The 138,993-nt window shown below is 53.2% G+C and overlaps 4 protein-coding genes, 1 long non-coding RNA gene and 1 other non-coding gene across 10 annotated transcripts; 3 read left to right on the top strand and 3 right to left on the bottom strand.

Moving 5' to 3' along the window:
• The first annotated feature begins 9,098 nt into the window (after positions 1-9,098).
• On the top strand, positions 9,099-27,470 carry SERHL2 (serine hydrolase like 2). The gene is made up of 12 exons (XM_047865775.1): positions 9,099-9,185; positions 10,128-10,277; positions 10,390-10,503; positions 10,884-10,925; positions 11,355-11,374; positions 11,829-11,903; positions 13,351-13,460; positions 14,123-14,202; positions 18,122-18,156; positions 24,516-24,598; positions 26,114-26,210; positions 27,028-27,470. Exons 1-12 carry the CDS (start codon positions 9,182-9,184, stop codon positions 27,139-27,141), a joined length of 924 nt encoding a protein of 307 aa, XP_047721731.1. The 5' UTR covers positions 9,099-9,181; the 3' UTR covers positions 27,142-27,470.
• On the bottom strand, positions 26,370-35,581 carry RRP7A (ribosomal RNA processing 7 homolog A). 2 transcript variants are annotated; one of them, XM_047865774.1, is made up of 7 exons: positions 35,112-35,581; positions 32,763-32,905; positions 31,045-31,128; positions 30,260-30,377; positions 29,762-29,859; positions 29,199-29,397; positions 26,370-27,956 (listed from the first exon to the last, which is right to left on the bottom strand). In XM_047865774.1, the coding sequence occupies exons 1-7, from the start codon at positions 35,437-35,439 to the stop codon at positions 27,871-27,873; spliced, it is 1,056 nt and encodes a 351-aa protein (XP_047721730.1). In that variant the 5' UTR covers positions 35,440-35,581; the 3' UTR covers positions 26,370-27,870. The 2 variants fall into 2 exon arrangements, with proteins under 2 accessions (XP_047721730.1, XP_047721729.1); XM_047865773.1 differs by having other exon boundaries at positions 31,045-31,170; positions 35,112-35,578.
• Positions 35,582-42,692: 7,111 nt separating this feature from the next.
• Positions 42,693-65,135, bottom strand: POLDIP3 (DNA polymerase delta interacting protein 3). 2 transcript variants are annotated; one of them, XM_047865771.1, is made up of 9 exons: positions 64,978-65,135; positions 56,218-56,608; positions 55,227-55,313; positions 53,960-54,055; positions 52,100-52,279; positions 51,442-51,519; positions 48,495-48,624; positions 46,043-46,109; positions 42,693-45,079 (listed from the first exon to the last, which is right to left on the bottom strand). In XM_047865771.1, the coding sequence occupies exons 1-9, from the start codon at positions 65,034-65,036 to the stop codon at positions 44,902-44,904; spliced, it is 1,266 nt and encodes a 421-aa protein (XP_047721727.1). In that variant the 5' UTR covers positions 65,037-65,135; the 3' UTR covers positions 42,693-44,901. The 2 variants fall into 2 exon arrangements, with proteins under 2 accessions (XP_047721727.1, XP_047721728.1); XM_047865772.1 differs by lacking the exon at positions 55,227-55,313.
• Positions 65,136-65,423: 288 nt separating this feature from the next.
• LOC125171348 (U12 minor spliceosomal RNA) lies at positions 65,424-65,573 on the top strand. The gene has a single exon (XR_007154275.1). It is a non-coding gene; the product is annotated as a U12 minor spliceosomal RNA (small nuclear RNA).
• A 3,748-nt stretch (positions 65,574-69,321) lies between these two features.
• Positions 69,322-98,028, bottom strand: LOC125170303 (NADH-cytochrome b5 reductase 3). Of its 2 annotated transcripts, none has more exons than XM_047866839.1 (9): positions 97,882-98,028; positions 89,895-90,026; positions 86,263-86,335; positions 85,771-85,877; positions 83,592-83,721; positions 83,015-83,098; positions 82,706-82,791; positions 77,997-78,096; positions 69,322-70,466 (listed from the first exon to the last, which is right to left on the bottom strand). In XM_047866839.1, the coding sequence occupies exons 1-9, from the start codon at positions 97,900-97,902 to the stop codon at positions 70,294-70,296; spliced, it is 906 nt and encodes a 301-aa protein (XP_047722795.1). In that variant the 5' UTR covers positions 97,903-98,028; the 3' UTR covers positions 69,322-70,293. The 2 variants fall into 2 exon arrangements, with proteins under 2 accessions (XP_047722795.1, XP_047722794.1); XM_047866838.1 differs by lacking the exon at positions 97,882-98,028 and adding an exon at positions 95,826-95,846.
• LOC125170304 (uncharacterized) lies at positions 98,029-104,701 on the top strand. 2 transcript variants are annotated; one of them, XR_007153968.1, is made up of 3 exons: positions 98,029-98,909; positions 100,764-100,873; positions 104,643-104,701. It is a non-coding gene; the product is annotated as an uncharacterized LOC125170304 (long non-coding RNA). The 2 variants fall into 2 exon arrangements; XR_007153969.1 differs by lacking the exon at positions 104,643-104,701 and having other exon boundaries at positions 98,029-98,435; positions 98,730-98,909; positions 100,764-102,103.
• The last annotated feature ends 34,292 nt before the right edge of the window (positions 104,702-138,993 follow it).

The raw sequence follows: 138,993 nt of genomic DNA on the forward strand, positions 1-138,993 counted from the left end.
ACACATATATATACATACATACATATGTATGTATATACATATGCACATACATATACATGCATAGATGTGTATGTATATACATATACACATACATATACATACATAGATATCTAAAAATATATACATGTATATTAAAAATCCATAAAAAGGAATGAAATTTTGATATATGCTACAACACGAATGGACCTTAAAAACATGCTTAGTGAAATAAGCCAGCCACAGAAGGTCAACTATTATATGATTCCACTTATATGAGATACCTAGAATTGGCAAATTCATAGAGACAGAAAGTAGGTTCAAGGTTACCAGGGTCTGAGGAAGAAAAGGATTGGGGAGTTATTAATTAACGGAGAGAGTTCTTGTTGGGGATGATGAAAACGTTTGGATATGGTGATAATGGTTGTACAGTATTCTAAATGTTTAATGCCACTCAATTGTACATTTAAAACGATAAATGTGCGGGGCGCCTGGGTGGCGCAGTCGGTTAAGCGTCCGACTTCAGCCAGGTCACGATCTCGCGGTCCGGGAGTTCGAGCCCCGCGTCAGGCTCTGGGCTGATGGCTCAGAGCCTGGAGCCAGTTTCCGATTCTGTGTCTCCCTCTCTCTCTGCCCCTCCTCCGTTCATGCTCTGTCTCTCTCTGTCCCAAAAATAAATAAACGTTGAAAAAAAAATTAAAAACAAATTAAAAAAAAAATAAAACGATAAATGTGCTACATATATTTTAACGTACATACACACGCGTGCAGGCACACACACACACACACAGCTGGCAAAAATATGAGGCTGGAACTCGGGGAGGAATCAGTGCTGGAGATGCTCATGTGAGGTTGAACACTGCTCCCTCTGAAGCTAGAGAAATGTCGAAGTTCACCCAGGCAGATCACACAGCAAGAAAGCGAGACCGAGGATGAAACTCCAGCAAGTGTTTACTTGTAAGGACTACAGAGGAGCAGGAGGAAGGGAGGGAGCAGAAGAGATGGCAACAGATTTAAAATGACCAGCTGGAGGGGCGCCTGGGTGGCGCAGTCGGTTAAGCGTCAGACTTCAGCCAGGTCACGATCTCGCGGTCTGGGAGTTTGAGCCCCGCGTCAGGCTGATGGCTCAGAGCCTGGAGCCTGTTTCTGATTCTGTGTCTCCCTCTCTCTCTGCCCCTCCCCCGTTCATGCTCTGTCTCTCTCTGTCCCAAAAATAAATAAATGTTGAAAAAAAAATTAAAAAAAATATATATGAGGATCAAAGAGAAGAGAAAGAACAAATCGTGGCTTGAGAGGGCGAGGAAGGTAGGTTTGTTTATTTAGGATATAGGTACTCTGGGGGCGCCTGGGGGCGCCTGGGTGGCTCAGTAGGTTGAGCGTCCGACTTCGGCTCGGGTCATGATCTCACGGTCCGTGAGTTCTAGCCCCGCGTTGGGCTCTGTGCTGACAGCTCGGAGCCTGGAGGCTGCTTCGGATTCTGTGTCTCCCTCTCTCTCTCTGAGCCTCCCCCATTCATGCTCTGTCTCTCTCTGTCTCAAAAATAAAGAAACGTTAAAAAAAAAATAAGATAAAGGTACTCTGAAGTGAAAGATGAGGTGGCCATGGAAAGAAGGGGGAAATGATGGTACAGAGTCTAAGGAGAGGCAGGAGACCAAGGCATGTCAAGAACCGCAAGGAAGGATCAACACCGGTGAGAAAAAGAATGTCCCTTTCTCTGAGGATGGAAATAGATGCCATTACAGGGGAAGCGGTCGTGCTTTCAGAGTCAAAACTAAGGCGTGTGGTCTAAAAAACGCATGTACACTTTCAGAGACAAACCCAACAGTAGTTCACCAATGCTTCCCAAATTTTAACATGCATGCAAATCACTTCAGCATCTTGTTAAAGGGCAGATTCTGATTGAGTGGGTCTGTGAGTCTGCATCTCCAGCAAGCTTCCAGATGAGACAGATACTGTTTATCTGCGTACCACAACCAGAGGAGTAAGCACTGTCCAGTCTGGGAGCAGCTAGCCACATGTGGCTTTTAAGCTTTAAAAGGTGGCAAGTCTAGGGGCACCTGGGTGGCTCAGTTGGTTGAGCGTCTGACTCTTGATCTTAGCTCAGGTCATGATCCCAGGATCGTGGGATTGAGCCCTGTGTTGGGCTCTGTGCTGAGTGCGAGCCTGCTTAAGATTCTCTCTCTCTCCCTCTGCCCCTCTCCCCCCTCCCCCCTAAAATAAAAAGTAAAATAAAATAAAATAAAATGTGGCAAGTATGAATTGAGCTGTCTTAAGTGTAGTAGGTATAAAACACTCACCAGATTTTGAAGACTTAATATGAAAAGAAGAATGTAAAACATCTCAATAATGTGTATATACTATATATAGATTTTATTTTTGTTTTGTTTCTATATTTTATTATGGAAAATTTCAAACATATACAGTAGCACAGATGAGTACAAGTCCCCATGTACCCATCTTATGGGTTGAAATGTGTCCCCCCGAAAAAGATATGGTGGAGTCCTAGCCTTCACTACCTGTGAACATGACCTTATTTGGAAACAGGGTCTTTATAAAGATAATGAAGTTAAAAGGAGGTCATTAATCCAATATGACAGGTGCCCTTATAAAAGAGGGAAATTTGGGGCACCTGGGTGGCTCAGTCAGGTAAGTGTCCGACTCTTGGTTTCAGCTCAGGTCATGATCTCACAGTTCATGAGATCGAACCTTATATCCAGCTCAGTGCTGACAGCGCATAGCCTGCTTAGAATTCTCTCTCTCTCCCTCCTCTCTCTCTCTCTCTCTCTCTCTCTCTCTCTGCCCCTTCTCTGCTCACGTGTGCATCTCTCTCTCAAAACAAATAAGACATTAAAAAAAAAAAAAGAGTGGGCTGCCTAGGTGGCTCAGTGGGTTAAGCATCTGACTTCGGTTCAGGTCACGATCTCACTGTTTGTGACTTCGAGCCCCACGTTGGGCTCTGTGCTGACAGCTCAGAGCCTGGAAGCCTGCTTTGGATTCTGTGTCTCCCTTGCTCTCTGCCCCTCCCCCGTTCGCATTCTGTCTCTCTGTCCCTCTCTCTCAAAAAGTAAATAAACATTAAAAAAAATTTTTTTGAAAGAGGGAAATTTGAACACAGAGGCAGACATACACGGAGTACAGACAACACGAAGCCCCAGAAAACACTGTGTGTAGATGAAGGCAGAGATTGGAGTGATACATCTACAAGCCAACAAATGCCAAAGATTGCCAACAAACCATCAGAAGCTGGGATAGAGGCATGGCCAGATTCTCCCTCACAGACTTCAGAAAGAACCTACACCACCGACATCTTGATCTTGGACATCCACCCTCTAGAACTGCCCGGCAAGAAATTTCTATCGTTTTAAGTCCCCGGTTGTGGTTCTTTGTTCCAGGCAAACTCACACAGCCCGTCACCAAACTTCATCTCCGACCATACCCACTTCTCAGATGATTTAAAAAGGAAAAGTAAGGAAGAGGAGGCATTCCAAATAGAAAGCCATCCCAGGCCGATGTCTCTGCGGGGGTGAGCATGGGTGCCACAGTGGCCCTAGGACCCCCGGGGAAGATCGTGCAGAAGAACCAGAACGGTTCAGCTGTCTTACTAATGGCCAGTCGGGTTTGGACAAGCCTTTCCTTGACGGAGTGTGGTCCTCTCCACTGCAGGGGCCAGAATGAGCCTTATTAACTTCCCCTGAGCTTTCACACTCACTCCAGACCGTGGCCAGATCCTTGAAGGTACCCAATTACCACATGAGCACAAGAAGTAAAGGCACCTCTTTTGCTCCTCCAACCCAATCTTGAAATAAGCCCTAATCTGTTTAAACTGGGATAGAATCAACGGAGTACGGTATAGAGTACAGAGGATGTGACCTCATTTCAAGGTTTGGTTTTGGTTTTTCCGACCCTTCTCTTTCCTCTTCTACCCTTTTCGATTTAAGTTTTACAGCACGTTTCTTCCAAACACTCTCAGGTGGCTACGTCCCCGGCCCCATCCTTGAGACTGAGCCCCTGGAAACCACAGCCTGGCCTCACTGCCTCCCCACCTCACCTCCCATTCACTTTTCAATTCTCCAGGCCAGCATTCTGACGCCATCTTGCCGCTGAACTGGGTGACCTTTTAGCCTCGCGCTCGCATGGACGTGGTTCCATCTTCCATTTTTGTTGTTCTCTCTGCGGCTCTTGACGCTGTTGACCACTCCCTTCTCGACAGGTTCTCCTCTTTTCGGTTTCCCACGGACCACGCACGGCTGCTTCTCTTGCCACGGGTCTGCCCACGCTGACTCAATTTCCCTTTGTCGGTCCAGGAAATCCCAAGGCTCCCCAGGATCTCCGGGACCTTTTCCCTTCTCGCGTGACACGCCCTCCCAGCAGACTCCGTTCAACTCCATGGCGTCATTTGCCGCCTGGATGCCCACAGTTCCAATTCTATATCTCCGTCCTTAAGGGCACTAAACATTGTCTTTTTATTACATGTCATATATAGAAGAATGTAGAAGACACCTACGACATTATAAAGACTTGCAAAAATAATAAGGCAAACACCCAAATAACCACCACATGGGTTAAGATGAAATACTGCCATCATCTTAGAAGGAGTCTGTGTCTCTTCCTGATCACGTTCCCAAGAGTAAGAATTAATAGGTTCCAGGGATTAGGACGTGCACATCTTTTGGAGGCTTTTTCCTACCTACTGCGATGTATTTTTAGCTTTGTCCTGTTTCTGAACCTCTTTTTTTTTTTTTTTTTTTTAAGATTCAATCGATTCATTTTTTTTTTAAGTAAACTACCCACCCAACGTGGGGCTCGAATTTACCACCGCGATCAAGAGTCTCATGCTCTACTGACCCGACCTTCTTATAAAGTGCTTTGCCCTGTCATTCTCTTTCACTTCTGTCGCTCAACATTATCTTTGTAACAGCATCTATGCTGGCGTGTAGAGCATTCCTTCTTTCGTCATTGTTGTATTCAAGTCCATCAAATCCATATACTACAATCTGCTAAGCCATGTCTTCGTTGACGGCACTTAGATCCTTTCAGCTCTTGGCCTTCGCCAGCACGTATCATCCTGATGCACACGTGCACCGGTTTCTTCAGGTTCTACACCTACGCGTGGAACCGCTGGGTCACAGCGTATCAACCTTCAACTTCAACGGTTGAAGCCAAACTGTTTCTCAGGGGGCCTCAAGTTAGACCTCCCACCAGCGGTTTCAACCGCTCTGTACCTTACCCAGGGCTTGATGTCGTCAGACTTTTTCTCTTTCGCCCATCTGGCAGGTGCGTAAAGGTATCAGCCGGTGTCTAAGTAAGTGAGCAGGGGCTTTTCAACAGGAAGAATTTAATAGTGGAAATGAAATAAGGGCTCCGGGCGACGTTGGCACGGAAGGGAGAGCACACTAAGAAAGACTGCAGGACTCGTAATCGCAGGAAGTCAACACAGTTCCTGGGGCTACAGCAACAAAAGGGAGGAAGACTGATACATCCTCTGACACAAGCTGCTGGGGAAGGGGGCTCCCCAGAGCACCTCTTTGTAGCCTGCGGCTCAATGAATTTTACCTTTAGCCTCCTAGCCATTTCTTCTGTTGTCCTCATCTTGAGGGCACACACCAGTACCCACCAGTCACCCAGGGTCAGAATCCTGGCAGTCACCCTCCTCTTCCAGACTCCCCCTTCCTCTTCAGTGCCTCTTCTCTTTCCTGTCACATAACCCTGCCCGACACCAGACATGCTTCTCTAGTCTAGCTCCCAGCACGTGATCTTATGCAAACTGCCTGCTCAGGAAATGTTTCTTTAATGAATCTGAAAACAAACATAATGGTGTGGAGACAAGATGAACCCTAAGATCCCCCTCGAGTGGCAGGGTACCTGGCTGGCTCAGTCAGTTCAGCATGCCATTGTTGACCTCAGGGTTGTAGGTTCAAGCCCCACACTGGGTGTAGACATTACTTAAAAATAAAATCTTAAAAAAAAAAAAAAAAGGGAGGGAGAGAGAAAGTGGCTTCCCTTTCTAACCCGAGGCAACAGGAGGACAGGGTGGCTGGGCTGACAGCGTGGCTGTACCAGCTGCTGAACTCCTGAAATGTGCTCATACCTGATGGTACAGGGTCTCTCCATGCTCCTCCCAGGGACTCCCTGCGGACCTCCCTGGTCACAAGGGGCTAGAACCCTCTAGTCTGGTAGGTGGTTGCACGTTTTTTTGTTGTGTTTTTGTTGTTGTTGTTGTTGTTGTTGGTTTGATGCTTATTTATTTCTTTTGAGAGAGACAGAGCGAGCCAGAAGAGGAGGTATGGAGAGACAGAGAACCCCAAGCAGGCTCCACACTGTCAGCACAGAGCCCCACATGGGGAGCAAACCCACAAACTGTGAGACCACGGCCCAAGCAGAAATCAATGTTGGACACTTAAGTGACTGAGCCGCCCGGGCACCCCACATTTTGACTATCACTCCAGAAGGGTGAGTTTGCAGGGGGAGAGGGTTTCACTGAGTCAAGATCCGTCGGTTTGAGTGAACCCTATTTTGTGACTTTTAAAAAAATTTTTTTAATGTTTTTATTAATTTATTTTTGAGACAGAGAGAGACAGAGCATGAGCAGGGGAGGGACAGAGAAAGAGGGAGACACAGAACCCGAAGCAGGCTCCAGGCTCTGAGCTGACAGCACAGAGCCCGACGCGGGGCTCAAACCCACAAGTGGTGAGATCATGACCTGAGCTGAAGTCGGACACTCAACGACTGAGCCACCCAGGCGCCCCTCTATTTTGTGACTTTTAAGCCCTAAATGAAATCAACTGAAAACCCACTGTCTCTGGACCAAAGAAGAGAAAAAGGAGAAACTGTGGGTATTCTCAGGACGGGCTATTTGCTTTGCTTTGTTTGTTTGTTTGTTTGTTTGTTTGTTTGTTTAAAAGAGATATAGAGGGGCGCCTGGGTGGCGCAGTCGGTTGAGCGTCCGACTTCAGCCAGGTCACGATCTCGCGGTCCGTGAGTTCGAGCCCCGCGTCGGGCTCTGGGCTGATGGCTCAGAGCCTGGAGCCTGTTTCCGATTCTGTGTCTCCCTCTCTCTCTGCCCCTCCCCCGTTCATGCTCTGTCTCTCTCTGTCCCAAAAATAAATAAACGTTGAAAAAAAAATTAAAAAAAAAATAAAAAAATAAAAGAGATATAGAGTCATCTCCCTCTCCCATATCAGTCCCTTTAGGGCTCTAAGGAAACAGGTCAGGGAAGGGCATGAAGGGAAGGGGCGGAGGGAACAGCTGACCTCGCCAAGACACTTCAGCCACCGTGCCTGGGGAGGCCTGCTGGCACAGGGCGGGCCGGCAGGCCAGCAGTCAGTTTAGCCTGCGGACAGTGGAGCAGGGGGCGTCAAAGCCTGAGTTACCGGCTCCAGGACTGCGCGCCAGGACTTCGTGCCGGCAAAGAGCTTTTAACAGCTCCCGACTGCCAAGCTTCCCTGGAGGATGGCGCTCACTCTGAAGCCACTCGCACCAGGACGAGGCACACCACAATGACCCAGCATTTCTGCCCATCCCCGCTGGCAGGCATTGAAGCCCCCTCTGCACCCTCGGGCTGCTGAGATGCCCAGCTCACCGGCCCCTCCGCCATGGTAGGCTGGGCCACCACCCGGTCACCGTTTCAGTGCTCTGGCCGCACCCAGTCCTCTAACTCACCAGCAGCATTCCTGAATCTGTGCCCCAACAAAGGAGGGTCTGCTCCGTCCTGAAGCCTTGGGAGTGCACTGCGCTCACTGGCTCCCTCGCGCCCAGCGTGCAGGGCATTTGCCTGGAGCCCAGTCCAGTCTAGCGGTGGGGCGGGGGACAAGGGGGGCTGTCCGGAGGCTGAGTCAATGCAGGTCACCCTTTGTCAGGGCCCCTGTGACCAGGTGTACATTTGTGTAGAATAGTGACTTCTCTGTGCGATTCCCCGAGGAAGCAACACCAGAGCTGCCACGGTGCTGTTGGTGGGGGAGGGAGGTCGGTGGCAGTAGGCGTTGCTTCTGTCACCCCACGATCTCGGACCCCCAGCATAACGTGTCAAGGAAGCCAAAGCATTTCCGGAACTGAGGCACCACTGTGTATGTACCCATTATAGAAATGGACTCATCACTCCCAGCTCCAAGCCCCTCCCCCAGACTCCCACCATTCGGTAAGGTGCAAATTCCTCAGGGCCGCACTGAGCCCCAGTGGCCCCCTTCCCCACATTTTCCAGCCACCAACAACGTTCCCTGCTTTGTGGCACACCCCCGCCTGCCCCCCTTCAGGGCCTGGATCTCCTATCATTTCCCAGGGAGAATTCACTCTCCAGCCCCCATGTGCTGGATTATAGTTGACCATTTAGGGACTCTGCTGGACTGTGACCTCTGAGGGGTCAGACCTTCCAATTAGCAAACGGTGGTGGCTGGAGGCACTTCCCCTTATTTGTCCTAGACTTGCCTCTGACTCAGAGGATGGGCTTCAGTGCCTTTATTATAGCATTTAGTACCCCAAACATCCCCTTCATGAGTTAGGGATCTCAATCTTTCCCAAGCTCAATGTTACTGTCCTTCCAAGCCCGGGGAGGTTCTCCATGTCCCCAATTTACATATTCATCCATTTGTGCAACAAATATTAAGGCTGGTTCGTGACAGGCACTACTGGTGACCCCAGGACACAGTGAGAACATGCTGGAGGCAGCCTTGCCTTCCAGGCAAACATTTAACCATTAAAGAATCACTCCACCTTTAGTCCTACGGAGCGAGCCAGGGAGGACCCACCTGGCAGCCCCGCTCGCTGTGACTGCTCCCTGGGCCTCCGCCCGCTCCTGGTCCCGCACGGGAGCGAGCGAGGCCAGCCGTGGTGACTGCCCAGGGTCAGGGTCCGGCACCCACGTGTCAAGCAGAGACTTCACTCTCCTCGACATCATCCCGGGTGTAGCCCAAAAATTTGGAGGAGGTTGGGCCACCTTCCCAGGCCTCCCTAGCCGCTCTGCTCACAGCCTCTGCCCGGTGGGTGAGTCTCCGGGCTCTCAGGGCCCCTGGAAGGAGCCAGGCGGATCTGGAGCTCTGGCAGGCGGCGCCAGCAGGGCCCTGGCAGGCGGTCGGGGGCGGGGCCTGGGCAGAGGGGCGGGGCCAGGCCGGGGCCGGCCCGCGGGGGCGGGGTCTGAAGCTCAGCGGTTGTGACTACCGCTGGCTACCTCGTGGCGGAGGGACGGCCCGGTGCGCCCCGCAGGACGACTGTAATGGGTGAAGACGCCGCGCCCCGGGCCCCTTATGCCGGAGTGGGATGGGGGAGGCCACGCGTGCCCTTCCACCTGCCCCAGCTACTTACGACTGACCACTTACTTACGCGTTCCCGGGTGTCGCGACTCCACCATTGGCACCCTCGACCCCGGAGCGGAAGTGGGAGCAGGCCGGACCGACCCGCGGGAGGGGGGGGCGGCGGGCAGGACAGGGCTACACGTGGCCTCTCGGGGGTCTGGGAGCCCAAGAAATAAGCGCGGGGGCGCGGGGAGTCCACGGGTCTCCAGCCCGGCGGGTGGGCTAGCAGGGTGTAAAGGTCAGCGCCAGGCGGTGGAGAAGGCAGCCCGGCCCAGAGCAGAACAGAGACAGCGTGGGGCTGGGTGGTCGGGACTGGGGTCCTGGGGCTGTGCCGCCTGCGCCAGATCCTGGCCCTGCTTCAGTCTCCCTGGTGACCTTGGGCATGAACCGCACCTCCCCGTGCCTCGGTTTACCGGTTTGCGAAGGGAATGTGATCATGATCAGATTTACTATGAGGAAGCGAGGAGAGGGGCCATCCCATCTGCCCTTCTGAAAGTTTAGAGTATGTTGTTGGTACTCTGTTGACGCCAGCTTTACAGAAAAGAAACCTGGGGCCCAGGAAGTTTTTTTTTTACTAACTGGCCCACCTGCCACAGCCAGCAGGTGGCAGAGCCGGGGTCTAGCCAATTTCCCCAGCCAGTTCCATGAAGTTCTGTCGGTTTTCCTCATTCAGGGGACCCAGTTTACCTTTCCTTCCTCTGGGTATGCCCCAACCCACCTCACGCTCTCTCCTGGTAAGCCCCAGAGGGCAGTGTGGGAATCTGAGCCTCCCTGGGCTGTGCTGGTGCCCCCGACACGTTGGGACACTGACGAGGGGCTCAGAAAGTGCCGGCTTCATGGATGAGTGGGTGGGTGGCTGTCTTCTAGGTCTGACATCAGAGATGAAGCTGGCTGTGCCCTGGGGACACATCGCTGCCAAACTCTGGGGCTCCCAGCAGGGCCCCCCGGTTCTTTGCCTGCACGGCTGGCTGGACAATGCCAACTCCTTTGACAGACTCATCCCTCTTCTCCCAAAAGGTAGGGCTGAAGGGAAGCTGAGGGGCAGCAGGGCATAGACTGCGGGCGAGTGAGAGGTGAGGGGAGACGTCTGACCTAGGTGCCTTCTCCTAACCCCTGTCTCTCGTCTCAGACTTCCATTACGTTGCCATGGATTTCGGGGGACATGGGCTCTCATCACATTACAGCCCAGGTCTCCCGTATTACCAGCAAAACTTTGTGATTGAGGTCCAGAGAGTTGTAGCAGGTAAATAAGAGGCCGAGTGTGTGTGTGTGTGTGTGTGTGTGTGTGTGTGTGTGTAGGGGTGCACTGGGGACATCCCCTGTCCTCTCTGGAGCGGGGTGTGGTAACCAGGTAGCGATCCCGGCCTGGGAGTGACCTGGGGTCTGGCCCTAGTCCTGCCACGAATTCATAAGTGACTCTGGGAGAGCTGGAGAGGACGGGCCAAAGAAGAGCTCTATTCCTCCTGTGGGTTCCGCTCCCGCAGGGAAGCTGGGGTCCCTCTGAGCTAGTTTCCTGAGTGGGGCACCCCAGATGCTGGGGACGGACGTCGTGACCTCAGGGACTGCAGGACAGAGGTTTGCGGGAGGCTGGGCCCATCCAAAGCTGGCTCCGTATGTTTTCAGCTTTGAAATGGAATCGTTTTTCGATCATGGGCCACAGTTTTGGTGAGTACACGTTACACTTGGGCGGGCGGGGGGCTGACTGGGCTGGGGGGCTGCGAGGGAGGGAGAAAATCGGTACGCCAGTACCCTGCACTTCTGGGCACTGCAAAGAGAGGGGGAGGGGTGTGCGGGCACCGTGGGCGCTCTGCCCTTTGGCCTGAGGCAACTCCCCCAAGGGACATAGGGCCCCAGAGGTGGCTATCTTCCAACGTGACAAGAGAAATGTGGCCTTTTGAGTGGTTAGGTCTGAGGAAGGGGCCATATGGCCCCAGGGAGGGAACGCCAAGTTTGACAGTGAATGAAGAGCCCCAGGGGGAGAGAGGAGCCAGGCCCCTAGCCTGGGGTGGGGCAGCCCTTGGGAGGAAGTTTTCGTAGGACTTCAAGAGCTGGGAGAATACCAGCCCACTCTTCTTTTGCCCCCCCCCCCCCCAGGCGGTATTGTGGGCGGAATGGTGAGTAGATGGCTTTGCAGTGACCACCTCTGGCCACCTTGGGCGCTCTGACAGGTGGCGGGGGGCGGGGGGCGGCTGGTGGTTGCGGGGGAGGGCGGGAGAAAGAAGGGGAAGGCGCCAGGAAAGGAAGTGTGTCCTCCTATCACAAATTTGAAGCCAGCATTTTATGACCTAGCGTCAGTTTGCTCTGTCACTGGCAGTAATCATTATTGTGGGGAGGTTGCTGAAACTGGAGATTCCTGATGGAGCTCAGAGTTTCCACATCCTTTCATCCCCAGGGAGCCCTGGAATCTAGCCACAGCAGGAGGTGGACCTTGGTCTGAGTGTGGACCTTGGGGGGAGGGGAGAGGAGGCTACCCTGAAGGGAAGTACCAGTGTCCCCAGGGAAAAGCTGGAGTCTCATCGCCTTCTTCCTCTCCTACACTCATCGTTTCCTTTTTGGGTCCCATCATAGTATTCCTGTACCTTCCCCGAGATGGTGGATAAACTTATCTTGCTGGACACGTTGCCATGTGCCCTGGACTATAAAGTAAGAACAAAGGCTTTCATGCGTACTGCCGTGGGGGAGACCCAGGCCCCCCGGTAGTGTCCTCAGCCCTGTCTCTTTGGCGGGTACCAGGGAGATGGGAGAAGGTGGCAGAGGGTAGACAAGGGGGGATCAGAGAGGATCCCCGCAGAGGACAGGGTTGTGCAGCCTATACCCCAAGGAGTGGGCAGAGAAAGGGGTTGCAGGGGTCTTTGTGATCCTTGGAAACCCTGTATGTGGCATGGCTACAGAACGCCAGATCAGTCACGAAGTGGCAGGGGACGGAGAGGGTAGGAACGGTGGATTGAGGAAGCTCTGGGGGCACACAGCTTGGCGAGGCCACCCGCACTCGTGCTCAGTTGCATGCTTTTGCGCTGCGCACACACTGGACAACCGCACACAGCAGCCCTGAGTGCAGACCAATGGGAAAGTGCCGAGCCCTCTCGCCGCCGCCACCAGTGACAACAAACAGTGCCGTCCCTGCATCTGGGTCCTGGCTCTGCCATTGACCTGCTGGGTGACCCTGGGCAAGCGACTTGGCCTATCCGGACCAAAATGAGATGGTTGGGCTAGATGACCTCAGAGGTGTCTGCCCCCTCTCTCACATTCGGTCATCCTGCTTCCCGAGGGCTCAGCCCCTCGGTGATGACACAGCTTTGTCACCAACTCCAGTTTCTTATCTGTAAGATGGCCACAGATGCCAAAAGGGCATGAGCCACGCTGTCTTTTTATTACCACATGCCCAATCCCAGCATACAGTAAGCGCTCAGTAAGTGCTGGTTTCATGAGTAGATGGCCTGTGGGTTAACGTGAGGATCCAGTGAGACTTGGGCTGCTCTTCCTTCCTTATCTGAGTTACCAAACACGGTGCCCCAGGATCTTCCTCCCGGGGGGCTGGGTATCTGGTCCTCTTTGTCCTGCGTTCTCAGGGGGTTGGATGGGAGCGTCACTTCCCACTGCTGCTCACGGAGCCGACCGTGGGCAGGGCTGGGCTGTTCTCAGAGGGAGCTGGGTTGGGAATGGGTACACTCGAAGGGGGGGCTGGAAGCCCCAAGTGCTCCGCTCGGCAGTCGCCTCTCCACCATTTGGAGTGAGAGCATTAATTAAACCAGATGAACTTGCCGACCCTGGGTGGTGCTTGACTTCCGGGCCTACCGCTGCACCTTTGCAAAGCTCTGGCAGTTGATCGAGGTTTCCTTTCTCTTCCATCCTCCTCCAACCTGATCCCTGCGGCTGTCCGACCCCAGGCGGGGCTGGCCTGGCTGTGACCGAGGCAGACAACTTGCCCTGATCACAGGACTAACTAGCAGCGGCTGATCCTGTGCCCCACCCCCTCACTGGGTCAGAAGGACTCCCGGCTAAAGGGGGCGCATGGGGGGCGGGGGAGGAGCTGGCCCCTTTGTCTGCAGCCCGGAGTCCTGCCCATCCAGCAGAACTTGCAACCCCCCAGGAATCGGAGAACTTGATGACCTATAAGCGAAGAATGATAGAGCACATGTTACAGATAGAGGCCTCCCAGAAGCCCCAGCGAGTGCTCAGCCCGGAGGAGATGCTGCAGGGGTGAGTGCAATCCGGTGAGACGGGGCTGTGGCGGAGCTGGAGGAGCTATGGGATACCAAGGAAGGACATCTCTGGGGCACAGAGGGGGCATCTGTCTCCTCGCAGATGCACAGCAAGCCTGTTCCTCTCTGTGCTCCCCCTGGGCACCGGGCTGCCTGGCACTCTTCAGACACCCCAGCCGGGACTTGATCTGCCTCTTATCCTCCCCGCTCTATAGCCACGCCCTTCATGTACCAGGACCCCTCTCCACACGTCCTCTGCCCCGCTTCTTCGCCCTGTAATTCCTCCCTGGTCCTCTCTGCGGGCACCTTGCTAACTTCCCCACTCCTCCTTCCGGCCTGGGCTGGCTGCCTCTTCCGCTGGGACTCTGACTCCGCCCGGTCCAGTTGCCCTGTAGGCAACTGAAGATCTGTGGCGGTGGCCGCTGGCGGGTTGCCTTTGCCCCTCCGGCACCTGGAAGTGTCGCTGGTAGTCAGGGATCTATAAATATTTGTGGTCTAAAGGGGTGAAAATACACACACCTACGCACACTCACATACGCACCCTGCTGATGCGAACATCCCCACCGCCACATGCCTGTGTCCTCCGTGGGGCGGCCCTCCTCTCCTTTCCATCTGACCTCCCCTGCCCCAAGACATTGAGCGTCCCTCTGTCTTCCCCAGGTTCCTGAAGAACAACAGTCACGTGGGTGAGGAATGTGCACGGCTCCTCCTGCAGAGAGGAACCACCCAGGTGGCCACAGGTAGGGACTGTCACCCTCCGAGACCGTCACTTACTGGCACTGTTCTTATTGAGGAGCGATAGCTAAGCTGCAGGGCTGCTTGCCCCGGACCTGGCATCACGCTAAGTGCTCAGCAAACAGTATCTCACGGAACCCCCCTGCTGCCCTATATACTCACCCCCTCCAGAGCCGGAGAAACTGAGGCTCGGAAAGGCCAAGTGACTCACGCCAGCTCAGGCAGCTGAGAGTCGTCAGGTGTCTTCGGACTGAACGTTGGGGAATGTTCCAGCCATGCTGTGCTGGCGGGTGTGGCGGGTGCTGGTGTCCGAGGCTAGGGTTTGAGGCAGCGTGACTCAAAAGAGGTTTTTCAAAATGGACAAGCGGACAGGGTCCCTGGCAGGCTCAGTCAGTAGAGCACGTGACTCTTGATCTCAGGGTCGTGAGTGCCACCCCACGTTGGGAGTGGAAAAAAAAGAAGGCACGCCGGGGAGGGGGGGGGGCTCAGTCGGGTAAGCGTCCGACTTCGGTTCAGGTCACGATCTCGCGGTTCATGGGTTCGAGCCTCGCGTCGGGCTCTGTGCTGACAGCTCAGAGCCTGGAGCCCGCTTCGGATTCCGGGTCTCCCTCTCTCTCTGCCCCTCCCCTGCTCTCACTCTGTCTCTCTCTCAAAAATAAATAAACATAAAAAAATAAATAAATAAAAATAAAATAAAGACCCAATTTCCAACTATCCCCCTTTTACTAAAACAAATCTAATTGTAAGACAGCCTTATAGTTTATGGGTCTAGGAGTTAGTCATTTCCAATTAGAATACGGCCAGGTTTGTGCCAAGTTACCAGAACCTGCAACAACAAACCAAATGAAGCCCAGGGTGCTTCTGTTCGCGCTGGTTTTTCCCCAAAACTTGGAGGCTTCCCTGATCGACCCAAACAGCTTCCTGGTTTCCGGTTTCTTAGTCTTAGGGCTTATGCTAAGCGAAATTAGTCAGTCAGAGAAAGACAGAAATCATATGACTTCACTCCTATGAGGACTTTAAGAGACAAAACAGATGAACACAAGGGAAGGGAAACAAAAATAATATAAAAACAGGGAGGGGGACAAAACAGAAGAGACTCATAAATATGGAGAACAAACTGAGGGTTGCTGGAGGGGTGGAGGGAGGGGGAGGGGCTAAATGGGTCAGGGGCACTAAGGAATCTACTCCTGAAATCATTGTTGCACCATATGCTAACTAATTTGGATGTAAATTTAAAAAAAAGGGGCGCCTGGGTGGCGCAGTCGGTTAAGCGTCCGACTTCAGCCAGGTCACGATCTCGCGGTCCGGGAGTTCGAGCCCCGCGTCGGGCTCTGGGCTGATGATGGCTCAGAGCCTGGAGCCTGTTTCCGATTCTGTGTCTCCCTCTCTCTCTGCCCCTCCCCCGTTCATGCTCTGTCTCTCTCTGTCCCAAAAATAAATAAAAACGTTGAAAAAGAAAAAAAAAATTAAAAAAAAAATTTTTTTTAAACAAAAAAATCTGGGGTTCCTTCCACCCACTCCTCAGTTTCAGAGGCTTACAGAACTTGGGAACCCCATTTACTCCCTAGGATACAGTTCATTATAAAGGATACACCTGAGGAACAGCCAGACGGGAGAGATCCAGAAGGCAGCGTGTGAGGGAGGGGTGCGGAGCGTCCACGCGTCCCCTGGGTGCACCGTCCTCCCAGCACCAATGTGTTCACCAGCCTGGGAAGCTCCCTGAACCCCCTAGTTGAGGGATTTTTTTTTAATGGAGGCTTCGCCGTGTAGACATGATCCATCATCACAGTTTCTGGCCCCTCTCCCCTTCCCAGAGGATGGGGAGGTAGACGTAAAATTTCAGGCTTCTAATCACAGGTTGACCCTGAGGCTATCTAGAGCCCACCAAGAGCCCCCTCATCAGGACCAAAGATGCTCCTATCACCTAGGAAATTGCAAGGGATTCTGAAGCTCTGCGTCAGGACCTGGCCTCAAAGGCCAGATATTAGAACAAAAGATGCTCCCAGCACCTGTATTACTTAGACTACACAGGCTTTAGGAGCTCTGGCCAGGAGCCAGGCCTGCAGACTAAAATATCCACTTCCTATTATATCACAACAGCACAGTCTTTATTGGCTGTGGCAGGAGACGGGTGGGAGGCGGTCTAGGGTTCTGATCATATCTCCCGCATTCGAAAGTATTTTCTTATGAATTGTATGTTTCCCGCGACTTGTTAGGGATTCCAAAAGTCTTGGAGGAGGTGTCGGCTCACAAGTCGCTGGCCCGGCTAGCCCGAGGGGCCCCAGCAGGCTCTGGGCAGGCCGAGCCCAGTCTCTCCTCTTTCCGAGGCTCACACTGGCCTCGTCCCTCTCAGTTCCTTCCCAATGAAACAGGTTGTTAAGGGAGTTAAGTCAGTGCAAAGCCCCGCTGAGCGGCTGCTGGCCCTGATGTCGTGGGACCTGAGTCTGAGAAGAGCACCAAGCAGCCTTCCAAAAAAGCTAGGGCTGCTTGCTCTTGGATCTGTTCGTGGAACTCCTCTAAGGGATATCTGTGCTGGCCTGCTGGTCTGAGAAACACATTTCTGGCCTTCGAAAGTCTCACTGTCTCGTGGGGGGCAGGGGGGAGCAACAGAAAAGCAGCCAGGCTGTGGGCCTGCTGGGGCCTGTTTAGGATGTGCCCAGTGGAAGCGAGTCTTGGAATAGGAGGAGGATGTGGCCAAAGAGAAGAGAAGCCATGGCCCAGGGCAGAGAAAACAGCTCGATAGGAACCCCCAGGTACCTTGGGGGTCACCCCACCCTTAAGGTAACCCCCTTTCAAAGTTGTTTCGCATCCTCTGAGCAGCTGGAGCCCAGGCCTGGAGGAAGGAGGAGGCAGCGAGCCCAGGTGGGGGCCCCGGGGTTGCCTGTGGTCCTGCACGGGCAGCGGGGGCTGATTGTCAGTGCAGGGAGGTCACGGCCAGAGCCGAAGGTCACCCAGAGGCCTCAGCCTTGGTTTCATTAGGCCGAGATGATTACACGGTCCTCCCAAGTATTTTGAGTCCCAAATGCCTAAGAACCTCTAACAACAGTTAATCGTCTATATTTAAAACTATGTCTAAAAGTTCCATAATCTCTAATTAGAGGGGGAAACCTAATAATTATGGAAAAGAGCTCTCCTTAATGTTCCCATAATTGTTTCTCGGAAAGCCATTTTGTATTCAAACATCAGGTTTCCAGCAGGGAGACCTCACGCCCTTCCCCTGGTGGACCCCCCACCCCTGCGTCCTGCCCAAGTACCCCTTCCTCCGGAACTGATGGGGTGTACAAAGGGCTGGGCACGGATGCCAACCTAGTCGCCATTTTGGTTTTGCTTTTTACGTGAATATTACTTTTTCGAACAGGTGCTACATGACGTAGTTTGAAACACAATGTACCATAAACAGCTGCGCGTGTCTCGCCGTGTCTTACCCCTTTCCCATCCTTGTGGCTCAGCTCACCCCCCAGGATAACCCGCTTTTTAAGCGTGCTCATATCCTTCCAGTCCACTGTCAGGCTGCGGCAGAGAACCGAGGCTTGGCCAGCAGGTGGGACCACGGGTCTCCCAACCCCGCCAACCTTCTTTTCTCTTTGACACTTGATGGCACTGATGCTTAGCCACTGGGTACTTCCTGGGGTTTAAAGATCACGCGATCACCTTAAGGTTCTCAGAGATGACAGCCACCATCCATCACCGTCCTGCACCGCTCTCTGGGGTGGCCCGAGGGATGTGCCCGGGTGGGCCACACTGGCCCGTGTCCGGGTGGCCGTGGCCAAGTTCTGCTGCCCTGGCTCGGTCCCAAGAGGACACGAGTGCAGGCTGAAGAAGTGCACCCCGGCTGGAAGGGCCCCGGGTCCCCAGGGAAGCCGCGCCGAGTCCCTCACCCGGACAGGCAGCACTGAGGCCCCCGTCTTTGTGCTTCCGTTCCAGGTCTGGTGCTGAGCAGAGACCGGAGGATCTCTTTGGTGAGTGCGGCCGTCTCTCTTTTTCTTTTGTTATCGCCGTCCAACATGCGTGGCACAATAGTCATCGTTTTAAAATCACTCGTAAGTGTCCAGTTCAGTGGCACTAAATACATTCACAATGTCATACAACCATCATTGCCCCCAGAAAAACTCTGTCCCCACCGAACACCGGTTCTCCACCCTCCCCCCGTCCCTGGTGGCCACTGTTCTGTTTTCTCCGTATGAACTTGGCTGGTCTAGGGACCTCATCTAAGTGGAATCATGCAAAACGTGGCCTCCTGTGTCCGGCTTATTTCACTTACTGTTTCCAAAGCTCATCCGTGTTGTGGCAGGTGATGGAATTTCATTCCTCCCGTGGCTGAGTAATATTCCATTTGTCTGGATCGATCCACACATCCGTCGATCGACACTTGTGTTGTGTCCCCCTTTCGGTGACTATGAACCATGCTGCTGTGAACACGGGTTAGGAATATCGGTTCGAGCCCTTGCTTTCAATTTTTTTTGGATCTACACCTAGGAGTGGAATTGCTGGGTCCCATGATGATCCCGTGTTTCACCTTTTTGAGAAACCGCCAAACTGTTTTACGCAGCGGCGACCGTCTTCGTTCCCACCAGCCACGGGCAAGGGTTCCAATTTCTGCGCCACCCCACCAGCGCGCGTTACTTTCCTTTTCAAAAAATTTTCAGCCGTCCTGGCGGTGTGAGGTGGTGCACAGCCTCTTTCGAATCGTTGGTCTCTTTGTGGCAAGGGCTGAGGTGGAGAGGGATCCCCAGGGGGGCTGGCACGAGTCGGGGCCGCACCGGGGTTTGCCCTGCACCTGGGAGACATGGAGGGACGCCGGCAGGAGGTGGCCACAGTGCAGCAGCCGCTCCTGGTCCTTCCAGGCGCCTTGCACGTGTGCCCGGGTAGTCCTCACTGCAGCCCCAGAGGAGGGACCTGTCGGCCCCCACAGGCGAGGACACGAAGGCAGCCTGACGACTTGCCTGCAGTCAAGCAGCACCGTCGGTGGGGGCTGCACACCCACGAACGACTGAAAAACCATTACTGACACACAGGTGCCCACAGAGCAAAACGTGAATGTCAAGGCCCACCGTTGGCCACGTTGAGGGCAGACTTTGCAGCCCCATCTGTGTTTTCGTGACTATGAACGTAGACGCCGACCTATTTTAGGGCTCTTTGTTTTTGCTGTTCGTTTAGGCTTTCACATAAGTGGTTGCAAATGCTTCCGTGGATGTGGATTAACTGGAAGGGCAGCGGGAGTTCAGGAAAGGCACACTGGTGGTGGGGGGGGGGGGCGGAGGGGGCGGTCAGAGGAGTTTCCTGGAGGAAGTGGGACATGAGCCAGGTCCAGAGTGGTGGGATCGACCTGGGTAAGAAGGGGAAGACTTTCCAGGTACCTGCTTACCATGTAGATAGGGGCTTAGAATAGGCTTAGCGCATGTGTTGAGATGGGGTTCCTGATGGAGGGTGTGAAGACCAGAAGGGGAGAGAGGGGCTGCATAACACGAGGCCTGGAAGCCAGCAGCCAGCCTGGAGTTGTGCGACAGGGGCATTTGCAGAAACTCCACCACAGAGGCTGTGTGACCTTGGGCAAGCCACTTACCCCCTCCGAACCTGTCTTGTGTGCAAAAAGGAAGTGCATTCATTCGTTTATTCATCCATGCAGCTGGTTAATGAAAAGCTAGGAGGTACCAGCCCCTATGCCCACCTTTGTGGGGTTGCTGTGTAGACTAGTTAAGGTCTGTGTGTTGAGTGCTCTAGCACATTGCTTTAGGTGCTCACAGACGGTGCTCTTAATGAGATTGTTTAAGAGAGTAACTTGTTTTGCACATGTGAGATGCTGTCATTAGAGGTGGGAACCTCTGGCCTCAGGTGGTCTCAGGGAGACTACTGAGAGTCGTCACCCAGGCCCAGATGTGGACATGAGGCCAGGACCAGGGCATTAGCCAAAGGGATGAGAATGTTTGACTTTTGGTTTTGATCCAACTGGGATCTGTTCTCAATATGGTGTGAGGTAGGGATCCATTTTCATTTCCCCCCCAGATGAATAGCCAGTTGGCCCATTACCAGTTATTGGGGGTCCTCCTAACCACTAAGACTCACTCACCGTGTTTTGTCTTCTGTGTGCCAGTCCTCAGGCTGGGAGCTAATTGCCAGATTCTAACCAGTGGGGTCCTGGAGGCCCCTGTTGGAAAGCTTCCCTCCAGAAAGAGTGATCCTGGCTGGACCCCTGACCTGAGCCAGGCGACCCTCTAGGCAGCAGGGCAGGGCCCCAACTCTCCATTGCTCCACAGTGCGGGTTGGGTTGGTTACTTTTTGTGGCATTTGGAAACACCCCTTCCCCCTCCTAGGAGCACACAGCTGGTCTGCAGCGGGGTCATGGTCAGTCACGGTGCCCAAAATGGGAAGAGTGCCCACCGATTTGAAGTTTACGTTTGGAACATACACTGAATGACAAAAGATACAAATTCTAAAATTTCATTTTAGAATTCCATTTTTTGTTCCATTGATCTTGTCACCATCTGAGAAATACCATTCTATTTTAATTCCTATTTCCTTCTAATTGTTTTGATAGTTAGTAGAACCAGTGCTCTCTCCTTGTTCTTCTTTTACACATTTCCTTGGCTTTTATTGCATATTTTCACTCCCAAATGAAGTTTGGAACGATCATCTTCTGCTAAAAATTATATTGGGATGGGGCACGTGGCTGGCTCAGTTGGTAGATCATGCAGCTCTTGATCTTGAGGTCGTGAGTTCAAACCCCATGTTGGGCATAAAGCTTACTTAAAAAAAGATTATATTGGGATAATACTGAGTTTGTAGAATACTTTGGGAATTTAGTTACTGTTAAAATTATGAATGGGTATCACTTATTCATAATAAAGGCACCACCTCAATTTAGTGGCTTTCAGGCAATGGGTTATCCATATGAAAAAGTTCGATCCTAGATCGTTGCCTCACACTACACACAAAAATAATTCAAGATGGATCACAGATCATAACATGAGAGCTAAAACAGTAAGGGTTCTAAAGAAAACAGGGAATACCTTCATGACCTTGACGTAGACAATATATTTTAAATAAAACAACATACACATGTGAATCAATAAAAATATTGACAAACAGGTCTTTGTTAAAATTTAGAATTTCTGTTCATCATGGGGGCACCTGGGTGGCTCACAATGGGTTGAGTGTCTGACTCTTGACTTTGGCTCAGGTCATGATCCCAGGGTTGTGGGACTGAGCCATGCATTTGGCTCCATGCTGAGTGGAGATTCTCTCTCCCTCCCTCTGCTCTTTCCCCCCACTTGTGCTCATGCACACTCTCTTTCTCCCTCAAAAAGAAAAAAATAATAACAATACTTTCTGTTCATCAAAAGACAATTTAAGAGAGTGAAAAGTCAAGCCACAGACTAAAAGAAGATATTTAAATGCATAGGTCTACTAGAGGACTCATACACAGAATATATAAAGAGCTCTGACAAATCAATAAGGTAAAAACTAACAACCTCATTTTTAAAAACAGGCAAAAGATTTTAACAGGCACTTCAAGAAAAAGGCTATCCAAGTGGCCAATCAACACATGAAAGGTGCTCATCATCATTAATTAGGGCAATGCAAATCAAAAGACCAATGAGACACCTCTACATCACTGGAATAACCAAAATCAAAAGGCCTGACATCACTAAGTCTTTTTTTTTTTTTTAAGTTTAGTTTTTGAGAGAGAGCGATCAGTGGAGGGGCAGAGAGAGAGAGAGAGAGAGAGAATCCCAAGTAGGCTCTGCACTGTCAGCGCAGAGTCCAGTGTGGGGCTTGAGCTCACTGACTGTGAGATCATGACCTGAGCTGAAATCAAGAGTCAGACACGGACTGAGCCACCCAGGCGCCCCCTGACAACACCAAGTCTTACTCGGGGCATGGAGCAACCAGAATTCATCTACACTGCAGGAGGAAATACAAATTGATGCAACCATTTGGAAAATTGTTGCAGAACTGCTAAAGCAAAATATAGGCAAATCCTGTGAGCCCACAATTCCACTCCTAGGTGTAAACCTAGCAAAAATATGTGCCGTGTGCACAAAAGACACGTGTGAGGATGCTCATAACAGCTTCATTCGTAACAGTCCCAAGCTGGAACTCACCTACATGCCTTTGAACGACAGAATGCATAAGTTGTTATATATTCAGACGCCGGAGCACCACACAGGAATGAGAAAACCAACACACTCACAGAGCAAAAGAAGCCAGAAAGAAGAGAGCACTCTGTATGATTCCATTTACCTGAAGCTCAAGCAGAGGCAAATTGATCTCTGGGGCTAGAGGTCTGAATAGTGACGTCCTTGGAGAATACTCCAGGGGGGAACCTGCTGGGTGCTGGTGATGTTCCAGGCTTCGATCTGGGTCACATGGAGCATTTATATGTGAAGGGCCATCATGAACCGACACATAGATCTGGGGACTTTGCCGTAAGTTACACTTGAATTACAAGAGAAAATGTGGGGTGCCTTGGTGGCTCAGCTGGTTGGGCGACTTGATTTCAGCTTAGGTCACGGTCTCACGGTTCACGGATTTGCTCACAGCATGGAGCCTGCTTTGGATCCGTCTCCCTCTGTCTGCCCCTCTCCAGCTCACGTACTCGCTCTCAAAAACAAAAAAAGTCAAAAAAAATGTTACAAAAGAAACATATACATTGGGAAGTGAAAGTGGACTAGGGAAAGAAGGTAAGAGGAGAGGGATGTAGACGCAGAGACAACCAAAAGAAAAGAAAAAAAAGACAAGCACACCCAATAGCCTTTGCTCTTAAAGACTTTCTTGGAGAAATATCCTCCTATCGTGGCCTTGGAAGAAACCACTGCAAAACCCCAGCCTTGTGTTGCGCTTTCACACCTGGAGACGTATGTGGAGGGAATATCCCTCAGTCTCTGCCTTGGGGACCAACATAGAATTGAGTCGAGGGCCTGAGCCCACAAGCCGGAGAGCCCCAGTTCGGCCAGAGAAGCCTACGGAAGCAAGGCGAAGAGGATGGGGGCTGGGGGCAGACACCTGAGCCGAGTCCTGGTGCCATCTCCTGTTTGCTCTCGTGCATCTTTAGCCCGTGTGATCCTCCACCAAAACACCGTTTTAATATGCCCATCAGCACGGGTCCCGGGGAGCCCCTCTGTGGGCAGGAGCCACCTTGGTGCTTTTCCTTGAGCTGGGCGCTGTGCCTGGAGGAGAGGGTGCAGCATGTCCGGGTCCTCGTAGACCGTTCATCTGGGAACGCCTGTTTCTGAAGAGCACCCAAGGTCATTTTCGCCCGAGGAGGGGAACTAGCTGGGAGGTCGGCACAGAACAAGGGCAGTGTGCTCTCGTGGCTGTGACTGGAGGCGTGCTTGTGTGCACGTGTGTGCTCTCATGAGGATTTCATACTCGTCAAGGGGGTGGAGGAGTGTCGGGCACTTGACACAGTCAGTCCTCGTGGGAGCTTTGTGGAATTCATCCGCTCAGCACCCCTGTATCGAGCTCCTCCTATGGCACACCTCGAGTTCTGGGGCTGGGGCGGCACAGTCCGGTACAAGCATAATGTGAGCCTCATGTAATTTCACGTCCTGGAGTAGCCATATTAGAATAAAAAGAAACAGGTGAGACCAAGTTTCGCATTTTTTAACTCCATGTATCCGAGATGTAGTCAATATAAACATTTCAGATATTGGGCCTTTTTTCATGCTGTCTTTGAAATCCTCTGTCCAGTTTCCACCTACAGCGCATCTCAGCTTGGACTAGCCCCATTTCGAGCACTCATAGCCACGTATGTGTCCCTTGTGGGACAGCACAGATCTGACGCCTTCAATGGTCATAAGACAGGGTGGTCCGGGCTATGATGGAGGCCTGCAGGGGCGGTGGGGACATCGAGGTATATTCATTCTGCCCTGTGGCTTAAGCAGATTTCTTTCTCGTGGAAATGGCTGGTGCGGGCACGCGGGCCGCTGCCTGGCCGGGCAGCACTACAGGGCGGCCTGTGGATGGGGAAAGGGGTTTCGGGGCGAGGGGCCACACCTAGTCCTCAAATCTAGGCCCAGAAGCAGCCCGGGTCACTTCTCTGCATTTAGTCGCACAAGCACACCAGGAGGTAAAGGGATTTGGAAACGTCTGCCTGGGCAGCCGTGAGCCCAGAAAGAGGGAGAACAGATTTAGGGGGAAATCCAGTCTGACCCGTGGGGTTTAGAGAGGCCTCTGTTGAGGTGATGTTTTTGGGTACTGAGGCAGATGGCCATGGTGGCCCCACGAGGCCCCCGCTGCCCCCAAGAGAGATGGGCTTCGCACCCACAGCAGCACCCGCTAACCTGTGGGAGGACTCACTGTGGTTTTGTCTCTGCAGCCAGAGCACAGCATCGATTTCGTCAGCAGGAACCTGCTTGTGCATTTCATCAGGAAGCTGCAGGCCCACATCCTGCTCATCAAGTAAGTTGGAGCCACGTGCCCGAGAGGCTCGACTGTCAGGAATCTCTGCGGCTCTAGGGGGAGGTTCCCAGTTCTACCAGCGAGACCTGGCCATCATTTTTCATGGGTGGCTGCTCCCACTGCCCCAAGCAGTGGAAGGCAAAGCAAGGGGAGGGCTCGGGCAGCGGGTGGAGCGGATTCGAAGGCACCTCTCAACAGGGGTCTGCGAGGCAGGGACCAGCAGGCCTGACAGTGGGACACTCGCTCTACCAAATTCTCCAGCCACACCAGACCCCTTACGGCCCCAGATCCGGGCTGCTCACCTGCCTTCCTCCCCACTGCCGGCACCCGGCCAGAAGCAGTCCCACAGTGAACATCCTTCCGTGTGGCTTGGATGCCGCTTTCCGCTCTGCTGCGGCCAGCCTAGACTGTGGCATGCCCGAGGCAGGAACCCCGACTTCTGGGGACACGTGTGTCTTTGGTGCTGAGCACGGGGGTTTAGGAGGCAAATCCACACTACGGGGAAATACGCTGCACGTCCTCATTAGGACGGCCAGACTAAAAGATAACTGGTGTCGGCAAGGACGTGAGACACCAGGACCCTCGTGCTGGGGGGCTGTAACACGGAGCAGCCACTTGGAAAGCAGTCTGGCAATTTCTCAAGCCAGTGTTACCACAGGACCCGGCAACTGCACTCCCTGGGCATCTGTGTGCCCCACACAGGACCACACGACAGCTCGCACATGATGGGTCGGAGCAGTGTTGTTCACACCGGCCCAGAGGTTGAGACGTCTGTCAGCCGGGGAGCAGATGAGCCAAGTACGGTACCCCCATACAGTGGGCTATGTTTTAGCCACAAAGGGGAACGAACTTGTACGGGCCACACGGGCGAGCCTTGGGAACATTATGTAAAGTGGATGCCAGCCACACAAACCCACGTACCCACGTATGATTTGCTTCACATGCAAGTCCAGAGAGGAAAGTCTAGAGAGGGTTGATCAGTGGTTGCAGGAGACGGACTGGGCACTGTGTGTGTGTGTGTGTGTGTGTGTGTGTGTGTGTGTGTGTGAGTGTGAGTGAGTGAGTGAGAGAGAGAACTACGGGTTTGGGATGTTTGTTTTGAGACAATAACAACGTCCTAAAACTGACCGTAGTGATGGTTGTACAACTCAAATATACTAACAAACATGGAATGGTACATGTTAAATGGGTGAAGTTCTCTCAGTAAAGATGTCGGGAGAGAAAGCATCGACTTAAGAGCCTGTCACCACCTCCTGGCCCTGCCATTCAGAGGCTGTGGCCACAGGCAGGTCCTGCAACCCGATGGAGTTGAACCCACAGCACTTGGCTCACGTTGGCCAGTGAGCCCCGGGTGCCCACAGGTGCCCAGGGCCTCGACCCCGATTTACACCTGGGCTCTGAGGGAAACTCGGAGGCAAGCCCGGGCCTGTGTCCTCTCGGCCTGGAACCCAGGGCAGGGGCGAGGCACCGCAAGGTGGCCCTAAGGTGAGCCCTGATTTTTCTTTGGCTTTCCAGAGCAACGCAAGGGTTTTATAACGTGAGAAGAGAGAACGACGCTGACAAGGAGGCCCTACATTTGGTGAAGGACATACTGAAATCTGTCCTAAAGGAGGTAGGTGTGCGGGGCTCAGCCAGGCTGGGGGTCAGCAGAGTCCTCACCCAGGCTCTGGTCTGGCCCCAGGTCTAATGGGTGACTGCCAGGAACTACCAGGCCTCACTCCCCACTGTGGCCAGTCCCTGGAGCCACATGTGACTCAGCACAGGAAACACATTTAATTGGCAGAATCTCCCAGTTTTATTGTCCTCACATATCCTGTAGGCCAAGCCCAACTGGGCCAGAGGCCATCCCACAATTTCTAGGGTGAGCAGGTGACCAGTTACATCAGTGGGTGATGGCTGCAGGTGAGGGTGGGTCTCCCAGTTGGGGAGCTGAGACTCATGCTTTGTCCCTGGGAGCACCTGGCACTTTCCGACCATCACCCACCATAAACACCTGACCCCGGGGGCCTCTGCTAACATCTCGGCATCGGCACCGGAGTGGCCGGCTGGATGGTCAGCGGGCAGTGCCTCCCTGCCTCCCAAAGAGGATCAAGTTTGAAAGGCTGCTCATTTTTCAAGCCAACCTTAAAATGGCAGAATGAACAGCACCCCGGGTCCCTCCTCAGCCTCGCTCTACAACCTCACCGCTCAGAACGGTCCAGAAGCCCAGGGTTTGGACACTTACCCCCCCAAACAGGCCTTTCTTGCTGGCTCTGAGCCAGGCCCTGACTTAACCAGAGGGTGCCCCTGGAGCTGCAGGTCAGTCACTGCCCCGAGGGTCACTGTGAGGGACCCTCCTGAGACACGGGGAGGCAGCAGGCCCTGGGAAGAGGGGCCCACGGAGCCCCCGCATCCAGGCCTCACCTCACCACGCATCCCTCCCTCTCCAGTGGTTCCAGTACACAGAAGTCCCGGGCAATCACTACGTCCACATGAACCAACCCCAGCGTGTGGCCGGGATCATCAGCTCCTTTTTGAAGAGCAGTGCCCCGAACCAGCTGTAGCCTGGGCCTGGGGCTTTGCCCCGCTCCCCCCACTCACCCCCCAGACTCCCTGCTCCCAATCCCCACAGCCAGGCCAGGTGCGGTGGGGACAGGCCTCGTGGGTCTTGGAGACCAGCAGGGGCTGAGGCAGAGAAACCTGGGGCAGGGTTGGGAGGGTTGGGGCCAAGATTCTGACTTTTGGTATCTGAGACTTCAAGGGGGAGACACTGTTTGGACCTGGAGGGTTGTCCGTTTTGTGGCTGATAATCGGCAGTGAGTGGGTAGCGGATGGAGGAAGGAAGGGCCAGGTTGCTGCCCAGCTGGATGAAAAATAAAATGTTCTGTATTCACACTGTTTCCGAGGCCGTTTCGCTGCCAGCGGGGGCCCTTCCAACGGGGGAAGGGGAGAACACAGCAGCAGACACTTAGCCTGAGAGGAGAGTCCAGGAACAGGCCGGGAACAGAGAGGAGAAGGGAGCAAGCGCTCCCCAGGCTGGTGGCGTCCTGACAAGCCCTCACACCGGGCGGGCCCCGCCAGCATGGGGTCCCGAGACTGCAGAAGCACCAGGGCCCAGGGAGGAGCTGTCGTTCGCCCCATCCGCAGGGACTCCGGCCTCGGGGGCCGGCTGACACGGTAGCCCCTCGGCCTGGGCAGCCTGGGCCGAGCCGTTCCAGACCTCTGCGTCCTCGCCAACCGCGCACCGTCACCGTTCCCCGTTCTGCTCCGTGGGGCCCGTGGGCCAACTCAGCTCAGTAGGGTCGGAATTTGCGCTGGGCCCGCATCAGCCCAATCCTCTGCTTGTCCTCCTCAAACTTCTTGCGCAGCTGGGCTAGATCTAGGGCGGGAAGCACAAGGGGAAATGGGGCCGTATCGGTCAGGGTGGCCCGAGGGGGGGCGGGGGCGGGGCTGTGCCGCGTGGCCCCCAAGCCCGCTGGCCTCTGCTCTGAGAAACGGTTGGGACCTTGCATGGAGACTGACGAGCACGCAGGCCCAGTCAGAGGGTGGAAGCTGAAGATGGGGCAGCACACCTGAGGTTTCAGAGGAACCTCCTCAGTAAAAGAAAAAGCACGGAGAAAGCAAGGCACCTGCTCCCTTCCCGCCCCTACCCCACAGACCCAAGGTGAAGGCAGGTGGCTTTGGGGGTGTCAGGAGCCCCCGGGGCACCTCTCCCAAACCCTCCCCGCTGCAGCAGTCAGACTGGGGACAAGGTAGGGAAGTAAAGGGACTCCGCCCTGAGAGTGCCACGGAACCCAGATGGCGGGTCTGTCACCAGGTGAGCAGCCGAGGAGCCCGGAGGGAGGCTGGCAGAGGCCCGCCGTCGGTGAATCTAGACAAAAGGGCAGGAGCGGGGGTGCAGGACACAGTGGGGAACAGCAGTGAGGCCGGGGAGGGCACGGTGTGCCGGGTGGCAGGTTACCACCTGCTGCAGAGCTCGTCCCCCTGCCGAGGCCGGGGCCAGGGCCAGGGCCAGCACCCTCTCCCCCAGGCCCCCGGGCAGCGGCCCCGCAAGCAGGGGAATCGGGGGCCGCGGCAGCAAGCTCAGCATCATCACGGCCATGAGTCAACCACAGGCGATCGCTCACCCCAACACTCTCCTTGTGGGCCCCCCCCCGCCCACGCATGGCGCCCACACACACTCTTTATCTCTCTCTCACTCACACGCACGGTGCTCACTCAAGACACCCCCCCCCCCCCGCCCCCAAATCACGTCCAGCAGCGGCCCTCTCTGCACCCGGTGAGCACTTGAGATCCACCCTCTGCCACATGGCCCCCTGCTGGAGGCTGACAGGTTCTGGCAACCAACTGCTCAGGGCTCTGCAGCCTCTAAGCAACCCAAGGGCCCCCACAGCTGCCGCTGGGGAGCCACGAGGGGACCACCACGGGGGATGCTGCAGGCTGGGCCCCCCGACTCCAGAGCCTATCGGGAAGTCTGTGCCTGAGGACACCCCCACCCCGCACCCAGGTCTGGCCGCCCTCCAGATCTGAGTTCCGGCCGCGGCTGGCAGCAGTGGCCACGGGCCGGGCTGGGCCCCGAGGGAAGCGGGGCTGAAGCCCAGGGGCCTGGGGCGCTCCTTACGCTCCATCTTGGTCTCTCGGTGCTGCCAGGCGTAAAAGTTGAGCAGCTCTTTGCGGGCGCGCTTCCGCCTCTCCCTCTCCAGCACCCGCAGGCTCGCCGCCTCTGTCCGGGGTAGCACCGGCCGCCGGCCCCGGCGCGTCACCTTCACCCAGCCCTCCTCGTCCGGAATCCCTTCCTCCTCCTTGGCCTTGGCCTCCTCCTGCAAGGAACAGACCCCGTGATGGGCAGGCACCTGGGACCCGCCCTCCTCTCGTGGCTCTCTCCCTCCTGCGCCCAGAACCTCCCCGGGCACACATCACCACCTGCTGCACCCTCTCCCTCCCAGTAGCTAAGTACGGGGGGACGGGGGAGCACAGGGGTGCCAACGCTGCCTCCTCCCTCAGACTGTTTTCCACAGACCACTTGGAGACTAGAGGTCACCCAGCTAGGTGACCCAGGACTCAGAAGGGAAAAGAGGAGTAACTGGGACAGGCTGCCACCACCCCTCCTCCTCGGGAGCCGCACACAACACCCACGACACCTCCTTCCCTGTGGCCACGCAGCCGCCCCTCCCGAAGCCCCACCTCAGCTATCCTCTTGTCATACGCCTCCATGAACGTGTCCACTTCGACCCTCAAGGCCTCAGGGTCCGGCACCGAGTCTGTGTAGTTGCTGACCCACTCTGAGGGAGAAAGGAGTGAGGGACGGGCCTCCTCAGGGCCAGCCAGTCAGGATCTTTTTTTTTTTTTTTTAAGTGGGCTTCATACCCAGCATGGGGCTTGAACTCACAACACTGAGATCAAGACCTGAGCCGAGATCAAGAGCCGGACGCTTAACCCACTGAGCCCCCCGGGCGCCCCCCAGTCAGGATCTTCTTCCACAGGCCACGAGGATGGCGACGTGTGGCCCAAGCTTCAGGTGCTAAGAAGAGTCTAGTGGCGGCGAGCTGGGCCCTCACCTCCGCCCACCCTGAGTGCCAGGCCCAGGCCTCCCAGGCACACGCAGCAGGCACGGCCCCCACAGCGCCTCCCCGCCAACCCAGGGCCCGGAACGGAGGTGCCCGACATCGCCGCGGTACTGACTGTGAACACCGCTCTTCACAGGGTGACTGTCTGTCGAGACCAGCAAAGGGCCCTTCAGGGCTAAGGCAGCCGACACCGCACCTGGCTTCTGGAACACCACGTAGGCTACCTGGAACCCCTGGGGGAAGAAGGAGAGAGGTCAGAATGCCAGGGCCCTTCCCGTCCTCCCAGTCACCCAGCACCAGGGATGCCACCTGCCCTCAGCTTGACTTGCTGCTGGACCAGGGGATGTGTGCCGGGCTGTTCCGCCACGAAGATAACCAGAAAGTGATCTGTAATCCTGGGGAGAGACGGCCACGCTCCTGATCTTCCCACTGGTGCCAGAAGCGACCCAGGCGAGGTGAGACACTCGGGACCTTCCTCCCAGTTATGGGAGGGACTCTGTGAAAAGCGAGCTCACCAAGCACCACAGGCGGACACCAGTTCACACGCCCTATGCCCGGAGCAGGTGCCTCACGTTTCCTCAAGGGGAAACGAGACCAGGCCATGGGGCCTAGGGAGGAATGGACTTCGGCGGACTTCGGGAGCTCAGAGAGGCTTTCCCCCAGGATGCTGGGAAGAGCTAGGCAAGAAGCTAAGGGATGTGGCAGATGCAGGGAAAGGAGCAGGGCACCGTCTGCCCAACAGGCATCCTCAACCACACAAGCGAGGACTGGCCCAGGACCACGGGGACCGCTCAGCCGCCCTGCTGTCACCCTGCCACCACCGCCCCACGCACACCGTGGACGCTGTCCCAGCCCCACCTCGCGCCCCATGCGAGCAGACCGCAGAACTTGAATGCCTACCCGAACGGGCGTGGGGTGAAAAAACTTGGACTTTGGTTCTTCTGAGCGGTCAGCAAGGTCCGGCTTCTCCTGTAACTCCACAGACTGGACGGGGCCGCAGGGAGAGAGGAGGCGGGCCAGGCACTCCTGCCGAAGCGGGGGCAGGGGGTTGGGGAGGGGGGAAGCTCGGCATGAGAGGCAGCAGGGCCTTCTGGAGCCCCCTCTGCCCAGGGCAGCACCGCTGGGGGCGGGGTCTCAGAGTCCATGTCTGCCCAACGAGGGGGGCGCGCACACAGGCCCGGGCAAACCACATCCTCCTCGGCACCGTCCCAATCCTGCCTCCCGTGGCCCAAGACGTCAATCTTGTGAATTTTCATGTTCAAAACTCTGAGCAGAAAACCACAGCGCCGCTGGCCAGGGGACGTGGGAGGAAGGAGGCAGAGTGCGAGACAGAATCCAGATATAAGCCTTTTGGGGCTTTGCTGGAAGCACGTGCCCAGGACGGGTTCGGTTTGTCCCTGAAAGGGCTTCCTCACTTTGAAAGGCCATCTCGCTGAAAGATCAGTCCTTCCCTACCAATTTCTCTGGGTGAGTGATCCCCAAAGTAGGACCAGGTTCTATTACAAGAATAGGTGAGGACGTTTGGGGGTTATGCGGAACATTCTGATTTTAGGAGACAACCAGCTAACTTTTCCTCCCCGCAGCAGCCATTTAAAACTGAAGTTAAATCAATGTTGTAGTTGCTGGACTCAGGCTGGTGGTGACCCTCGTGGGGGGGGGGGGGGGGACACGAAGGGATTTCTTGGGCTCAGGTCATGTTCGGTTTCTGGGTGCTGAGTACACGGGGTGTTCTGTCTGTGAAATGGAGTGAGCTGTGCGCTAGGGCCCAGGCCCTTCTCTGTATACACAATACGGTTCAGGAAAAGGTAAAAAATGACGCCCTCTCCTCTGCTTCTTTCTCTAGAACAATCTTTTAGAAATCAGTATTTCTTTTTTGAATCCCAAGTCATCTAAAATCCAGCAACTCCCTTAGTTTCTCTTCTATAAAGTTATGGAAGGCAAAACTTCACTGCTTTTTGTGAAAGAAAGTTAATGTCTGGATAGATTGAGAAGTACTTTTATCTTCTTATATTTTTTCTTATGGAGATGTATCACTTTTATAATCAGGGAAAAACACGTAATTCAAACAATTCTGGGTAATAATAAGAAGCTTTGAGCTCCTCAGAACTATAGCTTTTAATTTTTTTTTAAGTTTATTTACTTATTTGGGGGGTGAGGGACAGAGGGAGGGAGGGAGGGAGAGAGAATCGCAAGCAGCCTCCACACTGCCAGCGTGGAGCCTGATGTGGGGCTTGAACCCATGCACCATGAGATCATGAGACCTGAGCCGAAACTCAGAGTCAGAAGCTCAACCGACCGAGCCACTCAGGTGCCCCATAAAACACAGCTTTAAAAAGCCATTTCCGGGACACCTGGCTGGCTCGGTCCAGAGTGTGTGACTCTTGATCTCAGGGTGGTAAGTTTTTAAGACCCATGTTGGGTGTAGGAATTACTTAAAAAAAAATTTTTTTTAAAACCACTTCCTATCAAGAGACAGAGGCAGACCTCTAGATTCTCCCTTGGGGCTTCAGTTAGATGCTTCCAACTCACCACTGAGGACTTGGTGAAGGCCAGTGGGAGCCCAGCCCTGCCTGGGACTCCTGGTCAGCCCTACAGGTTCCCTCCAGACACCCACTCACCTCTGTGCAGTATGGGGGCACATTGAGGACAAAAAGGGTCCGCTTCTGAGGCCAGGAAGACTTGGTGCCTTCTCGAACTCTGTGCTCTCTCACATAGAGGTAGTGAGAAGCCTGCTGCTTTTCCGAGAACTTGATCGGGATGGCTGGACGGGAAATGGAGGCAGAGGTGGATGGCGTGAAAATCAAGTTCAGGCTGTCCCTTTCTAGTTCTGTCTATCCATTCCATCACTGAGCCCTTCCCCTAGGCAAGGCCTGTGCAGGAATTGTGCAGGCTAGGAGGGTGAACGAACAGAGAACCTGCCCAGGAGGGGCTCCCAAGCCGGTGGGGGAGAGAATGTAAACGGGCAATTATTACAGGTGGGGAGCGAAATGAGAGGGGAGTTCAAATCCTGCTGCTCTTGGGGTCAACACTAAAATCCCGACAATGGCTGGAGGCCTTGCCAGATCCTGACCACCTTTCACCTCTTTCCATCCCCTCTTTCCCCAACCACTGTGTGGGCCCGCCACTCCACCTTCTCCCTATTCCTCAAGGAAGCCCAGACTTCACCTGTGCTCACACATTTCCCTTTACCTGAAACATCAACTCTCCTCCCTCCACCCGTGCTTCAGGTTTTCTTTTTAAGTTTATTTATTTTTAAGATTTAAAAAAATGTTTTTTTATTCTTTTTTTTTTTTAATTTTTTTTTAACGTTTATTTATTTTTGAGACAGAAAGAGACAGAGCATGAACAGGGGAGGGGCAGAGAGAGAGGGAGACACAGAATCTGAAACAGGCTCCAGGCTCTGAGTGGTCAGCACAGAGCCCGACGCGGGGCTCGAACTCATGGACCGTAAGATCATGACCTGAGCCGAAGTCGGACGCTTAACCGACCAAGCCACCCAGGCGCCCCAAAAATGTTTGTTTATTCTTTAGAGAGAAAGCACGAGCGGGGGAGGGGCAGAGAGAGAAGGAGACACAGAATCTGAAGCAGGCTCCCAGCTCTGAGCTTGACAGCCCGACACGGGACTCTAACTCACGGACCGTGAGATCATGACCTGAACCAAAGTCAGATGCTTAACCAGCTGAGCCATCCAAGCACCCCTTAAGTTTATTTATTTTGAGAGAGAGAGAGAGAGAGAGAGAGAGAGAGAGAGAGAGAGAGAACGAATGGGGGAGAGACAGAGAGAGAGGGAAACAGAGGATCTGAAGCAGGCTCTGTGTTGACAGCAGAGATCCCAATGCGGGGTTCTAACTTACAAACTGTGAGATCATGACCTGAGCTGAAGTCAGACACTTAACCAACTGAGCCACCCTGGCATCCCCTATCCTTCAGGCTTTAACTTCCATGGAGAGCCTTTCATGCCAAGTTAGAACCACCTGCTCTGTGCCCTGCCAACACCTCTCATGGTCTCTAAGCCTCCATCTGTGTGATCATTTGGATAATCGCTGACATTCCTGTAATGCTAGGGACTGTTTTCTGTTCTTCTCAACACCTCCTTCAGAGCACAGTACCTGTGTGCTCAGGAAGCTCCCATGGGAGCGGGAGATGGCAATCAACAAGAAAGCACATAACAAGATTCTATCAAATATGAAACAAAGGGGAAAACAGTGCAGGGTGGTCGGGTGGCCGAGGCCTTTAGACAGGCCATCAGAACGGCCTCCTTGAGGAACTGACATTAAAGCCAGAAGGCACAGCTGTGTGAGGTAGAGGAGGGCACAGCAGGTGCACAAACCCTGAGGATGTAAAGACTTTGTTGTCTCAGAGGAACAGAACAAGCTTTAGGTCAGCCGAGCCAGAACGTGGGGGTGGGGGGTCCACACAAATCAACCGTAAGAAGTCTGGATTTTGTTTTAGGTGCCGACTCGTAAAACCACTGGAGTGAGTTCTGTGGGTATGGAAACACAAGTAAGCCTGTGAGGCAAAATACTACTTCTGTCTGACTTTAGAAAGAACATTCTGGCACCTGGGCGAACGGTACACAGGGGCAAGAACAGAACCGATTAGGAGGGCACAGCCAGGTGAGGGCTGACAGGGGCCAGACTAGGAATCGCAAAGAGATGATAGGAAGTGGCTGGGCTCACCTGCGGGGCGGGGGAGGTGGAGGTGTGAAGACGGACACGGGTTTGTCCTGGGGAAGAGTGTGGACAGACATGGGTTTGTTTACCTAAGGGAAGCGTTGCCCCAAATGGGCTCATCCCTGGAGAACGCCGCCCCAGACGCAAGCAGGGCGCAGCATCGAGCTCGCGGACCTCGGGGCCTCCGGGACTCACACCCAACAGCGCGGCCGCTCCCGGGGTCCCCTTGCCACCGCCGCCTCCCGAGCCAACTCCCGGAGAAGCCTGGCCATCCCCGGACCCGCAGCTCCTCACCTGAATACCCGGGCGGGCTCGGAATCCCCTGCTCGGAGCCCTGCGCCCCACGTTTCCTCCTGCGCGCCACCATCTTGCCAACCGGAAGCTGCGGGGGCCGCTGGGAGTTGCAGTTTGGCGCTCGGAGCCCGACCGTTTCCATGACGACGGCGCCGCGTGCGGGCCCGCCCCCTTGGCTCCAGGCCCGCCTTCCCGCCCTAGTAGTACCTTGAGGGCGCAACCTTTGTTTGCTCTGAGTAAAGTCAGCACGTAAACGTGCGAGTAAAGGTCCGGATGAGGATGGAACGCCACCATCCATCCATTCCAGAAATGGCAAAGGAGGCCCCATTGAAGTTGACCGTTTTAACTAACCATTTTTTAAGCGTACAATTCAGTGGCATTAAATACGTTCTCATTATTGTGCAAACCGTGTTCAATATCCGTCTCCAGAATTTTTTATCCTCCCAAACTGAAACTCTACCCGTGTCCTCCTTCCCCCAGCCCCTGGTAACCACCCCCTCTATTTTCTGTTTTTTTTTTTGTTTGTTTGTTTTTTGTTTTTTTTTAATCTAATGTTTATTTATTTTTGAGACAGAGAGAGACAGAGCATGAACGGGGAAGGGCCAGAGAGAGAGGGAGACACAGAATCGGAAACAGGCTCCAGGCTCTGAGCTGTCAGCACAGAGCCCGACGCGGGGCTCGAACTCAGGGACCGTGAGATCACGACCTGAGCGGAAGTCGGACGCTTCACGGACTGAGCCCCCCAGGCGCCCCTCTACTTTCTGTTTCTATGAACTCGACTATTCTAGCTAGGTACCTCATATAAATGGAATCATACAATATGTGTCCTTTTGTGTCTGGCTTATTTCACTTAGCATGTTTTCTTGATTAATCCACGTAGTGGCATGTCTCAGAATTTCCTTCCTTTTTAAGGCTGAATAATATTTCATTGTACATATAGATCATATTTTGCTTATCCATCTGTCTACGGACATTTGGGTTTTTCTACTTTTGACTATTGTGAATAATGTTGCCGTGAAATGTTCTATACAACTTCGTGCAGACATATTTTAATTTCTCTCGGATATATATCTAGGAGTAGAATTTCTTGATCATATGGTAACTCTATGTTTAACTTTTTGAGGAACTTCCAGACTGTTTTCCAAAGGCTGCATCATTTTAAAATCTCACCAGCGGAGCATGAGGTTTCCAGATTCTCCACATCCTCGCCATTATTTGTTATGCCTATATTTTGATCATAGCCATTCTAGGGGATGTACAGTGACATCTTATTGGTGTTTTTTTTTTTAATGTTTATTTTTGAGAGAGAGAGAGAGAGAGAGAGAGAGAGAGAGAGAGAGAGAGAGAAAGAGCGAGCAGGGGAGGCACAGAGAGAGAGAGAGGGAGCCAGAGAATCCTAAGCAGGCTCCACGCTGTCAGCATAGAGCCTGACTTGGGGCTCGAACTCACAAAATGTGAGATCCTGACTGACCTGAGCTGAAATCAAGAGTGAGATGCTTAACCAAGCCACCCAGGCACCCCTCTCATTGGGTTTTGATTTGCATTTCCCAAATGATTAATGATGTTAAGCACCTTTTCACGTGTTCATTGGCCATTTGTGTATCTTTTTTTACTTTGAGAAATGTCTACTCAAAGTCTTTGCTCATGTTTTATTAGGTTATTTGTACTTCCATTGTTGCATTGTAAGAGTTCTTTATCTCTCCTGGATGCAATTACCTCATAAAATATATGAATTGCAAAGATTCTCTCCTATTCTGTGGGTTATCTTTTCACTTTCTTAAAGGTATTCCTTACAGCATGAAAGATTTTAACTTCGATGAAGTTAAACTTTTTTTTGAGAGTATCCGTTGTCTTCACCATTTGTTAAAAAGACTGTTCTTTCCCTGACTGAATTGTCTGGCACCCTTGTTGAAAATTTAATGGACAGGGGCGCCTGGGTGGCGCAGTCGATTAAGCGTCCGACTTCAGCCAGGTCACGATCTCGCGGTCCGGGAGTTCGAGCCCCGCGTCAGGCTCTGGGCTGATGGCTCAGAGCCTGGAGCCTGTTTCCGATTCTGTGTCTCCCTCTCTCTCTGCCCCTCCTCCGTTCATGCTCTGTCTCTCTCTGTCCCAAAAATAAATAAACGTTGAAAAAAAAATTTTAAAAAAAAAAAGAAAATTTAATGGACAGATATATGAGGCTTTAATTTTGACTCTCCATTCTATTCCATTGGTCTGTATGTCTATCCTTATGCTAGTATCATAGTGTCTTGACTACTGTAGCTTTATAGTTAAATTTTGAAATCAGGAAGTGTGAGTTCTTCAACTCTCCTCTTTTTCAAGACTGTTTTAGCCACTCAGAATCCCTCTAAATTCTTTCAACAATGCCTTGGAGTTTTCAGAATATGTTTTACGCTTATTTTGTTAAATTTATCCTATTTTATTGTTTGATTCAATGCTAAGTGGAATTATTTTTCTTAATGTGATTTTTTTAAATGGTATCTCTGTGTGATTTTATTTATTTGAGAGAGAGCGAGCTTGTGCTTAAGTGGGGGAAGGGTCGAGGGAAAGGGAGAGAGAGAATCTTAAGCAGGCACCACACTCAGTGAAGAGCCCAATGAGGGGCTTGATCTCAAGACTCTGAGATCGTGACCTGAGCTGAAATCAAGAGTTGGATGCTTAACCAACGGAGCCACCCAGACACCCCCACCCCATGTTAATAAGATTATTTACTCACTCATTTAAAAATTTTAAGTTTATTTATTTTGAGAGAGAGAGAGAGAGTGTGCGTGCACAGGGGAGGGGCACAAAGAGAGAGAATCCCAAGCAGGCTCCATGCTGTCAGGGCAGAGCCCAATGCAGGGTTTGATCCTACGAATTGTGAGATCATGGCCTGAGCCAAAATCAAGAGTCGGACCCTTAACCGACTGAGTCACCCAAGTGCCCCTTAATGTGATTTTAAGATTTTTCATTGTAAGTATATTGATTGACCTCATATTCTGCAACCTTGCTACGTTTGTTAGTTGTAGTAGTCTTTCAGTGGATTCCTTAGCATTTTCTGTATAAAGACCATGTCATCTACCAAGAGAGATCATTTTACTTTTGTCTTTCCAATCTGCACGCTTTTCTCTGGAACTCCCCCACTCCTTCTCCCCCACCCCCAAACTCCCTGGCTAGAACCTCTAGTGCAGTGTTAAACTGAACTGGTAAAAGCAAAAAAACACAAAACAAATAAACAAGCAAACAAACAAACAAAAAACCACCCCAAAATGACCACAAAAAAGAAGGGGTAAAAGCAGACGCCCTTGTCTTGTCTCTGGTCTTAGAGGAAACACTTTCCATTTTTAACCCAGGGATTATGGGTTCCGTTGTGACCAAAGAACACACTGTACGATCTCAATTCTTCTCCATCTGTTGAGATTTGTTTTATGGGCCAGGATATGGTCTGCCTTGGTATATATCCCATGGTATTTGAAAAGAGTGTGTCTTCTGCTGTTGGGTGGAATAGTCTTTGTTGATTGGATCCTGTTGGTTGATGGTGTTAAGTTCTACATCCTTGCTGATTCTCTGTCTAGTTGTTCTGTTGTTGCAAGGGGTGTTCAAGTCTTCAGGTGTGGACTTGATATTCTTTCAACACTACCAGATTAGCATCACACGTTTTGCAGCTCTGTGATTTGGTAAATACATATTTCAGATTATATCTTCTTGGTGGGTTGACTCTTTTTCTCACCATATAATGTTCCTCTGTCTCTGGTAACTTTCTTTGCTCTGAAGTCTAATATATCTGATGCTTATATAATTCCTTTTGGGGGACTACTTGTATGATATATACTTTTCAATCCTTTTACTTTCAACCTTATATCGTCATATTTGAAGAGAGTCTCTTGCGGAAGCATATAGTTAGGTCATGTTCTTTCATCCACTTCGCCAACCTTTCCATAGATATATTTAGACCATTTACATGTGATACACCGTACTTAGTGATCTCAGTGATCTATGTAATCTCCCATCTTATTTTTTTCCTGCCTTCCTGTGGGTTACTTGAACATTTTTAAAGAAATCCTTTTTTTTTTTTTATTTTTAAAAATGTTTACTTATTTTTGAGAAGGAGGGAGGGGGGCAGAGAAGATTGGGAGACCCAGAATCCGAAGTGGGCTCCGTGTTCTGAGCTGTCAGCACAGAGCCCGACGTAGGGCTTGAATTCACAAACTGTGAGATCATGACCTGAGCCAAAGGTCAGGATGCTTTTAACTGACTGAGCCACCCAGGCGCCCCAATCCTTTTTACTTATTATTTATTTATTACATATTTACATTTGTAGTGTTTTGGTTGTATTATCTTTTTGAAGTGGTTGTTCTAAGAATCTCATCATATATACTGGTTACCACAGTATATTTTTATTGACATTTTACCATTTTAAGTGTAGAAACCTTCTATTCCCCTCTCGCCTTCCCCTGTTTATAAAGTAATTGCCTTAAATATTTCCTCTATGTACATTTCCTCTATGTACATCAATATTATAATTTTGGTTTCAACCATTAACCACAATTTAGGAAACTCATGGGAAAGGTATTTTTATTTACCCATAGTTTTACTATTTCTGTTGTTCTAACTTCCTTTCTAGCGAGACAAAGTTTCCTTCTTTCACTTTTTAGTTTTTAATTTTTAATTTTATTTTTAATATTTACTTTGAGAGGAGGGCACAGAGAGAGAGAGGCAGAGAGGGAGGGAGAGAAAGAGAATCTCAAGCAGGCTCTGCACTGTCAGCATAGAACCCGGTGCAGGTCTTGAACTCACGAACTGTGAGATTGTGACCTGAGCGGAAATCAAGTTGGACACTCAACTGACTGAGCCACCCAGGCGCTCCTCCTTTTTTAGTTTTTCCTTTAAGTTTAGAGAAATTTAAAGCCATTATTTTAGGGTAGGTCTGCAGGCAACCAATTCCCCTAGTTTCCCTTCATCTGAGAATGTCTAAGTTCCCCCTAATCCCTGAGATTTTTCTTTGCTGGACACAGAATTCTCAGTTGACACTTTTCTTTCACTATGTGAAAGATACACCACATTCTTCTCATCTCACGGTTTTTGGTGACAAACCTGTCACTCACATTGTTCTTCCTTTCTAGGTAAGGTGTCATTTTTCTCTTGCTGCTTTAAAAATTTTTGGTTTGGGCTTTTCAGAAGTTTGGCTCTGATGAGTCTTGGTGTTCATTTCTTTAGACTTACTTTGGGATTTGCAGAGCATCTTGAATCTATAGGTTTAAATCTTTCGCCACTTCTGGGGAGTATATGGTTGTTATTTCAACTACTTTTTCAGCCCCGATTTTTCTTCTCTCCTTCTGGTACTGATGACGACATAGATTTCAGATTTTTTGTTATAAGTACCATAGGTCCATTAGGCCCCCACCATCTTTTTTTAAGTATATTTCCTCTCTGTTCAGAGTTCAGATTTGGTCATTTCTATTGTTTTATCTTCAAGTTCAAGGATTCTTTCTCCTCCATTGCTTCTTTTTTAGTAATCACACTTTTCAGCTCTAAACGATTTCGATTTTCTTTGCTGGCCGATTTTTTTTTTTTTCATTTATTTCAAGTGTGTTCACAATTACTTGTTGACACTTTCATGACGGCTGCTTTTGAATCTCTGCCGGAGAATTCTAACATCTCTGTCATCTCAGTGTTGCCCTTTCCCCTTTGAGATTCTCCTGACCTTTTCTAGGAGTGAGTTTTGACTGAAACATGGACACTTGGGGTTGCTACGAAGACTGAATCCCATTTCATCTTGTTAATGGCACACCCCCTCCGATAGGGGTGGAAAGGCACCACTTAATTACTGCCAGGTTCAGGTTCCTTGCTTGATGTCTGCTGATGCCCAGGGTGGGAGCGCCTCCCAGTCACTACTTTGTGGGGTGAGTCCCATCATCCATTACACCTCTGCTTACAACACCTTGGTTGGGAGGGGCTGGCGGGGCCTCGTTTCTCAGGTGGCCTCCCGTGACACCGACTGCAAGTTCCAGCTCCCTGCCTGGCCTTCTCTGATACCACCCCAACAGGAATTTTGGGGTGTCCCCAGTACAGCCTGGCTAGGAGAGAAGCCTAGGTTCCCAGTTTGGCGTATGTTGGCAAAGTCAGGGTGGTTTCTTCTGTGGTTTGGCTGGAGTTTTTAGTCTTGCTAAGCCATCCCTATTCTGGCCCTTATTTGGGCTTTTGTCTGCTTCTCCAGCACTGGCAGGGAGATGTGAAGCAAAAAGAAATCCATGGAACTCGGTGCAGGTAATCTGCTTTCTCTCCACCTTTCAGGCTTATGCTTGTTTTATATAAAATTTCCAGGGCTGGGGCGCCTGGGTGGCTCAGTCGTTAAGCGTCCGACTTCGGCTCAGGTCACGATCTCACGGTCCGTGAGTTTGAGCCCCGCATCGGGCTCTGGGCTGATGGCTCAGAGCCTGCAGCCTGCTTCGGACTGTGTCTCCCTCTCTCTCTGCCCCTCCCCCGTTCGTGCTCTGTCTCTGTCTCAAAAATAAATAAACATAAAAAAAAATAAAATAAAATTCCCAGGGCTGTATTTAGCGGAAAGGATCAAGGTAAGTTTTCCATCCCACCTTTCGAGAAGAGGAGCTGTTCCACTTTTAATACCATAATAAAACCATGTGAAAATGTGCAACGGTACAGCCACTGTGGTAACTGAAATAGCAGTTCCTTAAATTACAAATAGAATTACATGATTCAGCAATTCCACTTCTGGGTATGGACCCCCAAAATTGAAAGTAGGGTCTTGAAGAGAAATTTGTATACCCATGTCCACAGCAACATTCTTCGCGATAGCTACAAAATGGGAGCAATCCAGCTGTCCGTCCACAGATGAGTAAGAAAAACGTGGTATACGCGTACCACGTAGGACTCGTCAATTTAAAAAGAAAATTCTGATGTATGCTACCTGGAAGAAGCTTGAGGACATCTTGCTAAATGAAATAAGCCAGTCACACTGCAGGATTCTACCTATGCGAGTAGTCAGAATCTCGGAAAGTATGCTAATACTTGCCAGGGTTTGGAGGGGGGGCGGTGGGGACGGGCAGTTGCTGTTTCATGTGAATAGCGTTTCAGTTCTACGAGAGGAAGAGTTATGGGGAGGATGGTGGTGACAGGTGCACAATGTGAATGTATCTACCACCACGGAAGCACACACTCACGCATGGTTAAGATGGTAAATCTTATGTGTATTTTACCACACACAACACAAACCATCAACGAATTACTTTCTTTCTAATGCGTAATTGGTCTAAGGTCAATTTCGCTGATGAGCTGAACTTCAAACCAAGGCCAAATTCGGGCTCTCTTGTTCGCCACGAACAGACCTGATTCTACGTTAGGGCTGACGATGCCGGATACCCAGTGAGGCATTTCAGGCCCAGGATGTACTGAGGCACCGTGCCTGGTGCGTCACAGACTCATGCTCACGTCCCAGGCTGAGGAAACTGGGGTTCGGCAAGTCCTGTGAGGAGCTGCGCAAGGTCATAGCTGGTGAGGAGTAAAGCAGAGGCCGATTCCTGTTTTCTAGAGCCAAGTCCCACAAGGCCACTCATAATCTTTTAAGAAAGGACAGCTCAAAGGTAGGAATAACAAATATTTATTCAGAAATGGGTAAGTAACATACAGTCTCCTCTATCCCTTAATGTCTCTTCCTCTCCTTCTGAACAAGAGATACACGTGAGGAATGTGGAGGGGTGGGAGGTGGAGGGACACAAGGATTGGCCCATCACCTTCTCTTCCATTTCCCATGACGACACCCTACGAAGCACGGGAGGCCAACAGGCTCCACCCTGCAAAGGACCACACGGCCGTCCGGAGGACAGGGCCCAGATGGCCAAGAGGCTGCAGCCGGGCTCCGTGAACTCTGTGATCACCGGAGCACCTGGCCCGGGAGGGACTGGCAGGGGCGGTGGGGGGGGGGGGAGGGTGAAGCCATATGCAGGCAGGCGATTTACCATCCCTACTTGAAGCAGAGTCCAAGGAGTGATCCGACTGTCCCCAGTACCTGAAAAACCAGGTCCTACTGCCTTGTGGGTGCTCTCATGGATCAAGAAGGGGAAAGTGTAGGAGGAATGTCTTCCAGCTGCTGAGGAGAACGAAGTTTGCACCGGTGCCAAGTGGGGAGAAGGGAAGAAAGGAGCAAAAGCAGCATCCTTTAGAGAACTGGAAGCTGGGGCACCGTCAGGTACATTCCTTGGACTCCTAAGGCCCAAGGAACCTCAGAGCTGGAGGGCTGCACAGTGTTCACAGCCTGAGTCCTTCCCGCTTACCGACAGAACTCTGAAAACATGAGTTTCCAGATTCTTCTTCACTGGGCTGGCCCCAAGCAGGCCATGAAAGACTCTTTAGTGTCTCAGGTCCCCTTTACTTCCTAGACTTGTGCCTTTCACAGCACTCGCTACGGATTCTGTAGCGCTCCAGAGCCCTGCTGCCCAGCTCGCTCCAGCTCTGCCAGCCTGGATTCCCTCGAGGTCCCAACAAAGCAGCAGCGGAGAGGAGAATGCCCCTGGAGCCATGCTGTCCTGGTATTCAGGGGCTGCCCCTGGGGGCTACGGTTTTGCCCCAACTGCCTGGAACCACGCTGAGGGAACAACCTACCAGCTTGCCTGGAAGGGCTGCTCTGCTCTCTCAACACCCCCCCCACCCCCCACCCCCCTGCCACCAAGGCCACCCACCACTCCTGTGCCCTTCACTGCCAAGGCAGGAAAAGACCCCTCTGGTCACGATTGGATGGGTCACTCCCAACAATGGGAACAGTGCCCCTTGGTGGTGGCTGGATCTGTGCCTCTCTCAGCATCCCCACTGTCCTGTAGGCATCTGAGGCCAGAAAAAGCCAGGAGCAAGACACTACTCCCATTCAAATAATCCCCCAGACCCTCAGCGTCACAGAACAATAATAGCCAGACCTTTATATAAAAAAACAAAGACAAACCCAACTAGTGGAGAGCTGGCGTTTGCACCCAAGCCTTGCACCCAAGGTATGAAGAGTGCCGTGCCAGGTGAGCACTGGGAAGGTGGCCAGCCCCTGCCTGCAACGATACTGAGAAGGCTGAGAGCTGGGGCGGGGCACTAGGCATAACCCAAAGAATGGGAACCGTGAACTCGAGAAATTACCAAGTCACCTGAGATGGCACAGGCCCTCGAAGCCAAGGGCCGGGAAGGCTCTTCCTAGTGGCGCAGCAGCACCCCCCGCCGCCCTTGCCGCGTGGCCCCTCCCAACCGCACGGGTCTAGAGCCAGTCGCAGTGAGAGCACCCAGGCCGCCTGCAGTGACCAGGCAGGTGAGCGGCCCAGCTCCGGAGCGGACCTGGCTTCCGCTAGGATGACAGGGGCGCCCTTCCTCACTCCGCTTGAAAGTTTAAAAACAAGAAAGGGGAGGCAACTCCTCGCCTCCTAGAGAAAAGAAGTGTCCTTCAAAGAGGCCCTTCCCTGCACTCCATGGGGCCACACGAAAGCCACCCAGAGAATTTAGGGTATCATTTTCAGACAAGGAATCAGTTCAAATTAGGGGCTCAAATTAGGGGTAGAGACGCTCTGAGCCACACAAGCCTACCCTGGTGATGAGGTGGAGGGAGAAGAGACAGACTACAGGAAACATTAACGCACAGAGGAGCACAGGGTAGAACACAACACAGAAAGGTGGGTTCCGTCCAGCGAGGAAGCTCTCTACCCCTGGCGACCCTTCCCACGCTCAGGGGCCTCCAGTCCGACGGCCCATTGGTCACAAGCTTCGCTTTAGGAAACAGAGCCACCCTCCTCTGCCCCTGCTTCTGGCTGCCTCACTCCCCTGCTCAGAGTTTGATTTTGAATTCTGTGGGCTGTGTAGTCACAGAGGCCCCTGAGGACTTGAAGAGCGCTTTCAGGATGGTGTCAGGGTCCACTTCGGCAGGAGGGTTGGAGGAGGCAGTAGAATTCACCCTGCGAGGCAACTCACTCTCCTTTTTCACTGAGGGGCTGTCACTCAGCCGTCTGTGGAGAGCAGAGAAGAGTCAAAATCCTTGTCAGTTCCCCCTCGGATGGGGAGGGAACCCACCATTTACCAAGCAGGTTACGAAAGCTGGGCGCTGAACGTAACGCTCTCCACACCCCTCGATCTCATTACATTCGGTAGCCTGTTGTGATCAGGGGTTTTAGGTTTAGGAAACACTCCGTATGTCCTTGAGGGGTGGTCACACACGTCAGCTTAGTATGGATTTGGAGAAGTCTTGAAGTACAGAAACTGAATTCACTCCGTTTAGCGTAATGGTTCCCAAACTTATTAGGTCATTAAAACCCTCATTTTTCAGAATACAACTTATTCCTGGAACACAGCTTTAAAAACTTGTCCAAATCACACAATTCAACATCTAAGGTTCAAATCCTGGTCCTTCTAAATTTCAACGTCCGTCTGCCTGCCCCACCGACCTTGGCAGGTCTACTATCCTCCTGAGGTTTTTGTCTCCTCATCTATAAAAGATGTCCTGCCAGGCTACATTTTATGCATCTCAGGCTCTGAAAAATCTTCAGTCCTGGGCCAGACATGTATGTGCAGGTGTAAAAAAAAAAAAAACAGGGCTGGCACCGGGTACCGTCTCCATCAGGGTCAATGACAAGGAGGTGGGAGTTTTCCAATCACCTGGGTGGTGCACACAGCTGTACAAAGGACACAAGTGGCCTGCTCTCCACTTCCTTCTGAGGTATCTCTAAATTATAAAGCTGAGGACAAGGTCTTAACGCTAGCTCGTGGGGTCAACCCCTGCGGAAATGACAAGACGTCTCACTCTGTACAAAATTCAGCACTCCAACTGACCACCTGCCAGCAGAGCGGAGGAAACGGAACAGAGGAAAGCGGCTCTGCAGGCAAGTTACCCCGAGGAGAAGAGACAATCACACAGAGTAAAACAAGGAGATAAGCTCCACTCTGTCCCCAGCACCACTGCCTTTGGAACTTACAGCAGAATGGGCTGGTCTGAGGTGATAACGTTCCCATTCATGTGAAGGTTGCACTTCATTGGTTGTCCTGAAAAAGAGCAAAAAAGAGAAAGCTCTGCCATGAGATTTCGGCCTAGGACAAAAGGCCAAGGGCTGTGACCTCTGCACCCACCACTGGCAGCTCTGGCTCCGTGACCGTGACCGTGACCAGGGATGGAGCGGCCAGGCTTTGGGGATCCCCGGCTGAGGGCTATGAAACCTCAGCAATGACAGCACCAAAATGCAAAGTGGCCAACATTCCTTGCTTCTAGCAGAAGATGAGAACCGAAAGGAAGGGAGACACTGAACTCTGTGACGCAGTCTAAACTTCTTTGTGAAGCAGTAAAGGAAAATGTTTACGTGACAAAACTAAGTGAAAAAAATTCAAAAGTGAATATACACACTTCTACTTCGTCTATGAAGGATTAACTGGGACAAGTACTGCGCTGCTACTTTGCACGCTATGTGACTAGCACTGCAGTAACAGCACAAGAAAGGGGGGAAGAAGGAAGACAGCCAAGTAGGAGTAACATTTTTATATCTCACTAGAATTCGGTATTTATCTGAAATAGACTCTGATAAGTTACAACAAACACTATAAACCCTTGAGCAGTAAGATAGTGACTCAAAAAATATGGTGAAAAAAATTTTAAAGGAACTAAAATACCACACTAGAAAATATTCATATAATGTAAAAAAAAAAAAAAAAAAAAAAAAAGCCACATTAAATGTGAATGGATTAATTAATCCAATCAAAAGGCAGGGACGGTCAGACCGGATTTAAAAAAAAAAAAAAATTCAACAATATGCCATCTATAGGAGACACACCTTAGATTCAAAGATACAAAAAGGCTGAAAGTAAAAGGATGGAAATAAACATATTACCCAAATAGCAACCCTAGGAAGCTGAAGTGGCTATTCTAATATAAGACAAAACAGACTTTAGAACAAAAAATGTTATCTAGAGACAAATAGGAACATTTTGTAATGATAAAAGGTCAGTTCACCAGGAAGAAAACCATTATAAACATAAATGCAACTAACAACAGACCTTCAAATACACAAAGCAAAACCAGCAGAATTTAAATAAGTGAACAATATAGCTGAAGATTTCAATACTTCACTTTCATTAATAGATACAACAACCAGGCAGAAGACCAAAAAGGAAACAGAAGATTATAAGTCACCTAGACCTAAGAGACATCTACCAGCAGCAAAGCACATATTCTCCTTGAACACTTATGGAACAGAAGGAAATTTGGCTAATTCACAAATATATGAAAATTAAACAAAACAGTTCTAAATAACCAACAGGTCAAAGAAGAAATCACAAGGGAATTCAGAAAATACTCAAAGGTGAATGAAAATAAAGACACAATATACAAAAATATATGGGATGTGGCTAAGGCACTGCTTAGAGGAAAACATACACCTGTAAATGCATACATTGAATACAAGAGTGAAAAGACAACCTACAGAATGGGAGAAACTATTGGCAAATCACTTATCTGATAAGAGACATATTAAGAATATATAAAGAATTCTTTTAGGGGTGCCTGGGTGGCGCAGTTGGTTAAGCATCTGACTCCTGATTTCAGTTCAGGTCGTGATCTCACGGCTCACGAGATCAAGCTCCGCACTGGGCTCCGTTGTTGACAGCGCAGAGCCTGCTTGGGATTGTCTCTCTCTACCCCTCTATCCCCACCCTCTCAAAAAAAAGAAACAAACGTTAAAAAAAAATTCTTTTAAACTCAACAAGTATGCAAACAGCCCAAATACACATTTCTCTAAGATACAAATGGTGGATATGCACATGAAAAGACACTCAACATCATTCACCATCAGGGAAACGCAAGTCAAAACCCCACCAGCTGTCTATTAGTCTCTGCATCGATGTACGCAATAAATACACAAATTATTCAATAAACACAGAAAGAACAGAACAATGGAGAAAAGTGGCATGGCAGACAGAGTTTCTCTCTACAGGCTAACCCGAGATAAACAATGTGACTCTGAATTCAGTAAAATCAGTAGCTTACTCCCTAGAAGCGGAGCTCACCCAGGTGCTAACAGTTAGACAAGGCTTCAGGCCTTTTAGGAACCGTTTCCTAGCAGTAATCAGACCAACATCTGGAAGGAGGAGGCTAGGACTCTTGGCTTCCCCGGCAAGACCTCTTAAGAGAACTATCCGTGGAGAAATGGTATTTCTCTGCTTGCTAGAGTTATGTACTAGAGCTGGATGAAAACCTGTAAAACAGGCAGCCCAGGGTGCTGCACGTCCCTATGTTCTTGGTGCAGAGGAGATCCCAGAGGGAGGAACGAACCAGGAGCCCCTCCCCGCCCCCCATCTCAGAGGAAGGCCTACTCTGATGGCCTGCTGCTTGACAGTAACGAGCAGCAGGATGGTAAGGTGGCTGCTTTCTCCCGGACTCACCATCCAAACACCTGTTGTTATACTTCTTATATGCCGTAATGGCATCATCCTTCTTCACGAAGACCACCTCTGCTACCCCAGGATGGACCAGCCGAGCCCTTTTGAGGGCTCCACACACACAGAAAAGCTCCTGCAAAGAACAAGAGGGGTTAGCATCATCATAGGAGAATGTGGGGCCATTATACTGCCTGCCTGCCATTCACACACTCCAGGGGGCTCTGGGTAGACTGGTGGCTACACTCCAGTTGAATATGCCCAATGCCCAGGATTTCAGGGAGGTGCCATTTTAGGTGCCTCTCGCTGTGGGACCAGATGAGGGGACAAGCTTAGCTGGCAGCAAGAAATGGGTCTGGGCTTATAAGCCTTGGAGTCCCTCCGCCCCCAGCAGGGCATCCCAAAGTCCTGCTTCGGCATCCACTTCTCAACAGAGAATTTCTCTGAGAGCTCTGTCATGGAAAGGAACATGTAGGCTCATCACAGGTAGTGGTTGCTATGTCACCTGGGAATGTGCAAGTTAGTTCTCTGACAATGAGTTTTCTCTTCTGGGGGGGGGGGGGACGGGGGGGGGGGGGGGAAGGAAGGTCTCACCTACTTCCCAGGGCTGCTGAAAGCCCAAGTGAAGTCATTTTTCAGGGCAGTGCTTTGTACACGTGTCACTGCCAGCACCATGTCCTCTGACGCCTCATCGTGTCTTGCAGAGCAGGAGGTGAGGCCAGAGAGGGAACATGGAAATGGCCCACGGAGGCCGACTCCCACCCATGCCGTTTCTACACTAGTAACTCCCTTCACAAGGTTGTTACGAGGACAAAAAGGCTTACAAAAAAGTCACAGAATGATTTGGTTTATTTTATTTAAAAAATTTTTTAAAAAATGTTTGTTTATTTTTGAGACAGAGGGAGGCAGAGTGTGAATGGGGGAGGGGCACAGAGAGAGGAAGACACAGAATTCGAAGCAGGCTCCAGGCTCCGAGCTGTCAGCCCAGAGCCCGATGCGGGGCTCGAACCCACGAACCATGAGATCGTGACCTGAGCCGAAGTCGGACGCTTAACTGACTGAGCCACCCAGGTGCCCCAAGGAATGATTTGTTTTTAATGATAAAGTGGAAAATGTTAAATTCCAAAACCAAAATGTGGAACTGAATACTGAGTGTGATCCCAACTTCATTACTGCTGTTCTCCACACATTACCTGTGTCGGTAAAGACGGGAGGGTGGCTACTACCAGCGGTTACTCTGCGTGGTGGTGAGCACAGGCAGTCAGTTTCCACGACCCTGCATACAAAGTACCTGCCACCTAGTAAGTGCTCAATAGGGGCGCCTGGGTGGCTCTGTCGGTTAGGCGTCTGGCTCTTGATTTCAGCTCAAGTCACGATCTCATGGTCCTGGGATGGAGCCCCGTGTCAGGCTCTGTGCTGACAACGCGGCGCCTGCTCTGGATTCCCACCCCTCCCCCCCACCCCCCCACCCCCCCCCACCGGCCTTCCCCCGCGTGTGTGTGCCTATCTTTCTCTCTCTAATAAATTTAAGAAAAACAAAAACAAGTATTCGATAAATGGTAGCTATTACTACTTCTGTAATCAGGAAAAAAAATGTTTTAATCCCTTATTAATTCGTGAAGTATTAGGCAAAGTAGGCTACAACCTCCACCGTGCGTACCATTCACTGGTGAGCCTGCTTCCTTCTCAAAGCCATCCCACAGCAGTCACGTTTCACAACCGAAACCACTGTCAAGCGAGGCGGCCACTATGGGCTGTGACTGAATTTGGTGCGTTCATTCCGTGATCTGACAGTTCACAGCTAAAACGGGACCTGGACTTTTTTTTTTTTTTTTTTCAATGTTTTTTATTTATTTTTGGGACAGAGAGAGACAGAGCACGAACGGGGGAGGGGCAGAGAGAGAGGGAGACACAGAATCGGAAACAGGCTCCAGGCTCCGAGCCATCAGCCCAGAGCCCGACGCGGGGCTCGAACTCACGGACCGCGAGATCGTGACCTGGCTGAAGTCGGACGCTTAACCGACTGCGCCACCCAGGCGCCCCAAGGGGACCTGGACTTTTAAACTAATGGTGGGCTTTTTTGGCGCCCGAATGAAAACAAGGCAGACAAGCAGTGCCAGCTGGACCCGGCCGCCTGCTTCCCAGGTTTAGGTTCTGTCCATGAACTAAAGGTGGGACAGGACAGACCAGGGCAATCTAGAAAAGCCAACCACCAAGCAACACCAACCCATCCCATTCCTTTTACTTTGGAATCATCGTGAAACCCCTGGAGGAGGCAGAAGTTCCAAAGGCTCACAGGAAGATAGGAACCACCGGACTTTACGCCACGGAACAAGAGGATCTCATTCGAGACCCATCCAGCACGGTGCCCTGGCCCTGATTTAGAAGCTGTGAAGAACAGAGTTGACACAGCCGGTCCGACTGCTATCTTCTCAAAGACCGGCTTCCAAGGCTGCGTCCTGGCTGGTGTTTGGGAACTTGGAATTTGGGACGCCCACCACCCTAATCGATAAGAGTGGTTCACTGAGCCTAAACTGTGCGAACGATGTGGTTTATGCTGAACACCTGCTTTCCTCCGGGGCATCTTGGAATGCTGGTACGCACTGGCAGAGGGTGCCTACGTAACTAGTTCCTGATAAAAACCCTGGCACTGAATCTGCAATGAGCTTCCCTGGTTTCACGCGTCACAACTCGCTGCTGGGAAAGAGAGTGCATCCTGACTCCACGGGAGAAGAATCCAGAATTTGCACCTGGACCCCCGGCCTTTGCCCCACGAGCCTTTTTCCCTTTGCTGATCTTGCTTTGGATCCTGTAATAAACCCTGGGCCTGACGTGACTCCACACGGGGTCCCGTGAGCCCTCCTAAAGAACCAGCAAACCTGGCGGTGGTCTTGGGGGCCCCTGACACAGAAGCGACTTGAGATGTAAGATTCTGGCAGGATACAGTACTCACCACGATGTCCTCCTCAGTGACTCGAGGGTGCAGATTGTTCACTGTCATCTTGGTGCCTTCCAAGGGGCTGAGGACAGGCTGCCAGACAAGACAGTTACCAGAAGTCACACAACAGCTATGCACTCAACAGCAGCATGTGCTCTGGGCCAGCGGCCAGGAAGGCCCAGAGGAAACCCCCCTAGAGGGCCCGTCACGATCAGGCCCCACCACCCCATGCTAAGGGCCAGAACCTCTCATCACCTCCCCGATATGCCAGACACTTTCAGGCCTCTGAGCCTCTCCATGGAATGCCACTCATGTTTCAAGACCCACCCGGCTCAGGTGGACCTTCTGCTTGAAGCCTTCCCTGCTTGCCCAGGGGACCAATGCTCTGTCCTCAGTGCTCCCAGCAGCTCTCCTCTGGACAGACCTCCATTCTACCGCCAGACAAAATTGCTCCGTCTGCACCACCTCTGTCCACCCCACTCGCCTGGAAGCAACCGAAGGGCAGGGGCCACCGGGTCTCAGTTTGCTCGCTTGTGAAATGGAGGTGGCCACGTCTGCCTACCTCACGGAGGTGCCATGAGGACGCGACACGGCACGCACAACACACTGCCCACCCAGCACGGCCTGACTCTCCACTGGTATGCTCGCTTTCTCTCCTTCACCTTCACCTCACCTCAGCAGGCGGCAGTTCTTTGGGAGGCTCCTCCTTGTTCACTAGCGTCCGAGACATGTTGGTCAAGGCTTTTGTTCGAACAGAGGAGGGGAGGGCAGGAGCTGTGTATGCATCATTCTGAACCACTTTGGTGAGAGGGAGGGCCTTGGACACGGAGAACTTGGAACTGCTCAGTCCGGCCTAAACAAGAGGCAGACAGGAATCTGAGGGGCTAGAGAAGAAGGGGAGAGAAAAGCCCTAAGGGGCTCACGACCGCCACCCCCGAGCCCTCCCGGCTCTGCAACTCCCTTAGAGGTCTGGAGCCAAAAAAGGTTGCCAGGGACTTCCCCCAAGGAATGGGCGGGAGGGGAGAAACACAGTTTGTGCTCACAGAAGCCACTCTCTAGTGCAGAAGTCCTTGGTGAGAAACTTCCATGCAGGCCTGATCTGAAGCCATAGGCCAAGTTTGGGGTCAAGTTCATTCCCAGACCTGCTTCTCACACAATGGGCTGATTATCAGTTCTGCGCTGGCTAGGCACAGGAACCCACTCTTAAGAAGGCCCAGACTCCCGAAACTTTTGGTCCCCGTTTCGACCACACAGAGGCACCATGCAGAGCCCTAACCCGATCAGCTCCCAGACCGTCAGGGACAGGCTGCCAGAGTTGGTAGGTGCAGACCAGCAGACGCAGTTCCCTCCCTCCCCTGCTGCCCCTGATGGGGGATGTGGTCCCTTGGATATATAAGCCAGTCAACTCCCGGGTGTTAGCGCGTCTGAGGAAAAAGACGTCGGAGGCAGAAGCGGCAGGGCTGATTCACCAGCTTCTCTGAATCAAATGACGTGTCCACTCCTCATGCTCGACTCCACATTTCTCAAGCTGCTGAGTCTTGAGAGCCAGTGCAGTGAGTGTAGGGGTTATACGCAGGGCCTGGGAGCCAGACTGCTTGAGCTGGAATCTCAGATCCACTATTTATAAGCTGGGTGATACTGACTGTATTTAACCTCTCTGTGCCTGATTCCTCATCTGTAAAACAGGAACGACAGTAGTACCCACCTCACCGGGTGGGCGGGAAGGGGAGTCTTAAATTGGTTCACGCAAACCCTGCATTTTTTCAATCAGGGTGAGCCACGAACCGAGCCAGCCGACACCCCCCCGGCAGCAGACCTCAGCAATGCAACCAGTGCAAAGGCCCAGTGCCTGTAACAAATCGGCAACCTTCAGCTTCACGTGTCACTTTAAGAACTTCAGTGGCAACCAGGAAACTGGTCCACACATTTCAACGCAGTGACAATACGGAGTCTCTGGGTCTCTGCAGGCCAAACAAAGGCCCTTGGCTCGGGTGGCCCCTGGCCGCCCTCCCCGTAACTGGCTATACCCGCTGACGCCGGCCTCCCTGCCATTCCAGATACTGCTCTCTCTGCTTCTCTGCGTGGCATCTGACCAGCACCCAGTCTTGCCCTGCAAGCGAGCTACACGTGGTGGAGAGCACAGGCAAGGTCGTTTATTCTTGCTCACACCGACTGAGGGAGTCCAGTTTCAAAAATGGAATTGGAGGGAAGGAGAACACACAGAACATTCTGCCACAGAGGAAAGAAAACGGGATTCCCTCCCGTGTGACCTCACATTTCCCCCGAAGTGCCTCCAGCAGCAACTGGAGGCTGTAGCCCCACACTTCACTAGCTGCGGGCCCTTGAACACGATCACCGGCCACTCTGGTCTCAGCACTTATGAAACCAGCCACTGGATCAGTTCCAGTTCTGAAAACCTTAGGACCCAAAGGAAGAAAGATTTCGGAACTGAAAGGCCATACACTCGCCCACGTCTCCCACCCACCCGAAATGCTATGCATGGCGAGTGCAGGAAAAACATAAAATGCCTTACCACGTGGTGGAGAAAGCTGCTGGAGGCTGCAAATTTCATCTGTTTACTGGGAATGGGAGCTACAGCATCATCATCGTCCTCCAGGTCGTATACATTCTGAAAAGAAAGAAAGAACAGCTAACGTGGCCTGCAGGCTCTCGACAGACCTTTGGAACAAGGACAGCAAGACATGGAGGTGAATGATGGATGGAAAAGCGGGTGTGTGTGTTGGGAGGTGCCTGGGGAGACTGGCCCGGGAGGCCAGGGTTCAAATCCTGATAGGCTGGCTCCTCACCCACAAGGACCCCACGAAAGTGCTGCAACCTCCAGGTACATTAGAGTTTCCTCTCCACAAGTGGGCAACACCTAGAAACACTTGCGATGTTTGTTTACGATCTTGGCTTAGAAAGTCCATCCCAGGCAGTCTGGCCTACAGAAATAAATCCAACCCCTAGAAAGAGCTCCAGCCACAACCATGTTCACAGAAGGATTTCTAACAGTGAAAATTACAGGAAAATGGCTTAAGTAAACTGGAACATCAACTCAAAGGACTATGCAGTTATTAAAAACGTTCACAGTAAATGTGAATCAGAGAAGTGCTTGAGTTATAAAGTGCAAACAGAATGACAGAAAATCGAATAATAATATAACCACAACTACAGCTATGCATTAACTGAACAATAATGACACTTAAAACAAAAGGAACCAGGGCAGAATTTCAACAGCAGCTGGCTTTGGAGAGCAGGACCAAGAGGGACTTTTTTTTTCCTTTTTAATCTTTCTCTATCTTGCAGTGTTCTGTATTAAGCACATACTACTATTTTTAATGTTTATTTTTGAGAGAGATAAAGAGACAGAGTACAAGCTGGGGAGGGGCAGAGAGAGAGAGACAGACAGACAGACAGACACAGAATCCGAAGCAGGCTCCAGGCTCTGAGCCGTCAGCGCACAGCCCAACGCGGGGCCCAAACCCACGAACCGTGAGACCATGACCCGAGTTGAAGTCAGACGCTTCACCAACTGAGCCACCCGGACGCCCCCCGCACATACTACTTTTATAATAAAAAAGAGAAGACTTTCAATCTGCCTCTCTGCCCCTTAAATACTCACCCCCCCACCCCCATGAGAAGTTTCTTTTTAAAAGTCATAAACTGCAAGAAGCTGAATGTAATTTCTCCAATTCTTCACACTGGGAACCTTGGCCAGGCCTCCGTTCATCCACTCAGAAGAGTCCATCAAAACACACACGTGTGCACATACACTCACGCGTGTACAGACACTCTCTCACCTGCTTGGCCGGGTGGTTATTGACAACATTGATCCTCATTCCAGCAGGATGGGTGTGAAGGGGTGCCATGGCCTTCTGCTGTGGAACCTAGAAAACCCAGAGACCAGAATTCATCCCCTGGGGTCCACACGTGTCCTCCATGCGTCAGGAATCACTGAACGTGAAGTATGGTAGCGCTCAGTTTGGGTCTGTGGTAAAAAGCCCTAGAGTGCCTCATGTCCAAAGCAGGAGTGACAGAGAGCCTCGTCATCCTGCTCGACGAGCCCGGCTCGATACATCCGCAGCCGCCACTCCTGTCAACCAAGGTTGCTGCGAAGGTTGAAGGACATTGTTTTCGCCCCCCTGGGCAGCTGTGCTAGCGGCCAGGGCACGGGACAAGGAGTCGGGTGTGACCAGGCTCCTACCCGGTCCTCCCATTCACCGGTTGTGCTAGTCCTGGGCACCATAATTCACAATTGAGACCTCGAGTCTTCTCTCTAAAACTGGGGTAATGGGGCGCCTGGGTGGCTCAGTCGGTTGAGCGTCTGACTTCAGGCCGGGTCATGATCTCACGGCTTGTGAGTTCAAGCCCCGCGTCGGGCTCTGTGCCGACAGCTCAGAGCCTGGAGCCCGCTTTGCCTTCTGTGTCTCCCTTTCTCTCTGCCCCTCCCCAGCTCACGCCCTCTCTCTTTCAAAAATAAATTAAAAACAAAACAAAACAAAACAAACAACTGGGGTAATGATCCCAGAGTTGCAGGAGAAATAAGTAAGTGCCTGCCACACAGCGCGTGCTCCACGGCGTCCGTCGTCTCCCGGCTCTTCCCTCCATCGCCAGCTCTCTTGAGAACGTCACTTACTTCTGCCGCAGCCCCCTTTCCTCTCCGGGACACTCGCTGAAAACCCCGCCTCCCTCACAGGGTTACTATCCAAACACTTGGGAGAGCTGTCATTTTGCCCAAACACTCCTGGCCCCCACCGCCTGTTCCCGCCTTCCCAGGAGAGCCACGCCTACCTGGATGGTTTTGGTGAGCTTCAGGGCAGGGGTCACTGTCCCAATGGGTGGGCTCATGAAGGCGGCTGGGGAGTTCCGCTTCAAGCTGATCTTCTCCCGGGCATCGGCCACCTGGCGGGGCTTCTGGGGCACCGCGCTCTGCTGCTTGCGGGAGTTCAGCATCTCTCTGGCATCCTGCACTTTCCCTTTGATCCGGAACCGAGCATCTTTCTGCAGAAGCTTTTCCCGGGCATCCTTGACCCCCAGCTTGAGCCGGGCGTCCGACAGGCCGATCTTCTGCCGGGCATCAAACCTCTGCTGGAAGGTGGCTGTGCGTGCTGGCTGGCTGAGAAGGCTCTGTTGGGTCCCAACACGAGATCGAACACCTCCAATTCCTGGTCTGGCATTGAGACTGCAAGTACAAATTGCACATTAAGTGGATCTGGGTGTCGAGAGCGGCCCATGGAGGTAGAGCCATCGTGCTACTGGGAAGAGAGGGAGTTTCTGGAGAAATCAGAAGTCTGCTCGCTGAGCAAACAGGCTTATGTTGAAACTGCTTTTCTGGTTCATGACTTTTTTTTTTTTTTTTTTTAACGTTTTTATTTATTTTTGAGACAGAGAGAGACAGAGCATGAACGGGGGAGGGGCAGAGAGAGAGGGAGACACAGAATCAGAAGCAGGCTCCAGGCTCTGAGCCATCAGCCCAGAGCCCGACGTGGGGCTCGAACTCACGGACCGCGAGATCGTGACCTGGCTGAAGTCGGACGCTTAACCGACTGCGCCACCCAGGCGCCCCTCTGGTTCATGACTTTTAACTTTGCATTGCAAATAAAATTCGGAAGAGGGGCCTGGCGGTTTCGATCACCAGGTAACACACTGGTTTCCTCCCTAGACCAGGTGGTCTGAGACGTCATTAGGAACAATAACCTCCAAATGATGCTGGTCCCAAAAAAAGGCATATCCCCCAAATATTGTAACCCCACACAGGGGAAGAACAACTTCAGTTTCCAAAGTTCTTCACAGGCTTGCTCTCAGTCAGCCCTCTCAGCACCCCGTGGGGTGGGTCAAACAGGCTTGGAGAGATTCAATGATAAACAGAAGACACCAGCCTGCCTTCGGTGGTCCAGGTCTCCAGGGCCAGCACGAGATCCCCACTGGGCTGGGAGCAGGAGCCACCCACTAACAGGTAGAAAAGAAAAACAGCCACTCTGTCTGAATTGTTTCCACTCACAACACTTCTGACACCAAAAGTGTGGGTGTTCTCCTGACATCAACCCTTCTCAAACCTTCCAGACATCACCGGGTGTCCTATGATTCAACTCTGACACAACATACCCAGAGTCTGCGCAGACCCCACAGGTTATGGGCTCAGTCCCCCAAGACGGCCCTCACTTCAGATGCCACTCCCAAGTCCCGGGCTTCCCATCCTTCTGACAGACTAAAACTGAGGGGACCCACGCCCGCTCCTCAAGTTCGGTAAGTTGCTAGAGTGGCTCACAGAATGCAGCAGAAACAGTTTACGCGCTACCATTAGTTTGTTATGAAGGATACAACTCAGAAACAGCCAAATGGAAGGGGTGTGGAGTTCCCATGCCCTCTTGGGGTGCACCACCCTCCCAGCACATACACGTGTTCACCAACCCAGAAGCTCCCCAAATTCCACCGTACGGGGGTTTTTATAGAGGTTCCATTATATAAGCAAGGTTGAATGGCTGGCCATTGAGGACAGCCTCCGTCTCCCTGGAGGGCGGGGGGCGGGGAGGACTGCAAGTTCCAATGAACCATGCCTAGGTCTTCCTGGTGACCAGCCCCCATTCTGAAGCTAGCCAGGGACCCAGCAAAAGCTACCTCATTAGAACAAAAGATGGTCCTACCACCCTTATAACTCAGGGTTTTAGGAACTGTGGGCCAGGAACCAGGGATAAAACCAAGTACGTGTTTATCACACTCTTCAACAACAATGTCGTCAAATCCAGAAACTGTTAAAATCGGAAATGAACCAAACTCCATTACACAGGCCTCATTTGCTTGCGGGGTTCCTCTGTTGGCCCTTCAGTGGCTCGTGAGTAAAGAGAAGGCTCTTCCAAGTACAATCCTGGAAGTCCTTCCTGGGGTCCGCAAGCTTCTCCCTCACCCCCCCTGCCCACCACACCACGAGGCCGGTCTACTCCAGCCGCTGCCGCCACCACCACTGCCCCCACCCTCGCGGCGGGTGCCCTGCCTGGGACTCTGGCTCCCAAGGCAACATCTCCTCTGAGGGAAACCCTCCTTCTCTGCTTGTTCCGGGACAGCCCTCCTCTGTGCCTCCAACTCCATCTGCTTGTTTTCTCTTCCCCACTGGACTGGGAGGGGAGATCGGGGCTCATTCTGTTTCAGGGCCCGGTGCTTTACAGGCGGTGCTGAAACCTGGCTGAGCTAAGTTAGAAACTCTGGTGGAGCTGCTTAAAAACATAGCTGTCTAGACTCCGTCCTCACAGCTCCTAAATCCAAAATCTGGGTGAAGGCCTGGGCATCTGCACTTTTGACTCCATAGGTGGTCCTGGATTAGACGGCAGTGTTCAGAATCTCAGACCTGGGGTCAGAAGGCAAAATTCTGCTGAACAAACAAGTTCCCGTATGGCCTCCCACATCTGTGTCCAGGCCTCCCAGGAGGCCTCCTAGTACTCCCGCGGGCCTCCGCAGCCGCCTGGGGACTGTCCCGCAGCTCCCGTGCTCACAGCAGGAGCGTACCCAAAGAACCAGCCAAGGCAAGCCCGGACTTTCACCCAGTTATCCTTAGACTGGAGGAGACACACCTGCTGCCCCCAGCATGCCAGAACACTGCCCGAGACCGTGATGCGCGGACCAATTTTCTTTGGAAAACAGCAAATTATTTTAGGATTTAAATACTTTCCAGTGGGTCTATACAGGAACTGGGTGGAAGAGAGAGGGAAAGGATCATTTACAGAACTGATCCGATTAGGTTTGAGGTGGGGGCGGGGCTGCTTGTCCGTCCCTGTCCCGTTTTCTCCTGTAGAGGCAGGGGCTTAAAAAAAAAAAAAAAAAAAAAGGCAAAGCCAAAGGGCTGGGGTGTTTAGGGAGGCCAGCAAGCACGACGAGGGAGAGAGGAACAGACAGCACCCCCCACCCCCCTGGAGTGGCCTGCCCTCAGTTTCATGGTCAGCGAGGTCTCGGCAATAGTGGAGCTGGGCTTTCTGGCGGCACCGAAACCCACAGCTACTGGAGGGGCCCCTGGTGTTTATGGAGGGAACAACACACGCTTCCTAATAAAGCCCTACCCGCAGGCCCAACTAGCTGGTGAGGTGAGCCCACTGTTTTTGTTTGGTTTTTAATGCCTTCAGCTCCCTACATCTCCCTACACCCATCAAAGAAAAGCAACAGGCTGTCCGTGCAGACCAGGAGCTACGACTGAAGGCCTACTCATAAAATGGGGAAAAGGATTTTGATCAACCTTTACTGCCCAGATCCAGGAGAAACCAGTGTCAGTGGAAAGCACTCCAGATAAAACTGTCTGCTTATCACACAGGGGACCTCTCTGAAGCCACAGGCTTCGGGCTGGGGAATCAAGTCACCACAGAGAGCATGGTGAGGAGCACTCCCGCTCTAGGAGAGGAAGGCTCACGCCTGTGGGGACACCACGAGCCGCCAGACACACCTGTGGGGCAGCGAGAAGACTTAGACGCGGCCCCCCGGGCGTTTGGGAAGAGCAGAGGGTGTCAAAGGTCACACAGACAGCCCACCGTAGCCTGCAGCCTCTTTGCCCTCGCAGCTCCGGTGGGTTCCCCGGTTCCTGCCCTCCTGAGCTCTCCCTCCTCGCCTCTCCCTTACCGCCTCCCGGCTGGCCGGAAGCTTCCCTCCTTGGCGGAGGTCAAGCCCAAGTTGCCGGCGCTGAATCACAAGGACCTGTTCCCAAGCCCGCACCTCCTGCAGCACTAAGAGCCTCTGTAAACCCTGCCATCTCCTCACCTGGGTCAGCCCGCACCAGGGGAATAAAAAAAAGGCTCAAAGAGCTTTCCAGTTGTGAGCTCCCGCCAAGTGGTGTCAGGGACCCTACAGCTGCCCCACCCCCGTATATTCTCCTTTCACGCTCACAACTGTGAGGATTAGGTTATTATCCACATTTCACAGAGGATGTCCTGGTGAAGGCTGGTCTTCACTGCATCTACTTAAAGCACCAATAAATGAAGCATGGGTCAAGGATAAAGACCAGAGACCGAGGAGTTGAAGAAGGGGGAGTGCTGTCCCAGGCTAAGGAAGATCTTAGGCCCCCAGACCCGTCCAGGACCACAGCACACTCCCTAGTGACCAGGGGGTGAGCACACACACACACCGAGCGTGGCACGGCGTGCTCACTCTGGCCCCGCGTGCCACATTGCCTGTCTGGCAGGAAAGGCCACCGAGATGCCTCGGGCCGGTCTTTCTATCTCCGTGACCAGCACAAAAGGCCCATCGGGGAGGGAGGGCATGTAGCTGTGGATGTGGGAGCGCGAGTGGGCCGCTTCCCCGCAGTCCCCCGCACTCAATCCCCAGTCCTTTCAGCTCCTTTCCCAGCAGCTTTAGGGGCTTCAGTGTGCAGGCTTTTTATAATCGCCGCCCCTCCTCCTGCATGAAAGGACAGCCATTCATCCCGGCGGGCAGCAGCGCTGGGTACAAGGCAGGCATTAGTCATCAGGAATTTTTCAAATAAACACTCCCGCTAGGTCCGGGTCTCCAAAACACAGAGTCCGCGGTGTTACCCTCCGGTTCCAAGAACCGCCCGAGGGCTCCCTAACAAAGCCCAGCCCCTCAGCGGAGCCTCTGGTCTGGCCCGGCTTCCGCCTGCAGCCTCACTGCAGACTCGCCCCGAGGTCCCCGAAACACGTTCTGGCCTCAGCACTTGTTGGGAAGGGGCGGGGGAGGTTTTGAGCAAGTCTCTGGACTCTGAACTGCCCCACCCGGCTCTGCCCTGGCTCCGGAGCCCCACGGGGTCCTGGGGAGAGCGCTGTGGGTGAGAGCCAATGCCCCCACCCCGGAATCTCAGCGCCTGCCCCGGACCTCACTGGAACCCGGGTGCTCTCCCCCACACCCTGACCCGAGCCGGCTCTGGACAGATGTCTAGTCCAAGGATCCGGGCCCATTAGTGGGGCCCTGGGTTGTTATTATAAAGTGGATTTTAATCCACGGGCATCTCTGGGTCAGGGTTCATGTGTGTCGAGGTCATCTTTATGTGGAGGAAACACATTTTAGTTCTGTTACACGAGAGTCAGTTCTGAATTAGGGGCTTCACGGACACAAAGAAACAAGATACCATCCCCTTACCCTCCAAGAGACTCTTTTGTGCAGATGTTTTGTTTTAAATCACAGTTCTTCCCCTCCAAGTTACATAACGACTAACTTTCCTCCTCTTTGCTTCAGGTCTACAATTCCTTTATCTTATTTCAACAAGGAAACAAACCCCAAGTACCAGGAACAGAGAGCCCTGGCCTGAAAAGCAGACCAACCTCCTTCCCCGTGGCTCCCAGGACTCCCCAGACAGGGCATCTGGCCCAGAGCTGCTCAACTCCAGCATACTCAAGGTCCAACCTTCCCACTAAGGCTGCCTGCCACCTTAGATGAACCTTCCCTAACCAGGAGGCGGCAGTGGACGGACAGCTGTCATCTGCGAGCTAAACTCAGAGCGGGCGACTTTGCTAACGTGACCAGCAGTATGCTCAGATCTTAAGGAAAAAAACGACGAGAACGGGCCGGCACTGCAGCTGGTGCCCAGTGCCCTCCTGGGGAGACTCATCCGTGGGCCTTGAGCAACGGAAGTCCCCAGGGAGTTCTGTGCAGGGGGAAGGACAGCGCCCCGCCATGGCTGAGTGAAGTATCATTCTCTCCCTTTCTCTATTTTCACATTAATCATGGAAATCTTTTGATTAATGGGGGGGGGGGGCAGGTAGTAACAAGAATGACCCCTTTCTTGGCTCACAAGGTGTGATGAACACAAAACAGAAAGACTGCTCTAAAGAATGAATACATTCCATGACCTGTGGGGAAAGAGGTGATTTACATCTCCACCGGTTCGTTTGCTATTTCCACTAAGAAGAAGAAAGTTTTCGGGGACAGTCACAGGTTCCACATAAACCATCAAGCACAAAGTTCTTCCTGGGACCTCCATGCACCATCATTCCACAGTCCCAGGAAGCGGACAGTTCTTCCAGCAAGCATGTAGGACAGGATACAGTTACTGTCGGAAATGACATTTGTTCACTGAAATAAGCTCAGACCTTTCAGTTCTTGACAGGGACACCCTGGCTGTAGCTTCTGTTGGCTTTGCAAGTAAAATAAAAATGAAGTTTCCACCAGGTTTAATCCAAACACAGCATGCATACTAGTCTCTGTCTGCACGGTCCCCCCTCCAATCTTCACATGATAGCAAAGTAATACTATCTCACGTATCGTGGCACAAAATTGGATGTTGCTTCTTTACTTAAAAGCCTTCCATAATGATGACCATAACTAACATGTATCAAACACTTAGAACCATCAAATACTCTGAAAGTACTGTAGACAGATTAATTCACTTAGTCCTGACAGTCACCCAAGAAAAGAATTATCCACATTTTATAAATAAGAGAGGTAAGGAATGGTTAAGTAACTTGCACAAGCTCACGTGGACAGTGACAGAAGGGAACTCAAACTTCACAGTTTGACTCCAGGGTTACCTACCGACCCCCCACCCCCACCCCTCATGGAGGGGGGGGAGGGGTTTGGGCATCTACTCCTTTAAGGAAAGATCCACAATAATTGCCAACATTTGCTGAACACTCACTACCTGGTACAAACTTTAAAATATACATTTTTGGGGGCGCCTGGGTGGCGCAGTCGGTTAAGAGTCCGACTTCAGCCAGGTCACAATCTCGCGGTCCGTGAGTTTGAGCCCCGCGTCGGGCTCTGGGCTGATGGCTCAGAGCCCGGAGCCTGTTTCCGATTCTGTGTCTCCCTCTCTCTCTGCCCCTTCCCCATTCATGCTCTGTCTCTCTCTGTCCCAAAAATAAATAAACGTTGAAAAAAAAAATTAAAAAAAAAATATATACATTTTTGTATTCTATCTAATCTTCTCAGCCACCTGCCAGGAACCAGTCTTACAAACGAGGGAGCTGCCCAGCTCAGAAGTCATCTCGCCAGGGAGCCACAGAACCCAACAATGGGCCCAGAAGGGCACCGGGCCTGCCTGCTCGCAGACAGGTGTTCATCCCACGGATCCCCCACCCAGTGCCCAACATGAGACTCTGTGCACCTCCACGCTAAAAAAAAAAAAAAAAGTACAGACCCAACAGACAGTACAGACCGCCCGCAGTCAGGGCCGTGGGGGAGCTGATGGCATATGCGCGTGTCCTGGGAAGCTGGTCCATTCAGCAACTGTCCAGCAAATCTATGAAACCCAGATGGATTCACAAGTGGCCAGAGGACCCAGCACCAATTCCACACCAGTTATTGGAGGGGAAGACCTAGGAGGGAACAGCTGCGCAAATGAATACTTCCTGTGCGCCTGTTGCAAAGGAGTAGCCAGGTGGAGTGCTGGCTGCTGAGTCCTGCAGAGGAGGCAGCAGGTGTAGTGGATATGTGGGTGGGGGTGGGGGGCTGGGGGGGAATCTCCCTTTCAGTTAGCAACAGCAAGGATCTATTTTCTAGCCACAGGCACCAGGGGGATATTAATAAACATCTGTTGGGTGAATGACACGGGAGAAAACAATATCTACAGCCAGTTTTTTACAGCCAATTTAGGAAGACACCTGAATTAGTGCTGGAGAACTGTTGGCCACGTTCCCACTTACTTCTTCATACAGCTGAACTGGAGCCCATAAAGGCTGGAAAGGACTAACAATACTTAAGGGTCCAGAGGAAGTTTGGGGCACATCACTGCAGATCGTCTCCTCACTCAGATCCAGAACAGTCTACTCTGACAACTGGGAGTTACAAGCATCGAGAAGCTCTAACCTCCAGCCAGTTCCACCTGTTTTTTTTTTGCCCAGGCCTGAGGTCAACTCAGCCAGCTGCTAAAGGGCACTCAGCCTCGATTCTCAGCTCTTCGTGGCCTCGGGCAAGTCTCTCTATAACCTCTCCCGGCCTCAAGCTCTTCATCTGCAAAATGGGGAAAATATCAGTACCTGGCCGGTACGGTTGCGAAAGGAGCAAATGGGACTAGAGATACTTGAAAGCGCTTGCAGAACTTGAAACGCCGCACCTCGGAGGCGAGTGTTAGAGGCAGCGGGGCCGGGAAGCGCACGCAAGATTTGGAAGTGAAGCTCTGGGTTTGAGACTCGGCTTCGGCGGTGGCGGTAACAGATCGGAGGAGTCCGAGCAACTCACTTCCCCGCTACACTTCAGTCGTCCTAACTCTAAGGCCGAGCAGATATCGTGGAGCGGCGGGGCCCACGTGCAGGTCTTCCCACGGGAGGGGGCCGTGCGCGGAGACCCCCCCCCAGACCCTTCCGTCGGGGACGGCCCCTCCCCCAGCGCGACCTGCCCCAGCGCGACCCCCACCCTAACCCCCGGGGCCGCTCCCACGAACCGGGCGCCCCGGCCCCGCCGCGGCCAGCGGCTCCCCTGGCCCGCCAGGGCGACGGCGCCTCCAGCCAGTGGACGGTCGAGCGGCCGGGCCCGCAGCGGCGGCGGGGCCTAGCCAATGAGCAGCGCGGCTGCGGCAGGGGGCGGGCGCAGACGGCGCTCCGCGTCGCTCCCGGGCCGCTCCCTCCCCCGCCCCGAACCCCGCTAGGCCGCGGGCCCTGAGCACCGAAGGGAGAAAAGGCTGCTCACCGCCCCTTCGTCGCAGCTCCGCGCTTCCGGATGAGCTCGTCCAGGGAGATGTCCGCCATCTTGCACCGCCGAGCGAGCCGCGAGCCGCTTACACTCCAGCCCTCGAGCCCGCCCCTTCGGCCGCTCAGGAGCAACTAGCTGCTTCCGGCGTTCGGCCGACGAACTCTCGCGACAACTCCAACAGGGCAAAAACCGGAAGGGGCGGAGAGCTCCCCGTGAGCCTTTGCGACGCCAGCTGCTTATCTGCATACGGCGGTCGGGGGGCCTACGGCTCCCTGTTCTCCTCAGACGAAGAAATAAAATGGAAAGCGACATAAAAACTTAACTAGTGAATGAGACGAACTGCAAAGGAATCGGGCTCTTAGTTCAATGCTCGACTCTGATACTCACCGTAGGGCAAATGAGAATGGAATTTATTACCCTGGGAGTAACACGCTTCCCTCTTTATGCCTTAAACTTATGAGTAAGGAAAATAACGATTCGGGGTGACGCCCGAATCCTCACTGCTAATGTGAGACGAATTTTTGAGCGGGTAAAGGTTGCCCCTAAGGTGACCCGCCTACTTTGCGGGATGCCTGGGAGTCGCGATCTGCCCGTCCCCCTTCTAATCACTGAAAAAACAGACCGGTGTCTTCTGGTTAAATGTCAGTTTTAAAAGAGTAGGTAGTTTTTTGCGAATTAACAGCTCGGACTGTAGAAAGGTCTTTCTGTGCCTATCAGCCCCGCACTTGGCATTTATTATCCCCGGTTTTTTTTTGTCTTGCTAAGCTGGCCCGGTTTTTCGATTTAGTGATTCACGGACTGCCTTCCGCTTGGCGACCGTAGCCAGTTTCTTGCCCCTGGAACCCTAGAATAAGGACAGCTGCCTACTTGTGGGTTAGAGCGAAAGATGCCTGCGGCTACCGGCTGCATACAGTAGGCGCTCGCGTTGCAGCTCACGGGGTGACAGCTGGAGGACCCCTTGGGTCCCCTCGAGCCGCGCTTCTTGGCGGTATGGCTTTCACCAGCAAATTGCTTCTCCTCGTTATGCTGCGGTTTACTTGATCTATAAAATGGGGCAAATAGCAGGTCGTTGCGGGGGTTGCGTGATAGACTGAAAATCTTGGACACACGGAATTGCCTTTGCTATAGAAGAGGCCGCCCCAGGACCCAGCGCTAAGCCCGGCACGAGGTGAGTGTCCAATATGTTTGTTGCTTGATCAGTAGAAAAAAAAAATAATAATACATGCAACATCTTTAGAACAGCCAAGAGCACGTACTGTGCGGAGTTACTAATTTCTCAGTCCGGTGATGCCAGCGGAGTTACTGTCGACAGAACACGCCACCATTCAGACTGGCATCAGAAGCTCTGCGGGCAAGGGCTGATAAAGCTGGAGGGCTGGGCACCAGACCGAGGAAGGGAATCCAAGTCCCATCAGCGCAGCCGCGGTGGGGTGCTGGCTGGCCTTCCCTTTCTTAGCTCCAGAGCGGGACCTCTAGCCTCTCCCTTCCTTCCTCCTTCCAGGAATTGCGGGGAGGGGGACCAGGTAGAGGAAGGGAGGGTCCCAGGGTCCCCTGCTGGGCAGGTGCAGAGGAACGAGGGAGGGGCCAGGGGACCGCGGGAGTTAAGGCCCCGACACGCCTTAAGGGCGATGTAAAACAGTGACCGAGGGGTTATTTTTTAAGCCAGTTCAGTAAGGTAAAGAATTGAGATCAGCTGTCAGCGGGTGGCCCTCCCCGGAGGCATTTCGGAGCTCCATAGGGTGGTGTCGGCTGGTCGGCGGGACAGGTATCCGGGAATCCTGTCACGTGGCGGTTGGGGACTAGGGTGTGGCAGTCCTGAGGCGTGGGCCCTCCCCACGCCTGCGGCATTCCAGGGGGGGTGAGGCCTGTTACGGTTCTCCCAGCCCGGGCTTCGCTCCATTTCGCTTAAGAGCACGCAGGACTTTTTGCCCAGTGTGAACAGGCACGGGGTTGCCGGGAATGCAGCCGCGCCATAGCCAGAGGAACTGGGTCCTGCTTTGTTTGGAAACCCACCAAGAACGTTGCCCCGCCTGGGAAATCCGGGCCCCTGTCAGCGGGGACTGGGGGGAGTCAGGTTGCATTTAGGGGCTGTGACAGTCCAGGAGTCCGCGCCTGGGCACACCCCTGCCCACCCTCCTTCTGGGGGACATGGGCCAGCATTTACACACTGAAATGTGCATCATTTTGTAAGTTCCTTTTCTTTCTTGCTCTTTTATAATATAGCTGGAGATTTGTGTTGATTTTTTAAAATTCTGTGTGGGGGCGCCTGGGTGGCGCAGTCGGTTAAGCGTCCGACTTCAGCCAGGTCACGATCTCGCGTTCCGTGAGTTTGAGCCCCGCGTCGGGCTCTGGGCTGATGGCTCAGAGCCTGGAGCCTGTTTCCAATTCTGTGTCTCCCTCTCTCTCTGCCCCTCCCCCGTTCATGCGCTGTCTCTCTCTGTCCCCAAAATAAATAAACGTTGAAAAAAAAATTTTTTTTTAAAATTAAAAAAATAAAATAAAATAAAATTCTGTGTGTAGGCTGGTGATATTACCTGCGAATTCACTTCAGGAGGCTAAAAGGGTCTGTTATAAATGTCACTTTAATTTGTTTTTTAATGTTTCCTTATTTTTGAGAGAGACACAGAGACAGAGCACGAGTGGGGGAAGGGCAGAGAGAGGGAGGCACAGAATCTGAAGCAGGCTCCAGGCTCCAAGCTGTCAGCACAGAGCCCAACGCGGGGCTGGAACCCATGAACTGTGAGATCATGACCTGAGCTGAAGTCGGATGCTTAACCGACTGAGCCCTCCAGGCGCCCCTGTAAATGTTACTCTGAAAGGGTGGGAGTCAAGAGAGGGTAGAGACTCATGATCACTCACCCATTTTATGGGTGGGAAACTGAGACCGGGTGAAAGGGTAGAGACCAGGTCCAACCCATGCCCTTCTCAGCTCCTGGGAACAGCCCTTCGTGAGCTCAGGCAGGTGTACATTCTGGCCCTCAGGCCTGTTTTCTCATCCTCCAAAAGGGACCAGAATTGAGGAGACCTAACGCAAGTCCAGTGCTCTGCAGAGTCCCCAGCACATGGTAGGGGTGCAGAAGGGATTCCCAGGCCAAGCCCTTTGCTGCCCCAAGGAGCCCAGCCCTGCTCCAGGATGCGGGCCAGGGCCAGAACAGAGGTAAAAGAGAGGAAAAAGGGGCTTCCGGGCCTGTGGCTTGGCTTCAGGTGTTTCTTCCAGTGCACTTCCCCACCCCACCCCCACTCCCCTCCAGCCACACCGACCTTCACAGTGTTCCTGAAGCCATCCGGCAGACCTCTGCCCCATGGCCTTTGCACTTGCTGGTCACACCCTCTAGAACACTGCTAGTTTGCCTCTTTTCCAGCTTCATTTCCGCTGTCCCCTCAGCCACCTGCTTTCTTCCATCTGTTTCTTGACGTTAATCCCACAAGCTTGCTCCAAACCCAACGCCTGTGCACTCCCTGTTCCTGCCACCTTGAACACCTATCCCTGCAGAGCCAGCTTCGTTGTCTCTTCAGAGAAACCAGCCCTCATTCCCACGTTGCCTCGTGGCCTAATTTGTCTTGGCATTTACCGTTTCACTCATGACACCATCTGGTACTTGGCTTAGGACTTTCTCACCAGTGCCCCGGTAGTCGGGGAGGGTGTGTTGGGGCAGCCGCGGCCGAGTCCCCAGCACTTGAATGGGACACAAAGGCACGAGGGGGCTAGTGGACCCCCTTGGAGCCCTCCACGGGGGGAGCAATACCTGCCTTACTCAAATGAACCCTGCTTCTCAGGGCCGACCAGAGGGGAAAGCAAAAAGGGAAACAGTGCAGACGCACGGAGTTGTCCAGCACAGGGCCGGAGAGGGCTCCTCGCATGGCTGAGATGACATGACTAAGGCTGGGCAAAAGCGGGGCCATTGAAAGGCTGGACCCCAGTGTCCCCGCGCCCTGGCCCAGCTTTCTGTCTCCAGGAATCTATCCTCAAAAAACAAAACAAGTCATCTGACAGGAGGCTGAAGAGAGCCGCTGTCATTTTCAAAATCCACAGGTGGGAAACAATCCAGCTGTCCAACCCCAGGGGATCTGCTACATAACGGATCATGATCCACGTGGCTTAGGAGACCGTGGCCTCGGGTGGGCCACGTGGCTTCACCAGGGCAGTCGGCGTTTGCCTCTGGACGTCCGGTGTCTTTTCTCCCGGGTATATTTTTCCGTACTGTCCAAACTTCACACAACAAACACAAACACACGTTTGAAATAAGTGCCGAGCCCCTTCTTGTCTCCTCCCCCCCCCCCCCCCCCGCCACCGTCCCCACAATGACACAAGTCACAGAGCCTCCAGGAGCCCCAGAAGGGTTAGTATTAGCAAAGTTTTATTTCAACGTCTTTTCTGCTCATAAATGATTCTGGAAAAGCCGATACGCAAGAGGCTCACCCACCCTCGTCTAAAGGCAACACTGAGGTCACTGAGAACGCTGCTCAGACAAACTCCCCTATGCTGGGGCGCAGGCAGCAGGACGGGCGGGTTTGGGGCAGAGGAATAAATAAACATCGTCTCAGCTCTGCCATCAGGGCTGGGGGCCCAGGGCCCAGAGGCAGCCCATGAGACTGCTGGGCCGACAGCTTGGAACTCCCAAAGCTGCCCGAAGTTAAGGTGTGTTGCAGAAAATGCCGAGGCTTCCGGAGGGCCTGCGTGTCCCCGGGAGGAGCCCTGGGCCGGTGGGCCAGTCTCCTCCTCCTGCTCCAGCCCCGGGAGAGCCCAGCTCCCTGCCGGCGGGGCCTGCCTGGGCGCTGGCGCGGGGGCAGACTCTCATCCCCACAGTCCCTGCCGAGAGCACTTTTTGGCATTTATCTGTTATGTAGTGTCAGGTGGCTGTGACCCAGAGCAGGTAGTGAGGGGTGGCTGGGGGGGGTCCCTGGCACCTGCAGCTCTGGGCTGCCCGTACACCTGTGTTTGCTTCCAGACTGCGGTCTGCTCTGGGAGGGGTGGGTGGATCGCAGTGCTGGGAGCCTTGGCCTAGTAGTGTGTGGGTGGGTGGGGTGGAGGCAGGGCGGGGCCAGGGCTGAGCATCACGGGTAAGAACTGAAGAGGGCCAGATGGTGGCTGGAGGTGGCCTGCCTGTAACAGCACCCTGCTCCCAAAGGGGTCCCTCGGGGGAACCAGCCCAGCGGAGTCACCACCGCAGCTCAGGCAGGGCGGGCTGCACCCAGGGCCGCAGCGGGAGATGTGGCGGGAAATGACGTTAAAGAACAACGGCGGGGAGGGCGGCTGTGGACGGGGCACGGTGAGTGTGCGGGGCAGGCGTGCGAGCAGCCAGGGCCTGGCCGTCAGAAGGCGAAGCAGCGCTCCTTGGGGTGGCCCACGCGGTCCAGGTTAGGCAGGCAGGCATACTGGATCATGGGCGGGGGCCCGCACATCAGTATCAGCGGCTCCTCCTCCGGGGGCGGAAGGTGGTCCCGGATCATTTCTTCATTTACGAAGCCCTGGCTGTAGTCCCAGGCTGCAGGCGGGAGACAAGGTGAGTCCCAGTGTGGCCGTGTGACTGACCAACGACTGCCCACCTACCCCAAACCGCCTCCCCCTGACCATTAAACTGCTGTGCTGTGAATTCCTCCCTTCTTTCAACAAACATTGAAGAATGAAGAGGTTGATCTGAAGCAAACGTTTGCCCTGATCCCCTGCCCCAGCCTGGCTGACCCAGAACAAAGCAGCCAGTAAATAATTAACAAAATGGCAGTAAGTGAGTATCTACCGATAATTACTCTAAGCATAAATGGACTAAATTCTCCAATCAAAAGTGACTGAGTGGGGGTGCCTGGGTGGCTCAGTCGGTTAAGCGTCTGACTTCGGCTCAGGTCATGATCTCACGATTCGGGAGTTCGAGCTGCTCGTCGGGTTCTGTGCTGACAGCTCAGAGACTGGAGCCGGCTTCGGATTCTGTGTCTCATTCTCTCCCTGCCCCTCCCCGACTTGTGCTGTCTCTGTCTCTCAAAAATAAATAAATGTAAAAATAAAAAAATTAGAGGAAAAAAAAGTGAGTGGATAAAAAACAAGACCTATCTATACCAACATAAAAACAGACACATGGTTCAATGAAACAGAAGAGAAGGCCCAGAAATAAACCCGCGATTATATGGTCAATTAATCTTCAACCAAGGAGGCAAGAATGTACAATGGGAGTGGTGTCAAATGAAGCCTCGACAGGGCACTGGGCTGCTGTTGGTCCGAGGGGGGAAAATATGTATACAATGGGAAAAAGACAGTCTCTTCTACAGACGGTGTTGGGAAAACGGGACAGGCACATGCAAAAGAACAAAACTGGACCACTTTCTTATGCCGTGTGCAAAAATAAACTCAAAATGGATTAAGAACCTAAATGTGAGACCTGAAACCATAACATTCCTAGAAGAAGGCACAGGCAGGAATTTCTCTTAACATCAGCCATAGCAACATTTTTCGAGACACGTCTCCTAAGGCAAGGGAAACAAAAGCAAAAATAAACTATTAGGACGACATCAAAATAAAAAGCTTCTGCACAGCAAAGGGAACAGCCCACAAAACTAAAGGACAACCCGCTGAATGGGAGAAGATACTTGCAAAGGAGTTATCTGATAAAGGGTTAGTGTCTGAAGTATATAAAGACCTGATACAGCTCAACATCCAGAAAACAATCTAACTAAAAACTGGGCAGAAAACGTGATACGCATTTTGCCAAAGAGGACACCCAGATGGCCAACAGACCTATGGAAAGATGCTCATCATCACTCATCATCAGGAAAATGCAAATCAAAACCGCAATGAGATATCACCTCACACCTGTCAGAATGGCTAAAATCCAAGCACAAGAAACAACAGGTGTTGGCGAGGACATGGAGAAAAGGGAACCCTGCGTACTGCTGGTGGGAATGCAAAGTGGTGCACCTGCTGTGAAGACAGTATGGAGGTTCCTCAAAAAATTAGAAACAGAATTACCCTATGGTCCAAAATCGCACTACTGGGTATTTACGCAAAGAATACAAAAACACTAATTCAAAGGGATACATGCACCCCAGTGTTTATGGCGGCGTTCTCTACAACAGCCAAGATACCTTGGGAAGCAGCCCAAGCGTCCATTGATAGGATAAATGGATAAAGAAGATGTGGTGCATATATACGAGGGAATATTATTCAGCCATGAGATGCCACGAAATCTTGCCATTTACAACATGGATGGAGCCAGAGAGTATTATGCCAAGTGAAATCAGGCAGTCAGAGAAAGACAATCCCATACGATTTCACTCATAGTGGAGTTTAGGGAAAAAAACCAACAAAGAAAAAAGAGAGACCAAAAACAGACTCTTTTAACTGTGGGAAACACAGTGATGGTGGCCAGAGGGGAGGGTGAGGGCCTGGGTGACACGGTGAAGGGATGGAGAGCACACTTTTCGTGACGAGCGCTGAGTAACGTATAGAACTTCCGAGCCACTACCCTGTACGCCTGAAACTAATAGAACACTGCGTTAACGACACTGAAATTGCACGAAAACAGACGAACGGGACCTATCTATGTGCTGCCTACAAGAACGCACTTTAGACATTTGGGAGGACACGCAGACCGAGAGGGAAGGGACCGAAACAGATGTTCTGTGCAAGTGGAAACGAAAAGAAAGCTGAAGTAAATAAGGGACAAAGATGGGAGAGACATAATGGTAAAGAGGTCAACCCCACAATGATGTAACATTGGTAAACGCTTATGTGCCCAACATAGAAGTACCTGATCATATAAAGCAAACACTAACAGATCTAAAGGGAGAAAGAGAGAGCAATACAGTAAGAGTGGGGGATTTTAATACCCTGCTTATATCAATGGCTAGGTCACCCAGACAGAAAATCAGTAAGGAAACATTGGCCTTAGGCGACACATTAGGCCAGATGGACCTAACGGACGTTTACAGGACATTCCATCCAAAAGCACACCTCACATCTGTCAGGATGCCACCATCAAAAAGACAAGAAACAAGTGTTGGAGAGGATGTGGAGAAAAGGAAACCCTTGTGCACTGTGAGTGCGAGCGAGTGCAGCTACTGTGGAAAACAGTATGGAGGGTCCTCAAAAAATTAGAAATAGAACTACCCTATGACCCAGCAATTCCACTTTTCGGTATTTATCCGAAGAAAATGAAAACACTGGGGTGCCTGTGAGATCAGGTCATGATCTCAGGGTTCATGGCTTCGAGTCCTGCACTGGGCTCTGCACCGACAGTGCTGAACCTGCTTCGGGTCCATTCTCTCTCTCCTCCTGCCCCTTCCCCCCACCTCTCAAAAATAAAATAAAATATTAAAAAAAAGAAAATGAAAACACTAACTCGAAAAGATACCTGCACCCTATGCTCACTGCAGCATTGTTTACAATGGCCAAGATATGGAAGCAAACTAAATGTCCACTGATGGATGAATGGATAAAGAAGTTGTGCCACATGTTTCCGATTCTGTGTCTCCCTCTCTCTCTGCCCCTCCCCCGTTCATGCTCTGTCTCTCTCTGTCCCAAAAATAAATTAAAAATGTTGAAAAAAAAAAAAATTAAAAAAAAAAGGGGCGCCTGGGTGGCGCAGTCGGTTAAGCGTCCGACTTCAGCCAGGTCACGATCTCGCGGTCCGTGAGTTCGAGCCCCGCGTCGGGCTCTGGGCTGATGGCTCAGAGCCTGGAGCCTGTTTCCGATTCTGTGTCTCCCTCTCTCTCTGCCCCTCCCCCGTTCATGCTCTGTCTCTCTCTGTCCCAAAAATAAATTAAAAATGTTGAAAAAAAAAAAAAAATTAAAAAAAAAAAAGAAGTTGTGCCACAAATGCTTTCACAGAGCAAGAATTCCTTTCCCTTGAAAGGTCCTTCTAGCTGGACTAAGAATCAAGTTGACACGAGAGGGCTTAATAGGCGAAAATCAAATTGAATAGCCTATATACAGGGAATCCACACAGACATGGAAATTCCAAAGGCAGTCAGGCAAAATGAGGTCCATATGTCATTCTGAACCCGGGAGAAGGGGGCAGGCGTCTGAGACTTCAGAGGGAGGGAATGTACTTCATGGCAGGGTAAGAAGGGATGTTTGTTTATTAGATATTTGCCCTGCCATACAGATGAGTCACTCAGATAAAATTTACCTCTGATAATAGCCCTCATTCTGAGAAAGACCCCCTATTTATTTATTTATTTATTTATTTATTTATTTACTATTTTTAAGTTTATTTTTATTTATTTTGAGACAGAGAGGGCAGCAGGGGAGGGACAGAGAGAACAGGAGAGAGAAAAATCCCAAGCAGGCTCCGTGCTGTCAGTGCAGAGCCCGATGTGGGGCTCAAACTCACAAACCAAGAAATCATAACCCGAGGTGATATCAAGAGTCAGACGCTTAACCGACGGAGCCACCAGGCGCCCTGGAAAGACCCTCAATTTAGATTCTTCTGTGTGGTTGAGGAAGGGACAGAAGTTTCTCTTGAGCCCAACAGGGTCTCAAGTGCCTTCAGCTCAAAATAACCCACGTGCCAAAGTGGCACATTCTGGAGGGGAGGGGTGTGGGTGAGACCTGAACCCCTTCAATACAATGGAATATTATTCGGCCATAAAAAGAATGACATCTTGCCATTTGTGACAACATGGATGGACCTCGAGGGTGTTATGCTAAATGAGTCAGACAGAAAGACAAACACCGTATGAGTCACTTACATGTGGAATCTTTAAAAAAAAAAAGAAAGAAAGAAAGAAAGAAAGAAAGAAAGAAAGAAAGAAAGAAAAACCCAGAAACAAAAAACCGCAAGCTCACAGAGAGACCAGACTGCTGGTTGCCAGAGGCAGGGGAGGGGGCTGGCAGAGGTGGGTGGAGGAGGCAGAAGTTTCTTTTGACTTTATTTTTGGTGTAAGTTTATTTTACTTTTTAATGTTTATTTTTGAGAGAGACAGAGTGCTAGCGAGCAGGGGAGGGGCAGCGAGAGAAGGAGACACAGAATCTGAAGCAGGATCCAGGCTCTGAGCGGTCAGCACAGAGCCCCACGCGGGGCTCGAACCCACAAGTGCTGAGATCATGACCTGATCCCAAGTCTGACGCTCAACTGACTGAGCTACCCAGGTGCTCCGGTATAAGTTTATTTTATTTTTATTTATTTATTTTTTTTAACGTTTATTTATTTTTGGGACAGAGAGAGACAGAGCATGAATGGGGGAGGGGCAGAGAGAGAGGGAGGGAGACACAGAATCGGAAACAGGCTCCAGGCTCTGAGCCATCAGCCCAGAGCCTGACGCGGGGCTCGAACTCACGGACCGCGAGATCGTGACCTGGCTGAAGTCGGACGCTTAACCCACTGTGCCACCCAGGCGCCCCAAGTTTATTTTTAAAGATATGCACGGGACTGAGCTGTATTTGCTAGTATGTACAATGCGCGGCTATAGAAGACATCGCGAACTGACCCGGATTTTGTTTAAATAGTGCGTTTTTCTTTACACGTGTACTGCACAGGCCAGCCGCACTTGCACGTGAGCTGGCCCCAGGCCCCATTCCTTCACTCAGTTCCACGACGGCCCTTGCCCGCCTGCTACACCAACTTTCTCGTGGCACCTAGAATTTCAGCTTCTACCTAACGTTGTGGCAACACCTCGACTCCTCCTGAACTGTGGGTCAGGGTAACAATAAAGGCAAGTGCGAGGGGCCGGGAGACCACCCAGCCCAGCTCCTCCTCTGGCGGGTAGCGGGTGCCCCTTACAACAGCCCCCAGGAGGCCGCGCTCTGGTGTGTGCCACCAGCAGGGGTCAGCGCCGGCCCCTCCTCCGCAGGCAGCGGGGACAAGGCGGCCCCGCCCCGCCACGGGTGGAGCCTACCCTCCCACGCTACTAGAAACTGTAACCAGAAGGGAGTAAACCTCTCCCGTTCCTCTCATTCCGGCCCCCCCCCCCCACGCCCCCGACTTCCAGTGAGACACAAATACAAGCTAAATGTTCCTTTCTTTACTATAAAAAAAAAGAGAAACTCCAGGAACCTGTGCTCCTGCCACCCCTCCCTGCCGGAGTCTACAGTTTGCCCGTGAACAGCACGGGTCCGCTTACATTACATTTTTCCCGGTTAGTGCAGTAAATATATTTTCTTTACGGTTTTCTTAATACCACTTTCTCTGGCTTACTCTATCGTAAGAATACGGTGTGTAAAAATACACACGATATGTGTTAATCGGCTGTTATCGGCAAGGCTTCTGGTCAACAGTAGGCTATTTTAGTAGTTAAGTGTTTGTGGAGTCAAAAGTTATATGCTGGGGCGCCTGGGTGGCTCAGTCGGTTAAGCGTCCGACTTCGGCTCAGGTCATGATCTCACAGTTCATGGGTTCGAGCCCCGCGTCGGGCTCTGTGCTGACAGCTCAACCTGGAGCCTGCTTCGGATTCTGTGCCTCCCTCTCTCTCTCTGCCCCTCCTCCACTCGCTCGCACTGTCTCTCTTTCTCTCAAAAATAAGTAAACATCAAAAAAAAAAAGTTGGGGCGCCTGGGTGGCGCAGTCGGTTAAGCATTCGACTTCAGCCAGGTCACGATCTCGCGGTCCGGGAGTTCGAGCCCCGCGTCAGGCTCTGGGCTGATGGCTCAGAGCCTGGAGCCTGTTTCCGATTCTGTGTCTCCCTCTCTCTCTGCCCCTCCCCCGCTCATGCTCTGTCTCTCTCTGTCCCAAAAAGAAATAAAAACGTTAAAAAAAAAAAAAAAAGTTATATGCAGATTTTTTGACGGCACGGTCAGTGCCCCTAATCCTGCTGTTGCCCAAGGGTTAGGTCCTCTGCTCTATAACGTGCTAATAAACCTATTTCGTGTTCATCTTCCTCCACGAGAGCATCAGCTCACGGGGCCAAGCTGGCTTCCTGAACGGAGCGAGGGCTCCACCAGGAGCCTGGATGGGCTGGTCCAGGGCGGCTGGCTGGCGAGGGGCCTCAGGGCACTGCCGTCCGGTCCACAATTCACCTACATCCCAGCCTAGGTCTCAGCCAGGAGGCCCAGGACCCGATCTGTCAACCCTGAAGGGTGGCTTCTCCCACTCATGAGATGGGCACCTGCCCCTAGAGCCCGTCTGCCCGGTTCTGGGGGAGGTGGACGCCGGGGCGGGGGGGCGGATGCGAATGACATCACACGCCGGTGCCCTAAGGATGCTTCAAAAATGTCCATTTCCCACCACTTCGAAGTTTCCCATGAAAATGCAGGGCCCTGCTTCTCTTGAAAAGCGGAAAGGCCCGGCCCGTGGGGCTGCAGCCTGACACGAAGGAAGGACATGGAAGGACGGCTGGCTGAGGGGCCTCTGGAGGGAGTGGGGGTCTCCGAGGCTGCACCACCTCCCTGCAGGCTCCCAACCCTGCAGCCAGACGCCATCAGGACCACCGGCCAAGAAGCCCGACCTGCTGCTTTTCTCACAGCAAAGAAGAGACTCAGGTATTTCCCGTACCCACGTCTCCACCCAGAGCGGGAGAATGAAGCGGAATTTAACTCCCAGGGGGCAGCCTCGGTTCGGGTTTTGGAGGTGGCCCTCATCCACTGCCTCCTACGTGACCTTGGCAAACAGCCTACCCGGACAGGTCGAATGAGGGTAAGGGTGCGTCGGCCTGACCCCAGCGGCTGCCCAGGGAAAAAAATGGGCGTAACGTGCCTTACAGGGTGCAAAGTGCAAAGCGGGGCAGTTGCCCCCAACCCCAGCAGTGACCCTGAAGACCTGCCCCAGAGGGAGCCCCCGACCAAGGGGAGAAAGGCCAACTTTCTTTGTCCGGTGGGGGGCGGGGCAGCCAGGGAGGGCCTTGGGCTCTGGGGGAGGAGGATGTGGGTTCAAGCCCCGGCTCTGGTGCTTTCTAGCTGTGTGCTGTGGGACACTTACTTCCCCTCTCTGATCCCTCCTTCCTCATTTTTGTGAGAGGGCATCATAAAAGGGTACCTCCTTTGCACACGGCCATCCTGAGCACCACTGGAGACGAAGGGTGCAGAAGGCTCAACCCCGGGAAGGGTCCAGTGCCCCCCCCCCCCCGCCCCCCTCAGCGCTTCCTCCCCTCACCTTCGGGGGCTTTGTCCACCGTGTACCAGAGCTTGAAGCGAGCAGAATGTTCGTTCCTCAGTTCCTCCAGCTCGGGCCGCAGCAGGATGTCCTTCTCAGTCTGCGGGGGACAGGGCCCAGCGGTCAGCAGGGACGGCTCGTCATCCCACCCGCTGGGGGCCACGCACTTGGCGGCGCTTGCTGGGGAGCGGCCCGGCAGAGCCGAGCCAGACTCCCAGAAACCCCCAGAAACCCCCGCCCTGCTCTGCCCACCTCGCCGGAGGAGCGGATCAAAGCTGCAGACCAGACGTTCACTACAAACGGCGTCTGCGGAAGGCGCCCAGCGCTGTGGGAGACGTGCCCCCTGTAAGCGGGAGCGGGGAGAGCGAGCAAACGAGGCCGGGCACACGCAACCGCAGAGCAGGGGCGGACCGTCCTGACCGTCCACTTGAAAGAGCCAACGGTCCCGCCACCCTCATCCCTCGGCCAAGCCTCTTTGCGCTCTGGCGTCTCGGGCTGTATATCCGTAAACTGGGACACGGAGACACTGCTCCCCAGGTCACACCCTCTCCTTCCACAGCCTCGCCCTTGCTGACCCCCTGCTCGACCTACAGCTCCCCACTCTCTGCTCACACCGGCCTCATCGGGCTGGCCCCACGTGACCCTGTCCTTCAGCCTGGTACCACCTCCTCCAGGAAGCCTTCCCGGACTCCCCAGGGGCATCGGCGTGCTCCTCACATGGGCCCTCTGACCATGGGCCTTTGCCTCATGCGTTCACAGATCACAGAAGATAGAAGGGGCTCCTCCAATCAGTGGGCAGCCTAACTGACCTCATGGGACTGTTATTAAACTGGGGGCCAAGGGATCGCCCGCTCACAAAGCACTACCGAGCCCCTGGGCCAGGGCAGAATGGCCCTCCCCACGGAGGCAGACAGCGAGAGATGCAGAGATGTATTTTCTCTGTCCCACGTGACCAACGGCACCCGGACAGGCTCAGCGAAAGGGACTATTGGGGGCGCTTAGTGGCATCGAGAGGTGGGCAGGAAAAGACAAATAATTCGAAGCCACAGCGATGAACATTTGCTGAGTACCCGCTGCGTGGAGGGTGTCTTGCTACAGGAGGGGCTGACCCAGCCGTACCTGGTCTCATAAGGACCCTGCAGTCCTGACCCCTCAGTGTTCCCCTCTGGGAAATGGGCTGCAGGCAGGAAGCACAAGCTGAGTGTCTCGGGGAGGAGGATGTTGATCGTTTCTCCCATTTCTAAGGGGGGCAGGGGGCCGTGCCTGTGCTGATGGGAGTGAGAACAGGGCCAGGGCTCAGGCTGGACAAGCTCTGTGTGAAAAACTATAGAAAATATAGAAGAAAAGAAAAATCACCCGATAGTCTTATCAGGTCAGTCCATTACCTGATAGAGATAACACGTTAGAATTTTTAGTGTATCTTTTAGACTTTGTTTTCTTTTTCTTTTTATGTTTGTTGGTTTGTTTGTTTGTTTATTTATTTATTTATTTATTTATTTTAAGAGAGAGAGAGTGAGCACGTGCATGTGAGAGAGCAGGGGAGGGGCAGAGAGAAGAAGAGAATCCCAAGCAGCCTCCATTCTATCAGCACTGAGCCTGATGCGGGGCTCGATCTCACAAACCATGAGATCATGACCTGAGCTGAAATCAAAAGTCAGACACTTGACTGACGGAGCCACCCAGGCGCCCCTAGACTTTGTTTTCTAATGACTACATATCCTTTCTTTTTAACAAAAATAGGACCAGGGCGTTCAGGCCACCTTGCCACCTGCTTTTTTTTTTTTTTTTTTTTTTAATGTTTATTTATTTTTGAGAGAGACAGACAGAGCATGAGTGGGGAAGGGGCAGAGAGAGGGAAGGAGACACAGAATCTGAAACAGGCTTCAGGCTCTGAGGCTGGAACTCGGGAACACCGAGATCGTGACCCAGCCTGAAGTCGGACACTTAACGAACTGAGCCACCCAGGCGCCCCGCCACCTGCTCTCCTAAGGAAAGAACGCACCGCAGACCCCCCACCTGTCACCGGCCTCTGAGCACCAACACTTCCCTTACCAGCTGCCCAGCTTGTGCTGGACCAACGGACTGTTCCCTGCTGAAGGACATGTAAATCGTTCTGAACACCCTCCTTCACAAACAATGTCTCCTTGGCCATCCTCACTGCCCTGCCAAGTTCTTAGATGAATCTGCAAAAGTGGAGTTTGGGGCAGAAAATTCCACGTGGGGAAGGGATTCAATACCTGCAGCCCCGTATTCCCTAGGTGGGCCTCTCTCACACCAGCAGCGACGAGACTGTCTGTCTTCCTACAGCTTTGCCAGCACCGTGTAATGACCGTTTCACAGCTCTGCCCATCAGAGGCACGGAGCGTCGATCTCACGTTTGTGTGTTTGTTGGCTTTTAAGCAATCTCTACACCCAGTGTGGGGCTTGAACCCATGGCCCCGAGATCGAGTCTCACGCTCTTCCAACTGAGCCAGCCAGGTGCCCGTATTCATTATCATTTCAAAAAGAGAGACGTTGTGGGGCGCCTGGGTGGCTCAGTCGGTTGAGCGTCCGACTTCGCTCAGGTCACGATCTCACGGTCCGTGAGTTCGAGCCCTGCATCAGGCTCTGTGCTGACAGCTCAGAGCCTGGAGCCTGCTTCAGATTCTGTGTCTCCCTCTCTCTGGCCCTCCCCCCGTTCATGCTCTGTCTCTCTCTGTCTCAAAAATAAATAAATGTTAAAAAAAAAAAAGAGAGACGTTGTATCCCTAGCTCTATCTCTTGTTTGAAAAGACTCTTTCTGTAGTGGTGCTGCAACCTGGGTTTCTTCCCCAGTTGTTTATCTACCTCATTTATAGGGTTTTTCTTTTCCATTTTTAAGCAGATGGGCTCTCCTTTGGTGTTTTGTTTAGACGGCCCATCCCCATTCATTCATTCAACACTCACAAAAAGGCTCACCTAGCGCCTCTAACGCACCACTTTCCATCTCTCTCCTGGGGTTTGAGGCGCCACCTGCACCAACTGGACAGTCTCGTGTATACTCGGCCCTGTCCCTCGGCCAGTGCTATTCAACCGAACTTTCTGCCACGACGGATGTGGGAATGTTCCGGATCCGTGTTACCCGATACAGTAACCGCATGCCACGCGTGGCTACGGAACCCATGAGAGAGGGTGTTTTCCATCTTAGTTAATCTTCGCTAACTTACATGTAAATAGCCACGTGTTCTAGCATGTTCTGGCACAGTCTGGATGTTCCATCGTGTCACCTGGAAATGCTTAAGCCCCAGTAAGCCCAGTTCTCGTGTGTGGCTTTGGAGCCACTGTTTCCATCACAGATGTGTTAGCAGCACGATCAATTCTACCCTGTTACTCTCTCTTTTCAAACTTTCTTGGCTGCGCACGGACACTCTGTCTTCCCAGAACACTAGCACCTTGTGTGCACGTTTCACTCTCCTTCCGTCACGGCGCACACTGGGACTCCCGAAGGCTCCGTGACCTGCCACGCTGCCCCAACGGAACGCAAAACCAGATACGGGATCCAGCGGCTTCCGCTCAGCCACACATCACAAAGGCTTCGAAAACGTAAAACAAGACAGTATTTCCTAAAATAGAGTTGCTCTCGCACACTACGCTCTGCCTCGAGTCCTGGTCGCGCTCCTTCCTGTGCGACCGGCAGGTCCAGCACCTCTCCGGGTCTCTGAGCCCAGAGCTATATAAAGTGGAGATCATTCTGCCGCCCGGCCCAGTGGGCCGACAGGCGTGAGGACGTCCTGTTCAGGCGACAGAGGACTGACGGCCTCCAGAGACTAACCCAGCAGCACCAAGTGGAACCAGCGTCCCCCCATCCCCACCACCTCGGAACACTGGCTCTTCCCACCCACCCCCGGGCCCCTTGGCAGCCCCCTCGGTGGGCCTCAGAGCTGTGTCCTGCAGCTGTGCGGGTCCAAGGACTCAGGCAGGCCCCTCCCCCTCTGAGCTTGGTTCCTCAAAGACAGGCCCTGGGGCAAGCTGACCTGAACCACATCCGAGAGGCTCAGGGGGCTGGGCATGGCCCCCCCCACTGTTGGGGGATGGGTGTCTCACCTTGGCTTTGCCCCAAAGGAGTATCACTCTGCAAAACCCACACATTCAGTCATAAAACAATGCATCTAGAAAGACCCTTGGGATGACCTGGCTTCATCAGTTCATTCCACAATGAGGGAGCAGAGCCCAGAGACGGCAAGTGGCTTGCCCAAGGCCACGCGGCAGGCCTGGGCAGGGGGACACGCACTCCGGAGCCAGAGAGACCGGGTCCAAACCCCGCCCCAACTCCCCCAGCTCAGGGACGGCATGCATGCACGTGTGTCTCGGCCCCTCTGGCTCCAGGCCAGCCCCCACCCAGCCCAGTGTTCTTGCCCTCCACTGCCAGGTTCCTCACTGTTTGTGGAGTGAGCTCTGAGATTCAGAGGAAGCAGCCAGCGAGCAAACCCCAGGGTAGGGGGTGCTCCAGGAGCATCACCCCCTCCGCCCCCCCCCCCCGAGCAGCCCCACTCAGGCCAGACCCTGGGCTCTGGACTGTAAAGCCTGACGCCCACCAGCTACGGCGAAAGCTACCCGTGCGCAGGACGCTCAGAGGACCCTCACGTTTCAGCCACAGAGCCGTGCAGACCCCCCAGTGGGTGCCCCGCAGGGGCCGGCAGCCCCTCTGGGGGAGCCGGGCCCGCGCATCTGTGTCGGGAACACTCACTGACCTGGTTGGCGAAGAGCAGGTGGCACACGGTGTGGTCATCTGGGTCTTTCATGATGGCGCGGATCACTTGTAGCATTGGAGTGATGCCTGCAAAACAGCAGCCCCCCCGCGCTGTGAGTACCAGCTGTGTATGGGCACACGGGCCCAGCAGCGCCAGGCAGGCACGGGGTGGGGTGGAGGGGAGGTGCCAGGACAACCGGGCCCGGGCTCCTGACCTTGGGGAGCTCACGACTGCTTCTATCTGTGCCCTGACCCTGACCCGTGACATCTGCCTGCTGGGGGCTCAGCGAAGGGCTCTGGGTCCACATACCGGTGCCTCCTGCAATCATGCCGACAGACTTCGCCGTCTTGATGACGGGGTTGGATTTCTTGTCTGGACGGATGGCAAACTTTCCTGGGGAGAGGAGAAGGTAGGAGGAGACGGGGAGACCCCAGCTCTCAAACAGGCGGTACTTGGGGCTGGACGGGCCGGGGAACCCGCTCCCGCTTCGGGGGCCTGAGGTGTGGGCAGCCAGCTGGGGGCAGGGAGACGATGGGAAGGCGGAGCTACAGGCCAAGGGGAGTGCAGGGGTGAGCCCCTCACTCCCACCGCAGACGGTACTGGGGGGCAGCGGGGGGGCCGGGAAGCGGGACGTGCTCCAGCTCGAAGCTTTCACTTGTTTTCAGACAAACCAAGCTGGTCTGGGGGCCACATCTGGCCCCCGAGGGCAGCCCGTGTGCAGGCCCTGTGCTGGCCAATCTCCCTCCTCTATGGCCGAATAAACCGAGGCCCCAGAGAGGAGACGGCCTGCCCAACAAGAGTCACCCACCCAGACAGCGGCAGAACCGGGGCCCTGCACCCAACCTTCACCGCGCCCGCGGGGCCCCGGGCTTCCAACCCAAATCACCTTTGCCCTGGTAGACCAGCAGCCCGTTCGGGCCCCGGAACTCAATGGTGTCCCCAATCTTCATGCTTTCCAGGTACTGGGACATCTTGCCCCCAGCAGGAAACTTGGGATGGGTGTCTTTGAAGTAAACCTGCAAGACATTCCCACAGTCCGCAGGGTCACCAGGGTAAGCTCCGGGCCACAGAGGGACGAGAGGAACCTCTTCTGGGTTTCTTCTGCAGCCTGTGTGTGGCTTTCTCACGCAGTGCCCCGGCCAGCCGTCTGCGTGCCAGCCCCCCCGGAGTCCGCCCTTCCCCAACATCCCCCGGGGAACACAGAGCCTCGGCCTGCTGCACAAGGCGACCAACCCGAGGGCCTGCTGCATCAACGTTCTGCGGAGAACTGTCTCTGTGCCCCCTCCCTGCAGGAGATTCCCACGAGGTCAGCGCAGAAAAGCCCCTGGGGAGATGGGCTGGGCCCCACCCCTCCTGTGTATCCTCAGCTCTTTCCGTCTGTGCTGTCATAGAGACAGCGCTCCTGGAACAATTCCCCACCGCCACCACCCACCCCGCCGTGCCCTTTGGGACTTCCCCTCTGGAAGAAGGAAAGGGCTACAAGAAAGACACGGGGAGACCGAGGGTGAGCACCTCGCCCTGGCCAGGGCTGAGGGTGCTGGGCCTCGAGGGGCAAGCAGGAGTGATGGGCAGGGAGGGGGCGGCTGGGGAGGGGGCGGGGACAGGGAGAGGCATGTGGGCCAGGACTCTGGCCAACGGGGAGCAGGGAGCAAGGTCTCTGAGGCAGGAGGGTCTGGTCTTCCTGAGTCTCCCATCCTCTACTTGGATCCCCCCCGACCGACACCTTCTCCACATCCGGCTAGAGTGATTCCAACAAGAACAGAGGTCCGAACCGGACCGCCTTCCCTCTCCTTCTGGATAAAGGCCCAAACCTTACCGGGCCCCCAAGGCCCTGCCTGCCCCCCAACCTCCCCCTTCTTGTCCTCTGAAGCCCCCGCCCTTTGCGTCAGTCTAAAAGCCTCCTTCTGACTTCAGGGCCTTTGCACCGGGAAGGTCCTTTTCCTTCCTCTCTGTCTGGGCAACGCGTCCTCGGCCCCCACATCTCACCCCCCTGTTGCCTGCCCAGGGGAGCAGCGCCCATCACCCCACCTGCCTCACCTCTGGTGCCATTCCAGGCGCTCAGTCTCACATGTTTGTCCCCTGGAGCAAGGGGGTCTGCTCTCCAGGCAAAGACAGGCTCCCGAGGCTAGGCCTGGGCACCCAGCAGGATCAAAATGACCCCAAGCTAAGGAGGGACCCAGGCCACAGCCTGGACTGACAGACTCTGCTCCCTTCCTGCCCTCACAGCCCCTGGGCCTCAGCTCTGGCCCAGAGGGGGGTCTCTGCCGGTCCCTCCACCATGAAGCGCCTAGTGAGGGGACCCACGCAGCAGAGGTAGGACAGTAAGCCTGGTCCACAGGAACGCTGAGCCGGGGTGGCCATGGGGGTTGGGGCCCATACCGGGAGGGCCTCCGACAGCCCACATCCAGCATCCAGGCTGGGCTGGTTCATAGTAGTTGGACGTGTAATCCAAGAACATGGATCATTCTGGAAAGCCTGTGCTTCTAACTTTCACAAAAGTGTACTGTGCTGTGGTTGGCATTGCTTTTTCCACTCAATACGATGATTTTTAAGATCCTTGTTGGTTATTCTGTGCCTCTCTGGTTCTAAAGGCTGCGTCTCCACAGTGTGTGCTCAGCCCTGACCCACGATGGATCCCAGGTCTCCAGACAACAGCCCCAAGCTCCTCACACTGCTCCTGAGGGGCCCGTGGGCCGTTTCCTCAGGAAAGTGTGCTCAGGAAAGGACCTGCTGGTCACAAGACCGCGTGACCGAGTGCAGTGAAGCGAGCACCCTGGGGCCACCACCAGGGACCCAGCGCCCCAGGCTTTGCCCGTCCAAGAGCGGGAAGGTGAGCCCTGCACGAGCTGCTCGACCTTCCTGGTTTCTCTTCTGCAGACGATCTGTCCTGAGTTGAAGACACTCATCCTGAGCCCCAGTGCCTGCCCTCTGCCAAGACCTCCATATTGGCTTTTGCTGGGGAGCCAGAGTTTGCCAATCGTTCAGAAACCAGGTGCAAGGGGGCACTGGGCCTTCAGAGACCAGGTCACCCCTGCCCCCACGCGGTCATGGCCCTGAGACCTCACCTTGATGACCAGGTCCACAAAACCCTTGTCGTCATCGCTGGAGACGGGAGTGTAGGGCCGGATGACCAGATTTCCATCGATTCGAGCCGAGAGGTAGATGTGCTGGCCTGCAGGACGAGGAGGGGTGATTCTGGGAGTTCTGGAGGGGCCGCCAACTGTCTCTGCAGGGTCCACTGAGGCTAGTCAACCCACCGCCCTTTGCCCCACCCCGTACTGAAAGCCTGGCCTGGCTTCGGCTCCACGACCCCCTTCCCGCCCCCACGGGGATTCCCACCACGTCCCAGTTCCTGCAGCCACACCTTTGCTCACGCTGGTACCGCTGCCGGGGACAGCAGAGACTTCCCCTCTCCGGCTGACGCTCATCCCTGGAGGCCCCCATGGCTGTCACCTTCTCCTTGAAGCCTTCCCCACTCTCCCTAGTTCAAGGGCAAAGCTCCCACCCCTGCGGCCCAGCACCCGGTTCCACTCGGGCTGGGTCAGGGCTGCGCTCACCGACGGGGAGGCCCAGGATGTGCTGGGGCGACGGCAGGGCGAAGCGGAACCGCCGGGTGTCATGGTTGATAACCTGCAGGGAGGCCCGAGCTGTTAGACGGCACCCGGGGCAGGGGGACCCCCGACCGCCGAGCTCCCAGCGCCCAGTGTGAGAAGCGATGCTGATTCACGTGGACTCACAAGCTGCACACACGTGTGCCAACGCTGGGTGTGCCTCTGCTCTCACGGGCCCAGAGAAGGGCAGGGACCCAACCGGGGCCACACAGCAAGGTGGTCGGGGTAAGGAATGAACTCGGATCCCAAAGGAAGGCTGCCAGATGGCTCAGGAAATTCTGGGGGCAAGAGAGAGGACCCAAGCCTGCCGTCGGCTTGGACAGTGTCCTGGGGTGGCAGGAAGAGCTCGGGCCCCGGGCTGGCAAACTAGGGGCAGGGCCGAGACAAGGCCTCCGTGGGGTCTCCCCTGCACCCAGTCCAGCCAGGAGCATGGGTGTGGAGGGGCCGTCCGGACGGCAGGCAGCTGTCGGGCACACGTTCACGCCCACGTGAGACTAGGCGATGTGGCAACGTGCGCTCGTGGACACGGTGTCATCACTGGGGACAACAGACTTCTCCGAAGGCACGGAGCATCACTCTGAGCGTCCCTGAAGTGTGCAAGCAGAGCCCGGGGGTCTGATCTCAGGAAGCCAGAGCCCAGCCACCTCTCAGGACACTGGGCTCGGCAGCCAGCGGTCTCCCCGCCCCAGCAGCCCAGGCCCGAAGCCGCATCCCCCGGAAACCTTGCACTCCATGCAAACTGAGCCCCAGGCCTCCTGGGAACGGAGCCCAGCGTTCTCAACTGGTCCTGGGGCTCCAGGTCAGAAACCCACATGCCAGTTTTTGGAAGAAGAACAGAAACGAGGGAGAAACACCGATAATTATTGTGCCGGCCAACGCTAGCAAGGCACAGCAGAAGTCGCGCGCGAACATCGGTGCAGAGCTCCGCACGGTGCCGGCATTCGGCTGCTGGCCATGATGAGCTGAGCAGTAGAGCCCCAGAGGTTCAAGGGGACCGTGCAAGTCAGTGGGCCCAGGAAGGGCAGGCGGTGGGGGCCTCCCTGTGCCTGTGGGGGAGCTCGGCGAAAGTTTCCCAAAGTCGACCCACCTGCTGACCCCAAAAAGCCACCACTAGGCTATAACGGGCGTGGGGGCAGATTTAACTGCTAGGACATTTGCCACAGGCCCGGTCAAAGGGAACTGGGGGGGTCCACTGTATGACGTCCCTATGAGGAAATACGAGACAGTCATCAATGAACTAGGGGTGCACCTGGGCGGCTCCGTCAGTTGAGCGCCCAACTGCGGCTCAGGTCACGGTCTCGCAGTTCGTGGGTTCGAGCCCCACATCAGCCTCTCCACTCTCAGTACAGAGCCCGCTTCAGATCTCCTGTCCCCCTCTCTTCCCCTCCCCGGCTTGTGCTTTCCCAAAGATAAACAAATTTAAAAGATAATAATAATGAACCAGGGGAGCCTGGGGGGCTCAGTCGATTAAGCGTCCAACTTCAGCTCAGGTCATGATCTCGCGGTCCGTGAGTTCGAGTCCCATGTCGGGCTCACTGCTATCAACAGAGCCCGCTTCAGATCCTTTCTGCCCCTTCCCCGCTCACGTGCTTTCTCTCTCTCTCTCAAAAATAATAAAAAAAAAAATTTTTTTAATCAGGCTATTAAAAGAAAGAGAAAGTAAGTACACACCTAAAACTCCATACATCATATATACGTGAATGTGATGCCCAGAAGAAGGCTCACACTGGCCCATGAATGGGACCCTCTGCACAGGGGTGGTGTGGGGGGGATGGGAAAGATGGGGCATTCATACTTTATAAACAGGATTTTTAGAGTGAACACATATAAATCATACATTACTTCTGGAATTAAAATTGTTAAAATGATGGGGCGCCTGGGTGGCTCAGTCAGTTAAGCGGCCGACTTCGGCTCAGGTCACGATCTCGCGGTCCGTGAGTTCGAGCCCCGCGTCGGGCTCTGTGCTGACAGCTCAGAGCCTGGAGCCTGTTTCCGATTCTGTGTCTCCCTCTCTCTGACCCTCCCCTGTTCATGTTCTGTCTCTCTCTGTCTCAAAAAAATAAATAAACGTTAAAAAAAAGATTTTTTTTTTAATTGTTAAAATGTCTACAAAACCTATTGAAAGGGTAAATCTGGTCTCATCTGGGAAGTGGCGGGTTTTTTTCCTCTTTGGTTTTTGACTTTTCAATGAACTCCTGGTACGAAAGCCGCTCAGGAAGCCCCAATTCTGCGCCTCGGGGACTTGGGACTGATGGGGAGCCTAGGGTGGAGCAGGGGCCCAGGGTTCAGGGCCTTGCAGGTGACTTTCTCTGCTCCATGACTCAGTTTTCCCTGTCACACCCCTTCCGAGGCAGCTGCGGGTGGCCAGAAATAGCACAAGGGAGGGGTTCTGATGAGGGAGAGAAGAGCAGCCGCTAAAGGGAGGCAGGGCAAGGGAGGGAGAGGGTGGTTTTAAATCATGATCAGAAGTTTGAAACGGAAAAGCGTCCAACAGGGAGGGCGGGAGCAAGCCCTCCAGAGAGGCAGGGGGAGCCACAGAGAGGGATCGTGAGGTCACACAGGGAATCTGCACAGAGGCAAAAGATATCTGAGTCCAAGAAGCACCAGGCCCCGAGTCGATGGCCGTGGGGGCGAGGAGGAGTCATTAGCTTTAAGGAAAGGGGCACCGGGATGGGAAGCACGTGGGACCAAGGCAAGGGGCAGGCCTGAGTCCTGGTCCTTCCCCTAACACACAGTGTGACCTCCGATACCCCCCTCCTCCTCTTTTGCCCTCTGTTTTCCCATCTGTTCAATGGGTGCTTAGACCCAAAAGTCCTGAGGGGTCCCTCTTGCTCTGACCTTCTGTGGGATAGAGAGTGTGGTTCAGAGAACAGGCTCCGTGGTCAGAGACATAGGTTCAAATCCCTTTGCCGCTTACTAGTAGCCTTAGAAAGGGACATCACTTCGGGGCACCTGGGAGGCTCAGTCAGTTAAGTGTCCAACTTCAGCTCTGGTCATGATCTCATGGTTCGTGGGTTTGAGCCCCACATCCGGCTCTGTGCTGACAGCTCGGAGCCTGGAGCCTGCTTCGGATTCTGTGTCCCCCTCTCTCTCTGCCCCACCCCTGCTTGTGCTCTGTCTCTCTGTCTTTCAAAAATGAATAAACATTTAGGGGCGCCTGGGTGGCGCAGTCAGTTAAGCGTCCGACTTCAGCCAGGTCACGATCTCGCGGTCTGTGAGTTCGAGCCCCGCATCAGGCTCTGGGCTGATGGCTCAGAGCCTGGAGCCTGTTTCCGATTCTGTGTCTCCCTCTCTCTCTGCCCCTCCCCCGTTCATGCTGTGTCTCTCTCTGTCCCCAAAATAAATAAACGTTGAAAAAAAAAAAATGAACATTTAAAAAAATAACATCTAAAAGAAAGGGACATCACTTCAATTTTCCCATCTGTGAGATGGGCAGACAATAGGACCTACTTCGGGGGGGGGGGGAGGGGGGCATGCCCTGGGCACACAGCAGGTGCCAACAAACACTGTGATGCAGGCAGGGAGACAGAGGAGCCTCTGGGGGCCCATACCCTGCCCCTATGGTGACTGGCACTCACCTCCTTGTCGATGAGCCTCAGCGGGTACTTGATGTCCGGGCTCTCAAGGGTGATGGCCGGGGTGGAGCGATGGAACAGCTTCATGAGCAGGTTGTAGAGGAACCAGACTGGGGAGAGGACCACGTGGCCCAACTGAAATGACAGTGACAGACCCACGAGGTCAGCGTGGGCACGGGGAGGGGCCTGCCGTCTGTCTTTCCCGCAAACACACCAGTTGTTTCACACCTCCAGGCCTCTCTCTGCTCATGCTGTCCCCTCTTCCAGGAGCACCCTCTCCCCCACCATCCTCATCCAGGGAACCCCATCACCTACTTTGGCGTCGGCTGGGAGAAGTTACAAAAACAAGACACGTGAAACCTATCAGTTATTCCAAAGTCACTGGAAAAGCTCCATTTCCCAGATGAACCAGGACAAAGAAAGCTACCTAACTGGGCACGTATCCCTTTTCACTCTGGCTGCTAGGAAGCTCAGAGTAAAGCTCACAAGTAACTATGCTTAACCTTGAGCACTGTGTGCCTGTGCTCCCTCCCTCCTTCCCTTCCTTTAGTCAGTTTCCCTGGTCCTACTAAGTGATCTCAAGTGCTAGCTCTATTTAGACGGACAAACCCCTGAGCCCCAGGATTCCGCCCTCAGGTGTGGGGGACAGCTGAGGCACTGAACTGGACACTGGGAAGCTCTGCTCCTTGTTGGCTGTGTGATCCTAGGTAAGTCCCTTCCCCTCTCTGAACTGGACCAGGTGACCTGCAAGGTCCCCTGAAGCTCTGAGAGTCTACTGCTCAGCACCACGCTGAGCCCCACACAGGTGTTCATCCCAGGACAACCCTCAGAGGGTTGCAGATGAGCAAACAGCTCAGAGGGGTGAAGCAACTTGCCCACACTCACACAGCTGGTGGGTGGGGAGCTGCAATTTGAACCTGAGTCCACTTGCTTCCTCGGTCACACTCTTCAACTACCGGCCCACGCTCACCGTGCTGTGTGACCCTCAGAGGCTCCTCCTTGCCAACGCCCTGCCCCCCACATCTCAACCTCGGAAAGACCCTAAGAGGTGGTTTCGATTTTTGAAAAACAGACAAAACCCAAATCTCACGGCAGATAGCTCACTGCTTAGGTTCATTTGGAGAGAACAACCTTGCAAAGAAAGACGACTGGCCACCTGTACTTTCCAGCTGTTTTTTTGTCCCTGGGCAAATCACTTAGCCTCTCCGAGCTGCTTCTCCGTCTGTGAAATGGGATCATTTCATCTGTCTACAGCCATGAGGAAACAGTGAGGGCTATTCTCCAGAGTAACTGGCCAGGGCTCCTCAAAAATGTCAATGGCACACACACAAAAAAAACAAAAACAAAGAAAGGGTGGAGAACCGGTCCAGATTAAAGAAAGCTCTAGTGGGTTGAACGGTGGCCCCCAAAAGATAAATCCATCCAGATCCTGGGAATGTGTCCTCACCTGGAAAAAGGGTCTTTGTAGATGCAACTCAACTAAGGGTCTTGAGACGAGATCATCTTGGAATACCCTGGTGGGCCCTAAACTCCGTGACAAGTGTCACCGACAGCCACCAGAAGCAAGAGGAGACAAGAAGGACCCTCCCCTAGATTTCCAGACAGACAGGTGATCTGCCAATACCTTCATTTCAGACTTCTGGCCTCCAGAACCGTAAGGGAGTCATTTCTTTTACGCTAGTTTGTGGTGATTTTTTACACAGTCCTAGGGAACCAACACAGAGGCCAGAGAGACAGAGCAACGGAATGTGATGTGTGGTTTTGGATTGAATCCTGGGCCAAAAATAAAACAGTTATAAACGTCAATACTGAGGCAATTGGCAAAATATGAATTAAGGCCCACAGATTAGACACGAGCATTGGATCAATGCTACTTTCCTGATTTGATCACTGCCCTGTAATTAGGCAACAGAACATCCTTGCTCTTAGGAGGCACCCACTGAAGTACTTAGGGACACTGTGTCTGTAACTTACTCTCAGATAATTAAAAAAAAAATAAAATATGCACACACACGTAACAAAGCAAATACAATAAACGTTTACAGTTGGGCCACCTGGGAAAAAAGTTTACAAGAATTCTTCGTGCATTCTTGCAACTTCACTGTAAGTTTGAAATAACTTCAAAATAAAACTAGGGCTGGGGTGGGGAGAAGGCCACAACGGTGGTTCAAACAGTGAAGCTGGGAGCACAAAACACTGCTTCTCCAGAAAGCTGTCTTAGGTTTTGTTCGGCACCCATGACCAGTACACCTCCCTGACTTCGGTTCTCTCACCAAACGACCATGTGTTCTTCTTATCATAATCCTACTGGATCCCTTTTTTGCCTTGGTTGCCAGGAAGCTCAGAGCCAAGTTCTCTGCTGGCACGGAGGCCTCTCTGCTTCCTTTGTGGGCTTCCTGAGGTAGTGAATAGACTTGGAGGTGGTCCTTGCCCTACTCGGGGCTGGGTGAGAGGACCCTGCTCTCTCAAGGCCCACCCTACTGCTCCCTGGCTTCCTGGAAGCCTTGCCGGGATTCCCACTTTGTGTCAACCCAGGGAGGGTGCTCTGGCCGAGCACCTGAGCCTCAGTGTCTCATCTGTAGAAGGAAGGTAAGAGCTACCGCTCGGCCCACCTCCTGGGGGAGTCAAGATATGAGATGAGACAAGGGTACCCAGGCCACAGAGGGATGTGGGCGCACACACAGGAGCTTCTCTTGACACCCTCGGTGGGCCTCTACCACTGGGGAGACGGAATACCCAAGTGAAGGAAGGGCAGAAGCACCAAGATCCCGCGCCAGGCCTGGCCCCTGCTCCCCAAACCGGCCCGGCGGCTTCAAGTTACCCTGTTGCGGCTGTGGGCTGTGGTTACAGGCGCGCTTTGTCGGGCTTAGAACAAGGTGTCTCTCTCCCAGGCAGGGCCTCCAGGCTGAGTGCGGTCCAGGTCTCACCCCACAGAGCCCCTGGTCTGTGATTGATGGGTCCGAAGGAACGGGCTGTGGGAGCCAGCCAAGGCTCCCCTCTCCAGCCCCACCCACCATGCGGCAGGGGTCTCTGGCGGGCCGCACATTTAACCAGCACCTACCGCGTCCCAGGCACCGCACAGCGTTCTACCCATCCTGGGTCTCTTTAAAGGCCCTCGTTAAAGCCCCAGCTCAGGACCTCAGGAGAGAATCCTGGCCTCTCCAGGCCCCACCCCCCTCAACTGCAAGAGGACGGTCTCCTCCAGGGCTGGGGAGGACAGGAAGACAGGTGAGAGGGCCGTGCACAGAGCAGACGCAGCAAACGTTCCCAAGCTGGCACGGCTCCAGGAGTGGGACGTGAGCTCCCTGAGATAATCCTCGTTTTCGCCTTGGCTGTAGGCGCTGTGATTATCACCAGGTTACAGATAAGGAAACTGAGGCCCAGAGAAGGTCAGTGTCTTGTCCCAGGTGCACCACAGCCGACCCTTGGGGGACCACACTCACAAGTCATGCTACTGTCCCAGTTTCTCAGAGACGTTAAGTGACTTGCACGTGGTCCTACAGCAAGTCAAGGGTGGAGCCAGGACTCAACCCCAGGCCCGTCTAGCCCTTCCCGAGCCACCTCCCAGGACAGATGCCCTCTCTGTGCCCCAGCCACAGAGCCCAAGGCCCGAATCCCACAGCCTCATACCCTGCCTCTCGTGATGAGGCCCCAACTGCCAAACCAACAGGCCACCCGTCCCCTCCTCAAGCACCCACGATGGCTCCCCGCTGCCTGCCTCCACTCACGGCCCCTGCTATGTGGCCGTAACGCTGGCCAAAAGCCTTTCCTCAGGCCTTTGCACACTCTTCTTTCTGCCCCAGATGCCCTTCCTCTTCCCTCATCCAGCCAGGAAACTCCTGCTCATCCTCAGACCCCAGTCTAAATGTCAAATCTTCCCTGACTGGCCCCTCCCTAGCTCATCAGGCCCTCAGCAGACTCCCATAGCCCCCTGCTCCCCTCTCTAAACTCCCCTGGGACTGAGGACTATTCTGCAGATTCCTCTGCTACGGGCCCTGCCATGTCAAGCGGAGAAGCCATATCCATGGGGAACACTGGTGAGGGAGAAAGTGGAGTGAGGTTAGGTTTGCATCGTAGGGAGCCCTGGAGATGAACTTGAAGGACAGTGAGAGCCAGCTGGAGTTGTGTCTGGTGCTCCCCGGGGTTTCGATTTCCCCCAACACAGCCGCTTGGCCTGCAGCTCATTGTACAATCTGCAGAGAACCTTCCCCTGCATTTCCTCACTGACCCACAGCGGTAGGAAATAGGCCAACTGCATTCTTCATTTAACAAATGAGGAAACCGAGGCTCAGGGAGGCCCTGGGTGGAGGCCGCAGCCCTAGCCCAGACCTTCCAGCTTCCAAGTGCCAGCCTCGCGTACCCGGGATGCCAGCCGTGGCTCAAACGGCTGGGCCAGAGCCTACGTGTGGTCACAGTCGCCGTGAAACAGCAGATCCTAGATCAGAAGCCCCAGAAGGGGCAGGGGTGGGGGGGGTGGGGGAATCTGTGGTCTCATCACCATTGCATCCCCAGAGCTCAGAGCAGGGACACTCAATAAACATGTGTGGATAAATTCGTGAAGGGACAGCAACAACCTCCCCCTCCCCCCCACCCCAGTCTCTGTCTGACTCTTTATTTTGCCTGGAAGTTTCAGGAGTCAGGGCAAGAGGCCAGATCCCTCCCGGGTGAGGGCGGGGCACCAGCTCATCTTGTCCCTTTGAAGACCCAAAGTCCTCCACAGAGCACAGGCTGGGGTGGCTATGATCCTAGCTTCGATCCTGGCTTCCTGGCAGCTCCACATTGGTGAGGCACGCCTACCGCGTGGAGGGATGCTAGGATCAGAGCCATGGCCGGAAGGAGCCGCCCGTGTGGGCAGCTGATAAATGTCAGCAGCAGCCTTCCTTCCAGCCTCCGGTCCCCAAAACTGGGCTATGCAGAGCGAGGTACAGCTGCTTTGCTCCCATTATCTCACATAATCCTCAAGCCTAGGAGACGGGAGCTGATACCACCCCCATTTCGGGCGAGGAAACAGGCCTGGGTGAAAGACCTGGCCCGAGGGCCAGGATGTGAACCCAGGCACATGACCGAGTCCACGCACTGAGTCACCGTACCGCCCTGCCTCTCTGCGCCTGTGGACTCTGCATATGTACGAACTCCTACCTGGGGAGGCAGCTGTGGGCAGACCCTCGCTGTCAGTCAGTCCTTCAGGCCATAAACCCCAGTGAGCACACCTATCGGGACTCACGGGGGATTCGGGGAACACCAGCCAGGGGACCCTGCCCCTGAGGAGCTCAAGCCAGTGGGGAAGACAGACACAGTCCGGGGAAAGGGAGTCCGGGGAAAGTTAAAGGTGGAGGCTCTACCAGATCCACAAGGGGTAGGGATGCCCTGTTCCTACAACCTGGGGGCAGAATGAACTCTGCAGCCCCTCCTAGTCCACGGTACCACCCCCACCCCTGCAAGTCGTGGACAGAGTAAACAGGAGGCAGATGGTGGAAGCCAAGGCCCCACCCCAGCTCCTCCTCGGCCTTGCTGCTCAGACACACACACGTACACATGTGTATGCACACATGCGCGCACACACGCGCACACACACAGTCACCACAGCCCCTCGGGGGGATCTAGGGGACAGCTGCCCCCCAGGCATTGACCTGGTGCCCCGCAGGCCGTGCTCGGCCCACCGGGAAACCCACCACCTGCTTTTCCTCACCTCTGCTGACACAGAAAGAGAGAGGGAAAGGGGCAGCCAGAGTCCCAGGATGTCTCCAGGGCGCCCCCAGCTCACCCACCATTGCTGAGGGGATGGGCAACCCTGCTGCCCCCCACACGGCACCCTGCCCAGCTGCCCCACTCTGTGGAGTTCCCTACTGGGACCCGGGCACCCGCTCTACCCAGGTGGGGTCTGAGCACAGGCCTAGCCCTCCCGGGGGGCCGGCTCCCGGTGCTGAGGCTTACCTGCCTGCCGCCCGCCAGCCGCCCCGCTGGGATCTGAGTGTCCACCTCCCTCTGGGTCCCCTTCTCAGGAAGTGGGAGGAAGTGGGAGGGAGTGGAGGAAGTTCTGCAGCGGGGGCTCCTGGCTCGGAACCGTGGGGGAAGTGCACCCAGGAGGAGGGGCAGGTGGACAGCAGAGCCACTTTCCATGGAGGAGACACAGTCCCGCTCCCCTGGAGCTAGGGGCAAGGGCCACGGAAGAGCCACAGAGCTGCGGGGGCAGCGAGGGAGCCTGGGACTCTACCTGTCGTGGCGGTCTATCGGGGCCCACTGAGCACTCACGGATGTGCCGGGGGCAGGGGAGCCACGGTCCCGGCTGGCAGGCCAAACCCCCGATGTTCCCCCAAGTGCCAGTCCCTGAGCTGGGGCCCCCTGGAGTATAGGAGGAGGCCTCCTGCAAAGCCTGTACACCCCAGATAAGAGTCTGGTGCCCAGAGCCTGAGCCGGCCTCCCGCAGACCCTGTGGAGCTGGTGTGCCAGGAGGCCCGGCTAGGGTCTGCTGTGGGCATTTTGGGCTACGTGGGGACCCCAGCAGGTCAATCCCTGCCCACCTCTTGGACAGAGGGGGCCGTGGAGCTGGTGAGTCTCCTAACTCACAAGGGGGTTGCAAGGGGGCCTTGGCAAAATGTATGGAGCGGCCACCTGCTGGGGGCACAGTGACAAATCCAACCAGCACCAGCTAGAAAGTGAGAAGCGCTGTGGGAAAACAGCAGGGGTGGGGGTCCGGGGGCGGGGTTGAGTAACGAAGGAGGAGGGTCAGGACGTTACCCTCAGTAATGCCCACAGGTTTGCCCTGGGCAAGGCTGCTCCTAGGTCTGGATGTCCCCCAGAGTCCTGGGCTGGGCCACAACTGCAGGAACAAACACCCGGGGGCCAAGAGAACCATTTGCCTCATCCTGAGCAGGAGCCTCACAGAGCCAGAGGGAAGAGGCAGGCGCTTGGGGTGGAGGTGGCTGCGGACGCAAGTGGCTCTGGGCCTAATCCTCTTGACGCCCGCCCTGCCACTGCTCCCGGTGCCCAGCCAGCTCCCGGGACCAGAGCACGTCCGGGGGTGGGGGGCAGGAGGGAGGCTGGAGCACCCATCCCCAGGCCCTCCACTGTGGCTTTTGAGAAATCCCAGAGAGGAGGCGGGCAGGGGAGGAGGGGGAGGGAGGCACCGGGAGTCCCAAAAGTGACAGCATGATGGTGGACTTTGGAGCCCCACAAGTTCAGCACCACCACCCCCAGCATGGGAAGGCGGCCAAGTGTGAGTCGAGTTTCTTCATCTGTGAAACCGGGTTCCTCGCGAGGGCCTCACAAGTCTTGCAGCCCCGCAGCAGCAGGCAGGGGGTGCAGCGTGGTCACCGGTGTCCGGAGAAGCCACGAACCCTGCCATGCAGCCGCATCGCCCGCACGCGCCCCCTCCCACATTCACGCGCTCGCAGAAACTCTCACGCACGTGCACTCGGCCACACACCCTCTCACTCATACTCTCCTGTACTCGCACCTCACACCACACCCACTCCGTATGCTCACACTCAGCCACACATCTGCACACACACACACACACACCCGTGGGCGCTCGCGCACTCTCGTGCACGCTCACAGGTCACAGCACACCCCGCCGTGTCATGTTCACACTCGGCCACACACGTGCACTCACCGACTCGCGCGCACTCGCATTCTCACACGCACTCTCGTGCACACTCGCACACTCGGGCACACGCCAACTTTCCCAGCCACACCCTCTCTCCCACCCTCGCTCGCAGGGCTCACGCGCAGCCCGCTCCGCCCTCCACGGGGCGGGACCCGGAGGGATGCGGGCGGCGGCGGGGCGCCCCAGTGCCCGTCAGCCGGGTGCCCGCCGCCCGCACGCCCCTCGGGAGGAGGGCTGGGTCCCGGCCATGGAGGGCCGGGGCGTGAGTCACGGCGCCCACCGGGCACGCGCGGGGCGGATGGGGGGGCCCCGTGCTCCCGACCCCGCGGCCCCGTCCCTGCCCCCCCGCGCTCCCCGCGCCCCCCGCGCCCCCTCCCCGCCTACCGTGCTCAGCTGGGCCCCCATGGTGGCGCCGCTCCTCGCTCGCTCCGCCGCCGCCGAGACAGTCGGGCCGCCGCGCCCAGGGCCCGCCCCCTGGCGGCGTCACCCTCGGAGGAGGGGCGGGGCCGAGCGGGCGGCCCCGCCCCTCACGCCGCCGCGAGGAAGGGGCGGCGGCGGGGGGACCCCGCGCACGGCACGTGGCCCGCGGTGGGGTCGCCCCGCTAGCGCTCGGCCGGGCCCGGGCCCGCTGGGCGGCCTCGGGTGGGACGTCGGCCTTCCCAGGGCCCCCCTCTCCCCTCGCGCTCGTCGCCAGAGAGGGGGAAGGTGGCGCCCTCCCCCGATGGGATCCGGAACTTAAAATCCGGAAACCACCAGGCCACGCCTGGCCTAACTTCGCAGGGTGGCCCTGAGCGCGGTGCTGGGCCTCACAGGCCTCCATATTCCCGACTCGGTTTAGCTCAGGCCCCCTCCAGGCCTGTGAACGTGCTGTTCTCTCTCTCCGGGACACTATCCCCAGCTGCCCCAGGGCCAGCCCTGGCTTACTGTTTGGCTGTCAGGTCAGCTGTTTCCTACTCAAGTCCTGCCCTGCCCCCCCCCCCCCCCCCCCCCCCACCAGGCTGACCCTGTGTCTTCGTAGCACTTCGCTTGGAGCTGAAGTCATCCCGTGTGTTGTATCGGGGATGGTCTGCCCCCAGCCCCACCGCATCCCAGTGGACTGTGTACTCCCTGGGGGCAGGACTCTGCTCTGAAGTCCCTTGCATGCATGCCCGGAGCCTAGCACAGAGCCTGGCATACAGTAGGTGCTCAATACTTGTTGAATGAGTGAATTTAACAGTATCTCCTCTGTGTAGGCCCACGATGGTCCCTGGGGGGCTCTCTGGCCCTAGCCTCCTGGAATGGTCTTGGACCCGGATGTGAGCTCCTGATAATCTGACTTGGTCAGGCTGCCAGGTGATGTGTTCCTGCAGCATGGTTCTGGCCAGGCGGAGAACTGGGCCTTCCAGGCAGAAGGAACTGGGCAGAGCCTGGAGGTAGGAACAAGGTGGACAGACACAAGGTCACAAAAGCCAGAGGGACTGGAACAGCGGAGCTGGGGGCACAGTGGTGTGATGTGAAGTTGGGATGAGGCAGTATGGGGGCCTGGGTGGAGAGAACCGGAATGTGGGGGACTGTGGGGAAGATTTAGGCCTGTGGGGGAGTGAACAGCTGGTTTTAAAAGAGGACTGGGGACAGTGGAGAGAGGGACAGAGAAAGAGATCTGCTGCCTTAGACTACAAGGGTAAATGTGAGAGCAGATCAGTTAGACATGATTTCAGTTGTATTGGTCACATTTTAAAATTAATTATTATTATATTACTATTATTTAGTAATCTCTATGCCCAACATGGGGCTCAAACTCACAACCCTGAGATCAAGAGTCGCATGCTCCACCGACTGAGCCAGCCACCGGCTGATCAAAATTATTGATCACAATTTTAAGATCACAGTAGTTCTGTTTCTTTGGAGAGGGAGGGCTAGATTTCTCCCCAGACTCCACGGGAACTGCTCACCTCCTGCAGGACAGTAGGGCGGTCATAGTGTCGAGGGGTATGTGGGGAGCAGAGAGAGGGGCTAGGATGACATTGATTAGGTGGCCCCCTCCTGCTGTTAGAACTCAAATCAAGCGGGTAGTTTTTTTTTTTTTTTTAATTTTTTTTTTTCAACGTTTATTTATTTTTGGGACAGAGAGAGACAGAGCATGAACGGGGGAGGGGCAGAGAGAGAGGGAGACACAGAATCAGAAACAGGCTCCAGGCTCTGAGCCATCAGCCCAGAGCCTGACGCGGGGCTCGAACTCACGGACTGCAAGATCGTGACCTGGCTGAAGTCGGACGCTTAACCGACTGCGCCACCCAGGCGCCCCTCAAGCGGGTAGTTTTAACTGCCATTCACTGGTGTGACAGGCTCAGGCCTTCCCCATTCAGGGTCTTCCTCTGTGGGAGGTGGGGGAGGGCACGGTGTCTTTAAGACTTTTTCTTTTTTTTTTTTTTTAATGTTTATTTTTAAATTTTTTTTTCTTTTTTTTTTTTTTTTTAATTTTTTTTTTTCAACGTTTATTTATTTTTGGGACAGAGAGAGACAGAGCATGAACGGGGGAGGGGCAGAGAGAGAGAGGGAGACACAGAATCGGAAACAGGCTCCAGGCTCTGAGCCATCAGCCCAGAGCCCGACGCGGGGCTCGAACTCACGGACCGCGAGATCATGACCTGGCTGAAGACGGACGCTTAGCCGACTGCGCCACCCAGGCGCCCCTTTAATGTTTATTTTTGAGAGAGAGAGAGAGAGTGTGTGTGTGCTCAGGGAAGGGCCAGAGGGAGAGAGGGGGACAGAGGATCCGAAAAGGACCCTGTGCTGACAGCAGTGACCCGGCCGTGGGGCTGGAACTCACAAACCGTCAGATGTCATGACCTGAGCCAAAGTCAGATGCTTAACTGACTGAGCCACCCAGGAGTCCCAAGACCACTTCTAATTCTGATATTTTTTTTCTGGGTGTGCCCTCAGGCTTGGAAAAATACCCAATGGACAGAGAAATTGCAAGAATCGTACAATGAACTATCAGATTCCCCAGCTGTTACCATTTGACCTGTCTCTCTTCTCTCCCATCCTCCCTATGTTTGCTTTTGCTGAGCCATAGAGAATTGCAGATATGTGACTTTCACCTCTGAATACTTCACCACATTTCTCCTAAGAACAAGGCTGTTCTCTGACATACCGCTGTTCAGTGATCAAGTTCAGGAACTTTAACATCAATACAATACTGTTACCTAGTCCCGGGTCCACGTTCCATTGCCCCAGATGCCCATGTAATGTCCTTTCTGGCTGTTATTTTTTTTTTTCTGGTTCAGGGTTTAATCCCAGGCTAAGCGTGGAGTTTACCTGGCAGGTCTCCTTCGGATCAGAGGGCAGGTGATGGACTGTTCCCTGTTGTTGCCCGGCCCGGTCTACCTACAATAAGGTAACTTCTCCTTGGATGCTCTGTGAATGCCCTGATCCCCAACAAACTTTGATCCAGTGATTTTTAGCATGTGCGGATGCTGCTTGCCTGAATCAATTATCACTGAGGTGGTTTAACTGGTTTACAAGGTGCTTTGGGTTGGGGGAAGACCATCCTAATCATTCCTCAAGGTCCTTCCATGAGCCAAAGAACAGAAACTCCCCCCAAGCCTGTTTGCCTTCTGGGCACGCCCTGCCAGCTGGGAATCCCCTACTCTAGTCAGGTGTTTGATCCTTGGGAGAGACTGAGAGGATGGAGAAACCATTAGTTTCATTTGCTAGAAGAGGAAGCTGAGGCCCAGGGAGAGGAGAGAAGTGGCCAGTAGTGGAATAGCTCCTCCCGAGGAGTCTCTGGGCTCCATGGACGAGGGTGGGCGTTTGGGAAGGAGACTTTCAGGCAGAATAATGGGCAGGGTTTCTGGGTCCAGGTTGGGGCTCTCTGACCCCTGACAGCCCCCCTCCCCGGTCCCTGTTATCTGTGTAAGTTCTAGGTTGCCAAATTTCGCAGATAAAAATATAGGGTGCCCAGTTAAATTTGAATTTTAGTTAAACAATGAACTTTTTTTTAGTAGTTAAGTATGTCCCAGTTGCTGCATCAAAAATTACACTAAAACCTCATGATGTCTAGGATGTTTGGACTGACACTCGGGTTGCCAAGTAAGATATAGGACATCCAGTTCAATTCTAATTTCAGGGTACCGATGAATAATTTTTAAACTCAGATGTAGCGAATAAAAGCATGTGTGGCAGGTGTTGTCAGATGCAAGAAATGAGGCAGGTGACATTGGTGGGCCTTGAATGCTGGGATGAGCTGCCCTTCTGTCAGAGTAGATGACAGCCCTGGAAGAAGGGACTTGAGCTTGGAAGGCCCTTGCCAGACAGTTCTAGAAAGCTCCCTCTGGGGGCATCTGGCTGGCTCAGTTGGTAGAGCATGCGACTGTCGATCTCGGGTCGTGAGTCCAAGCCCCAAAGAGAAAGCTTCCTCTGGCTGTGGGAGGCGGGGAGTGTGGGCAGAGGCGAGCAAGACTGAAGGTCAGGGACCAATCAGGGGGCAGCTGCAGTGACCAGTGACATGCCATAAGGTTCAGACTAATGCTCAGGGGATGTAAAGAGCGTTCAGGGGGCGGGCAGGACCTATGGGGCCTGAGGTCCACCAGGTCAGGAAGGGGGGCAGGAGGCCTCTGGCCTGGCATGAGCCGGGTAAGTTTAAGGGGCTGTGGGAGAGGGGGCGGGAAAGGCCTGAGAGTCAATGGGGTCCGGCATCTGGAGTTCAGAAGGGGCCAGGCCCGAGGAGAGAATGGCTCCGGGGCGGGGAAAGAGGGACACAGGGCTAGGGTGGGGAAGGGGGCTGTGCAGCGGGGACCCGGGAGGCATTTCTGCCCTAATTACCTCCTGCCCTAGGAGGAACTAGGGGAACACAGTAGCAGCAGCTGCAGAGCTGGGGTGGCCACCTAGCCAGAGGTCGAAGCATTAATGGTGGAATCCAGCCGCCTGCTCCGTGTGTGAAAGTGCTGGGACAGGGAGGGTGTGCTGGGACAGGAGGTCAGCCCCAGGGTTACCAGACCTGTTCTGCCGAGGCCTCTTTGGAAGCCAAGCAGCCTGCTCTGGCACAGTCTTTGTGTGGGCACAAAGGGAGGTTGAAGAAACAGGAATCGGGGCGGTGTGCATTCTATGTGGCAACCTCATCAGTTCTCCTTGGAAGTACTCGAAGCACAGTCCCAGCCGAGCTCGGGAGCCAGTCATTTCTTACCCAGGGTATCGTGTGCCCAGCTTACGGAGGAGAGGCGTGGCTCAGAGAGGGAAGAACCTTGCCCGAGGCCACATGTCACAACAGCTGATGGGGGTTTGGGTTGGAGTTTGAACCCGGGTCTATTTGCTTCTGAAACTCGCTCTCCCCATGGCCGCCTGACCCTGGAATTAGGCATCTGTTTTCCCTCTTCCTTGTTGGCCTGGGCTGCCTTACAGCGAATGGCAGGGACTGACTCCGGGGTGGGGAGCTCCGGGTCACTCCCCATAAAATACTGCCTTCTCTAGACCAGAAATTTTCTTTCCTTTTTTGTTTTTAAAGTGTATTTATTTTGAGAGAGAGAAAGAGCACAAGCAGAGAGGGGCAGAGAGAGAGGGAGAGAGAGAGAGAATCCCAAGCAGGCTCTGCACAGTGTGGAACCTGACGTGGGGCTCGAACTCATGAACTATGAGATCACGACCTGAGCTGAAACCAAGAGCCGGATGCTTAACTGAGTGAGCCACCCAGGTGCCCCTAGACCAGAAATTTTCAAAATCTTGGCTCTTGCCATGTGACCTTGGGCAAATCACTCCCCTCTCTAGGCCTGTTTTCTTGCCTACAAAATAGACGACCATCTAGAATCTAGATAGAACCTTGCCAGAACTTGCAGGCAAGTTCTAGAATCTAGATAGAACTTGCCAGGTCGCAAAGTGCTGGCCGAAGGGTGGCATCCAGCCCACGGGAGAATCTGTTCTGGGTTTTGGCTTCATTTGAATTAATTGCCAACTTAGGATTTCTGGCTTCTTATGATAAATCCGAGGCTCTTGCCGTGTCAGCTTCCAGCCTGGGGGCCCTTCAGGTTCTGATGAGGCTGAGGTTCAGGTCCTCCCGAGGTGCTCCGACAGTGTGTACTTCTCATGCACTCTGCTCCGTGGAAAGCAGGAGTCGAGGGTTCTAGGCTTGGCTCTGCCCAAACCAGCCGTCTAGGGCCAGTGACCATTCCTCTCCGGGACACGTCCACAAACAGGGGTGATCCGCATATCTCAGAAGGCCATGTTGAGGGTTAACTGAGATGCCACATGTAAACTGCTTCCCAAATCTGGGTCTGTGGGCAGGTGGAAGTGAGAGCTGGAAGCGTGATTACCTGAGTGTCTCTGGTATGCTGAGAGCAGGCTGGGGACTGACAGATGAATGTGGCTCAGTCCCCAGGGACACACCTAAGCAGCAAGCTGAAAACAGAGGAACCCCAGGTCAAGGCCTTTCACTTGCGGGTGAAATCAAGGGAGACCTCACAAAAGAGGTGACATTTGGGCTGCCACCACCAGATTCATGTATTCATTCCTCACATCTTTACCAAGCACCTACTATGTTCCAGGCATCATTCTAGGTGCTGGGGGTCCAGCAGTGAGCAAGACAAAAATGCCTTTGAAGAGCTGGCATTCTCATGGGGGAAAACAGAATAAAGCAGAAACAATTAAAAAAAAAAAAAAAAGGCATGTAATGTCTGGTGGAAAAGGAAAGGCAGAGCAGGGCCAGAAGGAGACGGGGGTAGCAATTTTATGTAGGGGCCAGAGAGGCCTTCCTGGGGTGATGACATTGAAGCAGAGACCCGAAGGAAGTCAGCAAGCAAGCCCTGTGGATAACTGGGGAAAGAGCATTCCAGGCAGTGAGAACAGCAAGTGCAAAGGCCCTGAGGCAGGAGTATGCATGGCTTCTTTAAGAAGCAGCAATCCTGTCGGTTTATTCCATTTCTGTGAGGCTAGCTTTGACCACTTGGCTCAGCCAACGGCCAGGCTTTACCCTGTAAAGCCCTATTGCATTTAAGAAGTCATCTATGGGATGATCCTTTGAGACTGTGATTACATGATTTGACTTAATCCTCATAAGCAGCCCTTTGGCAGTCTTAAAATATGTCTGTAAATTCTTTGACATTCCACCCTTTGAGAGATTGGGGGTTTGGGTCCCCTCCCCTTGAATCTGGGTTCTGTGACTTCTTGACCAATAGAATATGGCAGAAGTGAATACAAATCAAAACCACAATGAAGTACCACCTTACACCCGTCAGAATGGCTAACATTCACAACTCGGACAACAACAGATGTTGGCGAGGATGCGGAGAAAGAGGATCTCTTTTGCGTTGTTGGTGGGAATGCAAGCTGGTGCAGCCACTCTGGAAAACAGAATGGAGGTTCCTCAAAAAACTAAAAATAGAACCACCCTACGACCCAGCAATTGCACGACTATTTATCCAGAGGATTGGATAAATACCAAACGTATTTATCCAAGGGATACGGGTGTGCTGTTTCGAAGGGACACACGCACCCCCATGTTTATAGCCGCACTATCCACAATAGCCAAAGTATGGAAAGAGCCCAATGTCGATCGATGGATGAATGGATAAAGAAGATGTGGTCTATATATACAATGGAGTATTACTGGGCAATCAAAAAGAATGAAATCTTGCCATTTGCAACTACGTGGATGGAACTGGAGGGTAGTATGCTAAGTGAAATTAGTCAGAGAAAGACAAAAATCATATGACTTCACTCCTATGAGGACTTCAAGAGACAGAACAGATGAACATAAGGGAAGGGAAACAAAAATAATATAAAAACAGGGAGGGGGACAAAGCAGAAGAGACTCATAAATATGGAGAACAAACTGAGGGTTCCTGGAGGGGTCGGGGGAGGGGGGAGGGGCTCCATGGGGAAGGGGCACTAAGGAATCCACTCCTGAAATCACTGTTGCACTAGACGCTAACTAATTTGGATGCAAATTAAAAAATTAAAAATTTAAAACTTAAAAAAAAAAAGAATATGGCAAAAGTGACACTCTACCATTGGCGGGGGTGGGAGGGGCAGCCCATAGGAAATGGGTGGCCTCCACGTCCCGTCTCCTGAGATGCTTGCTCTTGAAACCCGGCCACCATGCTGTGAGGAAGTCCTAGCAGCCCACAGAGAAGCCCCCTCGGAGAGGGGCCCAGGCCCCGGACCCTCCGCTCACCTGACCTCCCAGTCAACAGCCAGCACCAACTTGCCAGCCATGTGAGCACGCCATCTTGGAAGCAGGTCCTCCAGCCCCCGTTGGGCCACCTCAGCCGGCGCCCTGAGGAGCAGAGCTGAGCCACCCCCTGCAAACCCTGCTCCAATTTCACACAGGTGAGAGAGTAAGAAGACCGTTGCTGTTTCACACCACTAAGTTTTAGAGTGGTTGGTCACGCAATAACAGTTAACTGGAACAAACCTCACGAAGACAGCCTCCCCATTTTATAGATGAGAAACTGAGGCGCAGAGGATTGAAATAGTTCACCCAACGTCTCATAGCCCCTTAGTTGGAGAACAGGCCTTCGAAATCAGCCTCTTTATGTTGTATTTTGATGACCAGAAATTCTGAATTTTAATGAAGTCCAATTTGGCGATCTTTTCCTACAGTAAATCTGTTTTGTGCGGATAGGCAGTTTCGAAACATTTTTTTTTCATATATGACTACATAATCTCTTTGGACATTAACACATAATGGTGCTTATTTTTTACTTTATATATATATATATTTTTTAATTTTTTTAACATTTATTTATTTTTGAGAGACAGAGCGTGAGCAGGGGAGGCGCAGAGAGAGAGGGGGACACAGAATCCAAAGCAGGCTCCAGGCTCTCAGCTGTCAGCACAGAGCCCAACGCGGGGCTCAAACTCACAAACCGGGAGATTATGACCTGAGCCAAAGTCCCATGCTTAACTGGCTGAGCCACCCAGGCGTCCCACGTAATGGTGTTTAACAGCTGCCCGATGTCCCACTGTGTGGAGTACTAGCCTTTATGTGACTAAGCTCCATGCATAGGTATCTAGCTCTTTCCTAGTTTGTCACCATTTTGGACAATACTGTGGGCAATGCCCTTGCATGTACCTCTTTGTTTTGCCGATTATTTTGTAAAAGGTACGTGCTTAGACGTGGAACTGCGTGGGCAAAGAAAGAGCCAAGTTCAAAGCTTCCTGGCAACACGGCCAGACTGCCAGATGGCACATCGTGTGAGCAGGTGAGAGTTTTCTAGGGTGGCCGTTACCAAATGACGACAAACGGGCTGCCTTCCACGAACAGAAAGCTATTCGCTCACAGTTCAGGAGGCCAGAAGTCTGAAATCGAGTTTGGTTCTCTCTGGAGGACCTGAGGGAGTGAAGTTAGTTCCTACGCCTCTCTGTCCTAGGCGCTGGCGGCTGCCTGAACTCTGGTGTTTCTCAGCTTGTGGCACTGGGGTCTCTGCCTCCATTTTCACGCCGCCTTCTGTCTGCATCTGTGTCCTCCCCTCTTCTCATAAGGACACCAGCCATTCGATTTAGGGCCCACCCTAAATCCAGGATGATTTAATCTCGAAATCTTTAAATAATTACATCTGCAAAGACCTATTTCCAAACGAGGTCACAGGCTAAGGTTCTCGGGGGGGACACATCTTTTTTTTTTTTTTTAAACATTTATTTATTTTTGAGACAGAGAGAGACAGAGCATGAACGGGGGAGGGTCAGAGAGAGAGGGAGACACAGAATCTGAAACAGGCTCCAGGCTCTGAGCTGTCAGCAGAGAGCCCAACGCGGGGCTTGAACTCACAGATGGCGAGATCATGACCTGAGCTGAAGCCGGCCGCTTAACCGACTGAGCCACCCAGGTGCCCCCGGGGGGACACATCTTTTTGGAGGACACTATTCAACCCACGACAGAGCTGTTTCGTTGCTCCTTGGCACAGCCGGGTTGGGCACAGCATATTCCCGGCCCGAGTCCAAGCTGGGGGCACCCCGGGGCTCAGGCAGATCTGGGCGGATCTGTCCAACCCCGTGGCTAATGGCTGTTTGTTTGTGTGAGCAGCCAGAGGCCCTGGGAGGGAGCTACCCTTGGGAGCAGGAGGTGGGCACCCGGGCATGACAGCCTTCACCCTTCCAGAGCACCTTCCAGCACCACTGTGCTGGGTCCCATACGTGGTGAGCTGCACCCCAAAACAAAGTTAGCCATTGAGAGAGGGGGCAATTCTGAGTCTGTCTCACAGTGTCCATCGCGGGCTGTCGGCGGGGGGGGGGGGGGGGGGGGGGGGGGGGGCGGTCTGGCCTTCCGGGTGTGGCCAGGTGCTATTGTAACTCCGCTAACCCCCGCGGTAAGTGTGGGCTACAGTGGGGGAAACTGAGGTCCTGAGCTATTCAGGAACGCACCCAAGGTTAAGTGCTGGCTGGCTTCAGAGTCCATGACCTTAGCACGTGTGATGTGCTACCTACCGCCCGAGCAGAAACCCGATTCAAACTTCGCTAACCAGGGAGGGCTTTACTAAAGGCTCTTTGAAGGAGCTCAACAAATCAAAGGAGGCGCCCTGGGAGAGGCTGGGAATGGCCTGGATGCTGCCAGGACTTGGCTCCTGCACATCTTTCCCTCTCTCATCCAGGGAGCTTCCTCTCTCCAGTCCTTCTGGGCCCCTTCCCGCAGGGACGCGCCTCCCGCCACCCACCAGACTGGTTTGAGGAAAGAAATCTTAGGGAAGGGTCCTGATTGGTCCGTTTTCTCATATGCCCTTCTTTGGGGACTGGCGCTCTCCGATTGGCCCATCTTGGGTCAGGTGCCTCCCCTTAGCCACCATTCTGGTGAGGGAGGTGGAGTCAAGCAGGGGTGGGGTGGGTGGGGGCGGGCTTCGAGGCGGGGTAACTCCCACTGAAAGCGCGGGGCTGGTGAGCGGTGGGCCCAGGAAGGTCCCCAGGAGAAGGGGTCAGCAAGCCAGTGACCACAGGGCAGTTGAAGTGAGCTGACTGCCACCCACTGGGAGTCACCACTGGGTCCTAGAGCTGGAAAAGACTGCGTTCCTGACTTACTGTGTGACCTGGGCAAGGGGAGGATGGCAAGGTGCTCAGAGAACCTCAGAAGGCTGGGTGACTATGCAAAGGAGGAAGGGAGCCACCGGGTGCCAGGCGCTTTGCCTTTGTGGAGAGATAGGATCAGAGATGGTGATCTGGGCTCTGTCTTCCCCTGTATTTTCCTCCTTCCCTTTCCCTGCGCTGGCTGCCCCGGGGGAAGGGCCGGGCGGGGGCAGAAAGCCGGCAGCCTGTCTGTGAGAGGAAGAGGGCTTCCAGCACGGTCAGGGCTCCTTGAGAACACACGGAGGAATAAAGGCTCCCAGCCCTGACCAGAGAGGTGGACCCAGGGCTGGGGCAAGGCGCGGGAGGCTTAGGGAGGTCCCCCTCTGGGACATGGCCCTTCTCTGCCCCACGCTGGGATCCAGGGCTTGGTGGGCAGCTGCACCGGGTTTCAAGCTGGGTTTCCACTCCCACCTCTGCTTGGTTCTTGGACAACGGGACAAAGACGTTTCTAATGGCATCTGCTTCCTGAGCGGGCCACACTGCCAGAGGACAGACCCAGGTGGGTCTAGAAAAGCCCCTGGGCCCCACAGGGATGAGGAGGCAGCAGGGAGCTGCTCACTTTCAGCCACCTTATGCCGATTTCTGAAGATGGGCGTCTTGGCCACAACCTGTGGACCAGCCCCACCCAGCCCCCCACTTGTAACTCCTGAAGACTCTAGAGCTGAGGTTGTGTTTCCTCTAGAGTCTTGAATGAGGTTCATATGAGGACACACCAGTGACCTCACTTTATTCTCACAGCAACCTCTGAGGCAGGAAAGCCTATCACCTTCTTATAGATGAGGATCCCAAGACAGACTCAGAGAGGTCCAGGAGCTGCCTGGGATCACACAGCCCCACAGCAGTGGCTTCAGGAGCACCCAATCTCTACTGTGATCTCTCAGTCCCCTCTCCTGTCCTCTCCTTTCACTCATTTGACAATTTTTTTAAATGTTTGCTTGTTTGTTTGTTTGTTTGTTTTGACAGCAGGGGGAAGAGCAGAGAAAGAGGGAGAGAGAGAATCCCAAGAAGGCTCCGCACTGTCAGCGCAGAACCCAATGCGGGGCTCAAACCCGAGAACTGGGAGATCATGACCTGAGCCGAAATCAAGGGTCAGAAGCTTAACCAACTGAGCCACCCAGGCGCCCCTCATTTGACAATTTCTTTGAGTGCCAATCACACCCCTAGTCCCTGTGAGATCCGAGGGCATATGGCGGGGAACAGGCTAGGACTCCCTCAAGGAGCTGCAAAGTTCCCTGTTTACTACTCGGGTGACCTAGAGCTTGGCCTCTCCGAGTCTCAGTTTCATCATCGGTAAAGTGGCTACAATAATGACATGCTCCTAATGGGGTTCTTGCAAAGGATCCAATCAGATCATCTATACTCTGGGAGGAAGCCTCTATGCACCTGTACACTCGAGCGAGAGTTATGCCCACCTCCCCAAGTTCAGGGCAGCTGCATAAGTTATTTGGAATTCTTGTATCTGCGAGATTTGTCTCCTCTCCCCTCTTCACTTATTTATTCAATCATTGATTTATAACAGTATGGACTTGTAGCTATATTTTTCTTTAAAAAAAAGTTTTTCATGTTTATTTATCTCTGACAGAGGGAGCGGGGAAGGGGCGGAGAGAGAGGGAGACACAGAATCTGAAGCAGGTTCCAGGCTCTGAGCTGTCAGCAGAGAGCCCGACGCGGGGCTCGAACCCACGAACCGCGAGATCACGACCTGAGCCGAAGTCAGGCGCTTAACCGACGGAGCCACCCAGGCGACCCTCATGGCTATATTTTTAAAGAAATTTTCCTACTTTGGGTGATCGTCCAATTCTCTCCTTCTTTCTTTGGCCATTGGTAACTCTTCCAGTTGGCCCGCGTCCCTTTAGCACAGCATTGTGTGTGTTTAAACATTTCCTTGGTTCCTGGTGCTACAAGGTGCCCCAGGCTTATTTCCTATAAACCCTTCCCCAGGCTTAGAATCAGCCATTTCTCCAAGGAGCTTTGGTTCCTCTTTCTGAAGAATGGCATTAGAAACCAAGGTCTGGCTGAAGAACATTCTGTTGCTTGGATATATGGTCTATTTATCCATTCATCTGTGTATGGATACTTAGGTCGTTCACAGTTTTTTTTTTAAATTCTTTTTAATGTTTATTTTGTTATTTTTGAGAGGGAGAGAGAGAGAGACAGAGAGACAGAGCATGAGTGGGGGAGGGGCAGAGAGAGAGGGAGACACAGAATCTGAAACAGGCTCCAGGCTCTGAGCTGTCAGCACAGAGCCCGATGCGGGGCTCGAACTCACGGAGCGTGAGATCATGACCTGAGCCGAAGGCGGACGCTCAACCAACTGAGCCACCCAGGCGCCCCCTTGCTTCTCTTTTTGATTGCAGCCATCCAGTGGCTGCGAGGTGTTACCTCAGCGTGGTTTTGATTTGCATTTGCCTCATGATTAGTGACGTTGAGCGTCTTTTCCTGTGCTTGTTGGCCATTTGCATATCTTCTTTGACGAAATGTCTATTCAGACCCTGTGCCCCCTGTTCATTGGGTTGTTTGTCCTAAGGACTGCTTTGGGGCACCCCCTTCAATCTGGGGCCTGATGACGCTGCCTCTCTCGCTTTACCCAAGTCCCAGCCTTGACTGAAAGAAAAGAATGGGCCTCCGTGAGGCTTAGTAATGGAGTGCCTCATCAATCCCCAGAGGCTTTCGGTGACCCGGTGCAGGATGACAGTGGGGCGACAAGGAGAAGGGGCCCTAACTCTGGGTGGGTGGGTGTCCTGGTGTTGGGGAGGGGAAGGGGCCAGAGGCTGGGCCGTCACCCACAGGACGTCGCCCACAGGACACGAGGAGTGGGGACCACCAGCAACACCTGTTTATGCACCGGCCCTTGGGAGATGCATCCCACTCTGGCTGTGAAGGTGCTCCCGGAGTCCCTGCAGCTGACACAAAACAGGGGGAGAAGGTGCCCCCCTGGTGGGCACCCCATCTCTCCGTGCCCACAGGGTGCCTGGAGTGCCAATTTGGCTTCTCTCGAGGCCACTCCCACCCGAGTGAGATCCAGGAATTAAGTGTTATGTAAGGTGTTGAAACTTGGGCAAAACAGAAAAAGCGCGGTGGTTTCCATGAGAATAAACTTGAATCCCACGGGAAGGCTTGATACAAGCAAGTTGCTTAAACCACTTCTACAAATTAGGCGGATGAGGTGGCTACGAAATACGGGGAGGAAATCAGCAAAACCCAGGAGGGGTCTGTGTGCCCGTGGCTGGCGAACCTCTGGAGGTCCTCGCTGTGCTGTGGGGGCCACGCCTGGAAGTCACAGAGGCCGCTTGATGGGGGTGGGCTAGGCAAGAAGCACGATCCCGTCTCCAGCGGCAGCCCCAGGCTCCAGGAGGGTCTGGGGTCCTCACCAGCAGATCCCGAGGGGATGTCCGCTTACACATGTTAAAGTCAACCGTTGGAGGTACGGTCCTCCATTTGACTCGGGTCCGCTAACTCAGTGAACTTCCTCAGTAACTGACCCGTCTGTGGTCCTGATTGCAGAGGTCAAGACACCTCGACCGTGTGAGGCTTCCTGTGCTGCAGGTACAGCGTGGGGAGACAGAGACTCAGGGTCAAGGAGAAGAGGGAGCACAGTGAGGGCCCGGGGACGCACACAGCAGCCCCGCGTGGGATATGGGCAGGGTTTCCCAGAGGCCAGAACTGAGGCTCACGGGAAAGCCGGAGACGCCCCACGGCTGGCTGCCAGACTAGCAGTCCCGGCCTCTTCCCACGCTTCTGGCTGTGGCCCCAACGAAGAGCATCATGGGAACAAGAAATGAGTCCAGAGAGAGTCCCGGGGTGGGTTCCCAAGGCGCCGGCCTCCCAGATTCAGGAGGATTCAGACTCTCGATGCGGCGGAAGCTGGGCAGAGGACAGAACACAGGCTCCACTGTCAGATGGCGTTGGGTTCGAGACCCAGACCGTCCACCCGCCTCCCGGCTGTGTGACCTTGGACGCGTCACTTGGCTGCAGTCTGCTTCCCCATTAGCAGTGTGGAGACGATGACGCCTGTGTGCCTCACACACCACGTCTGTGGGGCCACGCTCCCTCCTCCGGGAGGGGGTACCTCGCAGGGCCACGTGGGTCAGTGGTGAGTGCTCTGGAGACAGAGCTGTTGCTCAAGCCCCTGACACTCAAGAGCCTTACGTCCTGGCTCTCGAGGCCCAGGCTGCCAGCCAAGGTACGGGCTCCTGGCCGCAGATGAAGGGGCCCAGGCCCTGTGGGCATGGGGGTGTGTGGGATGGCCATGGCAGGTTCCCACCTGGTCAAGGGGCTTTCTCTGTCATGGTCATTTCCCCTCTCAAGACCTCTGTTTCCTCAGCTGTACAAAGGTGACAATCCCCCAGCTCTGGTCACCTCCTGGGTAGTTGAGAGGGTCAGAGGAATGCATTCTCCATTCCCCCAACTCCATGCATTCCAGGGCATTCTGACCGATTTGGCCCATCTGAGCCCCACCTCTTCTATTATGTCCTCAAACGGATTTACTATTCTCCTTAAAAAACAAAAACAAAAACAAAAAACTTTGTGTCGGGGCCCTGGGTGACTCATTCGGTTAAGCGTCCAACTCTTGGTTTCAGCTCAGGTCATGATCTCACCGGTTCGTGGCTTCAAGCCCCATGTCAGGCTCTGCACTGACAGCACAGAGCCTGCTTGGGATTCTCTCTCTCTCTCTCTCTCTCTCTCTCTCTCTCTGCCCTCTCCTACTTGTGCTGTCTCTGTCTCTAAATAAATAAACTTAGAAAAACAAAAACAAAAAACTTGTGTCATCCCAAGTAGAGAACAAGTATCACTTACAAGAAATAAAAAGTAACTTGGGGCGCCTGGTGGCTCAGTCGGTTGAGTGTCCGACTTCGGCTCAGGTCATGATCTCGCTGTCCGTGAGTTTGAGCCCCATGTCGGGCTCTGTGCTGACAGTTCAGAGCCTGGAGCCTGCTTCGGATTCTGTGTCTCCCCCTCTCTCTGCCCCTCCCCCACTCACGCTCTGTCTCTCTCTCTCTCTCTCTCTCTCTGCAAAAATAAATAAAACTTAAAAAAGAAAAAAGAAAAAAAAGCAACCATAAAGATAGGCACCATGGAAATCATGTGATTCATTTCTAGCCGGATGCTGTTGCCCTGGAGGCCTGGGGTGGGGCGGGGGGGGGGGGGGGGGGGTAGGGGTGTTCATGTCTGGATGAAAAGAGTGCTCTGCCAGGGTCCTAAAGGCCATCCACCCAATCGAGGCTTTCTTTTGCCCTGATGAGAAGGCTGGAAAGAGACTTGAAAAGGCAAGAACTTTCTCTCCGTGGGAGTCCACATCAGTTAACGTAGCATGTCCACATAGCGCTAAATAACCCCGGATCCCCAGTCCCAGTGGGTCACGGGTGCACCAGGTGGAGCGGCAAAGGGCTTGCTTGATGAACCTGGAAGTACCTCGCGCAGAATGGTGTTGGGCTTGTGGCTGAAGGCCTCCCGCTCCCCTCAGCAGCTCCCCTGGGCAGGCCACCCCACACACGTGACCATCTCTGTGAATCAGCACCTGGCTACTCTGGGTTCTTGGTCAGCTTCTTGGAGTCTGGTTAGCAGAAAGTCACGTCCCATACGGTCCACTTCCGGCCGTTCTGGGAACAGCAGGGGCAGAGGACCAACCATGTGGTAGGGTCCCACCCCTAAGGAAAGAAAAAAAAAAACACCTCAAGGCAACCTGGCTAGACCATACGTGACAACATCCCTCACGACCTTGTAACGGGAGACCATTTCATCAGACTGCCTGTTTGTGTGTTACCATAGATGGGAGACAAAGAGGTAGAAAATATATAAAAAACTACGACGCCACGTGGCGTTCAGGGCTCAGTTCTTCGGGTATGAAGCCCACAGAGCGGTGCCGGCGCGACTAAAGTTGCTTCCTGGAAAGAAAAGCCGCAGAGTCACGACTCTCTGTGCGAGAATCCTGCTACAACCGCAGATCCCCGGATGTCCGGTCCCCCAGAGGCCCTGTCCTGTCTGGACGCACCACCCACAAGGGACCTGGTGCTGTTTGTGCACTCGGCACACCACCCGGAGGCCTCCGCGGGCCTGCCCTTGAGACGCTGTAGGTCTGGGGGGTCTCAGGCCCAGAAGCAGGTTGTTATAGAATGACCAGCCCCCACTCTGGGTCCCTGCTTTAGAGTGGAGTTGAAGAAGGAAAAGAAAACATTCTGGAGCTGGAAGAGGTGGCAGGGACATGGCCGAGGGCGCAGCTGGCCAGGCGAGAGGCCAGCAAGGTCGGGGAGTCAGACTGCCCAGGCCCTGATCTGGGCCAGAAGTGTCACCTTGATCAGGGCAGGCCTGGCCTCCCACACTCTGGCGAGGGGAGGGGGGGGCGGTTGTGAGCCAAAGATGACACCTGGAGGTCTGTCCAGGCTCCTGGGGGGGTGGGGGGGGGTGGGCAGGGGGTGAGGAGGAGCCCCACGTGAGCAGGCAGGAGGAGAGCATCCCTGGGGCCCAGAGGGGAGATGTCCTAGGCAGCTGGGAAAGAGATCTCTGCAAAGCTCCTGTCCCGGCTTGGTATCCAGCGCCCCCAGGTGGACAATTCAGGCCACCCGAATTCTCGGTTTTGTCATAAGTAAACATGGATTTCAGTCTCAGGAGGCCCTCGGCTAATTGCAGTTTCCTCCCCCTCCCCCACACGACCTGTTTTCACTGGTGTGGCCAGCTGGGAACAGGGTGACCTCAGAGGGCTCAGAAAATCTACAGGAGGCTGAAATATTAACATTGCAGTCAAAGGCAGGGGCCCTGGCTCTGATTCACCTCCCTGCCGCCGCCCCCCCCCCCCACAACCCTGGGTACATTATTTTCCCTCCCTCACCTCAACTTCCTCATCTGTAAAATGGGGTAAATGAGATGGTCTGCAAAGCACTCAACACTGAGAAGACCGTGTCGTCTTCCAGGTGGGATTACTCGGAGGATTTAATTAGAGTAAGTTAATTTAAATTAAATGGGATAATGAACACAGCGTGTGGCCACCGCAGCGCCTCTACTAACTGCTGGTCCTGCAGGGACTCCGAGCCACCTCCGGGCTCAGCTGTTCCACGTGCGGGCCAGAGAGGCAGCAGGTGCAGGCGGCAACCAGGGCGGAAGGCAGAGCGGCCAGCTCTTCCCCTGCTGCCTGCCTCGTGGGCCGGCCCGGAGCTCTGAGAGGCTTCCTCGTGGGGCTCTGTGCCTCAGCACTCACGGGCCTGGGCCTGTCCAGGTCACCCAGCACGGCAAGGGGCAGGGTCCTGGGATGACCAGGATGGGCTTGAGCCAGAGCCCGAGGCTCTTCTTCTGAGCCCAGATGCTTTCTTTGTGCCTACTTTTATTTTATTTTATTTTATTTTATTTTATTTTATTTTGTTTTGTTTTGTTTTGTTTTACTTTATTTTATATCATTTCATTTCATTTCATTTTTTATTTTATCTTATCTTATTTTATTTTACTTTATTTTATTTTATTTCATTTCATTTCATTTTATCTTATTTTATTTTACTTTATTTTATTTCATTTCATTTCATTTCATTTTTTTATTTTATCTTATTTTATTTTATTTTACTTTATGGTATTTCATTTCATTTCATTTTATCTTATCTTATTTTATTTTATTTTATTTCATTTTATTTTGTTTTACTTTATTTTATTTTATTTTATTTCATTTCATTTTTTATTTTATCTTATTTTATTTTGTTTCATTTCATTTTATCTTATTTTATTTTACTTTATTTCATTTCATTTCATTTTTTATTTTATCTTATCTTATTTTATCTTATTTTATTTTATTTTACTTTATTTTATTTCATTTCATTTCATTTTATCTTATTTTATTTTATTTTGTTTTGTTTTGTTTTACTTTATTTTATTTCATTTCATTTCATTTTTTATTTTATCTTATTTTATTTTATTTTACTTTATTATATTTCATTTCATTTCATTTTATCATATCTTATCTTATCTTATTTTGTTTTGTTTTACTTTATTTTATTTTATTTTATTTCATTTCATTTCATTTTTTTATTTTATCTTATTTTATTTTATTTTACTTTATTTTATTTCGTTTCATTTCATTTTATCTTATTTTATTTTATTTTACTTTATTTTATTTCATTTCATTTTTTAAATTTTATTTAATTTATTTATTTATTTATTTATTTTTTTTTTTCAAAATTTTTTTTTCAACGTTTATTTATTTTTGGGACAGAGAGAGACAGAGCATGAACGGGCGAGGGGCAGAGAGAGAGGGAGACACAGAATCGGAAACAGGCTCCAGGCTCTGAGCCATCAGCTTAGAGCCTGACGCGGGGCTCGAACTCCCAGACCGCGAGATCGTGACCTGGCTGAAGTCGGACGCTTAACCGACTGCGCCACCCAGGCGCCCCTATTTTATTTTATTTTTAAGTTTATTTTGAGAGAGAGAGAGAGAGAGAGAGCACAGAGAGAGCAGCCTCTGTGCTGTCAGCATGGAGCCCAATGAGGGGCATGATCTCACAAACGTGGAGATCATGCCCTGAGCCGAAATCAAGAGTCAGATGCTGAACCAACTGAGACACCCAGGTGCCCCTGTGTTTCTGCTTTAAAGTCAACACCGTGAGGGGTGCCTGGGTGGCTCAGTCAGTGGAGTATCTGACTCTTGGTTTCGGCTCAGGTCACGATCTCACGATGCAAGTTCAAGCCCTGCATCCAGTCCTGCCCTGACAGTACAGAGCTTGCTTGGGATTCTCTCTCTCTCTCTCTCTCTCTCTCTCTCTCTCTCTCTCCCCTTCTTTCTCTGCCCCTCACGAGCTCACTCTCTCTCTTTCAAAAATAGATAAGCAAACATTTAAAAAAATAATTAAAAAAAATTAAAGCCACCCCTGTGAAGCCATGCCTCTGCCTGAGGGCAGCTATATGCCCTTTCCTCTTTTATGGAAAAACCTTTTTCTTCTACCTTCTGTGACCCTGGGACTGCTTAATACCCCCTGCTCCACCCAGGCCTGTCTCCTGTGGCCTTCACCTATGTTTATGGGTGAGACACGGGTGGCTGCTGACCCGGGCTGGCATCTCCTGCAGGAGAGCAGGGATGTGGGGGCCACAAAGGCTGTGAGGACTGTGGGTAAGGCCTGGCAGGGGACTAGGGGTGCAGGGTGGCCTCCTGGGAGCTGCAAGGTCACAAGCATTCAGAGCAGGCAGCTTTGGGGGGCAGGCAGGTGATAAAGAGCATGGGCTTCGAGGAGCCCTGTCACCTGCCCATTGTGTGACCCTGGGCAAATGACCTGACCTGCCTGAGCCTTGTTTCCCGAATTGTACAGAACCTGTCTTCCACCATGAATTGACTGTAGGAGAAACAGCAAATGAGTGTCTCAATAGATACTAAGGAGGTATTTCATAAAAGTCAACATCCATTCCTAATTTTATTTTTTTAATAGATTTTTTCCCTTCTTTTATTTTTAGAGGTGGGGGGAGAGGGGCAGAGGGGGAGAGAGAGAGAGAGAGAGAGAGAGAGAGAGAGAGAGCATCTCAAGCAGGCTCCACACCACGCTCCACACTGCCCCCCCCCCCACCGCCCCATGTGAGGCTCGATCCCACCACCCTGGGGTCATGACCTGAGCCGAAATCAAGAGTCGGATGCCTACCCGACTGAGCCACCCAGGCGCCCCACCATTCTTTTTTTTTTTTAATTTTTTTCACGTTTATTTATTTTTGATAGACAGAGACAGAGCATGAGCAGGGGAGAAGTAGAGAGAGAGGGAGACACAGAATCCGAAGCAAGCCCCAGGCTCTGAGCTGTCAGCATAGAGTCCGACGTGGGGCTCGAACCCACGAACCATGAGATCATGACCTGAGCCGAAGTCGGACGCTCAACCGACTGAGCCACCCGGGCGCCCCCCTCCATTCTTAATTTTAGAAAAATATGTTATTAAAATAGGAATAGGTTTTATGCTTCAGCATGATAAAATATGTATAAACGTATGACAGCAAAAGCCAGCATTATGTTCTCTGGTGAAACACTAGATGCATTCCCATTAACTTCTGGAACAAGGCAAGTATTTCCTGTCACCGCTATTTAATGCTGCTCTGGGGGAACTAAGCCATGCAATTAGACAGGGCACATAAATAAAAGGGATAAGTGTTGGAAATGCAGAGGCCAAATTCCTCCGTTTTTACATTATTACTTGGAAAAGCTAAGAGAATCAATTAGAACCACTATTAGAACCTTTAAGGAGATTAGAAAAAAATTACTACTTAAAAATCAAGTGAAAACTAGTCTGTGTGATACTTTAATGGTGCACACACGTCATTATGCTTTTGTCCAAACCCATAGAAGGTACACCACCAAGAAGAAAGCCTAATGGACTGGGTGACAATGACATGTCAATGCAGGTTCATCAACTGTGACAAATGTCCCACTCCGGTGGGGAGCGCTGGTAACAGGGAGTCTGTGCATGTGTGAGGGCTGGGGGTTTTAGAGAAATCTCTGTTATCTTCCACTCAATTTTGCTGTGAACCTAAAACTGTTCCAAATAATAAAGGCTATTTAAAAAAATCAATTGCCTATATATAGTAATCGATTAGGATATGTATCTGAAGAAAAGACTTGATTCATAATAGCATTTAAGAAAAAACAGGAAAGTACCAGGAAATAAATTTAGCAAGGATTGTGTAAGTTCTATGTGAAGAAAAGGGGCAAAAAGCAAGACCTAAATCAAAAGTCGAGCTTCATTCTTGGAGAGAAACCCACTGTCATTAAAATGTCTATTTTTTTCTAAATTCCTTATACATTTAATGAAATCCAAACAAATTACTTAAAACATTAATTAAATAATTCATCCAGAAGAGTAAATGTATGAAAATAGCTAGGAAAAATTCTGGAAAGGGAGTGTGATGAGCAAAGACTGACTCCATTAGCTATCAAAAGATGTAGTGCTTATTATAATTATCTAAGTTAATGGAGCACTTAATATGTTCCAGTAAAAACAACCATTTGATCCTCATTTAAACATTTGACGTAATAGATAGTAGGGCTTTAGGGGTTCAAAACAGGTACTCTTTTCCCCCTGCCCAAACTCAAACCCACTGAGAGAAGGACAGAGAAATCAGGGACACATCATTCTTACTGACAGAAGCTGGATTCGGGGTCGAGGCATAGGTGGTGGCAACAATGAGCTTCTCTTCCTCCTCCCCCTTCTCCTCCTCCTTCCCCCCCAAATGTTTATTTATTTTTGAGAGAGAGAGAGAGAGAGAGAGAGAGAGAGATCACGCGAATGCACAAGTGGGAAAATGGCAGAAGGGGGGAACAGAGGATCTGAAACCAGAGATCCCAACATGGGACTCGAACTCACGAACTGACGTCATGACCTGAGTCGAAATCGGACACAACCCGCTGAACCACTCAGGCGCCCCTTCTTCTTTTTTTAACGTAAGCTCTATGCTGGGGTGCCTGGGTCCCTCAGTCTGTTAAGCGTCCAACTTCAGCTCAGGTCATGATCTCACTGTTCCTGGGTTTGAGCCCCACGTTGGGCTCTGTGCTGACAGCTTAGAGCCTGGAGCTTGTTTCAGGTTCTGTGTCTCCCTCTCTCTCTGCCCCTCCCCTGCTTGCTCTCTCTCTCTCAAAAATAAACATTTTACAAAATAAATAAAATAAGATTTATGCTCAACGTGGGGCTTGAACTCACAACCTGGAGATCAAGAGTCACATGCTCTACTGACTGGGGGTGCCCCAATAATGAGCTTCTTAAAGCAGAACTCCATTAAGAGATTGAAAAGATAAGTCAGAGTCGGGGAAAAAGTATGTGTAAAATACATATTTGATAAAGAACTTGTATCCAAAATATACAAAGAACTCTTATAACTCCATAGTAAGAAAAATGAACAACCCACAAATGGGCAAAAGATCTAAAAAGACACCTCACCGAAGAAGACATAAAGGTTGGCAAATAAGCGTAGGAAAAGGTGACCAAAATCACATGTATTAGTCAATTGCAAATTAAAACAAAAATAAGATACCACACACAACTATTAAAATCAAAATGGCCCAAATCAAAAAAAAAAAAAAAAAAAAAAAAAAAACTAAAATAAAAATACCCAAATGCTGGTGAGCATGTGCATCAACAGAACTCTCACTCATTGCTGGTGGAAATGCACAAAAGTACAGCCACTTTGCAAGACAGTTTGGTAGTTTCTTAACAAAGCTAAAATGGCCTTCCCGTGTGATCCAGCAGTCACACTCCTTGGTATTTACCCAACTGATCTGAAAACTTATTGGTCACACAAATCCCTGCACATTAATGTTTATAGCATTTCTATTCATAATTGCCCCAGACTGAAAGCAACTAAAATGTCCTTTAGTAGATGAATAGATAATGGAATGTATATCCATTCGATGGGATATTCTTCAGGGCTAAAAAAAAAAAACAACACACAAAAAAACTTAGCCATTAAGCCATGAAAAGGCATGGACTAACTTTAAACACATATTGCTGGGGCGCCTGGGTGGTTCAGTCGGTTTAGCATCCGACTTCAGCTCAGGTCATGATCTCGCGGTCCGTGAGTTGGAGCCCCGCGTCGGGCTCTGTGCTGACAGCTCAGAGCCTGGAGCCTGTTTCCGATTCTGTGTCTCCCTCTCTCTCTGACCCTCCCCCGTTCATGCTGTCTCTCCCTGTCTCAAAAATAAATTAACGTTAAAAAAACACACACACACACATATTGCTTAGTCAAAGAGAGGCCAATCTGGCATTGTAATGATGGATACATGACATGATGCATTTATCTGAAACCACAGAACTGTGCAACTCAGACAGTGGGCCCCAGTGTAAATTGCGGACTTTAGTTACTAACCGTGTACCGGTATCGGTCCATCAGTTGTAACGAATGCATCGCCCTAATGTGAGATGTTAATAACAGGGGAGCAGTGGGCAAGGGAGGGGGGGTATATGGGAACTCTCTACTATCTACTCAATTTTCTGTAAATCTAAGACTGCTCCAAAAACCAAACTCTATTCATTAAAAAAAGGAAAGGAAAACCAACCCAGAGAGGGACGGGCTTTCCCCATCCAGCCACAAGCAGCCGGGAATGCCACCAACCCCCCATACCTAGGAGTGGGAGGGGCTCTCTGAAGACTGGGGTGGTCGAGGGTGAGGGGACAGATACTGGCAGCTTTGTTCTCATCCCAGTTCACCAATCGTGGTCCCATGCCTGGGGCCAGAGCTCTAAGTACTGGGGACAGGTTCCGAACAAGTTACACCAAAATATGCAGCTTTGGTATATTGACTACGTTGAGCCGAAGGCATTTAACAAGCAGCAGCTGGAGCAAGGGCTCCCGCCCACCCCCTTCCTACCTAAAAGCCCCTCCTAACATTTGCCAAGAGAAGCCGGCCCTCCCTGCACTGAGAAGAGAATGTTCTTATCGCCGGAAACTAGGGGTCAACTAGGGGTCAAAGCCACATCGGATGTATAGAAACAAATCTAAAATAAGCCGCCTCTTCCAAGAGTTTCCCCATAGATTTCCTACTCACTGTCCCACAGCTTTACTGCCCCAGGCAAAACCCTTTGTCTGGTCGCATCCCTACACCGTACTTCCTTCTTCTTCTTTAATGTTTATTTCTTTTTGAGAGGGGGGAGGGACAACGAGAGAGGGGAAACAGGATCTGAAGCAGGCTCTGTGCTGACAGCAGACAGCCAGATGCAGGGCTCGAACTCACGAACCCGTGAGATCATAACCTGAGCCGAAGTCCCATGCTTCATCAACTGAGCGCCCCAGGCGCCCCAAGGTATCTCGTTCTTTATGCAAAGAAAGGTATACAAGCTTTGGGGCCCAATGGCTTCTTTGGGTCTTTATTTTTTTCTTCTAGAGATTCCTGTGTACACATAGGAACATTACATAAATCTGTATGCTTCCTTCGGGATAACCTGTCTCAGGTCAGTTAATTCTCAGGCCAGCCAAAGCACAAGAGAATACCCTAGGCAGGTAGCAAGGTTCCCCTCTGCTGGGAAACAGAGGGGGTGGGGCGGAGGCTCCCTGGTTCTGTCCAATGCAGAATAGACATCAGGGGAACATTTGAAGTCCAGTGTCAAGGTGACATTTCAAATTAGGAAGGCAGTGATGAATTACTCAGTAAGTGGGCTCGGGACTCCCCTCCAGCCTGTCACTGGACCTAAAATTCCACCATCACAGCCACTCGCGCTGCGGTGTGGTGTGGTCACAGCAGCCCTTAACCCACCCCACTCTTACAGCAGTGCTAGCTAATCCCATCTTCTGTTAGCCCAGGGCTTGGCACACGAGGGGGCTCTGTGTGCCTTGGGATTTGAGTGGCCTGCCCCAGAAGGTGGCACCACCTCGGGATTCTGGGCAGCTCAGGAATACTAGCTCTGCCCTGCAGCTGACCTGAGCAGCAGGTGGGATTTGGGGGGCGGGGTCTGAGGGCCCAAGGCCTCGATCTTGGATCATGGGGGGCGGGCACCAGCAAGCCCGGTGATGAACCCGGTGGCGTGAGCAAAGGGTGAACCACACTTGACAGAAAGAGCGGCGAGTCAGCGTGTGCGCGCATGCACGTGTAGGTGGGTGAGCGCGCGCGTGTCGTGCGCACCTGTGGGTGCGTGTTTGCAGGAGTATGGTGGGGCGAGTGTGTGCCCCCGGCACATGCGTGTGTGCCCACGGCGTGCGCGTGCCATCCAGCGAGGGGCGGGGGGCGGGGGGGGGGGTGGATCGGGACGGAAAGGTCTGTCCGGTGGTGGTGGATTCAGATCTGCCGGACTTCGGCTCCCCCTGCCCGCTCCCTCCCTGCGACCCCGGTATTCCTGGAGGAGGCGCACGCTCTTCACAGACTCCCAGCCGGTCCTCCCAGACCAAGAAGACGCTGGGGAGAGGTGGGGTGGGGCAGGACAGGGGACACCGGCCTAGGGGCTCCGGGAGGCTACCCGGCCCTGAGTCAGCGGTGGGGGGCGCGCAGAGTCAGGGTACGCGCCCGCGGGCAGGGCCCGGCCACCAGGGGGCGCCCAGGGCCAAGAAAAGTCTCCCTGCGCGGGTTTGCGGGCCTGCGGCCTCTTGCACCCCCAATAGCCACCCCTGGCGGGGGCGTGTCTCCCTACGAATTGTGCGTGCATCTCCGCTGTGTGTGTGTGTGTGTGTGTGTGTGTGCGCGCGCGCGCGCACTCGTGTCTCCACCGCTCTAGGAGATGTTCCCGTTAAGCCGGCGTCTGTCCCCCTTGCAGACCCCTCAGCGGGGAGGAGAGGCCGCGGCCCCTCTAGGAACCGTGCAGTACCCTCGGGCCGTGGGCTCCGGGGAAGCCGCAGGGCGGAGCAGAAACTCTGTCCTGGGGCGGGGTGGGCGGCCTGGGGAGGCTGCCCGGGAAGGCCTGGGAGGACCGGCAGGAGTTCAATGGGTGGAGAATGTGTTCTGGCCGGGGGCGTGGCTCGAACACAGGCCGGGAGGTGGGAGAGCTGGGGGGCCTGGTGAGGGGCCGAATCGGCCTGCGGAGAGCTGCCTCCCTTGTCCTCCCCCCTCCCCCCCACCCCGCGCTCTCTGTCCGGGGAGCCTCAGACACCCGGAGGGGCTGCGGGGCGCTCTCTGGAGCCTCGGGGTCGCCGTCTTGGCCCCCCGCGCAGCCTCGAGGCGGTGGCTTCCCCTCCATCCCGCCCATCTCCTTCCATGGCCATCCCCTCCTCGGCTTATTCCCCCGCCGCTCTCAGCACTTCTAGCCCTGCCCCTAGTTCTCCAGCGCCCCGGAGGCTCCCGGCATCCGCAGGATGAAACTCTAGAACTGGGGTCCGGATGGCATCCGCGGGGGCGCGCACGCAGGGCCCATCCCCTAGGCGTCCCCACCTGATGGGTTCAAGGAGGTCCTGCGGTCAGTGCTGAGGGCAGAGCCTGGCGCAAAGAAGGTGCTTAATAAACGTTAGCGCTTGGTAAGAGCTGTCTTCCCCCAAACCTCCCATAGGTGCCCGTTAACTCCTCCAAATTTCACACTCTGGAACTTTCTTCTGTCCCTTTCCACCTACCTCCTTTCAAAACAGACTCTGCTGCCTTTTACTAAAAATCGGGAAAGACACCTTAGCCCCTCCCTGGCTGTCTTCTACCCGATTGTTAAGACTTCCTAAAGTCTCCCCTCTGGGTAGCATTTCTATTTTATGAGAAAGTTCCGGCTACACAGCAACTTAAACCCAAAGGAAGTGATTATGACAGACTTTCAGGCACAGCGCCAGGCCCTCTAACCCACCCAGGGGAGGATGGGGTCCTGGGGTGTTCTGGTCCAGACCCTGTCTCCTTCCACCCAGTCGGACACAGGTGCTGAGCCCAGAGGGAGAGCCAACATTTCCCAGGGGACTTCCTGCACAGCCCTGAGCGGGTGAGGCCTGAGCAGGGCAGCCTGGAGGAGGCAGGCTACTGTGGTACCTACACCATCTTGGGCCACCTGTCCTCTGGGGCCACCTGTGCCCTGTGTGAAATCCTGCAGAATTCAAAACGGGGGATATTACTGAGGGCAGAGGTGAGGCCTAGGCCAGAGAGGTCTAGGCCTGGACCTGGCGTTGACATTGACTTTGACCCTAAGCCCATTACTTAGCTCCCTTGAGCCTCAGTTTTATAGTCTGTAAAATGAGAATAATTACACCCATTCTGTCTCTGGCAAACGTTTTAATGCTCCGGGCTTCAATTGTCTCATCTGTAAAATGGGGCTAATTATAGCCTCTTCTGTCTACCTTATAGCGTTGTAATTAAATCCATCCATCTGTCCATCGAATAATAATAAGGAAAGGAGGGTGCTTGTTGTATGCTCTAAGGGACATTATAGACACACTGTAACACGTCCATTCCTCCCGACCGGTCTGGGCTGTCGGCTGTATTGCCACCATTCCAGAGAAAACACGTCACTGACTCGCTTCCCAGCATCACGTAGCTGGGATCCAAGCAGTCTGGCCTGGCAGGTGCCTCTCTGGACACAGCCCCCAGGGACTGCTGTACGGCCAAGTCAAATAGTGGTGGGGTGAAGGGCACCGCCCAAGTGCCCTTCAGAGAGAGGAGCCGGCCCAGCTATTCTGACACGCTTAAGTCAGACTGGGATCTGGGGTCCACACTGCAGCCTGCACACGGACACAGATGAGCATTGAGGGTTTTCGCGCTGTAACAAGCAAGGATGGGATTTGTCATATATTTTTATCCCCATCTGAGATCTGGGTCCCCTGGGTAGTCACAGGGCAGGGGCTTTGAGCGAAAGCCTGGGACTGTCTGGTGTGGTTGACCGAGCATGAGTTCTGTCCTCCGAGAGACAGTGATTCAAGCCTGGACCTCTCTGAGGCCTCAAGAGCCCCATCTCTAAAATGGGAATCTTTAGGGGCACCTGGGTGGCTCAGTCAGTTGAGCATCTGACTCTCGATCTCAGCTCAGCTCTTGATCTCAGGGTCGTGAGTTCAAGCCCTGTATCGGGCTCCGCACTGGATGTGGAGCCTACTTAAAATAAAATGGGAATCTTTATTACAACTTAGTAAGGTGGTTGTGTGAAATAAACAAGAAAGCTAGGTGAGAAATCCTGCAACGTGAAAGGAAACAGACCACTTTCTCTGGGGAATAATGCTGTGGCTGTTGCGGCAGGACCCTCCCCTCCCCCCAAAAATTAACTTTGCCTGGAAAATAACTTCTTCTCCTTCTTTTTTAATGTTTATTTATTTTGGAGAGAGTACAAGTGGGGGAGGGGCAGAGAGCGAGGAAGACAGAATCCGAAGCAGGCTCCAGGCTCTGAGCTGTGGGCACAGAGCTGGACGCGGGGCTCCAACTCACGAAGTGGGAGATCGTGACCTGAGCCGAAGTCGGACCCTAAACTGACTGAGCACCCCCCCCTCCAGGCGCCCCCCTTAGACGCCTTTCCTATGTTCTACCACAGCTGGGCTAAGTGCTGTGGTATAAAGACTAAAATTAAAGCCAATATTGGGTACCGCCTTGACTTCTGGTGAAATCAAAAGGCTCTCAAATGGCCTAACGCTAAGTTCCCCTAACCTCAGCTCTGCTTCTGTGGTTGGATAAGGTCCCCTAGCCAGACAACCCTCCTTATCACCTGCACCAGGTACAGTTCCCACTTACGTGTGCGTAGCGGGTTTCAGTTCCCTGGCAGCCCCAGGGAGCTACATGAACAAGCCCATCACATCCTCCCGTGGGAGCCAGGGGCACTCCACCCTCTCGATACTACAAAGCTTGCCTCCCACCGCCCCTGGTTGTCGCGCCGTGCCCGGGTGCAGCCCCGAGTGGCCCTGCCTGGCCCGCGGTGACTCGTACGCTGCTGTCTGTCCCACCTGTCCGGTGGGGGGTGTCGTGTTTTCAGCCATCCCGTCATCCCCCGTCTCACCCATGAGATGAACGGGAGGAGATTAAAACAAGTGTGTGCTTGTAGTCAACTTGGGTTACATCACCGGGGTCCCATTTTCCTCAGCAGCCACCCGCAAGCTCCTCACTGTGCTTGCACGAGACCCTTCGTACCGTCTGGTCCCCAAACCAGTGCCACACGTATAACATGCTTGCTTCAGGGAGAGGCACCTGGGTGGCTCCGTTGGTGAAGCATCTGACTGCGGCTCAGGTCATGATCTCGTGGTTCGTGAGTTCGAACCCCGTGCTGGAGCTGACAGCTCGGAGCCTGGAACCTGCTTTGGATTCTGTGTCTCCCTCTCCCTCTGCCCCTCCCCCGCTCACACTCTGTCCGTCTGTCTGTCTCTCTCTCCTCTCTCTCAGAGAGAAATAAACATGTTTAGAAAATGTTTATTTCAACAGCATCCTATTTCCACATACAGGCTGTCTGCTGGTCACCCGTTGCTTCGTAACCCATCCCCTTCAAATTTAGTAGCTTGGAACAAAGATCCTTTATTTATTTGCTCACACCTTGCAATTCCGTGGGGTCGGCAGGATCACGTCTCAGCTCCACTGGCCATCAACTGGGATAGTTGACCGCCTGGAAGATCCATTTCCCTGATGGCTCATTCACACAGCCGGGAGCCTCGTTCTTGCCTGTGGGCCTGTCCCTGCACCTGCTTGGGCTTCCTCACGGCCTGGCGTGCAGGTTCCGAGAGGGAGGGAGTGGAAGCTGCCTGTTCTCTTAAAGGTCAGGCCCAGAGTGGCACACTATCCCTTCTGCCGCTGCCCTCCGCCCAGCCAAGACTCAAGGGGTGACCAGTAAGCTCCCCATCTTGATAGGACATGTGGTGTGTGTGCCTTGAGTGGGAGAGACTGTTTGGAGCCATCCTTGGAGACTAGCCATCACACCCGTGAGTTAAAAAGAATTTTTTTAATGTTTTATTTTATTTTATTTTATTTTGAGAGAGAGAGAGATTGCGAATAAGGGAGAGGCAGAGACCCAGAATCCGAAGCAGGCTCCAGGCTCCGAGCTGTCAGCACAGAGCCCGATGAGGGGCTCACACCTACCAACGAGAGATCATGACCCGAGCCGAAGTCGGACGCTTAACCGGCTGAGCCACCCAGGCGCCCCACACACCCATGATTTTATAGATGAGCAAAGTGAGACTGAGCAGTGGGACTGGAGGCTAAAGGGGCGGGGGGAGTAACAATGAAATAACAGCGTTTCCCAACCTTTTCCTTCATGCCCAATGCTGTGCCGGCCACGCACTCTCACAATCATCCGAGGCAGGAACAATTACTATCCCCACTTTACAGATGAGAAAACGGAGTAACAAGCAGGTAAGGAATTTGCCCAAAGCCATGTGGTTTACGGGAAGAAGGCCCAGAATCACACCTGAGTAGTTAAACCAGAGTCAAACTCCAGAACTCATCCTTGGATCCAGTAGCAGAGTCCAAAAAACATTACATTTTTATCTTGGGACACGGTTTTGGCATTAACAACAAAGTGGGACCGTGCCCAAGATGCTAGCAAGTTCCAAAGAAAACAAAGTTTGACATTCGTCATGCTTTAGCGTGGTGCATTCTGGAAAACCGTGCCATAAAACGATCTGTATTTTCCCACCAGAACCCTCTGTGGCAGAAATGGCCAGTTTCTCCCAAATAACTATTTCCCTGTCTAATGTATAACAATAGACCTTTTTAGTTGGGCACCTGGCACCCCGTCTAACGACTGTTTTTCCCAGCTCCCCTTGCAACTAACGGGAGTAGGGTGTAGCCAATGGGATAGAGCAGAAGTGATGGGAACAAGCTCTGGGTTGAGTCTGCTGGCTGAGTGTGGGTGCAATGGCAGGAGCTCGAGCAGCTGCTTTGGACCATGAGATGAAAGCTGGATATGGAGGGACAGAGCAGGAGCCTGGGTGTTTGGATGACTTTGAGAGGCAGCTAAATCCTTGAGCCCTGACTGCCGCCCTTGGCTTCTTACTTTTAGAAATAAAATGCTACTTTCTCTAAGCCATTGTCAATTTCAGTGTTTGTTTCTGCATTTGGAATCGTATCAACACTTACAGGCTATCTTCAAATGGACGGGTGAGTGTTTGTCCAGGGATGTCGCCGCTGGGCCTGTGGGTCTGCGGTCCCTCACAGTCCTGGAATTCTGTGGCTTTGTGATGGGAAAGGGTTGAGTTGGGTTGAGGACTTCCAGTAGTTTCTAGGCTCTGGACACGATGCTGATCTTTTCCTCCCTTTCTTCATGTGAACTATTTTCCCGCAACCTTGCTTTGGCCTTCTGCGGTCGAATGGACGCGTTGGACTACATTTAAAGCCCAGTGGAATGTAAGAAGCTGTTTGAGATAAATTTTCCTTTCGGGCTCTTTGGGAGGTTGAGACAATTTATGATCATTTTGCAATGGCCAGAAATCTCCTTTGTAAAATGCTGCGTGTGCGTGTGTGTGTGTGTGTGTGTGTGTGTGTGTGTGTCTTTTTGCTCTACGAAAACATCATGGAGTCATTTGGGACTTTTTTTTTTCCTTTTACTCTGATTAGGAAAAAAAAAAAAGCTTTGTTTCCCCATCATGGCTAGGATGTGGAGCTTTCTGGTGAAGAAATATTCAGTTGATTTGGCCTCTCTGGGCATGTGGGGACTTTCCTGGGACAGGGAACAGGACGAGGAGGCTCAGTAGTGGGGGGAGACAAAAGCAGCCCTGAGAAGGGGGAGGGGTTGCCAGGGGATAAGGCTTGGAGCCCCAGCCACAGGGAGAGGCTCGGGCAGAAACACAGATGCAGGAGAGGGGAACAGGGCAGTGCTGGTGACGACAGAGGCCTGAGGGCAGGGAGCCAGGTAGCTGGTTCCAGGGGCATAGTCCCCCACGTCTTGGGCCTCTCTTGGAAGGCGTGCTTCTGTCCAAGGGGACGTGCCTGATGTGTCTCACCAGAGGAGTCAGGAGTCAGACTGGCCAAACATGGGAGATGTAGCAATTCGTGAAACGGCAACCTCAGAATGACCTTGACCACAAATGGCTCATCTTAACCCAGAAGAGCCTTCGAGATCTTGCAAAGTGGGTCAATATGCCCCTTCTTCAAAGGGTGAGTGTGAGGGTAAGTGAGTTACACATGTAACAGCTGGCTGGCAGCAAGGGCTGGAAAACTGTCAGTGGCCATCCCCGCCATCATGGCCATCATCATCATTTCCCCTTTTAAATAGATAGTCGCTGGAGTCCGCTGTGGCCTTTCATGACCAAGAAAGGCTTTGTCGTAACCAAGTTTCATGTTGCTATTAAAACAGTGGGTTGCTAAAGGCAAATAAGGAAGCCACTTCAATTTCCCCGAGATTTGAGGAATTTTAGGTTTGGGGTTTTTGTCTCGGAAGCACAGTCAGCACTGACACATGTCTGTTGGATGGGTTTCAAGTTCAAGGCTTTGCCGTAGTGCTTCCTGATCTCATTGCATACTTTCCTATTGATTTTTTAAAAAACTGTTTATTTATTTATTTTGCAGGGAAGAGGGGGAGAGAGAGAGGGAGAGAGCGAATCCCAAGCAGGCTCTGCACGGTCAGAGTGGAGCCCAACTCCGGGCTCAGACTGATGAACCGTGAGATCGTGACCCGAGCCCCCCGGGGGGCATCCCTGTTGGGCATCTTTTTGTGTGCTTATTGGCCATTTGCATATCTTCTTTGGAGAAATGCCTTCATAATCCATTGCCCATTTTTTTAATTGGGTTGTCTTTTTATTGTTGAGTTGTAACAGTCCTTTGTATATTCCAGATATGCAAATATTTTCTGCCATTCTGTGGGTCCTCTTTTCACTTTCCCAATTGGGTGTCCTTTGAAACATCAACATTCTAGGGACGCCCCCCTGGCTTAGTCGGTGGAGCATGTGACTCTTGATCTCGGGGTTGTGAGTTTGAGCCCCACGTTGGGTGCAGAGACCACTTAAAAGCTTTTTAAAAGGCGGGGAGGGCACCTGGGTGGCTCAGTCAGTTGAGTGTCCGACTCTGATCAGCTCGGATCGTGTTCTCACAGTTTTGTGAGTTCAAGCCCTGACTGGGCGCTGACAGCACAGAGCCTGCTTGGGATTCTCTGTCTCCCTCTCTCCGCCCCTCCCCCACTCACACTCTCTCTGTCTCTGTCAAAGTAAATAAACTTACAAAAAAATAATTTAAAAAATTCTTTTTAAAAAATTAATTAATTAATTAATTATGTAAAATGTGCATCCAAGTTAGTTAGCATACAGTGTCAACAGTGAGTTCAGGAGTAGATTCCTTAGGGCCCCTTCCCCATTTAGCCCCTCCCCCCGTCCCACAAACCCTCCAGCAACCCTCGGTTTCTTCTCCATATTTAAGAGTCTCTGATATTTTGTCCCCCTCCTTGTTTTTATATTATTTTTGCTTCCCTTCCCTTATGTTCATCTGTTTTGTGTCTTCAAGTCCTCATAGGAGTGAAGCCATATGATATTTGAGTTTCTCTGACTAATTTCCCTTAGCATGATACCCTCCAGTTCCATCCACGTAGTTGCAAATGGCAAGATTTTATTATTTTTGGTTGGCGATACTCCATCGTGGTTTGGTAATACTCCATTGTGTATATATACCACATCTCCTTTCTCCATTCATCCATCGATGGCCATTTGGGCTCTTTCCATACTTTGGCAATTGTCGATAGTGCTGCTATAACCATGGGGGTGCATGTGTCCCTTTGAAACAGCACACCCGTGTCCCTTGGATAAATGCCTCGTAGTGCAATTGCTGTGTCGTAGGGTAGGTCTATTTTTAGTTTTTTGAGGAACCTCCATACCGTTCTCCAGAGTGGCTGCACCAGCTTGCATTCCCACCAACAACGCAAAAAGAGATCCTCTTTCTCTGCATCCTCGCCAACATCTGTTGTTGCCTGAGTTGTTGATGTTAGCCATTCTGACAGGTGTGAGGTGGTACCTCATGGTTGTTTTCATTTGTATTTCCCTGATGATGAGTGATGTGGAGCATTTTTTCATGTGCCGGTTGGCCATCTGGATGTCTCCTTTGGAGAAGTGTCTATTCACGTCTTTTGCCCATTTCTTCACTGAATTATTTGTGTTTTGGGTGTTGAGTTTGATAAGCTCTTTATAGATTTTGGATACCAACCCTTTATCTGACATGTCGTCTGCAAATATCTTCTCCCATTCTGTCGGTTGCCTTTTAGTTTTGCTGATTGTTTCCTTCGCTGTGCAGAAGCTTTTTATTTTGATGAGGTCCCAGTAGTTCGTTTTGGCTAAAAAAAATCCTTAAAAAAAAAAAAAAGAAATATCAACGTTAATTTTTTTTTTTACGTTTTTTTTTTTTTTTAATGGTTATTTATTTTCAGAGAGAGAGACACACACAGCGTGAGCAGGGGAGGGGCAGAGAGAGAGGGAGACACAGAATCCGAAGCAGGCTCCAGGCTCCGAGCTGTCAGTGCAGAGCCCAAGGTGGGGCTCGAAACCAGGAACTGGGAGATCATGACCTGAGCCGAAGTGGAGTGCTCAACCGACTGAGCCACCCAGGTGCCCCCCAATGTAACATTTTTTATGAATAAAATAACTGCTAAGATTTCCGTTTTCCTGACTTGATCCTCGCAGATACATGCGTCCATTCATTCATTCTTCATTCATTCATTCTCTCACTCAGTTCACACTTCTGTGATGGGGCCCAGGCAGGGCAAAGCTGGGGCTCGCGGATAAATCAGACGTGGTTCGGGGTGCCTGGGTGGCTTAGTTGGTTGAGCGTCTGACTTCGGCTTGGGTCATGATCTCTCATAGCTCGTGGGTTCGAACCCCGCGTCGGGCTCTGTGCTGACAGCTCAGAGCTTAGAACCTGCTTCGGATTCTGTGTCTCCCTCTCTCTCTCTGCCCCTCCCTGCTCGTTCTCTCTCTCTCTCTCTCTCTCTCTCAAAAAATAAACATTAAAAAAAATAAATCAGACATGGTTCTACCCTTGAGGAGCTCACAGGCCAATAGGAGAGGCATTCACAGACACAGAGCGAGTCCCAACACCAGCTGCCAAGGAAAACCAGAACCACAACTTGAAGACCCGTGTAAGCCTTTCATGCTTCCTGCCTCCTCCTTGTCCAGTCCTGGGAGACTTCTGGGGGTGGGGGCTCTCACCCCTGGGAGCTGCTGGGGGGAGTAGGGACAGATGTGAGTTGCATCAGCCCGGCTGGGGTCCCCCGGGGGCTGCTGAGATTCAAGCCAGCCCACGGCAGGCTAATGGGACCCAGATGCCACAGCAGGTTCCGGCACATGCAGAGTCGGGCCTGAGGCTTCTCAGAGGAGCCGGGGGGTGGGGGGGGTGGGGGGGTGGGGGGGTGGGAGGGGTGGGGTGGGGTGGGTGGGCCGTGGCTGCCCACAGGGGAAGAAGCGTCATTCTGCCTGGATTCCCCCATCAGAGATTCGGTCTCTTGGCACAGAAAGGCCTGAGCCTTACCTGATGGGATGGCCCGGACAGTGGGCTGGATCTGAGGGTGGTCCTGTGACCCTCTCTGCACGCCCCCCACCCCAATAATGAGTGGGTCCTTCTTGGGTTTCCCTAGAGGACGGCCGAGCGGCATATTCCTGGGCTTGGGACAGGAATCCAGCTCAGACAGACCTGGATCACATCCGGCTCTGCCTCCCACCAGCTGTGGACTTTGGGCCCGGGCTTCTCAGGGCATGGGTGTCTCCGCAGTGACGTAGGGCTCACACTTGCCTCACAGGAAGACGGGGCGCTTTGTGAGACGTCAAATCCTGCACCCATGCAAAGGGTCGTGTGATGACCTTGTCCTTGAAGCTCTCAGAGCCTGCAAGGGAAATGAAAGTGCTGTGTGTGGGAACTGCCGGGAGGGACAGGGGGCAGAGAGGGGCCAGGGGGCCAGACTGTGCTCCAGATGGGTCTGTTCCGGGTGGCAGGAACCAGCTGGGAATCCCTGGCCCCCTGTGGTGCCCATCTCCTGGCAAAATGACCGTCGGGTCGTGATACCCACCCCAGAGAGTTGGGTGAGGTGACATAAGGCAGACACTTTCCTGCAGTCTGGGGACACGTTGTCTCAGGCCTTCGTTGCCTCCGGGCTTTGAGGTGTGTGATCTCCTGGTGTGGATGCCCTATAATGGCTCTGCAGGCTGTATCCAGAAACTTCCTCCCAGGTGCTGCTACAGGTACTCCCAGGGCAGCTGGGTCAAAGCCCCCTGTCCCATCCAGGCCTCACAGAGGTCCTGTGGCCACATCCCAACTCTAGCCCCTGAGGCCCCTTGAAGTTTTTCATCCATTTGGGGATTTTATTTATTTATTTATTTATTTTTGAGAGAGGGCACAAGTGAGCGAGGGGCAGAGAGAGAGGGAGAGAGAATCCCACAAGGGGCATAGAGGGAGAGAGAAAGAGGGAGGAAGAGAGAGAAGCGGGGGTTCACCGGAAGCGGGACTCAAGCTCACCCAAAGTGGGGCTCGAACTCACGAACCATGAGAGCATGACCTGAGCTGAAGTCCAACACTTAACCGACTGAGCCACCCGGGCGCCCCTGTTTGGGGATTTTAGAGCCAGAAACTGCTTAAGGGCTCCTCAGTACCTTGTCCCCACTTTGCAGATGAGGAAACTGAGGCCCAGAGAGGATGTGACTTTCTTCAGTCCCACGGGGGGTTTGTTGGCCCATGGAACACATTTCTTCCCACTACCCTGCAAGGCAGCCTTCCAAGGGGTCTTTATCGAGTATGATTTGCACACCGCTAACTCTTTTGACTTCCTAAGGTAACATTTGGGCTGAATATCCCAAAGGCCCCGAATCCCAGGGCCCAGCCTAGCCCTCCCCCTCCTGGCTACGCTGGAGTCCTAGCCCAGCCCGGCTCTGTCCTCCATACCATGCAGCCCGGGCCGCTTCTGGCCCAGACTGCTTGGGCCCCCTGCTCATCCTCTGCTCCAAGAGCATGGGCTGGGCTGGCAAAGAGGGACCAAGTCCCCATCAGCCCTGCCAGTGCCTCCTCTGCCTGGGATCCCTGCAAGGCCTCCCTGATTACTGCCAACCCTCTTCGTAAATGCTCACTGCCCGTGCCTGGAGGGAGAGAGCCTGGGACTGCTGGCCTGGGGGCTCAGAGGCCCCAGCTGTTAGCACCAGGGGCCTCTCTGAGCCCCAGAAGGACTGACCCCCCTTCCCCACCCCGGCTCACTTCCGGGACACTGCTGGCTTCTGGCCTCGCTCCACCTCCTCCAGCTGCTTCTCCAGGACTCACTCTCCGAGGGGTAGGCATCCCCCTCCAGCAGGTCTTTGGCCTCCAAGGTCCTTATTTGACATTCTTTCCTGGGACCAGCTCGTCCTTTCTAAGCCATCCCTGGCCAGGGCCTTGGGTGAGCTCAGTCTGGGCTGTCGTGGAGCCCGAGCCGCATCTCCAGGGGCCGCTCACATTCAAGTCTCGTCTAAGTTTCTTGTCTGCTCACGCTCCCATTACCAGGCCAGCGGGCAGGCCGTACCCCAGGTCCCCACGTCGTCCTGCACTGCGGCATAACAGCCTCCCCAGCCCTCTCCCTCCGCCCTCAGAGCCTCCGTCCTGTTATTCCAGCGAAGCACATAATCCGTAAATGTAAGACCAGCGGATTTTCTTGATCACCAGATCAAGAAATGGTAACCGGAGCCCCGAGCCCCCTCCCAGGGCGACCGTGATCCTGACTTCCAACACCGTGGATTATTTTGCCTGTCTTTGAGCATCGCATGAGTAGAATCTCATAGTATTGGGGTGGGTGCTGTGATGAACTGCCCAGGTTCCCCTCCTGGAATGGAGAACTTAACTTGCTTCTGGGAGAGCAGCTGGAACATGGTCGTCAGTTCTTGGCCCTTTGGGGGCTACAAAAGCTGCCTTGCCCAAGGTCATGTCTTCTAGGGACTGCCTGCATCCAGTGACTCGTCAGCATGAGCTGTAAAGACCCAGCCCCTTGCCCTAACTCGGGACAATCCTGCAGGGCCGTCCAGCCCCGTGGGTGCTGAGGCTGTAAAGGGAGGGCATCACGGTTCAACTCCTCCTTTGCAGCTAAGTTGTCCTATGACTTAAGTTCTGGCAAATGATGTGAGGTGCAAATATCACATGCCACTTTGGGGGACTCCCTCTAAGGGGCAGAGAGTGCCCTGCTTCAGTCCTTCCTTATTCCTTCTGGCTGGGATGCATACGTGATGCTGGAGCTTGAGCAGCCATCTTGGACTGAAAGGTGGAAGCCGTGTGCTGAGGGTGGTACAACCCACAAGCCGACGGGAACCTGGCTCACTGACATTGTGGTGACCAGCCCTGGGCTGCCCTCCTTGGGCTTCTTCACAAGCGAAGAAAGTAACTTTTTTTTTTTTTAAGTTTATTTATTTATTTTGAGAGAGAGAGAAAATGCAGAATCCCAAGCAGGCTCCGCACCATCAGCGCAGAGCCCGATGCGGGGCCCGAACTCACGACCCATGAGATCGTGACCCGAGCCAAAGTGGGATGCTCAACTGACTGAGCCACCCAGGCACCCCGTGAGAAAGTGACTTCTAACCTGTTTAAACCACTCTTACCTTGTTGTTGCTATTTACCATTGAGATGAATCCTGACAGATTCGTTTCATTCGTGATTAATGAACCCTCAAATGGTCTCAACAACCAACCAGTCATGGACGGGTGAGAGGCCAAAAAGAGTAAAATTGTGCACTGCATCTAATGAAAACAGATACCTCCCCCAAAAGACGATTTTGCAAAGAGCCTTAGGATACTATAAAATGTGCCTTCAGTTTTGGTATAGAATAAAACCCATGTCTCTGCAAAAATACTCCGCCATTCCCTCTCTCTCTGCCCGTCCTCTACTTGGGCTCTATCTCTCTAAAATGAATAAATGTTAAAAAAAAAAAAAATACTCCGCCATTTACATCAGCATGGAATATTGCTTAAAATCTGATTTTGCCGGTCATAGAACTAAGAGGTTCCCATCACCGGACTTCGGCCGGGGCCTCCCACAGTGGGAAGGGCCTGGCTCTTGAGTTCCACACGCCTGGGCTGCAACGTGAGCTCTTCTAGGTGTTGACTGTGTGGCCTCAGGCAAGTCACCTAACCTCTCTGAGTCTCCATTTCCTCATACAGGAAATGCAGCCGGTGGTGTCGAGTGGGGCGAATGAAATCATGTGCAGGAAAGTGTCTATTGCTGGGCTGGGGGCAGAGCAGCTGGGCGGGAAATGCCAGTTCCCAGGGAAGCTCCTTACCCACACCCACACCTACTCTTCTTCTTTCTTGCTAAGGGGACCCTGATTGTGTTCAGCCCTCAGGTGGTCTAATGCTGGAAAGGAAGTGGGGCATCCTTCCCAGGCCGGGGGGGGGGGGGGGGGGGGGGGGGGGGGGGGGCGGGGGGGGCGGGGTTTAAATCTCAATTGGTCTAAGCCAGTCTTTGTCATTCTCCCTTTGCTAGTAATTGGGGTAGGGAAAGGGCTCTGCAGCGACAGCGGGGAGCCTACCTGGGATTCTCCCTCTCTCCCTCTCTCTGGAGACTTTTGGATGCCCCATCCAGGCCCACGGGCCTTGCAGTGCTCAACCTAGGGCCATGATGTGAGAGAGGAACAATTTCTTGCCTTGTTTAAGCAACCCTACTTTTGGAGTCTTTTCATGACAGCAACTTCCTGAGTACCTTATGGAGACACCCTGAGTTGTTGAGTCTCTGATCTTGGCTCTCTCCTTGGAAGGTGGTGGGGATTGGGGCGGGGTTCTGATTTGTGTGGGTGGTGGACCATGGCTGTGACGAATGTCTTCCCGTTTGGGGACCTCCCCCCCCCCCCAGTTCAGTCTCACCCACCACCTTGGTTCCCCCCTGCTGTGGCCCTTGGCCAGGAAAGTGGGTTCCCCTCCACCACAGCCCAGATCACCCCTGAGTCCTCGGCCGTCCCAAGCCCCGACCTCACGGCGGAATTCCCAGCATGCCTTGCACCGGGCTGGGCCACGTCAGGACAAGCAGAGGTTGAGGGATAAGTGAACCATGAAACCAGACTTCCAGGAACACACTTCTTAGTTAACTTACTCATCCTCCGCCTCTGTTAGGCACTTGGATGGAGGACGTCCCAATTTAATATTTAAACAAGAAGTTGAATTTTGATACAGGGGTGAGGGGACTTGTTCCCCTAGCCCAGAGCTGCTGGAAAAGCTACTGTCCTGCTTGCCTGGGCTTGGCCAGCCTGGAAGGTTCATTAGATTACTGACAATACACCTGCCTCAGGCCCTGCTGGGCCCCTCTTGACCCCCGGGGAAAGGGCTGGATCCTCATCTTCCTCAACTCCCAAACAAAAGCATCTGCAAACACACAGCCAGAAACCAACCGCAGGGTTCCTAGGATCTGATTACTGTCCCCAGGGCAGCCTTCCATGGGAGCCCGCCCCTCCCTTCCCCTTTCCGAGAACTGGAGAACTCAGTTGCCCAGCAAATGTTCCGGCTATTAAGAAGGGGGGTTAGCCCAAGGCTGTGAGCTTGGGATGGGGTTGAGCGAAGCACCAAGCGGTGGGGGAATCAGGTGGAGGCAGAGGAGCCCGCAGGGGGTGGGTGGGGAGGCGGGAGCTCTGCTCTGTGGGTGTTGCCCTGGGAGGTCAGGAAGAACCCTCTCCAAAAAAAAGGGAAGAGCCCTCTCCAGCGTCCCCAGCCTACCTCCTCCCTGCTTGGAGCTCAGGCCTCAGGCCAGCCCAGGGCTGGGTTCGAATCTCGGTATTGCTGCCCACGTGCTAAGCCTCAGTTTCCCCAGGGAGCACTTTGGGGGAGGGGTGTAACATAGAAACGTACTCCGTGCCAGGCGCCGCGCTGGCCCATTTGATCGTCATAACCATGCAAGAACAGAGCACCAGGGAGGGTGGAGGAGGCTGGGGTCCTCCAGGCTGGGTGGCGAGGGTGGCATCTTCCGGCCTCACAGCCAGGGGATGAATCAGCCTTTTCCCCTTACCTCTGCCTGCCCACACCCATCCTCTCGGCCTCTTTTCTCCAGGCCGCTGCTGTTATTTCTGGCCAGCTGGATCCTGACTGGTTTATATCTGCCGCATTAAGAGGCTGGGCGTGGGTCAGGATGAGGTCCAGTCCCCCAACTGCCAGGCTGATGGATGGAGGGTCCTTTGTAGAACGCGGAAGAGGAAAAATCGCCTGTGTGCCCCCTCCGCCTTCCCCCGCCCACTTTCTCAGAGAAAGGATGCCAGGAGCATCTGAGAGTTCTCCCGTTCTTGGC

Source organism: Prionailurus viverrinus, chromosome B4, assembly GCF_022837055.1.
Source record: "Prionailurus viverrinus isolate Anna chromosome B4, UM_Priviv_1.0, whole genome shotgun sequence".
In the NCBI taxonomy this organism is placed as follows: Eukaryota; Metazoa; Chordata; class Mammalia; order Carnivora; family Felidae; genus Prionailurus; species Prionailurus viverrinus.

Excerpts from the sequence above, each read along its gene's own strand:
- SERHL2 (XM_047865775.1), top strand. Across the intron at positions 10,926-11,354 it reads GATCATGGGCCACAGTTTTG|GCGGTATTGTGGGCGGAATG; the intron begins GTGAGTACACGT and ends CCCCCCCCCCAG. Across the intron at positions 13,461-14,122 it reads CCGGAGGAGATGCTGCAGGG|GTTCCTGAAGAACAACAGTC; the intron begins GTGAGTGCAATC and ends TGTCTTCCCCAG.
- RRP7A (XM_047865773.1), bottom strand. The coding sequence starts at position 35,439 with ATGGGGCCTCCTTTGCCATTTCTGGAATGGATGGATGGTGGCGTTCCA. Across the intron at positions 30,378-31,044 it reads TTCACCCCACGCCCGTTCGG|GGGTTCCAGGTAGCCTACGT; the intron begins GTAGGCATTCAA and ends TTCTTCCCCCAG. Across the intron at positions 29,860-30,259 it reads TGTGAAGAGCGGTGTTCACA|AGTGGGTCAGCAACTACACA; the intron begins GTCAGTACCGCG and ends TTTCTCCCTCAG.
- LOC125170303 (XM_047866839.1), bottom strand. The coding sequence starts at position 97,902 with ATGGGGGCCCAGCTGAGCACG. Across the intron at positions 82,792-83,014 it reads CATGATTGCAGGAGGCACCG|GCATCACTCCAATGCTACAA; the intron begins GTATGTGGACCC and ends GCTGTTTTGCAG. Across the intron at positions 70,467-77,996 it reads GGTGGACAAAGCCCCCGAAG|CCTGGGACTACAGCCAGGGC; the intron begins GTGAGGGGAGGA and ends TCCCGCCTGCAG.
- POLDIP3 (XM_047865771.1), bottom strand. The coding sequence starts at position 65,036 with ATGGCGGACATCTCCCTGGACGAGCTCATCCGGAAGCGCGGAGCTGCG. Across the intron at positions 52,280-53,959 it reads GCAGCTTTCTCCACCACGTG|GCCGGACTGAGCAGTTCCAA; the intron begins GTAAGGCATTTT and ends CCTCTTGTTTAG. Across the intron at positions 48,625-51,441 it reads TCACTGAGGAGGACATCGTG|GAGCTTTTCTGTGTGTGTGG; the intron begins GTGAGTACTGTA and ends TGTTCTTTGCAG.